Source organism: Trichosurus vulpecula, chromosome 1 (genome assembly GCF_011100635.1).
Source record: "Trichosurus vulpecula isolate mTriVul1 chromosome 1, mTriVul1.pri, whole genome shotgun sequence".
NCBI classification, from domain to species: Eukaryota; Metazoa; Chordata; class Mammalia; order Diprotodontia; family Phalangeridae; genus Trichosurus; species Trichosurus vulpecula.
The window spans coordinates 316475480-316619658 of NC_050573.1; the positions used below are offsets into that span (position 1 = coordinate 316475480).

Consider the following 144179-nt stretch of genomic DNA (forward strand, 5'->3'; position numbering starts at 1 on the left):
CCAACAGGTTTCCCACTGACCTGCTAAGCTGTCATTTGTGGGTTGAGAAGTGTGGAAGCTGCCACAGCTCAGTGACTCAGGGCCCTGAGACCTGCTCTGCCCCATCTGTTCCTGCCTGGTCTATCATGGCATGGACCATGCTGGGCTGCTCTCCATTCCCAGCATGGTGTGATACACCCTTTCTAGCTGCCATCCAGGCCATCTTGGGATGGTACTTGTTTCACTCTGTTATTCCATGGGTTCTGTAGCTCTAGAATTTGTTTAGAATCATTTTTTACAGGTGTTTGGCAGGATTTGGGGGAGAGCTCAGGTGAAGCCCTGTTTTCATGCTGTCATCTTGGCCCTGACCTCCTCTTTTTTTTAATTATTAAAAGCAATCCATATCTCAAATTTCTTTATTCATGTAGTCTGACTTGGTTGTATTGCAAACCTCATAAGATAATTTTAATGAATGGATTAATATGATTAATGGAACTAGTGGAACTTTCTAAAAAAACACATTTATGAAACTTGCTCTACTTTTATAATGAAGAAAGGTTTTATTACAGAATATTCACTTTTTTTCTCTTCTAATGTATTATTCTCCATTGTGAGATGAGGCATTCTGTTCCCATGGAGATTTTTCTTTTCCTACATTCTTCAAGACAGCTTGTGTGGTTATAATATAAATAGCCATGATTTTCAAACCTTTAGTTTTCTATTGTAATTTTTAAGAGCACATATGCAAGATTATTACATTCATCTCTAAGCTTTTTTCTTTTGATAACAATTATGAAAGCCCTATATTCCATTTAAGCAGAGATCTAGCTGATTCCTATATTCCTGGTCTTGCCTAAAACATACAGAAATTTGATATCAGATATTCAATGTCAACAGGGATTTAAAAAAAAACCTACATCAAATAATTAGAAATATAAGTGCAGTCTGATGCTGAGTACTCTGAATAAGGCTATACAATATCCACCTATTTTACCAAGAAATATTAAGGTTACTAGATTCAAGAAACCTTCTATATCTATTTAAAAGCCTTCCTGCTTTATAGTTACTAGATAGAGTTAAAGAGTGTAATATTTTTGAGAAAAGAGAATGCCAAATTTGATTTGATTTGATTTATACTTTTTATACATATTTACTTATACATGTGAATTTAAACCACACAAGCATACATATTTAATGGAGTTTTAGTGCATCCTTCGGACACTGAAGATGGCATCACCCCATGAGACTCTAGTGGGACCTATTTCTACTGTCAAACCATTATGTGGTTGGCATTTTTTTCCATTAGTTGCTATAGTATTAATCAAAGAGCTTCCACACCCATTCAATAATCCACAGGTGGGCCTACATGGGAAAGCTTGATTATATCTTTGTTTGTAAGTAGACCTAAAGCCCCTACTTACTAGTTGCTAAGCCCATGTGGGTGTGAAGTCCTTGAGACCCTAAGAGGAGTTGCTAAGACCAGAGCCAATGGTATGTGCACTGACTTCTAGTAAATCATGAATTCAGCCAATCAGAGACCTGAGTTCTAGCTAACCAGACGCTAGTTAGGACTGTATAAAAAGAGAGCCCCGAACTGGAGAAGAGCAGAATTGGAGGGGAGAATAAATGAAGAGGGAGCAAATTGAAGAGGAGAAGAGAATTGAAGAGGAACAGAACTGAGAGCAGCAGTACTGAGAGCAGCAAAACTGAGAGCAGCAGACATCAAGGAGAGGCTGAAGAACAGACATTGAGAGAACTAGCATCAGCAGAGCTGCAAAAGAGAGTGCTGAGTGAAGAGTTAGGATTTATGAGTTATTGTTTACAGAAAAGTCCTGGGGGGGGGGAGGTTACAGGATGACTTGGTTTCTTGCTATAATACTGTGTTATAATTTTCTTGTTACTACATTCAGGTGGGCTTACTGGTTTTGGAATATAATTGCTACTATATCAAATTGGAGTATTGGTCCTCGGATTTGATCCTGTGGAGTCTAAATAAGTGTTATACTTCCTCTGACTCATACATAGAGATTTTTTCATACTTTGTGATTCTGAACCATTCAGGCATGTTCATGGTCATCCTTGAGGTCATGAATCTTGCCTTAATGATATAGCTGCATATCTTGAATTCTCTTCATCTTTAAAAGTGCCTAAACATTTTTTCTGTTGTTTAGTCACATCAGACTCTTTTTGACCCCATTTGGGGTTTTCTTGGCCAAGATGCTGAAATGGTTCAACATTTTCTTTTCTAACTCATTTTACAGATGAGGAACTAAGAAAACAGGATTAAATGACTTGCCCAGGGTCATGCAGCTAGTAAGTGTCTGAGGCCAAATTTGAACGTAGGAAGATAAGTCTTCTTGTCTCCCAGCCCAGCATTTTATCCACTGAGCCACCTAGCTTCCCCTTATAAAAATTAATCAGATTTGAAATGGTTGAATGAAATTGAAAGCTATTCATCGGGTCCCTAAAATTGAATAAAAATGGTGAGAATTTAATAACACAGAATAAAAATTCCCAAGCCACCATCAGATAATTGAAAACATTTAGGGAGAGGGTAAATATAATGTATTCAAAGTATTTTTGAGATTATTTTTTTGGGGGGTGACTAAGAAAAGCATATGTGTGTGGATGTTGTATATCTTTGCATGTATTACTGAATGGGTACATAAGAACATATTTTCATATACATACAGCGTGTTATGTGGTACAGATAGATAAACTTGAATACTTGTATTATATGCATATGCAAAACATATATAATGCAATTTAGGGTTGCTGGGATCCTCAAAATTCCAGGGTACAGTGTGGCATCCCCCTGGAATGAATTTATTCACTCAAATTATCTTCTAATCAAGTGCCAAAGTTTATTGTAATGCCAATAAAATGGGTGAGGTTCTTAAGCAACCTGCAAACTAATCAGGAAGAGACTGTTGCTTATATACAAGAGGAGCAGTAAAAGGGTCTGGTAGGATTAAACAGTGGTAAGTAGTCTGGGGTAGGACAAGTGCCTTGGATGGAGGCACCAGTGGTCTGGACTTGAGACCAAGCACAAGCACCCATCAATATACATACGAAGTCCTTAGGTAAATATGTTGGTTGGAAAGTAGGAGATGTAAACAGAAAGATGTATACATAGACATGGGGATGGAGGGGGGAGAGGCAGAGAAGGAGAAAGGGAGACCGAGAGAAACACAAAGAGAAACAAAGACAGAGAGATAGAGACAACAAGGAGATAGTCACTGATAGAGACAAAATGATAGAGTGCTCTAAAGAATTGTAAATGCTTAATTTTATATTATATTTACATAATTAAGCAGATTAACTCTTTTCAAAGTTCTTTCTTCTCCATCCTCTTACATCACTTTTAAAGAGTATATATAGTTATCTTGATAAACTATCTAAAACACTAACCACCATAGGTCCTCATTCTCTGTGACCTGTTTCTCCTGTCACCTTTAGCCACATAAGAATGTGCTTATAACCAAATATATCTACCTGATTTCTTTGAAATTCTACTCTCTGACAGCAGTTTTCTATTCTTCCACTTCTGGTGTTTCTGTATTAACTGAGTCTGAATTGGTTCACTCATTAAATCCTATGAAAACCTTAAATCTCTATATACATGAGAGCTTTGACTTTTTAGGTATTATTATGTTAATATATTATAGGATATTCATACTTTCACACCCATTTACACTCCATTGATCTATAACTTCAGAATGTATTATCAGTGGAGGATTACTGACACAAAAGTAATGGGCATTTGTTTCCAGGAGAAATGTGAGCTCATTAAATATCCTGGGCGATTACAGAATGGCAATTTAGCTTACTATCCAACTCCAAACATGGCCTATGTCATTGTCTCTTTTCTCTGTCCAAGATGAAATAATGGATCAACTTCATAAACTGACAGAATAATCAACTAGGGCATCAAGAAAGGGAAGTCATTAAGCATTTATTAAAGACTTTGTGTGAAGCTCTGCGCTAAGTGTTGTGCTTACAAAGACAAACAGAAATAAAGTTAGTCCCTGCCCTCAAGTTTATATTCTAATGGGGAAGATTGGTTGGTTGGTTATTGTCCTTCCTTTTCAAGGACCAAAATGACATCACATACAGTCAAGATTCAATGTGTTGACTGTGGCTGATCAGACCAATATAAGCTTGGAAGGCTCTACAACAGGTCGGACCCAAATAGTCCAAGTGACTATTTGGGGTGGATATTCTAAATTTATGCATCCTGTGTTTCCTTTGAGCTGTTTCAATTCTGCTTTGCTCATACAGCACAGTGTCTTCTCTGATGTGAAAATGCCATGCTGAGAGGTCTTATGCCAGTGTCTCCCATGTCACACAATCAATTACAAAGTCCTTGAGAAACACCTTGACAGTGTCCTTGTATCACTTCTGACCACTATGTGAATGCTTGCCCTGTGTGAGTTGTCCATAAAACAGTCTTTTTGGCAAGCATACATTTTGCATTTGAACAATGTGGCCAGTTCATCATAGTTGCACTCTCTGAAACAGAGTTTGAATACTTGGAAGCTTAGTTGGAGTAAGGACCTCAGTGTCTGGTACCTTATCTTGCCAAGTGATCTTCAAAATCTTCCTAAGACAATTCAGATGGAAGCAATTGAGTTTCCTGCCATGGCCCTTGTAAACTGTTCAGATTGCACAGGCATACAACAATGATGTCAGCACAATGACTCTGTATATCTTCAGTTTGGTAATCAGTCTAATACTTCTTCTTTCCTCCACTTTTCTTCAGAGCCTCCCAAACACTGAGCTAGCTCTGGTGTGCGTCAATCTCATTATTAATGTGTACATCCCTGGAAAGTCCACTACAAAGGTAAGTTAACTTATCCACAGCATTTTGTGGATTCCACGCCATTGCCGTAACTGATGGATCCACGTATGGATGGTGTGGTGGTGGCTGATGGAGCACCTGTGTGATGACTTCATCACCAACACTGTCTTCCATTTACCTAAATGCAACTTCATAGATGCGCCCTCACAGCAAACACTGGCATTTAATAGACTATGTGATAGTAAGGAGAAGAGACAGACAGGATGTGAGAGTGATGAAGGCAATGTATGGTGCAGAGGGCTGGACTAATCATAGACTTATCTTTTCCAAGCTAAATATTTGCATTCAACAAAAGTGGTGCCCCCAAGACAAAATGACTACTAGAAGAGTAAATGTCAACAAATCAGAGCTCTTGTCTGAGTGGGAACAATGTGTTGTATCAATACATGGTTGGCAACAGTGAAGCAGAAAAGGAGTGGCCAACTTTCAGAGATTTGGAATATAACATTGTGTTTGCTCACCTGGGTCAGAACACTCACAAAGACCAAGACTGGTTTGATGAAATTTATGGGGAAATTCAGAAGCTGCTAAATGAAAAATGAGAACTCCACAGGGTTTACCAGAAGGATAGTTTATCCATCTAAAAGAAGGCATCATTTAACTCCATCAAAAGTAAAGTACAAGCAAAGCCTAGAGAGATGCAAGATTCTTGCCTCAGTAAGACAGCAGGTAAAAGTCAATTTTATGCTGATATAAATAATCCAAAGCATATGTATGATGTCCTGAAGGCTATTTACGGGCCGAAGACCCATAGTGCATCTCAGCTACTCAGTGCTGATGGAGCCACATTGATTAGTGATAAGGACATGATCCTAGAGAGATGGGCTGAACACTTCCATACTGTTCTCAATAGACCATCATCAATCAATGCTGAGGCCATTGACCTTTTACCACAGTTTGAAATCAATCCCTCCCTAGCTGAAGCTCCAACTGAAGAAGAGGTTTTGAATGCCATTAGGCTCCTTTCCTGTGGCAAAGAACCTGGTGCTGATTCTATTCTGGCTGAGATTTACAAATCTATTGCTCATACAAAAGCTGATTGAAATTTTCCAGGTTATGTGGCAAAAGGAGGTTATCCCCCAGGAGTTCAAGGATACCTCCACTGTTCATCTGTAAAAAGGTAAAGGAAATAGATTGCCCTGTGACAATCACAAGATGATCTCTCTCTTAGTCATTGCTGGCAAGATTCTTGCCAGTGTCCTCCTTGATAGGCTGATTCTTCACCTGGAAGACGGTCATCTACCTGAGAGCCAGTGTCACTTCAGAAAGGGCCAAGTTAAGCAGTTAAAATGGTGTTTGCTGCCTGACAACTCTAGAAGAAATGCCAGGAGCAGAACAGAGGTCTGTACACAACATTTGTAGATCTGACCCAGGCCTTTGATGCCATTAGTCATGAGGGCTTATGAAAATTATGTCAAAATTTGATTGCTGGAAAAGTTCATTAGCATTGTACGTCCATTTCATGATGACATGCTTACCCAGGCTCTAGAAAATAGACTATGCTTTTGTGATTTTCCAGTCATCAGTGGAGTGAATCAAGGCTGTGTGCTTGCTCCCATAGTATTTAGCATGATGTTTTCAGTCATGTTGTCATATGCTTTCAATGAGAATGAACACAACATCAAGGTCAGCTACTGCACTGATGGTAAATTCTTCAACTTGAAAAGGCTACAAACAAGACCAAAGTGGAGGGATGATTTTCTGTTTGCAGATGATTGTGCACTCAATGCAGCCTCTGAAGCTGAGATGCAACAAAGTATGGATCACTTCTCTGCTGCTTGTGCTATTTGGCCTAACAATTAATGGGGAAGACAGCACCTAAAGGAGAGCTGAAAAGGGGGTGGGGAGAGAGTTAAAGTATAGAAAATAAGAAGTATAGTCTAAGGGAAATGAAGCAGGGCTATCCTAAATTCACCCCCAAAATGGAGGCATCAGAAGGAAATTATCAATAGAGAAGAGGAGACAGCATAGTAAAGAGATATTCTAGAGTGAGTCATTCCCAGGTGCTGAGAAAAATTCCAGGTCAAGAAGACAGCTGAGCTCAGCTGGTGAAGTCCAAAGAACCAGATGCATAGCCCATATTGTTGTTGTTGTTGTTCAGTCAGTTGTGGCTGACTCTTCCTGACCCTGTGGACTATACTGGCCATGAGTTTTTCTTGGCAAAGACACTGGAGTTGTTTGCCATTTACTTCTTCACCATAGCCCACAGAAGACTTATTGTTGTTGTTGTTATTGTTGAAAGACTCAATTTGTACTCAGAATTCATCAGTTCTCTTTCTGGAGGTGAATGACGTTTTTCATCATGGGTCCTTGCGAATTTTCTTGTATCATTGTCTGGATCAGAATAATTAGGAACTTCATAGTTCATCAAGTTTATTATATTGCTGTTACTATGTACAATCTTCTCCTCGTTCTGTTCACTTCACTTTGCTTCAGTCCATATAAGTTTCTCAGGTTTTTCTGAAACTATCCTGCTTGTCATTTCTTATGGCACATTAGTGTTCTATCACAATTATGTGCCATAACTTGTTCAGGCATTTCCCAATTGAAGAGCATCCCTTCAACTTTCAATCTTTTGCCACCGCAATAGAAAAAAAGATACTGTAATTTTTTCACATACATACTTTCCCCCCATTTTCTTTGATTTCTTTAGGATACAGACCTATGAGTGTTATTGCTGGGTTAAACAGTATGTACAGTTTTATAGCCCTTTGGCATAGCTCCAAATTGTGGAAGTAAAAATTGGTATGGCCAATCTCAAAGCAATTTTGAACTGTGAACAAAAGTTGTTAAAATGGTCATTTTCTTTGAACCCATGATCTAAATGTTAGGTGCCTATCTTAAATGTATGGCAGAAAGAAAAGGAAAAAAAGGCTAATATATTCATAATTATGCAGGTCACTTTTTTATTAGCAAAGAACTGGAAATAGTGGGAATGTACCTTAACTGGGAAATAACTGGACAAATCAGGGCATTTGAATTCTTTCCTAAACAATAAACCCCTTTAAAAGTAAAATTAACCAAATAAAATCTAATAACTCAAAAATAATCAATGAAATAAAAAATATCAGAGTATTAAATAAGAATTATTAAAGTTGGGTGAAAAGGTCAAAAACAGTGTAAGATAATATAGCAAACACAACTGAACAGATAAACAAATAAAAGGAGAGATTTAACAATCATTATACTTATCAGAAAGCCATGATTAAAAAGAGCAAACAAACATAGATATCATATTTCAAGATTTTTTAAAGGCATAGATTTCTTAGAACCAGAAGGCAAACTAGAAATATATTCCAGAGGCAGAGACCAGAGGACAGAGTAAAGATAGGGACTCAGCTGAGCTCTCCCCCAAACTCCAGGAAATACCTTTAAATGATGACTATAAGCAAATTCTAGTATAACAGAACCCACAAGGGGATGGAGTGAAACACTTCTCTATCCTATGATAACTTGGAAGGTTGACAGGAAAGATCTGTTGCATGATGGTGAGATAAAGTGCAGGGCCAGCACAGACTCAGACTGGGCCCCAGCAAAACAGGAGCAGGCTTTGGGGCAAATCAATCAGTGGCAGTTTCCAGACCTCTCAGTCCACAGATGCCAAAAACAAATTAGAAGGTCAGTAGAACAGTCTGTCACCCTGGAGTAAGGGTGGAGCACAGTCTGCCACACATGCCAGCACAACTCCAGCACCAGCAAACTAAGAACAGGCCTTGGGAGCCACTGAATCAGAAGCATTGGCTGCTTTAGGAGCTCACCACTGACAGAGAATAATAGGGTCGAACAACTGATCAGATGATTAGAGGGGTTTCTTTCTAGCACTGAGGCAAGACTGTGTTTCTTTGCCCATACTCAAATCAAGGTTGCAGTCCCAGGGTGAGGAGCAGCATTAGTACATCTGAGCTTGCGGCCATGAAGAGGTTTGGGGTTGAGGGGTGCTCGACACCCCAAAGTACCAACACACCAGGTCCTGCCGAAAGAATTTGACTCAAGCCTTCTCAGCCAAGGGAAGAGACAAAGTTTATTAAGGGTTTGCCATAATGGGTTGTCTTAAGAAATTCCACCCTTTGTGACGCCTGTTTTCACAAGCGGGCCAGATTCAATCCACTGAGCCAGATTGAATCTGAGCGCCTTCATGGAGGCAAGATGGAGATTATAAACACAAAGATTGTGGGAGTGATTGATGGGTGGTGTGGGGTGACTAGAGGAGGGGTTTAGGGAGGGACTTGAGGAGGAGTCTAAGGAGGAGCTTGATGGGACTGAGATGAGGTCAAACTCCATGGTGGGAAATAGCTGAAGGCTACATGGAGACAAACAGACAATAGAGTGCTAGGGTAACAGAACTAGGGTATAGATATTTTGATCAGGATTAAGTGTGGGGAAACAGCTGGACAATAGAGGACTAGGCTAGGCAGAGACTTGGGCCCAATGATAAAGGCCCATTGCCTTAGGGGAAGGCCAGATCTAGTTGGAAGGCTCAAGGAGAGTTCAAGGGGGCTCCCAGAGACTGTGCCCTCAACAGCCACAAGGAGTGGGGAACCCACCTCACAGTTCCAAGGCAGAAAAGAGTGCTTGTGATCACTCACAGATCAGAGTACAGGCCAGGAGAGAAGTAAATATACTCTTCTTAGAACATACCATCTTGGAAGAACAGAAAACTTACAGGTACTTTAGAAGTATCTCTAAAAACAGCTGCAAAAAAATCCCCTGAAGCTTGGGACAGTGTGTCCTCACCATGGAAATAGAACAATACTTTAACAGAGTCAAAAGTCAAGCAAAAGACAAGGAAAAAGAGCAAAAAAAATAAAAACAGAAAAAAATTCTGACCACAGAAAGTTACTATGGTGACAAAGATGATCTAAACACACACTCAGAACAAGACAACAAAGTCAAAGCTCCTACATCCAAATCTTCCAAGAGAACTATGAGTTGGTCCCAGGCTATGGAAGAGCTGAAGAGGGGTTTTGAAAACCATGTGAGGGAGGGAGAGGACAAATTGAGAAGAGAAATGAGAGTGATGCAAGAAAATCATGAAAAATGAGTCAACAGCTTGGTAAAGGAGACATCAAAAAAATAACTGTAGCAAACGATACTTTAAGAAACTAGGCCATATGGTAAAACACTAGGCCCTATGGTAAAAGAAGTACAAAAAGCCAATGAGGAGAATGCCTTAAAAGGCAGAATAGGCCAAATGGAAAAAGAGGTACAAAAATACACTGACAAAAAAAAACTCTTTAAAAAGTAGAATTGAACAAATGGAAAAGGAGGTACAAATGTTTGCTGAAGAAAATAATTCCTTAAAAATTAGAATTGAACGAATGGAAGCTAACAACTTTATGAGAAGTCAAGAAAATATAAAACAAAACCAAAATAATGAAAAAAAAAATTGAAAACAGCATGAACTATCTCAATGAAAAAATAACTGACCTGAAAAATAGATATCTCCAGGAGAGATCATTTGAAAATTACTTGACTAGAGGGTGGAGCCAAGATGGCTGTGTGAAAACAGCATCTTACAGGAGCTCTCTCACAAGCTCTGTCAGATACACATAAAAAAAGTGAATCTGAGCAGATTTGAGAGCATTAGAAACCTCGAGCAGTCTGAGTGTTGCAAATTTCCAGGCTAGGAGAGTCAGAAAGGCCAACAGGATAAATCTGTAGGCTAGGAGAGTGCTCCAGACAGCACCAAAGCAGAAGAAGCTGCTGAAAGCAACCAGCAAGACAGGCTGGAAGGAAGCTGGGTGCCCAAAACCAGTGGAGATCCCCAGGCATCCCGACAGGAGTCTGTGGAAGGGACGAGAGGCAGCAGTGCAGTGCCACCAGCTGTGAGACATCAACTGCTGAGGCTTGCAGCCCGAAAGTATGAAACACATCTTGAACTTCTGGGAGACATAATTGCCAGGTAAACAGCTCTAATCCCTTCCCCCCTGACCCAGAGAATTCCTCAGGAAAAAATGCTGGAATAGAGGAGACAGAAGTGGGGCTTCAGTGGCTGAGCCGTGGGAATTCCTGAGCCCCAGAGGGGCAGAGCCATCAGGGGTCAATGCCAGGGGCCCAGACATACCTTTGCACAGACAGGGGAAGTGGAAGACACCAGTACAGACAACAAACAGCTGAGACCATTACTGAAGTGCAACAGTGCTGGAGATCAGGGAAAGAGGAGACTTCAGGAAGCCAGAAACCTTCCCCACACCTCAGGAAACTGAAGGCTATAATACACAAAGCCAGTAACTAGTCTCACAATCACCAGAAGAAGAAACCTGGGACAGAGAGCCCTGAGCCCTAAAAGCAGAAATTAACTGTAAAGCCAGGAAAAAGCTAACCAACATGAAGAAAAACACAGGCATGGAGACAGGCAAGATCAAAGTACCAATTTGGAAGAGGATAACAATGACACTATACCTGCATCTGATACCTCAAAAGGGAATGACAACTGGTCTCAAGGCCAAAAAGCATTACTGGAAGAGCTAAAGGAGGATTTAAAAAACCAAATTAGGGAGGTAAAAGAAAAAATGGAATAAAACGGAAAAAAAATCCACTGATGAAATCAAGTCCTTAAAGAATAAGATTGGCAAAATGGCTACAAAGATTCAGAATCTAAATAGAGAAAATGGCACTGTGAGAGGTAAAATCAAGCAATTGGAAAAGGAGACTCAAAAGCAAAATGAAGGCAATAACTCATTAAAAATTAGAATTGAGCAAGTGGAAGCTAATGACTCTATGAGGCATCAAGAAGTAGTCAAACAAAATGTAAAGAATGAAAAAATAGAAAAAAAATGTGAAATACCTGTTTGGAAAAAATAACTGACCTGGAAAATACATCCAGGAGAGACATATATACACCAAGTGGTATGGAATGCACATTCTTAAAGGAGAGGTTAAGGGAGTTACAGGAAGAAAGAGACAGCAAAACCATAGTAATGGGAGACCTCAACCTCCCCCTCTCTGAACTTGATAAATCTAACCTCAAAATAAATAAGAAAGAAGTTAATGAGGTGAATCTAATTTTAGAAAATGCAGATATGATAGGTCTCTGGTGAAAACTGAATGGGGATAAAAAGGAATATACTTTCTTCTCAGCGGTACATGGCATATACTCAAAAATTGACAATGTACCAGGGCATAAAAACCTCACAATCCAGTGCAGAAAGCAGAAATAGTCAAAGCGTACTTTTCAGATCATGATGCAATAAAAATTTTTCGTAATAAAGAATCATGTAAAAATAAGCTAAAAATTAACTGGAAACTAAATAATCTAATTCCAAAAAATGAGTGGGCCAAAGAACAAATCAGAGAAACAATGAATAACTTCATTCCAGAGAATGACAATAATGAGACAACATACCAAAACGTATGGGATGCAGCAAAAGCAGTTCTTAGGGGAAGTTTTACATCTCTAAATGCTTACATGAATAAAATAGAGAAAAAGGAGATCAATGAACTGGGCATACAAGTGAAAAAGTTAGAAAAAGAACAAATTGAAAATCCCCAATTAAATACCAAATTAGAAATACTGAAAATCAAAGGAGAGATTAATAAAACTGAAATGAAGACAACTATTGAATTAATAAATAAAACAAAGAGATGGTTTTATGAAAAATCCAATAAAATTGGTTTAAAAAAAGAAAGAAGAAATCAAATTACCAGTATCAAAAATGAAAATCTGAATTCACCTCTAATAAGAGGAAATCAAAACAATATTTAGGAATTATTTTGCCTAATTGTATGCTGATAAATTTGACAATTTTAGTGATATGGATGAATATCTACAAAAACATAAATTGCCCAGGGTAACAGAAGGGGAAGTAAGATTTCTAAATAACCCTATCTCAGAAGAAGAAATTGAGCAAGCCATCAAAAACTCCCTAGGAAAAAATCTCCAGGGCCTGATAGTTTTACATGCGAATTCAATGAAACATTTAAAGAACAATTAATTCCTATACTTTGTAGACTATTTGGGAAAATAGGTGAAGAAGGAGTCCTACCAAATTCTTTTTATGACACAAATATGGTACTAATACCCAAACCAGAAAGAATCAAAACAGAAAAAGAAAATTATAGACCAATTTCCCTAATGAATATTGATGCAATTTTTTAAATAAAATATTAGCAAAAAGATTGCAGCAACTTATCACAAGAATAGTACACTATGACCAGGTAGGATTTATTCCAGGAATGCAAGGCTGGTTCAGTATTAGGAAAACTATCAGCATAATTGATCATATCAACAGAAACCATATGATCTTCTCAATAGATGCAGAAAAAGTCTTTGACAAAATACAACACCCATTCCTATAAAAAACACTAGAAAACATAGGAATAGGTGGAGCCTTCCTTAAAATTATAAATAGCATCTATCTAAAACCAGCAACCAGCATTATTTGTAATGGGAATAAGTTAGATGCATTCCCAATAAGATAGGGGTGAAACAAGGATGTCCATTATCACCCCTACTATTCAATTTGGTACTAGAAACATTAGTTGTAGCAATAAGAGAAGAAAAAGAAATTGAAGGAATTAGAATAGGCAAAGAAGAAACTAAATTATCACTTTTTGCAGATGATAGGATGATTTACTTAGAGAATCCTAGACAATCAAGTAAAAAACTACTTGAAATAATAAACAACTTTTGCAAAGTTGAAAGATATAAAATGAACCCACATAAATCCTGGGCATTCCTATCCTACTAACAAAGCCCAAGAGCAAAAGACAGAAAGAGAAATTCCATTCAAAGTTACTGTAGACACTATAAAATATTTGGGAGTCTATCTGTCAAGACAAACCCAGGGTGGATATGAACATAATTGTGAAACACTTTTCACGCGAATAAAATTAGACCTTAATAAATGGGAAAATATCCGTTGCTTATGGTTAGGCTGAGCTAATATAATAAAAATGACAATTTTACCTAAACTAACCTATCTATTCAATGCCATACCAATCAAAATACCAAAAAATTGTTTTACAGAGCTGGATAAAATAATAACAAAATTCATCTGTAAGAACAAGAGGTCTAGAATATCTAGGGTATTAATGAAAAGAAATGCTAGGGAAGGTGGCCTAGCCATACGAGATATTAAACTGTACTATAAAGCAGCAGTCATCAAAACTGCCTGGTACTGGCTAAAAACAGAGTTGTGGATCAGTGGAATAGCATAGGTACACAAGACATAGTGGTCAATGACTATAGCAATCTACTCTTTGATAAACCCAAAGAATCCAGCTTCTGGATTAAGAACTCACTATTTCACAAAAACTGCTGAGAAAATTGGAAAATGGTAGGGCAGAAACTGGTCATAGATCAATATCTTATACCATATACCAAAATAAAGTCAAAATGGGTTCATGGTTTAGGAATAAAGGCTGACACTGTAAGCAATTTGGGAGAGCAAGGAGTAGTTCAACTATCAGATTTATGGAAAAGAAAAGAATTCATGACCCAACAAGAGATAAAGAGCATTACAAAATGCAAAATGGATAATGTTGATTATGTTAAATTGAAATGTTTTTGTATAAACAAAGCCAATGCAACAAAGATTGTGAAGGAAGCAGAAGCTGGGAGAAAATCTTTACAACCAGCATCTCTGATAAAGACCTCATCTCTAAAATATACAGGGAATTGAGTCAAATTTATAGGCATACAAGTCATTTCCCAAATGAGAAATGGTCAAAGGATAGTTTCAGGCATTTTTCAGAGGAAGAAATTAAAGATATCTATAGGCATATAAAAAAATGCTCTCAATCACTACTGATTAGAGAAATGCAAAACAAAACACCTCTTAGGTACCACATCTCTTCTGTCAGATTGGCTAAAATGACAAAACAGGAAAATGATAAATGCTGGAGAGAATGTGGGAAAATTGTAACACTGTTACATTGCTGGTGGAGTTGTGAACTGATTCAGTCATTCTGGAGAGCAATTTGGAACTATGCCCAAAGAGCTATAAAAATGTTCATACCCTTTGACCCAACAATACCACTTCTAGGGTTGTATCCCAAAGAGACCACACAAGTGGGAAAAGGACCCATGTGTACAAAAACATTCACAGTGGTTCTTTTTGTAGTAACAAAGAATTGGAAATCAAGGGGATGCCCATCAATTGGGGAATGGCTGAACAAGTTGTGCTACATGAAGGTAATGGAATACTATTGTGCTATAAGACATGGGGATGATACGGACTTCATAACAACCTGGGAAAACCTACACGATATAATGCTGAGTGAGTGGAGAAGAGCCAGGAGAATATTATACACAACCACAGATCTATGGATTCTGTGAGGACTAACCCTGATAGACTTTGCTCTTCTCAGCAACACAAGGTGTAGAGACAACTCCAAAGGACACATGATGGAGAATGCTTTCTACATCCAGAGAAAGAACTATGGAGTCTGAATGCAGATTGAGGCACACTCTATACTCGCCTTTTTTCCCCCTTTTTTTCTTTTGTTTTTGTTCTTGGGCTTTTTTTTTTTGGTTCTGTTTCCTCTTCCTCATGATTCATTCCATTGGTCATAATTCTTCTTCACAACTTGACTAGTGTGTTATACATAGCAGATATATCAGATTCCATGCCGTCTTGGGGAGGGAGGTGCAGAGGAGGGGAAGAAAATCTGGAACTCAAAATTATGCACAACCGAGTGTTGTAAATTAAAAATAAAAACTCTCAAAAATGATTTAGCTAGAATTAAAAAAAACACAAAACAAAATTACTTGACTACCTGAAAGCCATAATAAATAAAGAGCCTAGATATCACCTTTCAATAAATTATCAAGGAAAACTATCCTGATATTCCAGAACCAGAAATTAAAATAGAAATTTAAAGAATGTACCAATGACCTCCTGAAAGAGATTTCAGTATGAAAACTCCCAGGCGTGCTATGCCCAAATTCAAGAATTCCCATATCAAGGAGAAAATATTGCAAGTATCAAGAAAGAAACAATTCAAGTATCGTGGAGCCACAGTCAGGATGACATGAAATTTAGCAGCTTCTATATTATCGGATAATGGTGCTTAGAATATGATATTCTGGAGGAAAAAAGAGCTAAGATTACAACCAAAAAACACCTACATAGCAAAACTAAGTATAATCCTCCAGGGGGAAAAAGGATATTCAGTGAAATAGAGCACTTTCAAGCATTCTGGATGCAAAGACCAGAGCTGAATAGAAATTTTTATTTTCAAATACAAGTTTCAAGAGAAGCATAAAAAGGCAAACAGCAAAGAGAAACTTAATAAGGTTAAACTGTTTTTATATTCCTATATGGGAAGATGATACTTGTAACTAACAGGAACTTTCTCATTATTATAACAGTCAGAAGGAGAATGTATAGCCAGAGGACACAGGTGTGAATTGAATATGAAGAGATAATACATAAAAATAATAAGAAATAAATTAAGAGGTAAGATAGGAACGTACTGGGGGAAAGAGAAAGGGAGGAGTAGAATGGGGTAAAGTATCTCACACAGAGGAGGCAAGAAAAAAGCTTTTGTAGTGGAGGGGAAGATGTTGGAGGTGAGGGTGAGTGAGTGAACCTTACTCTCATCAGAATTGGCTCAAATCAGGAGTGACATACACATGCAATTGGGTATAGAAATCTATTTTACCCTACAGAAAAATAGGGAGGGAATGAGATGAGAAGGAGTGTGTGTGTGTGCGTGTGTGTGCGTGTGTGTGTGTGTGTGTGTGTGTGTGTGTGAAAGAAGAGAGGATAGATTGGTGGAGTGCATATTCAGAAGCAAAACACTTTTTAGGAGGGACTGAGTAAAAGGAAAGAAACAATAGAATAAACAGGAGGGCAACAGGATGGAGGGAATAGTAAATGAAAAAATATGAATCAAATTTCCTTGATAAAGTCCACATTTCTCAAACATAGAAAATTAAGACATTTATAAATCAAAGGTATCTGTAGGTATATGAAAAAAATGGTCTAAATCACTATTGATTGGAAAAATGCAAATTTAAACAATTCTGAGGTACTACCTCATACCAATTAGACTGGCTAATAGGGCAAAAAAGGAAAATAACAAATGCTGGAGGGGATGTGGAGAAAATGAGACATTAATACATTGTTGATAGAGTTCTGAATTGATTCAACCATTCTGTAGATCAATTTAGAACTGTTCTTAAAGGACAATAAAGCCATTCATACCCTTTGATCTAGTAATACCACTACTTGGTCTGTATCAAAAAAGAAATAAAAAAAATAAAAAAGGAAAATGACAAAAATACTGATTGCAACTCTTTTCTGGGGGCCAAGAATAAGAAATTGAAGGGATGCCCATCAATTGGGCAATGACTGAACAAATTGTCATATGTGATTATGATGGAGTACCCTTGTGTTATAAGAAATGATGAGCAGGATGCTCTCAAAAGAAAAAACACCTGGAAAAATTTACATGAGCTAATGCAAAGTGAAATGTACTGTACAATAGCAATATCGTAAGATGATCAGCTGTGAATTATTTAGCTATTCTAAGTAATACAATGATCCAAGACAACTCTGAAGGAATTATGATGAAAAATTTTATCCATCCCCAGAGAAAGAACTGATGTGTCTGAATACAGATTTAAGCATATTTTTTAACTTTCTTTTTCTTGAGATTTTTTTGTCTTTCCTTTCACAACATCACTAATATGGAAACATTGTGCATTATTACATATGCATAACCTATATCAAATTGCTTTCTTCTTGATGGGGGGATAGGAAGGGAGAGAATTTGGAACTCAAAGTTTTAAAAATGAATGTTAAAAATTGTTTAACTAGGGGAAAAGAAAATACTAAAGTAAAAAAATTCCTTCTACCTTAGATCACTCCATGGGTCACTCTTGAAATAAACATTAAAATAAAAATTCCTAAGAAACTTGTAGGCAAAATAAAAAAGTATCCAGGTCATAAACAAAACAAAATACACATGTATACATATATACATATGTGTATACATATATATATATATATATATATATATATATATAATATGTATATGTATTCCACTTACAACCAACTGTAGCTTATTCAGAAAAAAATAAATATAGCACTCTGGGGGAAAGTAGATTTTTAATGTAATAGAGTATTTACAAGTATTTCCAATGAAAAGACCACACTTGCATAGAAACTTTGCAATAGAAATTCAGAAATTAGGAAAAACAGATAAAAGTAAAAATGAATTAACACTCATAAGGAACTAAAAGAGGTTTGAACTGTGTAGATTCTAATGTCAGGAAATGGTCCATGTGTTCCCTCAGAAGTCTATCATCATAAGGAATCATGGGGAAATGTGGGGCATGTTATTAGAGAGAAATCCTCAGAGCAATTTTCTTATATCTTGATTTTAGAAGAATGTGAATGAGGAATATACTAGGATAGAAAGGGAAAGGAAGATTAGAGAAAATTTTCACACAGCACACACAAAGAAGAAGGTTTGGGAACACAGATGACAGTTGAACCTCATTCTCATCTAAACTGGTTTAAAGATTTGAAGGATACACACACACACACACACACACACACACACACCCATACACATACACAGCATTGGCTAACAAAACTCATTTTGCTCAACAGGGAAATAAAAGGGAAAGTAAAGATTAGAAGCAAATAGAATAAGAGTGATCAGTTCTAAGCAATGCACTAAAGGAATGCACCAAAAATATTTATGACAACTCTTTCTTCATGCTTATCATTTGAGGAATGGCTGAACAATTTAGATATATAATTTTGGTGGAATACTACTGTAATTAGAAATTATGAAAGCATGAGTTTCACGGAAAGTGGAAGCATTTATGAATTGATGTATCATGATGTGAACAAAACCTATAGAAGAATTTACACAATAGACAAAGACAATGAACTTTGAAAGACCTAGAGACTCTGACGCATTCATGCATGTGTATGCATACATGCTTGTATACACATATGTTTGTGCATGGTCAAAACAGAAATTTGCCCTCCTTCACTATACATATGTATAGTAAGTGTTTTTATTTTATACTTAATTGGGGGTAGGGTTGGGTGAGCTAGAAAAAAAGATTTTTGCCAATTGGAAAAAAAATTTAACTTAAAAATTTCTATTCAGTGGTAGCTGGGTCTTCTCTCCTAGGGAACCTGATAACCATTGTTAAACTTTCTATATGAAGTCTAGGAAAAAGCCTTTGAAGCAGCAAAGATTCAGTCATACCTAAAAGAAGAAAGCAATTGCCTTACTACTCTAAAAGGGGGGGGAAATTTTTTTTCCCTTAAATAGCTTTCATTCCTTAAAATAGAAAGTGTGGAGAAAAATGGGCAAGCTTGAGCAGGAGAAGTGAGGTTTACTAGTCACCTTATCAACTTAATGTTATTTGGAGAGGGAGTTAATTTCCTAGAAGAGATTTATTTTCTTATAGAAACACTGCCTAGAAGTCATTTAGGCAAAAAGAATTTTTATTAAGATCTGAAAACATTTTTAGTAAGCTCAGCTTCTATTGGCAATTGCTCTAACCTGCATCACTTAAAATATTAATTGTGATATGAACACCTACATGTTCTTTGTTATGAAGGAAGGAAAAAGATTATACCTCAGTCTGCTGCATTTTCCCTTATAAATCTAAGAAATACAGTAGTTTATTTTCCATAATCATATAAAAGTTGAATAAGGTGACAGCTGTGGAAATACATTATGTAGATATGAAAACGTTCATTAGACCTCTTCTCATGTGTGGGAGTATACATCCATACATATATACAGACAGACATATATGCATACACACACACACACATATGTATATATACATGTTTCTATATACATACATACAGAGAGACAGAGACAGAGTGTATATGTGTTTTATCTGAGTTGTTAAGTCAAAGTATTAGAATAATGGCCTATTATAACTCTATGCAAAATTTAGTAAGAATCTGGATATTCAATATATTTAGGGCTATTGTGAGGCCACTTAGTGTGATATAGGGGCCTTGAAATCACTTCACTACATGCCCCGCCTTTTCTCAAGCTCCACTGTCTTAAATTGACTCCTGTGTTTCAAGGGATTATTAAAGAACTAATTGAATGACATGGAATTCATTAGAACATTGAATTTCCTTTACATGTCTTATGGCTTCATCCTTCCCCATTCTTCTCACCACCTTCCCATGAAATGCACATAGTGCAGATGCCACTATTCCTTAACAACCTTTCAGAAAATCAGGAAGGCTACCAGCTATACTTTTGAATATTTAATTTTACAATTCTAAATATGAAAGCATAAAAATGGAAAAATTCCTCTATTTTTCGTTCTTAATAAACGAAATAAAACAAAACATTTTTGTCTCGTTGAATATGATAGTGGGTATGTCAGATACATAGTTTGAGGTCTCTAAGCTTTGTAAATTGGTGGTATTGTCACAGATTTTGTTAATTTTATGTGGAGTCTTTTTAATGGATTTTTAGGTTAAAAGTGAAAGGAAGAGGTAGTCACACCCTCCTCTGACCCCAAGCTTGCAATGTAGGGATTACCTATATTTTCTAAACACCTTACTCCTCCTTCTTTCTCCCTAGACACAGTTCTAAACTCTACACTTCCAGAGACTTTTCTCTTGTGTTGGGGGTTGGAGGAAGGGAGCAAGGAAGAGGAGAAGAATGAAGGTAAAAAAAGAATAAAAAAGGTTTGAAGTAAGTATCTTTAGGAGATGGGCTATGGATAGAAATAAGACACTTCACATTCTTTCTCAGATCTCTCTGAGGGAAATCCTACAAAACTTATTCCATTCCAGCATAACTTTCTCTTGGATTCCAATAGGTCCTACTAGCTATAGAGAGATATATTTGAATGGCAACCATCTGCCCAGTTTCTAATTCCCTGACCAAACTTCATGTTAGGCCCTTCCTTTTGCTGGCTTTTTCTCTTCCCTTTAATCTTCTACTAAAATGGAAAGTGAAAAAAAATACTCTTTATATGACCTGGTTTGTTGTTGTTCTTAAGTCATTCAGTCATGTCTGACCCTTTGTGGCCCCATGGACAACAGCACATCAGACCCCTCTATCGTTCATTATCTCCTGAAGTCTGTCCAAGCTCGTATTCATTGCTTTCATAATAACATCTATCCATCTCACCCTCTGTTGCCCCCTTTTCTTTTTGCCTTCAATCTTTCACATTAGAGTCTTTTCCAATGAGTTCTCTCTTCTCATTTTGTGACAAAAATATTTAAGTTTCAGCTTGCGTATTTGTCCTTTGAATGTATAGTCTGAATTAATTTGTTCAAGAGTTGACTAATTTGATCTCCTTGATGTCCTCGGGATTCTCAAAAGTCTTCTCCAGTACCACAATTAAAAAGTGTTGACTCTATAAGACTCAACTTTTGCTCTACTGTTACTGTCACACCCATACGTTGCTACTGGAAACAAACAAACAAAAAAACCCCCAGAATTTTGAATACACAGACTTTTGCTGGCAAGGTGATGTCTCTTTTTTTCTTTGCTATTCAGACTTGTCAAGGCTTTTCTTCGAAGGAGCAAGCAACTTTTAATTTCATGGCTACAGTCACTGTCTGCATTAATCTTTGAACCCAAGAATATAAAATCTGACCCTGCTTCTATTTCTTCTCCTTTTATTTGCCAGGAAGTGATTGGACCAGTGGTCATGATTTTGGTTTTAGTTTGTATTTATTTTTAATGGGAAGCTCAATCCAGCTTTACATTCTCTTCTTTAATCTTTATCAGGAGGCTTTTTAATTCTTCTTCACTTTCTGCCATCAGAGTGGTATCATTTGCAAATATGAGAATATTGATACTTCTTCTGGAAACCTTAATTCCAGCTCTTGATTCATTCAGCTGGCATTTCATGTGATATACTCCACATATAAGTTAAATAAGTAAGGAGAAAACATGGCCTTGTTGTAATCTTTTCCCAGGATTAAACCATGTAGTTGTTGCATGTTTGGGTCTAATTTGCTGCTCTTTGACCTTATACAGGTTCCTCAGGAGATAAATAAGATGATCTGTTACTCCCATCTCTTTAGAGACTTTCCTCATTTTATGGTGATCCACACAGTCACAGGTTTTAGTGTATTCAATGAAGCAGAAGTAGATGAGGTTTTTGTTTGTTTTGTTTGTTTGTTTGTTTGTTTTTCTGGAGCTCCCTTTCTTTCTACATTGTTTTACTTCATGAGCCAGGCCACCCCAAACTCGAATGAAAAGACCAAGGTCACACTAAGAGCTCTTGGTAACTCTTGGTAGCTAGAACTAGCTCAGTTGAGTTTTGTTTTGGGGATAAACAGAATGTCAGATTAGGCCCTGGAAGGGACTTGTATGTGAACACATTCTTGAGCCAGATTCTGGAAACTTTTTTTTTCTATGTGAAGATATTTTAAACAGATAAAGGAATATTACAAATTAATACCAATAATCAAATTATATGGCATTAAGATTACTTTTCCTTACCATAATGCAATGAATGTTGGCAAGTTGGCCTTTAGCTTCTCTGTGTCTTAGAAAACCAGCCTGCAATTCTAGTGATTCTTGGTTAATATGTTGCTGAAGCCTAGCTTTCAGAATATTAAGCATAACCTTGCTGATATGCAAGATGAGCACAACTGTTAAGTAATCTGAATACTCTCTGGCATTGTCCTATTTTAGCATAAGGACATAAACTGATCTTTTCCAATCCAGTGGCCACCATTGTTCTCTAAATTTGCTAACATATTGAGTACAGTACCTTTACAGTATCATCTTTTAGATTTTAAGTAGCTCAGCTGCAATTCCATCTGGCTTTACTGTCAGCAATTCTTCCTGAGGCCCCATTGATTTCATTCTCCTGAATGTCTGGCTCTAGATCAATAGCCAAACCACCATGGTTATCAGTGATGTTAAGATCTTTCTTATATAATTCTGTATATTTTTGCCACCTCTTATTAGTCTCTTTTGCTTCTGTTAAGTGGGTACCATTATTGTTTTTTATCATGGTCTGTTTTTTTGCTTAAAACATTCCCTGATATTTCTAATTTTCTTGAAGACATCTCTTGTCTTTCCTCTTAAATTGCTTTCTTCTATTTCCTTCCATTGCTCATCAAAAAAAAAAAACTTTATCTCTCCTTGATGCTCTCTAGAATTCTGCTGTTCAGGGGAGTAAATCTTTCACTTTCTCCTTTACCTTTCACATTCTTTCTTCAGCTATTCATAAGCCTCAACAAACCGCCGTTTTTTCTTGCTCTTTTTTTTTCTATTTGGTTGTTGTTGTTGTTTCTGCTGCTGCTGTTTCCTATCGTTAACCTCTGTCCATAGTTCTTCAGTCATTCTACCAGATCTGATCCCTTGAACCTATTCATCACCTCCACCAGAGATTCATAAAAGATGTTTTTCAGATCATACCTATACAGTTTGATGGTTTTTCCTGCTTTCTTCAATATAAGTCTTAATTCCTCAATAAAGAGCTCATGATCTAATCTACAGTCAGCTCCAGGTCTTGTTTTAACTGTCTGTATAGAGCATCTCCACCTTTGCTTGCAAAATATGTAATCAATCTGATTTTTATATTGACCATCAGGTGATGTCTATGTGTAGAGTCTCTTTTTGGGTTGTTGAAAGAGTGTTTACTATGACCAGTGACTTATCTTGACAAAACTCTTAATCTCTGTCCTGCTTCATTTTGTATTCCAAGGCCAAACTTGCTTCTTATTCCAATGATCTTCTTATTTTGTACCTTAGCATTCCAATATGTTATGATGAATGACATCTTTCTTTTTCTGAGGGGGGCCAGTGTTATTTCTAGAAGATATTGTACATCTTCATAGAACTGATTAAATCTGGCCTCTTTGGCCTCAGTGGTTAGAGGATAGAATTGAATTACTGTGATGTTGTGTCATAATTCTGTCATTTTTGAGATTACACCCCAGTACTGCTTTTCTTGCTTTTTCACTGACTATGAGGACTCCTTTTCTTCAAAGAGATTCTTGCCCACAGTAATATATGTAATGATCACCTGAATTTAATTCACCCATTTTCTTCCATTTAAGTTTAATGATACCCAAGATATGCATGCTTAATCTTTCCATCACCTGTCTGACGACATCTGGCTTACGTTGGTTCATAGATCTTGCATTCCAGATTTCTACGCAATATTGATGTTTACAGAATCAAACCCTGCTTTCATCACCAGACACAACCACAGTTGAGCTTTCTTTTAGTTTTGGCCCAGCCACTTCATTCTTTCTGGAGCTACTTGTAATTGCTCTCTATTCTTCCAACTTTCCTCTGCAGGAATTCTATATACTTCACTATTCTCCTAATTTAGGGTTTCTTGTGCTCATCATCATAATAAGTTAAATTTCCCATTCTTCCATCAGAACTCATTGTGTCACAGACATAGGCTTAGAGCTAGAAGATAATGAAAAAAAAAACCTCAAATTTGTATGAATAAACTGAGAACCAGAGTATAAATGACTTCCTATCTGAAACAGGTTTGGAACAGCCCTTTACGACTCTAAATTAAAAACTCTATTCCATAACTCAGCCTCCCATCATATATTTCTATGTGTCTGAGAAATGTCATGGATCACTCATATATTTTGCTTCTAATACTGGGAGTTTTTTGTTTGACATAGGTCTTTATATCAAAATTTGATAGAATCCAATAATTAATAATTTTGCATTCTGAAAGAGAAAATTGGAATTATTTTGGTTTACTTTTCTTTGTTAGGTAAGAGAAGGTTAATGTATAATTCTGAAACAAAATTCTAGGAGTGAGCTACAGTGGGAAAAAAAAGAAATATCTTAATTAGAAATTGACAGTTTTGGCTCTTATTTGAATTAATGGTAGCTGATCCTATTTCTAACGTCCCTTTCCTCTAGCTACATATCAAGTCATTAAAATGCCATGAGGAGTCTCTCCACAGGTATAGAAAGCCAAATCCTTGCCTGTGGCAGACTTAATTAAAATAACAGCTGGATATTAAAACATAAAAATGGGAAAATCCAAGAGATGTTAATGTTGCTGAAAGTGCCAGGAAAGGAAAAGATAGTAAGACTAGGACACACTGTTTGATAGAAGTACTTGGTACTTAAAAAAAAAACCTGTAAACACTGAATCAAACCATAACCATACTGGTAAAACACATGCAGAAACCCTGAATTCTATAAAAATTAGATGAATTTTATTAAAAGAGTATTGGCTTTTTATAGAATTAGTTAATTTTGCAACTTATTAAACACAAATTACTTGGCTTTTTAATTATGCAAAGGGATAAGATGAGCTGAGCAAAGAAATAAAATTAAAAATATCAATTTGTCCAAAATTATTTTTTCAAATATACTCAATACCTTCCAACAGCTGCCCACTGTTAATTTTTCTCCAGTTCCCTTCTAATTTTCAATTACATCTGCAAACTATCCTTGCTTAAGATGGCTGTATTTTACATCTTCCAATTCTAAATGAGCCAAAAGATAGCACTGGAAGGTGAAAAATAGGGAATCACCTCTTTACCCTTCTTTGTAGATCCCTAGACAAGTCAATATGAGGAGCAATGAGGTGTTCTTTTTTTTTTTCAATGAATTAGAATCTCATCAAAAACATGTCCATTTTTAATTATAAAGGCATCTAATGAGAATTATATATGAAACTGTGAATTACATAGCTTGATATATGTATGTATGTATCTAAATATATTTATATATATATATATATGTATATATATTTATAATATGAATAAAACAATTGAGTTTGTATAGGTATACGAATCTAATATAGATAAAAATTCAAATATATTTAATAAATGTTATGCACATGTAATATTAAAATTTCACATGGAAGTACTAATATTGCCCTGCTTGTGTCCCCTTCTGAAGTTTATTATGCAATATTCAGTGTTTTATTTTTTGTTAATCTTTTTTTTATCTTCACTATTATAATGCCTCTATTATGCACAAACACAAACCCAACAATTAAAAGTCCCCTCATGTAACAGATTACAATAGTCAAACTAAACAAATTTGTATTTTATTGGTTATGTCCCAAGTTCAACACATTCCAATCCTCAGGTTTTTTCCTCTATATTAAGATGTGAAAGACTTGTTTATCGTTAATGGTCTGAAGATGTGATTAATTGCTCATTATACTGATCAGAGTTCTTAAGGTTTTCAGAGTTGTTCATTGTATACTGTTGTGATCTCTGTATGAATAAATATTTATTCTGGTATTTCTCACTACATTCCACATTAATTCGTAAATTTCTTCCCAGTATTATTTGAATCCTTCCCATTTATCTTTTCTTTTGAATCAATAATATTATTTAACTTTTATATAACATAATTTCTTCAGTCATTCCACCATTGACAGACATCCACTTTGCTTCCAATTCCTTTTGGCAATAAAAATTGACTCTACAAGTATTTTTGTACATGTTTTTCATTTCTCTTCTATTTTTGACCTTTTGGGAGTACATACATAGTACTGGTCTCATTGAATCAAAGGGGGACAGAGAGGGTTATATTTCCCAATTGCTTTCCAATAATTTCACAACATTGCATTAATGTGCCTATGTACCTCCAGCCTCTCCAATTAGGGTTGATTTTCTGCCCATTAGATAGGGGTGAGATGGAATATCAAATTTGTTTAAATTTGTATTGTCCTTTGTATTTGTGATTTAGAGAATTTTCATATAGTTGGAAATAACTTAGATTTCTTTTCTCAAAACTTCCTCTTCATAACTTTTGACCATTTATTTATTATATATTTTTCTTCTTTTTTCTATATTTTTACAAATTTTCCATATATCATGAATATCACATTTTTAAAAGATAAATTAGCTATAATTTATTTTTACCAATTACTTGTTTCCTTTCTCATTGTAACTATAGATTTTGTTTCCACAAAGCAAAGTGAAACATTTCAATTTGGGGTATAAATAATTTTAAATTATTTTGATTATGAACATTCATATTCTTTGGTCAAAAGGTCTTGCCTTTCCATATTTATGAAAGGTATAGCTTTCTATTTTTCTCTTATTTGCTTATAAAAGGCTTTTCAAAACATCATATATACTTTTGGAACCAATTGAGGTGTATGGTATGAGGCGTGAGGTTAATCTAACCATAATTTTTCCCAAAATGCTTCCTAAATTCTCCAATTTTTTTAGTGTCTCTTTACTAAAATAACATGTATCTTTGGGTTTACCAAAAGCAATTTAACTGTGCTTAATTGCTTTTGCACATTATATACATTTGTTGCATATTCTGAATGATTATTGCATCCTAGTACAATTTCACATCTGGTCCTCTTTCTTCGAACATTTTGTTTTCACTGATTCTATTGAGAGTCATAAACTTTTGCCTCTCCAGATGACTTTGGCTTACAGTATAATTCTATCAAGTCATATTTGGTTAGTTTTTTTTATTAGCACAATACTGGAAATGTAAATTAACTTAGGTAAAATTTTCATTTATTATATTAACTTAGCCCCATAATAATTTATCAGTCTCTAATTGCATGTTTTTATTTTGGTAAAGAATATGCTAAAGCTACAAGAATTATTGTTAAATAACAAAAAAAAATTCCTATGTTCGGGAGATATTTAATAAATGGATATTGACTGATTTACTGTGGGTGCCATGATAAGTGGATTCTCAAATATTTTATACATTTTGTAGTTATTTTGAAAGAACTGTCCCTCTTAATTTCTTTATTCTCTAGAGAGGCTGTTTTGTTTTTGTTTTTCGGCTGATAGATATTTTATACTAGATACTTTATTAAAATTATTAATTGTTTCTATTTGAATTGTTTCAAGTTGAATATATTTTCTACATAATCCATCATATCATTTCAAAAGTTTAATCCCCCCTTTTTATTTATTATTTCCTCAGTTTGTATTTATTTTTGTGTTCTTTCTATAGCTAGTAGTTATGGAATCATGTCAAATAATTGTTATCCTAATAGACAACAATGTTTTACCCCTGCTACTATTGAAAAGGACTCTAGTATTTTTCCAATAGAGACCATGTAACTCTGAGTTTTAGATAGACACATTTTCCCTTAAGGGAATTTCCATTTAATTCTCTGCTTTTTAATATTTTAGATATAAAATAGTATCTTTTGATACAATGATGATTTTTGCTTTTATATCAATAAATTCTTTATTTATAGTTTTGTAATAATGAACCAAACAATCTTGGTTAAAATACGACCTGGACAGAGTTTACAATATTTTTTAATAAGGCTCTATAGTATGCTTGCTAATGCCTTATTCAATATATTTGTAACTACATTCCTTAAATATCTTTGTATATAATTTTCATTTTCTGATTTGTATCTCTCTGTTGTTCATATCAGGAGCCTATTTTTTTATTGAAGAAAGCAAAACTTTGAAAGTTAACATCTGAAAAAGGTAGCTGAGTGGATTAATGTCTGGGTGTGGAATCAAGAAGAACTGAGTCCAAATCTAGCCACAGACATTTATGTATGTGATCACTTAATGCTTGTTTTCCTCAATTTCCCCAACTGCAAAATGTAGATAATATCACTAACATCGCAAAGTTGTGAGGATCAAATGACATAATATTTGTAACATACTTAATACAGTGCTTGGCATACAGTAGGTTCTTTTTTAATATATATATATATATATATATATATATATATATATATATATATATATATATATATATATATATATATACATATATATATATATATCGTGGATTTCCGGTAGACCAATAACTCTCAAATTGTCTCTCCTGGATCTATTTTCCAGGTCAGTTGTTTTGCCAATCAGATATTTCACATTTTTTTCTATTTTTTCTTTCTTTACGTTTTGTTTTATTACTTCTTGATGCCTCATAGATTCATTAGCTTCCACTTGCTCAAGTCTAATTTTAAATGAGTTAGTGTTTACATTTTGCTTTTGAGTCTCCATTTTCAATTGGTTGATTTCACCTCTCAGGGTGCCTTTTCTCTCTCTAGATTCTGAATCTCCGTAGCCATTTCGCCAATCTTATTCTTTAGGGACTTGATTTCATCAGTGGATTTTTTCTCCCTTTTTTCCATTTTTTCCATATTTTCTTTTAGCTCCCTAATTTGGTTTTTAAAATCCTCCTTTAGCTCTTCCAGCAGTGCTTTTTGGGCTGGAGACCAGTTCATATTAGCTTTTGAGGTATCTGATGTATCTACCTGGTCATTGCCATCCTCCTCCATATCGATATTTTGAACCTGCCTGTCTCCATAAAAAGAATCTATTGTCCTCGGTTTTTTTGTATTCTTCTTCATGTTTGTTGTTTTCCCTTTTCCTGGCGTTACAACGAATTTCTATCTTTGGGCTCTCTGTCCCAGCTTTCTTATTCTGGGGATTGTGAGTCTAGAATTATAACCTTCAGTTTCCTGAGGTGTGGGGGAGGGGTCTGGCTCCCTGGCGCCTCACTCCCTGTGGGTGCTCTCCAGCACTTGCTTTTCAGCAATGGTCTCAGCTGTTTGTTGTTTGAGCTGATGTCTGGCACTTCCCCTGGGGGAGCAAGGTGACGTCTGCGCTCCTGGCGTTGACTCCTTTCTAGTATTTGTCCTGTGAGGCCCCACTACTCTCTCCTCTGTTTCAGTTCTCTGCAAAATGGATAATTTTGATTATGTCAAATTGAAATGTTTTTGTACAAAAAAAGCCAATGCAACAAGAATTAGGAGGGAAGCAGAAAATTGGGAGAAAATCTTTGCAACTAGTATCTCTGATAAAGGCCTCATCTCTAAAATATACAGGGAGCTAAGCCAAATATATAGGAATACAAGCCATTCCCCAATTGAGAAATGGTCAAAGGATATGAACAGGCAGTTTTCAGAGGAAGAAATTAAAGCTATCTACAGGCATATGGAAAAATGCTCTGGATCGCTGCTGATTAGAGAAATGCAAATCAAAACAACTCTTAGATACCACATCTCTCCTGTCAGATTGGCTAAAATAACAAATCAGGAGAATGATAAATGCTGGAAAGGATGTGGGGAAATTGGAACATTGTTACATTGCTGGTGGAGTTGTGAGCTGATCCAGCCATTTTGGAGGGCGGTTTGGAACTATGCCCAAAGGGCTATAGAAATGTTCATACCATTTGGCCCAGCAATACCACTTCTAGGGTTGTATCCCAAAGAAATCACGCAAGCGGGAAAAGGACCCATATGTACAAGAATATTTATAGCAGCTCTCTTTGTGGTAGCCAAGAATTGGAAATCAAAGGGATGCCCATCAATTGGGGAATGGCTGAACAAGCTGTGGTATATGAAGGTGATGGAATACTATTGTGCCATAAGAAATGGGGATGATGCAGACTTCATAACAACCTGGAAAAACCTACACGACATAATGCTGAGTGAGCGGAGCAGAGCCAGGAGAACGTTGTGCACAGCCACAGATATATGGATTCCGTGAGGACCAACCCTGACATACTGTGCTTTTCTCAGCAACCTAAGGGACAAGGACAACTCCAGGGGACTCACGATGGAGAATGCTATCTTCATCGAGACAAAAAACTGTGAAGTTTGAATACAGACTGAGGCACACTACATGCTCGCCTTTTCTGCTTCTCTTTTGTTTTTGTTTTTGTTTTTTTTTTTTTTTTTGGTTCTGTTTCTTCTTTCTCATGATTCATTCCATTGGTCAAAATTCTTCTCCATGACTTGACTAGTGCATAAATTAATTCAATGCGAAGTTATACATGACAGTTATATGAGACTTCATGCTGTCTTGGGGAGGGAGGGGGGAGGGAGGGGAGAAAAACTGGAACTCAAAACTATGTAGAACTGTGTGTGGTAAACTAAAAGTAAATAAATAAATTTATTAAAAAAAAAGAAACAATTCAGGAAAATATATATATATATATATATATATATATATATATATATATATATATATATATATATAATTTTCAGTTTTCAAAATTCACTTCTACAAGATGTTGGATTCCAAATATTTTCCCCATCTCTACCCTCCCCCCCACCCAAGGAAGAGAGAATTTTGACTACCCCTCCCTCCAATCTGCCCTCCCTTCTATTACACCTTTTTCTTATCCCCTTTCCTTCTATTTTCCCGTAGGGCAAGAAAGATTTCTATACTTCATTGCCTGTATATCTTATTTCACAATTTCATGTAAAAACAGTTTTTAACATTCATTTATAAAACCTTGAGTTTCACATTCTCTCCCTTCCTCCCTCCCCATCCACCCTCATGGAGAAAGCAAGCAATTTGATACAGGTTATACGTGTGTAGTCATGAAAAACCCTTCCATAACAGTTATGTTGTGAAAGACTAACTATATTACCCTCTATCTTGTCCCACCTTCCATTTATTTTATTCTCTCCTTTGACTTGTCCCTCTACAAAAGTATTTGTTTCTGATTGCCCCTTCTCCCAATCTACTGTCCCTTCTATTATCTCCCTTCTCTTATCCCTTTCTCCCCTGCTTTCCTGTAGGGTAAAATAAATTTACATACCCAGTTGAGTGTGTATGTTATTGCTTCCTTAAGCCAAATCCAAGGAGCATAAGGCTCACTTATTCCCTTTCACCTCACCTGTCTTCCCCTCCATTGTAAAAGCTCTTTCTTACATCTTTTATTTGACATGGTTTACTACATTCTACCTTTCCCTTTCTTTTTCTCCTGGAACATTCCTCTCAACTCTTTTTTTTTTAATTTAATTTATTTATTTAACATATTTAGTTTTCAGCATTGGTTTTCACAAGAGTTTGAATTACAAATTTTCTCCCCATTTCTACCTTCCCCCCCCCACTACGAGATGGCATATATTCTGGTTGCCCTGTGCCCCAGTCAGCCCTCCCTTCTGTCACCCCACTCCCCTCCCATCCCCTTTTCCCTTCCTTTCTTGTAGGGCAAGCTAAATTTCTACACCCGATTGCTTGTCTATCTTATTTTCTAGTTGCATGCAAAAACTTTTTTTGTTTTTGAAGGTTTGTTTTTAAAAACTTTGAGTTCCAAATTCTCCCCCCTCCTCCCTTCCCACCCACCCTCCCCAAGAAGTCAAGCAATTCAACATAGGCCACATGTGTATCATTATGTATAACCCTTCCACAATACTCATGTTGTGAAAGACTAACTATATTTTGCTCCTTCCCAACCCATCCCCCTTTATTGAATTTTCTCCCTTGACCCTGTCCCCTTTCCAAAGTGTTTGTTTTTGATTACCTCCACCCCCATCTGCCCTCCCCTCCATCATCCCCCCCCTTTTTTATCTTCCTCCCTCTTCTTTCCTGTGGGGTAAGATACCCAATTGGGTATGTATGGTATTCCCTCCTCAGGCCAAATCTGATGAGAGCAAGGTTCACTCATTCCCCCCTCACCTGCCCTCTCTCCTCCTCCCACAGAACTGCTTCCTCTTGCCACCTTTATGTGAGATAATCCGCCCCATTCTATCTCTCCCTATCTCCCTCTCTCAGTATGTTGCTCTCTCATCCCTTAATTTGATTTTATTTCTTTTAGATATCTTCCCTTCATCTTCAACTCACCCTGTGTCTGCTCTCTCTCTCTTTTATGTATATATATATATATATATATATATATATATATATATATATATATATATATGTACACATAGATATATACATGCATACACATTCACTTACATATATACATAAACATATATATGCAAATTCCCTTCAGCTACCCTGATACTGAGGTCTCATGAATCATACATGTCATCTTTCCATGTAGGAATGTAAACAAAACAGTTTAACTTTAGTAAGTCCCTTGCAATTTCTGTTTCTTGATTACCTTTACATGCTTCTCTTGATTCTTGTGTTTGAAAGTCAAATTTTCTATTCAGTTCTGGTCTTTTCACTGACAAAGCTTGAAAGTCCTGTATTGCATTGAAAATCCATATTTTGCCTTGGAGCATGATACTCAGTTTTGCTGGGTAGGTGATTCTAGGTTTTAATCCTAGCTCCATTGAACTCCAGAATATCGTATTCCAAGCCCTTCGATTTCTTAATGTAGAAGCTGCCAGATCTTGTGTTATTCTGATTGGGTTTCCACAATACTCAAATTGTTTCTTTCTGGCTGCTTGCAGTATTTTCTCCTTGATCTGGGAACTCTGGAATTTGGCGACAATATTCCTAGGAGAGTTCTTTTTGGGATCTATTTGAGGAGGCAATCTGTGGATTCTTTTAATTTCTATTTTACCCTGTGGCTCTAGAATATCAGGGCAGTTCTCCTTGATAACTTCTTGAAAGATGATATCTAGGCTCTTTTTTTGATCATGGCTTTCAGGTAGTCCAATAATTTTTAAATTATCTCTCCTGGATCTATTTTCCAGGTCAGTGGTTTTTCCAAGGAGATATTTCACATTGTCTTCCATTTTTTCATTTCTTTGGTTCTGTTTTATAATATCCTGATTTCTCATCAAGTCACTAGCTTCCACTTGCTCCAATCTAATTTTTAAAGTAGTATTTTCTTCAGTGGTCTTTTGGACCTCCTTTTCCATTTGGCTAATTCTGCCTTTCGAGGCATTCTTCTCCTCATTGGCTTTTTGGAGCTCTTTTGCCATTTGAGTGAGTCTATTTTTTAAGGTGTTGTTTTCTTCAGCGTATTTTTCAGTATTTTTTTGGGTCTCCTTTAGGAAGTCATTGACTTGTTTTTCATGGTTTTCTTGCATCCTTCTCATTTCTCTTCCCAATTTTTCCTCTACTTCTCTAACTTGCTTTTCCAAATCCTTTTTGAGCTCTTCCATGGCCTGGTACTAGTTCATGTTTTTCTTGGAGGCTTTTGGTGTAGGCTCTCGCACTTTGTTGACTTCTTCTGGCTGTATGTTTTGGTCTTCTTTGTCACCAAACAAAGAATCCAAAGTCTGAGACTGAATCTGGGTGCGTTTTCGCTGCCTGGCCATATTTCCAACCAACTAACTTGAACCTTGAGTTTTTCAGTGGGGTATGACTGCTTGTAGACTAAAGAGTTCTATGTTCCAAGTTTGGGGGGGATGCACCAGCTCTGCCACACCAGCACTGCTCCTTCCCCAAGAATCCCCAACCCAGACTGGGCTTAGATCTTCAGCAGGCTGTGCACTCTTGCTCTGATCTGCCACTTAATTCCTCCCACCAGGTGTGCCTGGGGAGGGAAGCACCAACAACTGTAGCTGCCCCACCTCCGCTGCCCGTGGGGCTGGTAGCTGAACCGTGAACTCCTTCCACTTCCGCAGCTTTTCCCACTAACCTTCTCCACTGTCTTTGGTGTTTTTGGGTTGAGAAGTCTGGTTACTGTCGCAGCTCACTGATTCAAGGATGGTAGGGCACATTCCGCCTGGCTCCTGGTCTGGTTGGTCTGCACCGCTCACACTGGGCTCTGCTCCTCTCCCCTCCCGGCTCCCAGCTCCGTGTGGGATTGACCTCACCCAGAGACCATCCAGGCTGTCCTGGGCTGGAGCCCTGCTTCCCTCTGCTGTTTTGTGGGGTCTGCCGTTCTACAATTAGTTCAGAGCCATTTTTTATAGGTTTTTGGAGGGACTCGGCAGGGAGGTCACGCTAGTCCCTGCTTTCCAGCCGCCATCTTGGCTCTACCGCCCTCCTCTCAACTCTTAATTTTATTTTGTGGGTATCATCCCTTCATATTCAGCTGACTCTGTGCCCTCCATCTACATACACACACATATACACATATGTACACACATATACATATATACAAACATGCACATACACACATATACATCCATAAACACACATGTGTGTGTATGCATATACATATATACATACACACATATATATGTATATACACATACATACACACACTCACACATATTATGTATATACATACATAAATATATATATATATATATATATATATATATATATATATATATATATATATACACATATTATATATATTCCCTCTAATTATCCTATTACTGAGAAAGGTCTCTTGAGTTACAATTATCATCTTTCTGTGTAGGAATGTAAAGAGCTCAACTTTAATAAGTCCTTTGTGGCTGCTCTTTCCTGTTTACCTTTTCATGTTGCTCTTGATTCTTGTAATTGAAAGTCAAATTTTCTATTCCGCTTTGATCTTTAAAGCAAGAATGTTTGGAAGTCCTCTATTTCATTGAAATTCCATTTTTTTTTCCTCCTGATAATTTATACTCAGTTTTTCTGAGTAGATGATTCTTGGTTTTAATCCTAGCTCCTTTGACCTCTGAATATCATATTTCAAGCCCTCTGAACCCTTATTGTAGAAGATGCTAAATCTTGTGTTATCCTGATCGTATTTCCACTAAACTCCAATTGTTTCTTTCTGCTGATTGTAATATTTTCTCCTTGACCTGGGGTCTCTGGAATTTGGCTGCAACATTCCTAGGACTTTTCCTTTTGGGATCTTTTTCAGGAGGTGATTGGTGGGTTCTTTCCATTTCTATTTTACCTTTTGGTTCTAGAATATCAGGGCAGTTTTCCTTGTTAATTTATTGAACGATGATGTCTGCAGTCTTTTTTTTTTTTAAAGCATGGCTTGCAGGTAGTCCAATATTTTTAAATTATCTCTTCAGAATCTATTTTCCAGGTCAATTGTTTTTTTCCAATGAGATATTTCACATTGTCTTCCATTTTTTCATTGTTTTGGTTCTGTTTTATAATTCCTTGATTTCTCATAAAGTCACTAGTTTCCATTTGCTCCACTCTAATTTTTAAGGCAGTATTTTTTTCATTGGTCTTTTGGAACTCCTTTTCCATTTGGCCAATTCTGCTTTTCAAGGCATTCTCCTCATTGGCTTTTTGGACCTTTTTTGCCATTTGGGTTAGCCTATTCTTAAAGGTATTGTTTTCTTCAGCATTTTTGGGGTCTCCTTTACCAAGCTGTTGACTCATTTTTCATGATTTCTTGCATCACTCTCATTTCTCTTCCCAATTTTTCATCTACTTCTCTTAGTGGATTTTCCAAATCCTTTTTGAGACCTTCTATGGCCTCTGACCATTCCATATTTTTGTTAGAAGTTTTGGATATAAGAGCCCTGACCTTGTCTTCCTCTGGCTGCATGTCTTGATCTTACTCATTAGTGAGTGTGTAAGAAAACATCTTTTTCACCAAGAAAATAACCTTCTATAGTCTTACTCTTTTTCCCATTTGTTCATTTTCCTAGCCAATTATTTGGCTTTTGAGCTCTTTGTTAAGTGGAGGGCATAGTGACCCAAGTTTCAGGGGTTTTGTGCAGCTGTTTTCAGAGGTATCTCTAGGGACCTGTAAATTCTCAGTTCCTCCAAAGTGGTATGATCAAAAGAGAGGTGTTTACTCCTCTCCTGGACTGCACTCTGGTCCTTGAACCACCACTAGCACTCTTTTCTGCCCTGAAACTAAGAGGAATGTTCCCTCTCCACAGCCACCTCCAGCACCGCCATACCAGCACTCCTCCTAACCCCATGACTGCCACCTGGGACTACTACCCAGATCAGCTGCTCAGTTCTCCCACCATCTGTAGGGTGGGAGCTTCTGGAGCAGCCACCACTGTGGCAGTGGCTGCCGCCACCCTGCAGGTAGGACTGAGGCTGGGACTGGACCATGCTCCCCTCTCACACAGGTAAGGGAGCTTTCCAACTGACCTTGGAAGCTGTATTTGGCATTTGTGGGTTGAGAAGTCTGAAAACAGCCAAGTGGTTCAGTGCCCTGAGGCCTGCTCCAGTCCTGTTGGCTTTACTGGGCACTGGGCTGCACTCCACTCCTATCATGGTGCAATAGACCCTTCATGTGAGGCTTCCAGATTGTCTTGGGCTAGAAATCTGCTTCATTCTGTCATTTCGTGTCTTCCAGTGCTCTAGAATTTGTTTAGAGTTATTTTTTACAGTTATTTTGAGGGGTTTGGGGGAGATCTCAATCAGATCCCTTCTTCTACTCCACCATCTTCATACAGTAGGTTCTTAATAAATGTTTCCTTCTTTCATAGAAAGTTTAGATAGATATTTCCTACCCCCACCCCAAACAATTGATATAAAGTTGAAATTAATTGTTCTTTAATAAAGTTCATTTTTATAAACCATTTGGTCCTGTTCCCTCCCAACCTCTTTGGCAATTAATTTATGGCTTATTCAGTTAATTTTTTCTCTGCCTAGGTTACATATTTAATTTCTTCATTTTTATTCTGATAACCTATATATTATATATACTTATTTTTAAAATGTTTGCAATTTTTTAAAGTTAACATCCTCAAGGCATATATTTGATAAAAATAATTTCTAGTAATTTTTTTGAGTCCTACATCTTTTCTGAGACCTCCATTTTCTTTTTTTGCTCTGGAAAATTGTTTTCCTGTATCTTAAAAATAAGATTAGATAATACTTTATTTAACTAATCAGGTATTTCAAAATATCAGCTTCAATTTTTGACATGTTATTTAATTGTATCTTTTGATGGAATTATCTGTCGATTCATTGATTTGTTCTTTTACTAATCAATTATTTAGGATGAAATTATTTAGTCCTCTTTTTAGTTTGGACTCTTTCTTCAGATGCCCTTTATTGACTAAATTTTCCCTATGGGCTGTTGTCTAAATTTATACTATGGTCAGTGAAGGGTATATTTAATATTTTAGTTTATTTTATATCTCCTTACAAAGTTTTAGTGCCCCATTATATAGCCTTTTTTTTTTAAATGCTACCGCCGAATAATCACCAAAGAAATAATCTATTATACTACCTTGTTCTATTTTGGGGGTAAATTCATCTTATTTACATTTAAATTTATGCTTTTTTCTTTTTGGCAAACTTTCCCCTACCATATTAGTTTATACAGTTTCTTCCTTTTAGCCACCAACCTACTCTTTAAACCAAAGAAGGTGGTAGAAAATATATGATTATGATGACATTATAAATCTATGACTGTAGTGGTTTGATCCTGTTCCTCTGTTCCAACTCTCCAAGTTGATACAAACAGTCTTATCTTTCTTCTTTATCCCCCACCTCTTTTGACATTTCTCTTCCTCCTTATGGTTCATCCTCCAAAGTTAAACTGTGTTTGTCTATGTCCTCCCATCAACACTTTCTCCTGACTCTTAAACTCACTCTCCTTCTTCTTTATCCCTGCCTGTTTTGCTGTTGTTTAGTATATTTCTCCACAATTTTTTTGCTTCTTTGTATGTTCAACATTTTTTCCCAAGTTCGGGTAGGAGTAAGATTGATGAAATTTTCTCTATCTTATTAGGATATTCTTCTCTTATGTGTTAATTATGTGAAAATATGTTCTCATTTCATCCTCATTTTTCTCTAGTATATTTATTTCCCCATCTTCTTAAAACCTGTAATATAAAATGACCTTATCTTTAGGCCTATGTTTGTCTTACAATATTTTCCTCTCTAATCCTTGAAAGCAGTGGAATTCTGATGGGATGTTTACTCTCCCTCCATTATAATATAAGCATTTCTTCTTCAATTAGGCACTCTAAATTTTCAAGTGTGTATTTATCTGACTAGGTTTCTCTTATCTAGTGTTTTTATTTAAATTATTCTACCTCATTATATTATTTATCTGGAATGGCATAAAATCCTCTGCTCCTCTAAAAGTTCATTCATTTTTTCTTGTAGGAGAATGAATTCTGCCATGTAGGACAGATTCTTGGTTGGATGCCTTTTGATTTTGCCTTTTGAAATATACTCTCAAATTAACTGCTTAAGTCAATTCTAGAATGGTTCTTGATATTAAATATTTTTTCTAGGTGCTTTCAGTATTTTTTTTCATTTGCTTCAAAGCTCTGGATTTTGCCAATGTCATTCCTGGAGGTTTTTTGTCTTTTCTTTTTTCAGACAGTGATCAGTGGATTCTTTCTTTTTGTTCTTCGCCAGTTGGTTCTAATAGATCTTGGCAGTTTTAGGATTACTTGAAATGTGTTATCATATTTGGTTTTGTTTTATTTACTAAAGGTGTTTAAAAATATATGAGAATTTTAAAATGTTCTCTTCTCAAACTGTTTACTGAGTCAGGTTTTTTTAAATTATATTTTGCTACATTTTTCAATCTTTTATTTTTATTTATTTATTTTTAGTATTTCTTGTCTTAAGCAGCCATTGAGTTTTCTTTGATCCATTATATTTTGAGGGACTTGACTATTTGTATAATGGTTCTCCAAACCAGGCTGTTCCCACCAGTCCTCATTGCTAGGGTGAGTCAAGGCATTATAGTTCTCTCCCACATAATTTCTTTCCTATTGTATTGGCCCTGATCATGACCCACTGTCCATTTATTCCTCTTGAGGTGCTACAACCAGGATGGTTCTTCCCACTTCTTAATACCAATACCTGACAGAGGTTTTGATTGATGATCTCTGCCATTTTCTTCTTTCTTGGCTAAATAAAATCTTGAGAATTCCATCTGTACCCCAAGAAAATTAGCATGGAATCTCACATTTCAGCCACACTTCCACAACCCCGTAACTTTACTGTCTCTTGAAGTTCGGACCTCTTTACTCTTCACCAACTGTTATTCAGCCCTATGAATCCTCCCAGTCATTGGGAATACCTCAGATTCTCTGAGAGCCCTAACACAAATCTAAGCTAAAAACCAACCTCTCTCCTAACCTTTCTAAAGGCAAGTTTGTCTATAACTCTTTGTAAAGTCTCTCATCATCTAAAAATTTGGATAAGTTTGGGTGCCCAGTGAGTTGAAATACTATCTAAGAATCCTGGAAAAGTACAAAGGTGCTTTTATCCAGGAACAGCAAGGAGGTCAGAATTCATGAATCAAAATGTAAAATGACAGAAAAGATAGAAAGGGGTTAAGTTATCAGTAGCTTTAAAACCTAAACATCAGTTCTTTTGTGTGACCCTAGATGTGATAAGGAACTACTGGTGTTTGTTGAACAGGGGACTAACGTGTTCAGACCTGAGCTTTAGGAAAATCTCTCTGATAGCTAAACAGAAAAAGAAAATATGAGTGGTGGGAGACTTAAGTCAGAGACACCAACCAGAAAGTGATTGCAACAGTTCAGATATGTGGTGATGAGGACTTGCAACAGTATCATGGCACTGTCAGAGTAGAAAAGGGCACTTATTTGAGAAGTTTCAAAGGTATAATCCATAAGGCCTGGCAATAGTTTACCTATGGGGGAAAGAGATTATGAGGAGTCAAAGATGACACTTGGGCTCTGAGACTGAGTAACTTGGAGGATAATGGTACTATAACAGTAATAGAAAAGTTTGGTTGAGGAGAGAATTATAGTGGGGAAGAATTTGGTTTTGGACATGTCTGGTTTAAGATATATATGGGACATCCAGTTTGAGATGTCTAGTAGCTAGTTCTAGATGTGAAACTGTAAGAAAGGAAAGAAACTAGGTCTAGATAACTAAAACTGAAGTTAAGCTTAGAGATAATAATTTAATTCATGGGATCTGTTAAGATCACCAGTGAAACAGTATAGAGAAAGAGGAGAGTGCCTCACAATTTGTTTTATTTATAATTGAATTGGTCTGTTTTCACTCTACTGCCCTTGTTTCCTCTCACCCCTACCTGACTGCAGTTTGAAATCTTTTATTCCATTCATTTTAATCCAATCTTCAGACTCCCCACTGAGTTTGTTTTCCTTATGATTATTTCCTTCCTTATCCTACTTTCCCTCTTAAATTTTCCTCTCTCCTCTTTTTAACCCTATATATTTTCCTTTTAGGTTTAATGCATTCCTAATACATTCCTACATTTTTTGTATCTTGATATGTTGTCATTCAGTCATTTTTCAGTCATGTCCAATTCTTCATGATCCCATTTGGGGTTTTCTTGGACAAGCTACTGCAGTGGTTTGTCATTTCCACCTCCACTTCATTTTACAGATGAGGAAACTGATACAAACAGAGTTAAGTGACTTGACTGAGGTCACACAGCTAGTAAGTATCTGAGGCCAAATTTAAACTCAGGAAGATGAGGCTTCCTTACTCCAGGTCTGGCACTCTATCCACTGTGCCACCTAGATGCCTCATCTCTCTGTTAGTGAATGCATATATAGGAATGTTTTCAAGATGAACATCAAGTTCTCTTCCATATTTAGTTCAAGGGAAAGTCAGGGTCATGTGATGCCCACTTTATCTACATATTCACCAATATTTGTATATTATTCATTATATGAATCCTTATTATGTGAAATAGTAAATTCATTTCCATTCCTACTCTCTTCCTTCCCACTATAGTTCAAATGCCTCCCATTTCTGTTTTCTCCTAAGATCATCAAAAATAGAACAAAACCACACCTGGTATCTCTCTCTTTCTCCCATCTCTTTCTTCCTCTGTTCCTCTCCTTCCCCCCTTCCTTATTTATTTTTACAATATTTGAAGATATTGAGGTTGTGAGAAGACATTTGTTTCTTCTCCCCCTACTAGCATGTAAAAATAACACATCATATAATGTTTTCCAGTGTATGCCTTCCTATGTTTCACTTATTTCCTTTCTTTTAACATTTCAACATACATACTCAGTTCAGCATCAGGAATGCTCAGAAATCCTCTATTTCTTTATGAGTCTATTTTTTGACTTGCAGCTTAATACTTTATGGCAGCTTCTGCTAAATGTTATGTGACCCAGACTATGACTCCTTTGTGCAGGAACTTTTATTTTCTTTATGGCCTTATGATATTTGTATCATTTGCATTTTTCCTTCTTTCTTTTCATTCCTTAGATTTTATTTTGCTATTTCTATATATATATACTGATGGTGCATAAGGCTTTGCCCTGGGAAGGGATGTTAAAGAACTGGGTCCCTCTTCTAGAACATGAACAGGTTGAGAGTGTTTTCTTAACAAACTGTCACTGACCAATATTGAATGGATGCTTTCTTTGATAATTGTGTGCACCAATGTTCTCCCAATAAAAGGAGAAAAAAAATAATATATGATAATGCAGACTTGCCCTAGAGTACAATGTAAAATATTATTTGATGAGCCTGTACCAGAAACACTTCCTTTAAAACATTGATTTCATTCTTTCAATAAGCATTTATTTAGTGTCCATGATATGCCAAGCACACTACCAGGTGCTTGGAATACAAATATAGAAACAAAATGTTTCGAAGTGCTTACATTTTAAGACATTTAAGCTATATTCCTTCATTCTGCAAGAAGCCTTTCCTAGTCCCCTTTAAGCTTAGTGCCCTACTTCTTAAACTATCCCTATTTTTTTGTATTTATCTTATCCACGCAGTTATTTTTGTGTTTTCTCCTTCATTAGACTGTGAGTTGTTTGAGGGTAGGTGTTTTTTTCGCCTGTTTACATACCTAACACTTAGCACAGTGTCTGGAGAATACTACTCATTTTATGAATACTGATTGACTATTAATGGGAGAAATTGCTTGTACTCACACATATCTAAATGCAAAGTGACTAGATTTGGGGGTACAATTTGTGCAGTTCCAGATGAAAAGACTTTTGTTTTTGGTTTGTGAAAAACACAGAAGAATTCCAAAACACCTTAAAAACAAACAAGCAAACATCAAATGAACATTCTAACATTTCACCATGGTATCTCTGGCACGCACATCACACCTTTTGCTTAGTTCATGTTGTCTTTTAACAATTGATATACGTTTTGACAACTTGTGTCTGTATTATGCTAGCAAGTAAAGAAATAGCAGGTGTTTCCACTTCACTAGTACCAGTCATTATAGAATTGTTGGTTTCTTTACAGTTTCCCTTTGGAGATCTCTTAGAACTGAAAATAAAAGGCATAGATTAAAAAAAAAAACTCTTTCCTTGAGACAGTCCTATAGAATCAATATACAATTGTGATGGAGATTTCTTGGTCATTTTTCATAGGAAAGTGGCTGATATTGGTAAATTATACTGAACAGATCAGTATATCATATGCTCTACTCCTTTATTGTCTTTTAGCTATCAAAATAAATTATTTGAAGTAACTGGATGTGCTTTCCTGACTTGTTCAACTTGGACCTAACTGATCTTATTTCCTGAAAAGGGGAAGGAAGTAGCTGTGTTAAGCCTTGTGGCAGAAGTATCTTTTCATTACTTTTGTGAAAAGAATTGGAATTTTTCTACACATGACAAGAGGATTGTGCCATTCATCATTTGGCAAGGGAACACTTTCTATAAAAAGCATTCTATATGGGCAGAAAACTTGCAGTAATGGTACAATGGGAACATCTTAAAAATGTAGTAATAGAATGAATTACTCTGGCAGTTTCTTTATTGGACAACATTTCCACACATAGGTTTAAGACGCTGGCCAATCTATAATCTTTATCAACTACTTTACCAAGTCATTGTCTCATTTAATTTGATTAAAAATATGAATAATGGAGTTTATGATGTAGTAAGTATAACAGTATACTCTGGAATCAATAAGTGGCAGACCACTTGGGCTATTTTATAGTATGCTTCTAATATTATAGAAAAATGGATAGTCATAACCATTGGTCAACAGTCTCCAATTCAAATCAAAAAACATCACTGTCAACCATGAACAAAATTCTATGCTAGATCTTAGAAGTACAAATACAAAAATAACCCCTGCTTCAAGGAGCTTAAATGATAGAGAGGAGGGAAAGCATAATTGTAACGAAGATTTTTTTGCACCTGGGATAAGTGCTACAAACTTTACCCCCAAAATGAGCAGTTAAGAGGCTTTATTTCAGAGAAAGGGTAGGGGTTAACAGATTAACAGGTCATTTTTCCCCTAAACTTGAAATCTAACAAGAACATTTCAGGGGGAGGAGTTGTACAGAGAGTAATCCTCATAGCAAATAGATACATGCTTCAAGACAGTAAACTTCTAAAAAAAAAGAACTTTAAACCATCATACCTTCTAGGTATCATGTTAGTGATGGACAATAACTTAGAATCATTTAGTCTATTTCCATTTTACAGGGGAAAAAACTTCTAGGGAAAATTCCTAGAAGGTCAAAGTGACTTGTTCAAGGTCACAAATCAGAGCAGAGTTGAGGTGGAGTTAATTCTTATAGTTTCCCAAACAAAGCTAGGAAGAGCCTTAGAGATCACCTTGTTAAATCTTCCCATTGGAACAGAGAAAGATACAAGACAAGAGTTTGTGTCAAAGCCTTAACTAGAAGCCAGGTTTCTTGGTTTAGAGTCCAATGCTTTTTCAGTAAGATTATTGAAAAGTAGCCTTTCTCCAGGGCCCTAGTCCATCCTGACTAACAAATATTGGTATCATGCCTGAGAATAACCATCTGGACAAGGAGAGGAGATACTTAATTCTCCCCTATACACCATCACCCCAAACTCAACACTGCTGCCCTCTAGACCAAAGGAAAATTTGAGAAACCAAAGGCAAATCTCAGAGAGAAAGTAAAGTATAGATGACTAACAAACTAGTTCCATTCCTTTCCTTGCCCATTAGAAGTGCTTCTGCACCTAATTCTCTCTTTTTATAGCATCTGATAAGAAGACGCTGGGAACTCTAAGGCTGGGGATGCATTTGGCCTACCTTGAAGCAGCTCTATCTATTTCAGTTTCTGGGCCAACAGGCCAATAACATCCCTCTCTTGACTCATGAGACATCCTATTTTTATTTCTAGCAGTTTTGGATATATAATAGGGGTTTAATACATGCTTGATTGACTAAATTCAGCCCAGTTCTTGTATTCAAACTCCACCTTCTAGTAGAATGAAAATGTAGATCATGGTATCTGGTGAGGAATCTGGTGATATGGCCATAAGATTTGAAGGTATAGCAGGGATTCCCAACTATGAACATAAGGAGTGGAGTCAAGAGGAAATCCATGGACTAGATACTGAATGTCTTGGGGGAAAGGATAAGTGCCCTTAGAGCAAAGGCAATATAGATGACAGTGTCAAGAATCTGGATGAGATAATATAGATGGATAGACTGAATTTCAAAGGTTATTAATGATTCTGATTGAGGGGACTCTAGAAGTGGAGAGTAAGGAGTAGATAGATGCCTCCAACTCTCATCCACTAAGGGACAATCTGAATCAACCTGGGCATCTCTTCAGGTGCCCTGGCACCTTTTCTTTACTTTGTAAAATACCCTCTAAAGATAAGGTTTGTTGTAAGGATTGAATGAGATATTTGTAAAGTGATTGGCACAGTGCCTACCACATAATAGAGGCTACATAAATGCTATTATTATTAGAAATAGTTATACACATATAAGTAACATATTTGTATCTATATTGATAGATACAGTTATATCTTTCTATCTATCTATATATAAATATATGTGTATATCTGTCTATCTACACAGAGAAGGGGAGAGAGAGAGAGAGAGAGAGAGAGAGAGAGAGTGAGAGAGAGAGAGAGAACAAACATGCCAGGCAGGGTGGAGTATACCTGTAATTACCTAGCAGACCTCTCAAATTCTGGATATGTGTGTATGTATATATGTATATGTATAAGCATAAATGTGTGTATGTATATATTTGTGCATATACACACATACATTCACATAGAGAGATATAGAGCTAGGTATAGATAGATATAGATGTAGGTATGTGTGTATGTATGTATATGTGTGTATATATATAAATATATATATATATACACACACACATTTTGGGCATATTCCCATTTTTTCAAATGTCATTTCTCTTGAATAAGAATGTGGTGCTTAATTTCTATTGGACATTTTGGTACTGAGAATAGATCCAGGAATGGAAAGTAAAAGTCAATGAAAAGTTTTACATATATTGTAACATTGTAGCATAGGCTGATACTGCCCATTCAATTGAGTTCGTTCTAAGATATCAGAGTGATATAAGACTTTTTGCAACGTTTCCACATTCAAATTCTCTATAAATTTCCCAATCAGATATAAGTGTAACCTCCTCTCAAGCAAAACAAACACAAAAGCAAAAGCAAAATGGGGACTCCATGAATTATTGGGAAATTCTCAAGAAGCAGAAACTCCAAAATGATAGTATAAGCTGTGAATAATTTGCAATGAGTGATGATGTGTAATCAATAGATTTTTTTTTTTGCTTTTTGGCAGGGCAATTGGGGTTAAGTAACTTGCCCAAGGTCACACAGCTAGTACATGTGTCAAGTGTCTTAGGCCGGATTTGAACTCAGGTCCTCCTGACTCCAGGGCCGGTGCTCTACTCACTGCGCCACCTAGCTGCCCCTAATCAATAGATTAATCAATAACAGCTACTGATAATTTTAGTTGAGCAAAGTGGTACTTTGAAAAGACCATTCTGGCCAGCAAGAATAGCAAAGATGTAATCGGGAACCTCAATAACTCCGTGATTGTACACAATTGAATGTTGACCTGTTTATTATAAGAAAACTAAATTTGCTAATGTTACTTTGCAAATTCTTTCTGTCCCACTTATGTAAACTACCTTTTGGAATGCACCGAAAAGTCTTAGATTGGGAATGGAGTGAAGACAAAATGAGTTAGAGAAGCAAATTAAAAGTACTGAGGTTTGATAAACCCTATTGGATGTACTTTTGCAACTGACTACGGGCTCAGGTTGCATATTTAATTGATGATTCATTTTATTAAATAGAGAAAAGGAAAAGTATACAGGGTCAGATACTTCCCAAAATGTGAACTAATTTTAATCCCCTATTTACAGGAGGAAAAAAAAAAGAAGGTAATTTTAATTTCACTTTCAAACTACTGGTGGCTGCCATTTTTTTTTGGGGGGGTCCAGAGTTAAAAAAAAAGAAAGCTTTGTCCATAAGGGAAAATGGAGCTAAAAGGACAGCTTCTTCAAAGGAAGGAGACAGAGTGTACTTTTCCCTGACCAAAGCACATTGACAGTTTAGCCCTTCTTACACGCACGACAGCTATCAACAATACTAACTGAGCTAGATAAATTCTATTATTCTGGAATTGTAGAAAGGAAGATATGAGTTTTTATTAATTATGAGTGGAAAATTAAATTTACCTACAAATATTGCCTTTCAAGTCATATCTACAATTTGAAAGTTTAAAGTTAACACCTATTTAAGTTGGACCTCACTGATTTCCTAATTGCATACCCAGACATCACCCCTAAACAAGATCTGGTTCTGCCCTATTAGACATATTTCCCTTAACATGAATGGAACTTCCCACAGAGCAAGGGACTGATGCCACTGTTCCTGATTCTCCTGCTCCTCTGAGAGCAAGGTCCTACCTACTGTGAAGTTGAATCTGCTTAATTCCCGTTTATGTAAAGAAAGAACTGTCTGATGATGCCCATTGAAGAATATGGCTCTCGTTAGTAATTTGCTGCCTTTATGTAGTTCCCTCCTTCCTCCTTCAAAAATCTTGACCAACTGGGACATTGTAATAGAACAAAAATTATTTTAGTTGAATTAAAATAATAATTGTGATTTTTAAAGTACGTTAAAGTTTGCAAAGCACTTAGCATATATCATTTCAACTGAGCCTCAGAACACAACTTTAAGGTAGAATTTACAAATGGTGAGGGGGCAAAGGGATAGAAAGGAAGGTACTGAACTTTAATTTCATTAATTTCATTCCTTAACTTGAGCATTTAATTTCATTTAATTTCTTCATTCCCAGGTGAAGAAACTCTCTACCAATAAAAGTTGACATTTTCTCTGAAACATTCTTAGAGAGTTGCCTAGGTTTTGCCCAAAGTCAAACAGCCAGAAAGTGTCAGATAACTCATATGAACCTAGTTCTTCCTGACATCAAAGGAAGCTCTCCATGTACTATTATTTCTGTCTCTCTCTCTCTCTCTCTCTCTCTCTCTCTCTCTCTCTCTCTCTCTCTCTCTCTCTCTCCCTGTCTGTCTTACAAATACTATCTCCATTTTCCATATGAGGAAACATGAGGCTTATACACTCAGCTAGTAAATGTCAGATGCAGGATATGAAACCAAATCTTTCTAATTTTGAGTCCTACTCTCTATTGAATATAATGCTGAGGAAAAGGACCCCCAAAATGGATAATATTGGAGATTGTATGTGAAATACAGAGAATCATTTTAGAGATATAAACCCTTTTCCATTTTAATTCCAGAACCAAGCTGGGAAGGAATAATAAGTATCATAGCTTTGAAAAAAACATCTAAACTCTTGGTTGTAAAGAATGTGTCCTTTCTCATTTCTATTGCTTTCTAGTCTAGCCCAATAATGATGCCTCCATTACTTTAAGTGACAAAAAAATATTCTGCAGATGTAGATTCTATACCAACCACTTAGTACTATAGTAGAGCCATATTCAACATATTCCCTTCTGCAGGTGTGGTTCCCATCAACTTCACTAGGTGGTTAAAAGCCCTATTAGGAATGCATAATTAGGCCCTAAGTAGGAATCTAATTATTCCCCTGAATTTCTCCTTGTGATCCTTCATTATATAGATAGCTATTTAATACACCATTATATATAAAATGATTTAATGCCATTCTTCAAGAATGTCTCTCTCTAAGAAGCACTCTATATGCTAATTAATGGCAAACATCAAATCAAACATGTGTATTTTCATATAGTATTTCTTCATCAATTAAGCACTTATCTTGTACAAGGGATATTGAATAAATCCAAACATATGGGGAAAAATAAAATATTCTTTCTGGGTTCATTTACAATGTGTAGTAATTAGAAATAAACAACCATGGAAGAGGCAAACTAAATACCAATAGTATGATATTTGACACTTACTTATTACAGTGCATTTCCTGAAACCCTCTTCATTATTGACATAAAACATAAAGACTGACCTTAAGCTATGATTAATGAATTTTATCAGTCTTTACCTCTGTAATGTCTAAAGGGCCATGAATATTGATCCAGTGCCCTGTGATAATCAGCAAGAATTGATGCTTTTGCTATAATAAAAATAATTTGATTTTAGCCTTCATTTATTATGAATATACCTTACCGGGGTGTGGAGACCAATCTAACCAGAAAAAGCATAATTTTTTGCAACTATAAATAATACAATGAAAAAAACATAATTCAAAAAATTAGAGATACACTAGATTTGATTTTTTGGTTGGTATTCGAGATATCTGTATGTATAATCTAACATAGACATAAACTTAACTAAACATATAGAGTGATGGATTTCAAGTTGGGAAGACCTTTGGTTCCAACTAACTGAATATCTATAGAAGACAAGTAAAAGGAGATGCAAGTCCTACTATCCTCTGCTTTAGAATCAAATGAGAAAATATTTTCAGACTATTTAGCAGTGCCTAACAGATGGATTGTAAATGTTTAGTAAATGATTATGCCATTTCCCCTTTAGCAATAATATATTTGGATTATTGTGTATACTTCTTGATGCTACAGCTTGGAAAGGATCTTGACAAGTGGTCTAGAGGAGGGTGACTCTAATGATTAGGAGACTGAGTAACAGCAACTTATGGTAGTAAGTTGAGGAAATTCTGGATATTTAGCCTGGAGAAAAGAGATTTAGGGGAAACATAGTATCTGTCTTCAAGAATTTGAAAGGTTGTCATATAATGAAGGTTTCAATTTGCTTGTATCCTGAGGGCAAAACTAGGACTGATGAATAAAAGCTGCAGAAAGGCAAATTTAGGATTGATAAAAGAAAACACTTCCTACCAATTAAAATATTCTAGAAATAAAACTGGCTGCCTGGAGGGACTTCCCTAGAAATCTTCAAGTTGCATCCCATATCAAATTATTGGGCTTATACTATGGGTGTGGAGTGGAATGGATGACTTTTCAGATCCCTTTCAATTCTGAGGTTCAATTCAACAAATATTTGTCAAGCACACTATGTCTCTCAGTGTTAAAAGCACTTGAATAAACAGATAAAAACAAGTTCCTGCCCATTGTCAATTTATAACCTCACAGAAGGCAAGATTAATTTGAAATGAACATAAATGCTATGATAAAAGCAAAAAGTTTGAAGAAGGGAAGATTGACTTGAACTAAATATAAATATAATAATATAATAAAAGAAAGCTTCATGGAGGAATTGTGGGATTAGTTGTAATATGAAGGGAATATAGGATTTCAAACAGGTAGAGAGAGAGAAATGAATTCAATACAGAGAAGACATTATGTGAAAGGGGTTGGAGTTGGTAATGGGCAGAATGAGAAGCAGGCTGGTGACTAGTCTACTTTAGCTGTAATTAAGAAAATATGGAGATTGGTAGCATGATAAAAGGAAAAAAGTTTTTTGGGAGCCTAAATTTAAGGGGCCTTTAATGATAAGATGAAGCATATACTTTGTTCAATCAGCAAATTAAATTCTATAAATATTAAGTACCTAATGTTTGCCCTTTTTAGGTACTGGGAAAATGGAAAAAAATGAAATCACCTTGAAAAGCTAAAATTATGGCTAAATGGAATGATAAAATGTAATGGTTATTAATGTAATGGTGTACACCTGGGATAAATAGCCTCAAAAGTACAATTTGGGGGAGATTACATGACAGTTTGCGTGCTGTAATAACCTGAGGGCTTTAATATATTGTTAGCTAAATATACATAGAGTTTAATGTGACATTGTGTAACTCTAATGTTATTTTTGCAGAGTCTGGAAGAGTTTCACACCTGAGATAAGTGATTGTCCTGACGTATTCTGCTCTGGTCAAACCTCATCTGCGGCACGGTGTTCAATTCTGTGTACCAAACTTTAGGTAAGCCAGTGAAAAGTTGATCTGTATCCAGAAGAGAGCAACCAGGAATTTGAGGAGACTCAGGCCCTTGTAAAGTGAGGGTCACTTGAGAGAGTCGGGGATGTTGAGTCTGGAGAAGGAACAAGATCACTTTATTCAAATATTTGGTTGGGAAAAGGAAATGGAATTGTACATAAACATTTTGTTTGATCCCAGAGCATGTAGTATCATAGATCTAGAAGAGAAGCAAACCTCAGAGGCCATCTATTTCCAAAACTTCATTTTTAAAACAAAAATCCATAAAAGGATACATGTTCAAGTATGGAAAATTTTAAACAAATCATTTCTGTTGTAAAACAGAATGGGCTGCCTTAGGAAGTAATGGATATTCCCTTACTGGAGTTTTTTTCACATAGCAAATGAATGACCATTGTGGGGAGGGGGCTTTAAAAATGGGATCTTTTCCATAAATCTGATAAGTAAACTATTCCTTGCTCTCCCAAGTTACTTATAGTATCAGCCTTTACTCCTAAATCATGAACCCATTTTGACTTTATTTTGGTATATGGTGTAAGATATTGGTCTATGCCCAGTTTTTGCCCTACCATTTTCCAATTTTCCCAACAGTTTTTGTGAAATAGTGAATTATTAGCCCAGAAGCTGGCCTCTTTGGGTTTATCAAAGAGTAGATTGGTAAACTTGTTGATTTCGTCTACTTGTGTACCTATCCTATTCCACTGATCCACACCCATGTTTCTTAACCAGTACCAGGCAGTTTTGATGACTGCTGCTGTGTAGTACAGTTTAATATCTGGTGTGTCTAAGCCACCATTTCTAGCATGTCTTTTCATTAATACCCTAGATACTCTAGACCTCTTGTTTTTCCAATCATGAGCTCTTTATTGAGGAATTAAGACTTATATTGAAGAAAGCAGGAAAAACCATCAAACTGTATAGGTATGATCTGAAAAACATCTTTTATGAATCTCTGGTGGAGGTGATGAATAGGTTCAAGGGATCAGATCTGGTAGAATGACTGAAGAACTATGGACAGAGGTTAACGATAGGAAACAGCAGCAGCAGAAACAACAACAGTTTTTGTGAAATAGTGAATTATTAGCCCAGAAGCTGGCCTCTTTGGGTTTATCAAAGAGTAGATTGCTATAGTTGTTGACTTCTCCATCTTGTATTCCTATCCTGTTCCACTGATCCACACCTCTGTTTCTTAGCCAGTACCAGGTAGTTTTGATGACTGCTGCTCTGTAGTACAGTTTAATATCTTGTATGGCTAGGCCCCCTTCTCTAGCATTTCCTTTCATTAATACCCTAGATATTCTAGACCTCTTGTTTTTCCAGATGAATTTTGTTATAATTTTGTCCAGCTCAGTAAAATAATTTTTGGTAGTTCGATTGGTATGGCACTGAATAGATAGATTAATTTAGGTAAAATTGACATTTTTATTATATTAGCGCAGCCTAACCATGAGCAACTGATAATTTTCCATTTATTCAGATCTGACTTTATTCGGGTGCAAAGTGTTTCACAGTTATGTTCATATAGGCCCTAGGTTTGTCTTGGCAAATGGACTCCCAAATATTTTATAGTGTCTACAGTAACTTTGAATGGAATTTCTCTTTCTGTATCTTGCTGTTGGGCTTTGTGAGTAATGTATAGGAATGCTGAGGATTTATGTGGGTTTATTTTATATCCTGACACTTTGCTAAAGTTGTTTATTATTTCAAGTAGTCTTTTACTTGATTCTCTAGGATTCTCAGAATTCATGACCCAACACGAGATAGAGAGGATTACAAAATGCAAAATGGATAATTTTGATTATGTCAAATTGAAATGTTTTTGTACAAAAAAAGCCAATGCAACAAAAATTAGGAGGGAAGCAGAAAATTGGGAGAAAATCTTTACAACTAGTATCTCTGATAAAGGCCTCATTTCTAAAATATACAGGGAACTGAGCCAAATATATAGGAATACAAGTCATTCCCCAATTGAGAAATTGTCAAAGGATATGAACAGGCCGTTTTCAGAGGAAGAAATTAAAGCTATCTACAGGCATATGGAAAAATGCTCTAAATCACTACTGATTAGAGAAATGCAGATGAAAACAACTCTTAGATACCACATCTCTCCTGTCAGATTGGCTAAAATAACAAAAGAGGAAAATGATAAATGCTGGAGAGGATGTGGGAAAATTAGAACATTGTTGCATTGCTGGTGGAGTTGTGAGATGATACAGCCATTTTGGAGAGTAATTTGGAACTATTCCCAAAGGGCCACAGGAATGTTTATACCCTTTGACCCAGCAATACCACTTCTATGGTTGTATCCCAAAGAAATCACACAAGTGGGAAAAGGACCCATATGTACAAGGATATTTATAGCGGCTCTTTTTGTGGTAGCCAAGAATTGTAAATCAAAGGGATGCCCATCAATTGGGGAATGGCTGAACAAGCTGTGGTATATGAAGGTAATGGAATACCATTGTGCCATAAGAAATGGGGATGATACGGACTTCATAACAACCTGGAAAAACCTACACGACATAATGCTGAGTGAGCGGAGCAGAGCCAGGAGAACACTGTACACAACCACAGATATATGGATTCCGTGAGGACCAACCCTGACAGACTTCACTCTTCTCAGCAACACAAGGTGCAGGCACAACTCCAAAGGACTCACGATGGAAAATGCTATCTACATCCAGAGAAAGAACTATGAAGTTTGAATGCAGATTGAGACATACTTCATGCTCGCCTTTTTCTCTTTTGTTTTTGTTTTTGGGTTTTTTTTTTCTTTTTTCTTTTTTTTTTTTGGTTCTGTTTCTTCTTTCTCATGATTCATTCCATTGGTCATAATTCTTCTCCGCAACTTGACTAGTGTATAAATTAATTCAATGCGAAGTCATTCGTGGTAGTTATATGAGATTTCATTATGTCTTGGGGAGGGAGTAGGGAGGGAGGGGAGAAAATCTGGAACTCAAAATTATGTAGAACCATCTGTTGTAAACTAAAAATAAAAATAAATATTAAAAAAACAAAAAAAAACAAAAAAATGGGATCTTTGTTAGGTATAAGTTGAACTTAGATACTTAGATACACTTTGTGGTCCTTTCCCTAGACCTCTGATCTTTGATCCAATGCTAACCCATGAATATAAGTTGCTGCACAGATAATCCAGGAGTTGGGAGGAACTGCCACTGTTAACTCTCTACCTAAACTTTGCTAACAAATATGTGGTTATGGGCGGGGTGGGGGGAGGGTGTGCACAAATCTTACTCCTCCCATTACAGGAATTGAGCTGGTAGGTACCTTCAGAATCTTTCATTATGAACAGTTTCCCTAGGGCAGAATTTCTACACAAGCATTTATTTTCTTTAATGTTCCATAATTGATAACACTTTCCATAGCTTGGTAAAATATGTTCCACTAACCCTATATACTTCAGATTAATTTATAAGCCCACAGATCCAGACACTGAAGGGACCTCCGCAGTCATCTAGATATAGGATGATGAAATCACAATTCAAAGAGTTCAAGTGACTAGCTGAAGCTTACACAGATAGTTAATGTCAGATGTTGACTGTAAAACCAAGTCCTTTACTTCACAAAGTCAATACTGTTTCCACTGAAGCATGCTTCTTCCCATGTGTTCTTATCTTCACATATATTCTTTCACTCACCAATAGGTAATGTTTTTTAACTGTAGGGTCTATTTCAATGTTTTCTTCTATCAACAGCACCTTTAACAGCATCTAGCAATACTATGGTAGGTGATTAAAATATGTTTGAAATTTTTGTTTAAGTTAAACTAGAATTTTATTAAGTGGGCTGTCACGGGCTTCCGAAGCCTCGTAACTATGCTCGGGGTTCCCCCCAAGCCCCAGGCTTCTGCCTAAGCAAAGGGCCTGATCTCGCGGACAATGTACGGGGCGGGAGCCGAACAAGATGGTGAATGACTCCGTCTATTATTTCAGCAAGCAGCACATTTATACCTTTAGTGACGTAGGTACATTCTTTGGTTACATGGGTGAAAGACAGGTAAAGCTAATACACCTGGGTCCTAGGACCACCCTGACTCCACCTACTCTCCTTCCCTTCTCTTCCCACACTACCCAAAGCTCCCTGCGGGCAGGCATTCCAGGCAAAGACCGGAAACTCCACGTGGTCAGGCAGCCGGAAGTTCCACATGCTCTGCCAGAGAGCAGGAAGTTCCACGTGGTCAGGCAGGTCTGACCTGGAATCGCTAGGGAGGCAACAAAGGTGAGACCCCTCCTCCTGGCTCCACCCACATCCCAAAGCCCTGAGTTAATCTCAGCAGGCCCCTGGGCCTGGAGGTCCGAGGAGGACAGGGCTCAGCTCTAACTCAGCCCGTAACAGTGGGCCACATAAATAATCTCAGCAACAGTTTCAAGTCTCAAAAGTCTACCTTTCTCATAAATACGATACCTTCCAGTGGGATGCAGTCACATAAAAAGAACAAGGAAAGAACTGAAAGCTCTTTAATAAGTTTTCAAAAATATAAATTAAGTGAAAAAAATTTATTCAGCTATACCCCCTGTGAAATCTTTATATTTCCTCCATAGATGACAGAAAGCAGAGTTCTAACCAAGCGCTGGTATCACAATTGGTAAAGAGTCATCTTTAGAAGAGTATCCAGCTTTAGAAAAACTTCAGATAATTAAAGACCCCTCTAGGTCTCAGCACTAGCAAATGGCCTAAGTCAGACTATGAGGGCCCCAAGGAAGAGCATAATATTAATCACAGAAAGTAGTGGAACCCTATACTAGAGTCCCTGAAGTAGCATCAAGTTAAAAAAAAAGCTTCATTGGTTGGTAGTAGCTATGAGATTATCCTCTTTTGTTTAGGATCATTCATACTTCAATGTATATGTATGCTACCTTTGTTTCTATTAATCTTTATTTTTTGGAGTATAACCCTTAGTTCTGTGATAATTAACACCAATTTGCCGTGGTTCTCAGGTGGCAGTAGAAATTATTAGTTTAGGAGTTCTCAGTGAATGTCAAATCAGTTTTCTATCCCCAAAAGTTTAGAAAAATTCTTTCTCATGTTAAGAAGTTGAATTTTAGGACACCAGCAAATGGTATGTGGGTGGATAATCAATATGTTGTTGCAGTTAGAAAAAAAACACAAAAGATTCATGATTTCCTCTATGTAGGAATTTCCTTGTAGAATAAGGATGGCAAAATATCTATATAGTATAGAATATTAGTCACAAAGAGGTGAAGTGACTTGCCTAGTGGTCAAGCAGCTAGTAGATATCAGAGATGGAATATGAACTCTTCTTGACTTAAAATCCATCACTGTATTCATTGCAACATATTATCTCAAAAATATCTTTTATGCATTTGAATACAAGTCATTTTGGAGATCTTAAATGCTAATCAAAATGATCTGCTAGCCTTTATTTCTTTACTGATAATATTTTCACAGTTATCTTCTGCTGCCTCATTGTATGTGCATTTAAACCTAAATAACTATAATTTCTGTGTATCTAAGTGTCAGATGTATTGATCTGAGAATAATAGCAGTCCTCTGTATGTGTTAAAAGTAAAACAATCTGTAGTAAATCATGTGACAATATCATCTGTGCCTCTACTCTTTAAAAATAATGAAAAAGGAAGATTTTACATCTGATGCATATAATTAATGTTCCCAGAAAAACAAAACAAAACACTGAAAATCCTTGACACCACTAGGGCCTGTTATATTCAAATTAATATCAAATTACTATTAATATTAATATTAATTAGTATCAAAATAGCACAAATTTCTCTATAATAAGTGTGGGCTTAATAAATATTAAGTTATAACTAATAAATATTATGCATTTATTACAATATAGGGGCAGCTAGGTGGCACAGCAGACAGAGTGCCAGGACTGGAGTTAGGAAGACTCATTTTCTGAAGTTCAAATCTGGCCTTGGACATTTTCTAGTTGTGTGACTCTGGACAAGACACTTAACCCTGTTTGCCTTAGTTTTTCATCTGTAAAATGAGCTGGAGAAGGAAATACAAAAGCAGTCCAGCATCTTTACCAAGAAAGCCCCAAATGAGGTCATGAAGAGTTAGATATGACTGATAATGACAGAATAACAAAAATGACAATACATTGCCTTTGCGTTCCTGAAGTATTAAGTTTTAGTCAAAAATAGATTAGTTGCACATACTTTGTAAAGCAGAGACAAAGTATTTTCAATTGCTATTTGACTTGTACATTTTTTTCCTTTCTGTGTGTTGAATTATATAACATTCATGTTTCTATAGCTAATGACCTTTCTGTGAGATAGATAAATAAGAAAAGAATGAAAGGAAAGAAGGAAGGAAGGAAGGAAGGAAGGAAGGTAGGAAGTAAGGAAGGAAAGAAGGAAGGAAGAAAGGAATGAAGGAAGGAAGGAAGGAAGGAAGGAAGGAAGGAAGGAAGGAAGGAAGGGACAGAGGGAGGCGGGGAAAAGAAAGGGAAGGAGAAAGGGAGAAATAGACGGTTTACATCTCCTTGAATGTAGGCTACTAGACCTAGAAAAGATCTTAGAACAAGATTTATGTGAGTTTGTGTATTTTTTCTTTTGTTATAATATACATTTTATTTTATTCGTTTAAAAGCATTATTGTAAGAAGTCTCTAGCTTTCATCAGACTGTCAAAGAGTCTATGGTACAAGGAAAAAAGTTTAAGAACCTCTGCCTTATAAACCAAATTTTCCTTTATCTGAAGTTTCGAATTAGGGAATTGATTTTTTAAATGACATAGAACTTTTTAATTTCACTACTTAATAGCAGAGTTGAGGTTAGAATGCAGGTAAAACAGAGATTTGCCCATCACATCAAGCTATCTCTGTCCTTATGTCCTATCTTATTTATGATATACTCTGAATTTGGAGAAGGGTGGTTGTTTTCTTGGGATTCTTTGTTATATATTTACCTGGCAAAAACAGTGAGTTCAGGTTATTGTGGGGAGGAGTTTCAGAAACTTGCCTGGGATTGTCTCTACTACTTCTTATTTCACCTGATACATAAGCAGCAAACAAAGGTAATGCAATCATGTTTTAAGTGGGCATCCAATTAATCCAAATATATTCTTGTATTTCTGCATTGCATGCTACCTAATATCGACTGCTATTATTTCTGATTTAAAGCTTTTTCTGATTTTCCCCGCTCCTTCAAGCCTTCTAAAGGCCTTTATTTATGGGGATTAGTACAAAACTTATTCACTTCTAGAGATGACTTTAGTATTTTTAGTCTGCATGGCAATATCACAAGTATGTATTCAGAGATTCTGATTATCTTGAATTTTACTGGCTTTTATATAAAACAAAAGCCCTTATTCCACAGGAGTTGAAGTACAGAATATTTTTCAAAAGCATTTGTAATCCACCACTCATTTTACATTCCCTTTATCAGAAAACCAACCTGCCTATCATTTAGAAAATACTAATTGAGTTCATACCTATGGTAGGAGGCTTAATGTGTGACTATACATGCTAAGATTTTAGAGAATGCTAACTGAACCCATACCTGTGATAGGGAGCTTGGCATATTAGCAGATATTATGAGTTTTGAGATTTCTGATCAAAGTCGCCGAGGAAACTCAAATTCTCACTGTCATTGTTTTCAAAAGGTAAATAACAGTCATTTGTGGATGCTGCACAGTGCAGTCACTGTGATCTGATCTACTTCTTGAAGCTAGCTTAAGATTGATTAAATGTTCTTATCACTATTGCCAAGTTAATCTTGTATGGCATCCAGGTTTTTCTTTTATCTCCTGTACACAGTATCCTTCAGGCTCTACAAAGCTGAGCCCTAAACCTTCAAGGAGGGGAACACAGCAGTCACTCTTCCATTTTCACCAAAGTAGCTCTTCATAAACCACTCCCTGAAAGTGGTTAGCTTCTGTTTGGATGCAATCTTGATTCTCATCAAGTGCAGAAAACAACTTCAAAGTAATAAGAAGATTGTTTTCTACCCACATTAGGAAATTTTAATATTTATGCATACTGGAACAGAATCCGCTTAGCTGTTGTTATGCAAAGCTAAGGGAAGATGTTTATGGAATTGCAGGGGTTAAGGGAGGTGAGAGGTAGAAGGGGAGGGAGGGAAATAAGATCAATTTATCTAATTTCCATCATCACCATTTTATTAGTGTCTTTGCTGTAATGTGGTAACCAAAACTGAAAGATTTGGTATGATCTGGGCAAAGTACATTAGGACTATCTTTGCACTAAATCTAGAGACCATGAATTTCTTAAAGCAGTTGTTGTGAGGGCTATCTTCCATACATGAAGCATGGGGATCATCGTATGGCTTGAAGAGAGGCAGAATAGACATCTCTAGGCTCTTCTCTTCTTCCCCATTCTTCTTTAAAGGAGATTTTAATTTCTATGAAGAGGAAAAGCAGTAGGTTAGGATCTGTTTGGCCACTTGGCTCTCCTCTGAGAAAGGGAGTATAAGGCTAGAATTTTGTGATTTTCAGGTTTGATTCAATTTCTGATTACTATTTTATTATAGAGAAAAGCTTTACCCTTTCCAATCAGATACCGATTCCACTTTGGACAGCACCCATTTATCCAAATCATGGCAAAATAAATCAGAGAAAGTATGCATAGGAGAATATATACCAGACAACAGAGAGTACAGACTCTTTCCCACTGGGAGTGAGTTCAAAAAAGAGCATCTTCAATCTCATATGAGGGGAAGTTCCGCAGTCTCCAGTGTGAGCAAACAGGAAATAATGTCATAATGGATACTACTCAATCGTCTCATGTCACCTTAATCCCCCTGAAGTGGCATCTTACATATTTTCTCTCAAAGACGAAAGGCAGAATAGCCCAAAGGAACCTCAGAGCTCAAACAATACTTTAAGAAGGTCTGAAGAAATGCAGCAAATCAAAGAAAACTAAAGTGCTATCCTTTTTTCCCCACTCTCAACAACTCCACCCCACTCTTCATCCAGGATCAAGGCATCAGTCTCGACCAATGAGGAAAGAATGCCATACCAATGGGCTTTTGGCCTATGGTTATATAGCCAAAGGTTGCATTAGCTTTTTGGGTGGGAGGGGAGTAGAGAGGGGGCTGTTGCTGTTGTTGTTGTTCAGCCTTCAGTGGACCATAACTTTCTAGGTCCTTTTATCCTCTACTATCTTTCAAAGTCTGTCCAAGTTCATGTTCATTGTTTCCATGACACTATCTATCCATCTCACCCTCTGCTGTCCCTCCCAGTTTTTTTTTCTTTTTCCTTCAATCTTTCCCAACACCAAGGTCTTTTCCAAAGGGATCTGTCTTCTCATTATGTGACCAAAGTATTTAAGCTTCAGCTCCAGCATTTGACTTTCTAATAAATGGTCTGAATTTATTTCTTTAAGTATTGGTTGATTTGATTTCCTTTTTGTCCAAGGGACTCTCAAAAGTCTTCCCCAATACCACAATTCAAAAGCATTCATTCAGTAGCACTCAGCTTTCCACATACATACATACTTACATACATACATGTGTATATGTATAGATATATGTGAATACATGCATGCATATATGTATATACATATGTGTGCATGTATGTATTTAACTATGTAGACATTTGTTGGCAAGATGATGTCTCTGCTTTTTAGTATGCTGTCCAGACTTGCTGTAGTTTTCCTTCCAAAGAGCAAGCGTCTTTTAATTTCATGGCTGCAGTCACCATCTGCAGTGATCTTTGAGCCCAAGGATATAAAATCTGAAGCTGCTTCCATTTCTTCTCTCTATAGTTGCCAAGAAGTGATGGGACCAACTGCCAAGATATTAGTAGTGTTTTTTAAAGCTTCAAGCTAGCTTTTACACTCTCCTCTTTCACCCTTATCAGGAGCCTTCTTAATTCTCTGCTTTCTTCTTCATTGACCACACTGAAGTAGGGAGGAGGTTACTATACCACATTGTTACTTATACTGAATGTGTAATGCACTACAGATCCCGGATATTTTTCAGTAAAAACAACTTTATCATTATAATTTCACCATCTTGTACATAGGATAATAGTTTCAGAGCCCAAAGAGATCTCACAGGTGATGAACCTAACATTCTTAATTTACAGGTGAGAAAACTGAGGGCCTGAGAGGTTAAGTGACCAGCACAAAGTTATGCAACTAGCAGAAGATAGAGTGAGACAAGATATGAACTCCAGTCCTTTGACTGTAAAAGCAATAATCTTTTCCCTAACCCATGCTGTTTTGTGAAGGTAACTTAAAAAATAAATCTTTATATTTATCTACATTAAAATTTCTCTTATTTTATTCAGAACGTTTTATATTTTGATACCTTTTATAGATCCTGATCCTATCACCCAACATGTTAGCTATCTCTCCCAAATTTATGTCTTCTGAAAACTTGATAAGCATGCCATCTATGCCCTTAGCCAAGTCGTTTTTTGCCCAAGGTTACATATCAACTTACTGGCAGAAATGTAATTCAATCTCAGATATTTACATTACAAACACTTTTTTTTTCTACTGAAAAAACTGCCTGTGTGTGTATGTGTGTGTTTGTATGTGTGTGTATGTGTGTGTGTGTGTGTGTGTGTGTGTGTGTGAGAGAGAGAGAGAGAGAGAGAGAGAGAGAGAGAGAGAGAGAAAGAGAGAGAGAGAGAGAGAGAGAGAGACAGAGAAACAGAGAGAGAGAGAGAGACAGAGACAGAGTCAGAGACAAAGACAGAGAGAAAGAGAGGCAGAGAGAGAGACAAAGACAGAGACAGAGAGATGGAGGGAGAGACTTCATAATAATTAGAAAACTTATCTCCTATTTATCCCCTCTCAAATCCATCATCCTCATATCTATCAAATTATTATTCTTAAATCAGATGTTTCTTCTCCTGATGAAAAACCTTGCTTGACTTTCTAATATCTCTAGCACAAAATTTGCATTCTTTTTCTTATTTTTTTGTATTTTTAGTTTACAACACTCAGTTCCGCAAGTTTTTGAGTTCCAAATTTTCTCTCCCTCCCACTCCTCCCCCCTCCCCCCAAGATGGCATGTAATCCAATATAGGTTCTACATATACCTTTTCATTAAAATTATTTACATAATAGTCAATTTGAAAAGAAGAATTATAACCAATGGAATGAATCATGAGAAAGAAGAAGCAAAACCAAAAAAGAAGGAGAAAAAAGAAAGCAAACGGTTTGCCTCAATCTGTACTCAGTCTCTGAAATTCTTTCTCTGGATGTGGGTAGCTTTTTCCAACATGAGGCTTTTGGAGCTGTCTTTGAACCTTGCATTGAGGAGAACAGCCAAGTCTATCAAAGTCCTTACAGATGCCATGTGTCTATAATCATGTATAATGTTCTCCTGGTTTTGCTCCCCTCACTCAGCATCAGTTCATATAAGTCTTTCCAGGTTGTAATGAAGTCCATCTGCTTCTCATTTCTTATAGCACAATAGTATTACATTACATTCATATACCACAATTTGTTTAGCCATTCCCTAGTTGATGGGTATCCCCTTGATTTCCAATTCTTTGCCACCACAAAAAGAGCTGCTATAAATATCTTTGTACATACTCGTCCATTTCCCACTCATATGATCTCTTTGGGATATAGCACTATAAGTAGTATTGCTGGGTCACAGGGTATGCATATTTTGTAGCCCTTCGGGCATAGTTCCAAATTGCTCTCCAGAATAGCTGGATCAGTTCACAACTCCAAAAAAAATGTCACAATGTTCCAATTTTCCCAGTCCTTTCCAGCATTTATCATTTTCCTGTTTCATCATATTAGCCAATCTGACAGAAGAGATGTGATACCTGAGAGTTGTTTTGATTTGCATTTCTCTAATCAATAGTGATTTAGAGCATTTTTTCATATGACTACAGATATCTTTAATTTCTTCCTCTGAAAACTGCCTGTTCATATCCTTTGACTATTTCTCAATTGGGGAACGACTTGTATTCCTATGAATTTGACTCAATTGCCTGTATATTTTAGATATAAGGCCTTTAACAGAGATACTGCATATAAAGATTCTTTCCCAATTTTCTGCTTCCCTCCTACACTTTGTTGTATTGGCTCTGTTTGTACAAAAACTTTTCAATTTAAAATAATCAAAATTATCCATTTTGCATTTCATAATGTTCTCTATCTCTTGTTTGGTCATGAATTATTCCCTTCTCTATAAATCTGACAGGTAAACTACTCCTTACGCTCCCAAATTGCTTATACTATCAGCCTTTAAACCTAGACTGTGGACCCATTTTGACTTTATTTTGGTATATGGTGTAAGATATTGGTCTATGCCCAGTTTCTGCCATACTATTTTCCAGTTTTCCCAGCAGTTTTTTCTGAAATAGTGAATTCTTAACCAAGAAGCTGGACTCTTTGGGTTTATCATAGAGTATATTGCTATAGTCATGGACTACTACATCTTGTGTACCTAACCTATTCCACTGATCCACCACTCTATTTCTTAGCCGGTACCAAGTAGTTTTGATGACTGCTGCTTTATAATACAGTTTAATACCTAGTATAGTTAGGCCACATTTCTTTTCATTAATTCCCTTGATATTCTGGACCTTTTGTTCTTCCAGATGAATTTTGTTATTATAAAATTTACATTCTTATCCTTGTCATTTAAAGCCCTCCACAATCTGGCTTCCATATACTTTCAGAGATATTTCAAAATATTCCTTTTATATATTCAACATTCCCACAAAGCTAGCTTTCTGGTTATTCCCAACATTCACTACTGCATATTTCAAGTTCATACCCTTGCAGAGGTTGTATCAACATCAAGAATTTACTCCTTGCTTCCACAATCCGGCTAGCAGCTTCTGTGGGGATGTAAGATCCACCCACAGCCAGCACCTGGAAAGCTGCCAACAGTACAGGTTCTTTGGTCTGCTTAACAAAGGAAAGCAATGTGAAGGGGTTGACAGGTTTACTTTAATCCAGCATACAGACAGCATTCACTTAGTTCAGGGGAAAAAGCCAGTACCCTGAACTTCAGAACAAAATACAAACAAATTACAAATATCAACAGACAGACCCAATACAATTCATAGTTACCAACATCTAGGTTCAGTCCGGGAGCTCAGAACAAGGGCTGGCCCAGAGTCACGCGCCACCACTGCTGCAGCAGAGAGCTCCAAAGAATGGACAGCCAACCCCTGGTTTTTTATATCTTTTTCAGCGTCAGGGGTGAGTCACACATGCGACTCACCCACGTGACCTAGAATCGTCACAAAGAGGTGCACTTAAACCCACGTGGTCTAAAAGCCTCTGCTCTCCCAGACTTGTAAACTAGGCCCTCACTGGAGTTAGCCCCACCTTGGGCCCCACCTTAGTTGCCAATCCACACTCACTAAGGTTTTACACCTAATAGGGGTTTGGGTCTGGGGCTTAGCACCTAGTAAGGCTCAATGAATTACTCAAATGGAACAAAAGCCAAACTATTCAAGGGCACTTGTTGAACTAAGTGCTAAGGAGCCCATTTTTGGTTACCAACACACTCCTTCCTTCATACATGTCTCTTAGAAACCAGAGTTTCCTTCAAGAATTGGTTCAGATATCACCCCCATGCGTGTGCACTTGAATACACAAATACACACACACACACACACATACACACACACAAGCATTCATACAGTACAATCTATACTTCTTCAACTATTGATGATCGTGTTTTAACTGCATGACATTTTTCTTTCTGTTTTAACCACAATTTTTGTTGAGAATATTTTTTCTATGCATTCTCATTCTCTTGACACGAAACCTTTTTGTTTAGTTAGATCAACGTAGTTATAATAATTTGAGAAAAAATCCATGCTTATAGGGCAAAACCTTTCTTTTCCTAAATGGCTAGGTAAGTGTCCTGAATTTACATAAAGGCTCAAGCTTCACTTGATTTTTTGCCACATAGACCAAGCATCAACCATCTAAATTTATAGCACTAAGACTTAAAAGATTGTTACTTCAAATACAAGAAGTTGAAATCCCTTAAAACTGTAAAGTATTAAGATATAATGTATGCCCCTGGGCTATTAAATAAAAGAAAGGACTCGAGTTCAGAAGGCTTTAACAATTATCTTACAAGCCCTCTCAGTTCAGTGGTGATCCCTAAAGAAGTCAAATCCTAATGCTAACATAATGACGATATTTAAGAAAGGATTAGAGGCCTACAACCCCATGTAGATTCAAGTGAGGAGTGAAAAAGGTCCCAAAGCAAAATTACACTGATCTAAAATGAATGGGCTTCAAAGCCCAAGGATGTAGGGGAAAGATTTCAAATTTCTGAGCATTTTTTCAAGTATATACATATTCAAATACTTATAGATAAATTCTAGTCATACGTATAACTCTGAGAAAAATATAAAAAAATTTCAATGGGGTCTGGCAAGATAGCTTTAGCAAGGATAACTTTTCAGCCCAAAAGAAATATCATTTCTTTAAATTTTCAGATGAAATCTAAGTAGCTGAATATCCAATTAAATTTTCAGTTGTAGTGAGATAGAGTGCTGTACTTTGTGAAAGGGATTACAAACAACAAATATACAATCTTATATTTGAAAAAATGGAATTAAACTTTGCAAAACAATGACAATTACATCAATTAATAATTTTATTGTGGCTTCAAGTGAGGGGTAGCATGGGAGAAGATAAAGAAGGCTGACCCTGAAGTCAGCAAGAAATGAGTTCAAGCCCTGCCTCTGCCCTACATTGAGTGAGCAATGGTGGACAGTACACTTAAACTTTAAGTTCCACAAGAAACTCTTGAAATAGAAGAGTTCCTGAGCTGCATCAGTGAAAAGAATTTCTACTCTTGGAGTTATTTAAAATATTGAAATCATAGGTCTACCCCTAGCCATTCACTGATATTCTACTTCCAAAAGTCAAAATCAAATATGTGTTAAAGTTTACAAAATTCCCATGTTACATATCATTATTCATATTTTAAAACAAGGAAACTGAGGCATCGTGGAAAATTGGAAAGATCAAATATTCTAAAGTCTGAAGAGATGGGTTCAAATCCTCTCATTGATAACTTATTATGCGTATGACACTGGCTGTGTCACAACTTCCTCAAACCTTACTTCATATGTAAAATGGGGAATATCACTGGAATACATAACCTCTGAGGTCCCTTCAAGCCTTTATTATATGCTGATATGAGGAAAAAAGAGGTAACTTGCCCACAAGCAAACAGATCACTAGTTGATGAAAGACTACTCAAATTCAGGTGGTTTTTAATAAATTATACTACACTAATAAGGAATTACATTTCATTTTAATTGTTTACATTCTAAATAGCTTTCCTGAGAGAGGACTTTGGTTCAGTGTGTGAGAAAACAGAAGCTCAAAACAGAATAGTTTAATAGGCAACTATGCATCAAAATAACCATGAAATTTTTTGAAAGCTATGACCATATTATTTCACTTTCAGATGTTGCATGACATTATTCCCTTAAGTACCTACTGTACATAAAGTGTTACTTTAGGTTCTGTGAGAGGATACAAGTATTTAAAGATACAATCCTTTTCTCAAGTACATTAGAGTCTAATAGGCATAGTTGACACATATATAAATATCTATAATATGAAATAAATAGTATAAGAGAATGAGAGTTGAAAAGAATACTATTTTTTTCTTATCTTCAGTGCCTAAAAGAGCATTTAGCATATAGTACATACTCCATAAATGCTTCTTGAACAAATGAATGAATGATTTCCAAGAAAGGGATCATTGAATCATAGCATCATAGTGATGGATTTGGAATGGATATTAGGGATCATTATGTCCAAACTTCTCATTTTTCAAATGAGGAAACAGCTCAGGAGAAGCAAACATATTTGCCTAAAATTATTTAAGTAGTAAGAAGCAAAGATATATATTTGAAAATATGTTAAGAAATCTGAAACATTTTAATTCTTACAATCATCCCATTATTCCACATAATGGGAATTATGTGGGAAGATCTTGGTACATTTAAATGAAGGTGATGGCTATTTACCTAAGTCTTGAAGGATAGCATTACAATGGATACAAATTGTAGGTAAAATGTTTAATATATAGGAAATGATAAGTAAGACAACCTTTTTGGAAGGAAGCCTGAGATCTAGGTACATAGAAGGATGAGTATATCTAATTTTCACCCCTTTGGTTCCATTCTAAAGCCAAATGTAAAGGACTGAAGATTTGCCAATTATTTTGTATATTTCACTTTTTCAAGATAGCATCAAGAGATTAGACAACAAATAGGTGATCTGTACAGATACCGATATTCATAGGCACTGGATGGGAATATAGGTCATCAGGTAGGGTATTAAGGACAGACAGGAAACATGTCATAACAGACAACAGATCCAGAATCTAGGAAGTCAAAATGAGTGACATTTTGAAATTATGAAAAGCAGAATAGGCAATATGAAAATAATAGAGGACTGAGGTGTAAGTGATCGTCTCACTCACTTTTAGCCCCCTGGCTTCCAATCTCATAATTCCACTAAAACTGCTCTGTTCAAAGTTACCAATGATTTTTTAATTGACAAATTCAATGGCCTTTTCTCAATCTGCATTCTCCGCTACCTCTCTTTAGCCTTTGACAGTATTGACACACCTTCTCCTCATTTATACCCTCTTATCTCTAGGGTTTCACTACCTCCCTCTCTACTGATTCTCTTCCTATCTGACTATTCCTTTTCAGTGTCATTCACTGGATCCTCATCCATATCACACTCTCATTTCAGATGTCATTCAGGGTTCTATCCTTGTCCCTCTTCTCTTCTTCTTCTATGCTACTTCACTTGGTGATATTATTAGTTCCCATGGATTTAATTAACACCTCTATGCTGACATCTTCAACTTTGGCTTCACCTTCCTGGTGACTTCCAAACTTATATCCACAATGGAATTTCAGATATCTCTAACTAGATGTCCAGTAGATATCTTCAAGTCAATATGTCCAAAATTGAACTCATTACCTTTCTCTCTCCCCTCCCCCCTCCCCCACTTTTCCTGTTATTATAGGGGGCAACATCATCCTCCCACTGTCTTGCAATGTAAGATTCATCCTTGATTCCTCACAATCTCTCAACCTACTCCCATATTCAACTGTTGCCAAGGCCTGTTCTTTTGTTCTTTTCACCTTTGCAACATCATCTCTTAAATACATCCTTCTCTCTCTCTCTCTCTCTCTCTCTCTCTCTCTCTCTTTCTCTCTCTCTCTCTTTCTCTCTCTCTCTCTCTCTCTCTCTCTCTCTCTCTCTCTCTCTCTCTCTCTCTCTCTTTGACATTCCCACCATTCTGTTTCAGATCCTAATCACTTCATGAGCAGACCATGTTAATTGCCTATTGATCAGTCTGCCTACCTCAAGTTTCTCCCTAGTCCAATCCATATTCTATTCAGCTAGTAAAGTGATTTTCCTAAGGCATATGTCTGACCATGTGACTCCCTCCCTACTCATTAAATTACAGTGCCTTCCTATCACCTCCAGGATGAAATACAAAATCATTTCTCTAGCATTCAGGCATGTCATATTCAATTCCTTTGTTTGATATTCAAAGCCATTAACAACTTAGCCCCTTCTATCTTACTAGTTTTCTTATACCTTATTCTTCATCACATATTTTTTGAACTAATGACATTGACCTCCTTGACATTTCACAAATATGACACATCTTGGCTCCAGGAATTGTCTCTGACTGTCTGCCATGCCTGAAATGCTCTCCATCCTCATTTCCACCTCCTCACTTGCCTGGCCTCCTTTAAGTTCTAACTAAAAGTCCATCTTCTACAAGAAGACTGTTCCAAACTCTTAATTTTAGTGCCTTCCCTCTATTAAATATTTCCTGGTTTCCTGTATATAGCTTTGTGTATATATTTGTTTATTTACTTTCTCCCCCATTAGTCTGTGAACTCCTTGAGGGCATGTTCTGTCTTCTGCTTCTTTTTGTATCCTCAGAATTTAAAAAAAAAGTTTCTGACACATAGTAGGTGCTTAGTAAATGTTTATTGACATGATAGGCAACTTAAAAACAGGAAAGACATGGACAATTCAAAAGAGTGATGGAATAAAAACCAAGTGGACAAGGTAGAAAACTATCAGGCAAGTGGGTGATCAATAGTTCAGAGAGTAGGGAAACAAAATATTCATAAATCCTGAAATTGCAGAGCTGTAACATTCCGAATAATTTATACATAATACTAATACCTAGAAACCTTGACAATTGAAACAACTTTCTAACTCAGTCTCTGAACTTTATTTAATCCTTAATTCAGAACTTAATGTGTTAGTAGTTCAGACACTAATATGGGACAGATGGTACTATCATACCTATACTAGGCTCCAGGGAAGTCCTCATTCACTGCAATCTCTGAACAACTGGTTGTCATGGGAACTTATACCATCTAGAGTGCATTGTCACTAAGTAGGAGCTGAGTAGCTATATCATTAAGGCAAAATTCATGATTTCAAAGAAATTCATGAATATACCTGAATGGTCCAGAATCGCAGGATATAAGGAATTCTCTAAGTAGAAGGCAGAGAAGTTAAAGCATTTATTCAAGCTCCAAAGTAGCAGTACCACGGAGCAGTGTACCCAATTCAATATCCTGGCAAGAACCTTCCAAAACCAACATGCCCATCTCACAATAGTGACCAGGAGGTTACAGAAAAATATTATGGCAGCAAGCCAAGCCATACTGGTGCTCCCCCCCAAGCTAGGGCCCTCCAGTAAGAAGATTACCCACTGGCCTCAAGCCCCTGCTCAGCACTCTCTGGTCTGCACAAGGGTCAGTCCTGCTTTCAGTCGTGCCTGCTGCCACGGCTGCCGCTTCTCCTTCTCCTGCCTCCACTACGTCTCAATCTCCAAGCTGTATTCTCTCCTTTTACATAGTCACCAGACATCATCCCATCGACCAGAACATCATCTGAGTGACCAGAACTCAGGCACCTACCATTGGCTCTGGTCTTAGCCACTCCCCCTAGGACCCTGAGAGCCCCCCCTGAAGCCTATTCAAATTGGTGGGGGGAGATCTTCTCATTTACTGATTGCCCTTACAGTGGCCCTGAGTATCAGGAGATCTATACAGAAAAATAAGTGGTTATTCCCCTCTATTCAAGAAGTACATCAGTCATGCTGTCACCTAATTCCCAGCCATTACAGAATATTGCTTCAGTGGACCTGGAAATGCCCCCGAGGTCACTGTGAAGTCATTGAGGTCATCCAAATTATTGTTGTTATGAAGGGTTATTTTGGCACAGAGATTATTTGTCATGGTCCTATCACCTAAAAGGTGTTTCATTATGTCTAGAGGTAGAACAGAGGCTAAAGTCATTCAATGACTGCAGGATTGCTTTGACATCTATGTTACTGGAAAAGCAGAATCTTATCATGTTGTTGAATCACCTCAGGTCGGCCTCTGAAACTTATCTGTTCTACTATGGGCAAGTTATTTATCCCCTCTGGACTTCACTTTACTAATATGCAAAACAAGGGGGTTGGATTTAATCATTCCCAAGGTCCCTTCATGATATAGATCTATGGTCTCAGGTAAAACATCTATTACAAGAGGGGGTAGTACAGGGGCTCATATGAATAAGAAATAATCAACTGAGACATACCTTATGTTTATTTCAAAAGAGAGGAAGCAATAAAAGTAGCACCATCCATGTGTGACATAATCTCAGAGTGAATACCTTGGGATGTGTGGATACAAACAAGCAAAGGCGCCTTCCTATAAGAAAGAATGAGTAGGTATGGGGAAGCAGTAGCTTTTGCCAGACAGTCATCCATTCTATGGGTTGCCCTTTGGCTATGACAGCAAATTGAAAATTGTGGAGGAAGGACTATAGATGTAACATTTTTACTCTGTCCCCAGGAAAATGTATGCTATCATTTCTAATAACTTTAAGATTTTCCTTTTTTAGTAAAATTCAGTGCAAGTTATGCTAGCTATCACCAGAAGGCCAAGTAATTTTATTCCCATACTGAAATTAAATATTGCATAGATTTGATCTAGTAACCATGATTCATCTCAAGATATCATCCCAAGTAGCTAGTAAAGGCAAAATGACAAGAAAAACAACAAGAAAACTTGCTAGTGATTGGGATATAACAACAAAGAGGAAAAACCAGTAAGAAGGCATTTAATGTTCTTATTTTCTAAATCAACAAAAAATTTAGCTTTCAGATATTTGGCTGCATAATCATTCCAAACTTGTCAGTTAATTTTGATTGCTTCAATTCAGGAAACAAGTAAAACCCTCAAAGCCAAAACAAGGTCCCTGAGATATATACAACATCTTATCTATCTGTAAGAATGTGTTTCAAGAAAGGATTACAGAACTAAACACAATCTTGTAGAGATAAGACTTAGGAGAAAAATGTTCACAGACTATAAATATCTTCACACCTTCCAGGTAACAATATAAATGAATGAAGTGAATTATTTACAATCTCAAAGACAGTAGAACAAGGGGAAAATGGCCTCAAGCTAAGGTATAAAAACTTTAGGTTAGATATTAAGAATCAGTTCTTAACAGAAAGGGCAATGGGGTTGTGAATTACATTCTTGAAAGGTACTCCAAAGGCTTTAATAACTTAATATATTCAATATCCAAAAAGAGAAGATTTAAAAGGAATTATGTAATGAGTAGACCTGCAAAATGTGAGATGTCTGAGTGGATGGCTTATGTGGTCTTTCTTGACCCTTATAAGGGTGAATGAAATAGATGTCACCCTGAGAGAAAGCGATTGTCATGCTGCTATTTGTAACATGCCAGAAGGTCTGTCTTCAATTATATCTCAGATGATGTACAATATGCCCCATGTAATAGCATTCTTTGAACAAAATTTCCTATTGCTATCATAAAGGGAAATTGAGACATTTAAATTATCTGTTCTTTAAAAAAATATTATACCTTAAATAATCATATTTCACTTGAAGTCATCAGAACTAGCTTTTCTGGACAAAAGGTGGTTGGGGTGGGGGACCATGTGCTCACAGACAGAGAGTCATTCACTCTCTCTCTCTCTCTCTCTCTCTCTCTCTCTCTCACACACACACACACACACACACACACACAGATCAATAGAATACTTGAACTTCATAAGCAAAGAAATGTTAATCCAATCCCTTGCTTAAACTTTATTTTTATAAGATATGACAACATTCATGGAATGCTGCCTACATCCATGTAATTTAAATAAGTAGACTGAATGATTCATCTTTGTCAGAGGAGAGTATTTAGTCCTGAGCCTCAAAAATGAGCATTGTTTTCAAAAGGAAATTTCCCTTTTAGCCTTGGAGTCCATTTTAACATGTTAAAGAGGAGATCACTACTGCATGCTGTTGTACATATTGACCTAGAATTCCTTTTTTCCCTTTGGTTATAAGGGCAGTTTTTAATTTTTAAATACAATTTCATTTGAAATCACAAATTATTTTGTATGTAAAATTGAAAATTAAAAATACAACTGTACTTTTATGGCCCTTTGACCATAGTTTGCCAACCCCTTAATATGTCAGAAATGTGTCTTCACTCAGATTTGGGATTGGGCTTGTCCTTCACTTTCCTTCTAAACTTTGCATTATGAGTTTATAATGGGCTGTTCTCTTCTATGAAAGGTGAGGAAAGCACTTGAGTGCCAAGTCATATAAATTTTGTTGTATCTGGAAAATATCCACTTATTGAACCTTTCCTACTTTTCTATTCTAAATTCAGAAGATTCAAAAAATAAGTTGAAAGTAAAATTAATAAAACTCAGTGCTCATAAGAGAAAAGAAAAAGCAGGTTCTTAAATTCCCAATCTGGTTCTGGTCAGTTCAGAAGCAGTGGAAGAAGTTTAAGAGAGATAGATTCAGCTCAGTAGCCATGCATGACCAGGTATCTTCACAATGTTCACTCAGCTGTATTTTCACAATATGGAACAATGCACAGCTACATTTCTCAGTTAAGAAGCAAGCTCTTAGGATGCAAAAAAAAATAAGCCATCTAGAAAGGTGGAAAGGTCAGAAGTTGAGCTTGAAACTCAAAATTCAATTAAAAATGCATATCTATGTCAGCAACCTACTAAGAATCAATAGCACAAAGTCAGCAGTCATAAAATAGTCACTCAACTTTTTTTTTAAATAAGTATAGGAGCCAAAAAAGATTACAGAGAAGAAATAAAGCTATGAAGTCCTTTATAGTCTTTTTTACACTATTGTAGACTACATCTTGAAAAACAGAAAAAAGGACACTTTTTACCTGAGATGCAGAAAACATCATAAGAATGTTACATAAAATCTAATTTTAATACAGTGACTAAAATGCTCTATAATTAGGGAGAAATGTAGGCAAAGTGATCATTGACATTAAGATTTTCCCATAAGTTATATTTCTTTTTGCAGTATCATAACATTATTTTTTATGATGCCAACTTAATTGGATGCTCTGAGTGGAGGCAGAATAATTGGAGTGTATTTAAAGTGGTAAGTTATAAAAATATAACAAATTGATTTAGGATGTTGGCTTTTCTAAATGCTTTTTCTGCATAAAATACTTTCATCTAAATGTGTAATCAACTAATAGCAACAGGGATATACTAAAAAAGAATATGGTTCATAGGGTTATGATTTTGAATTAGGTAACAGAAGAAATGTTTTGTAAATCCTAGCATGGAAAAACACCTTTGCCATTTATTTATCTTGTGTTTCTAGACAAATAACTTCATTTCCTTGTATAAAAATAATTAACTGATAATTGTGGATCATTTTATTAATGTTTAGTGATAAATAATAATGAGCACTTTCAAGAAACAAAATGCTGTGATATCTTGTGCAGAAGCAAAGAAATTGGCATGGTGTATGAGTCCAGTCAAGTCCTCAGGGATGTGATTATGGGTTTTTAATAACACAAACAACCTAACACAAACATACAAACCACAAACAAAGTCTTTGTTATATGTAATCGCAGCTGCTGGAGTTTGGAGACTGGGTATGCCACTGTAGCTTCTCTGGCATAGAAACTGTCCTCCTTTATCACAGTTTCTGGGAAGGTGAGAGTCTCAGTAAACTGGTGTTTTCACAGTCCCGTGTAGATAATAAATTTCCATATGTAAATTCCTGCTCCATAATAAATTCCTGCTCCCTTAATGCTACACTGTGTAATAAGGTGGAAAATTTCTTCTACTGCTACCACTCCCCATAGTCTCATCTCAGTTTATCTCAATCCCACCCTTTCCCCAGTCCATTGGAGTTGCACTCTCTGAAAAAGAGTTTGAATGCTTGGCAGTTTAGTTTGAGTAAGCAACCCAATGTCTGGTACCTTATCCTGTCAGGTGATCTTCAGAATCTTCCTAAGACAATTTAAATGGAAACAATTCCGTTTCCTGTCATTGCACTGGTAGACTGTCCAGATTTGAACTTTGAAATGCTATATACTTATCATCTCCTTTGTTTCCATTTCTTTTATACCACTCTGTCTCATTCCTGCTAAATATGTTTTTAATCCTCCTTTTGATGTCTAGCTCCTCCATATTTTGCTTGTTTTCTCAGTCCATTACTCTTCCTCTGTACTCACTTTTGTCCAATAACAATTAACAAGTTTACACTTGAACATTTTGTCTTGAAAGATTGTCTACACTTGAACCCATTGCTTTCTTGTGTTACTGTTACCCACATTCCCAAATTCCAGACCCAAGTTGCTACTACCATTTACCTTTTCCACTACTTTTCACTTTCTCCTGAATTCTGTGGGAAGTAGTCACACAACCATTCCAACTGGGCAAAATACATCATTTGCTTCAAGGCAATCCCTTCAATCATACATGAATTGTATTTTATCTCTCTCGCAGCTTTAACAACCATCTCTCTTCTAAAGCCACATTGTCACCCTCCTGCTTAGAGGACCTCACTCCCTTTCATGCTATTCATGTTTCTCCAACTTTTAAATTTTATCCCATCTTCTACTTTGTTTCAATCTCTGAGTTATAAGTGCCCCTTCTCCTTGCCAAAGCTAAGCCCTCTATTTATGTCCTTGATCCTTTACCTATCTAATAATTTTCTCTTTCAATCACTCTTTGCTCACATTTTAATCTCTCTTTATCTATTAGTACCATCCCTAATATCTAAGAACATTCACAGGTTTCCTTCATCTGCTAAAACTAATAATATAATAATAATAATAAAAAAACACTTTCAATTGATACTGGCATCCCCTGAAGCTATTGTCCAATATCTGTTCTCCCTTTTACAGTCAAAATTCTAAAAAAAATACATTTATGCAAACTGTCTCTATGTCCTTCTTAAACACATTATAACCATTTGGAGCTTGTCTTCCATCCTTATAATTTAACTGAAACTTCTTTCTACAAGATTAACAATGATCTCTGAAATCCTAAATCTTTTGTTAGGCTTTATTCTATTTAACCTCTTTGTAACTTTTCAAACTGTGTATCACAGCATGCTCCTGAATATTTATTCTCCCTTGGCTTCCATGATGATATTCTGTCCTGGTTCTTCTCTTATGGATATGAACAATCCTCCATTTTATTTACTGAAACATCACACATCTCCTGGCCACTAGTGATTGATATCTCCCAAGAATTTATCCTGACCTTTTTATAATTCTCTCCAACCTCTCTGCTTTGGTTATCTCAACAAATGCTATGATTTCAATGATCACATCTATACAAATAACTACCAAGTCTGTCTATGGAGTCCTAAGCTCTTCCCCAATTTCTAGTTTGACGGCACCAATTACCTACAAGTCAGAAGCCTCATATCCAATTGAAATCTAAAATGCAACATGTTGAAGATGGAACTCATCATTTTCACTTCGTAAATGTCCCCCTTCTCCAAAACTTCTTATTTCTGGTGAGGAAATCTCCAACCCCACTATCACCTATGTAATATAACCTCTGAATCATCCTTTACTTTCACCTCTCTCTCAACTAGCTTTTTTAATGACTGCAAGCTATCGTGCATTCTATGTCCACAGAATTTCTTTCATCTGCACTCTTCTTTATGCCATGCAATTATCACTCTGCAATGAATCAAAGTCCTCATCATCTCTTGCTAGGAGATTGCAAACATCCACTAATTAGGTTAACTTATTGCTTTCTCCTCTCTCCTCCATAGTCTATCCTTCTTTCATCATCTAGAATAATCTTTACAAGCTGCACATCTGAGTATGTCATCTCAATAACAAAAATTCTTCAATGGCTCCCTTTTGCTTCAAGGGAAATAGAAACTTCTCAGTATGACAATTAAGAATCTCCATGTTATGACACCAATATATCTGGCCAGATGTTTCATATCAGTCCCTTTCTTATATGCAACATCCCAAAAGGGAGTATTGATTATTCTTGCCTCCTTGCATAGTTGAGGCAATGTGGAACAGTGTTTTGAGTATTAGCTTTGAAACCAGGAAGACCTAGGTTTAAATCTTGCCTCTATTATACATTAGCTATGTGAACTGGAGAAAAATCAAACTAAGACTATGAATTGTGGGGAAAAAGTTAGACCTTCAAAGGAACTTCCTATTCCAGTGAAAGTGGAAGTCCTATCCCAATCCTATCATCATTGTATGGAATGTACTTAATCTTCATTTCCACCTCTTTGGGTACCTTATTGTTCTTCAGTTGTTTCAGTCATGTCCAACTCTTTCTGACCCCATTTGGGGTCTTGAATATAATGGAGTGGTTTGCCATTTCCTTCTCCTCTTCATTTTGCAGAGGAGGAAACTGAAGCAAACAGGGTTAAGTGACTTGCCTAGGACTACACTGCTAGTTAGCGTATGAGGCTAGATTTGAAATCAGGTCTTCCTGACTACATGCCAAAGCTTTATTCATTGTGCCAGCAGCTGCCTTCAAAAGTTAGCTCAGATAGAACCTACTATTCAAAAGCACTCTAAGACCCCCTATTAGTCACCTTTTTTCACTCTTCCAATCGTCTGATAAATTAATCCTCTCCTCGAATTATTTTATTCTAGACTTGGTGGCACCTTTTGTGTACATAATGTACCATGTCAATAGAAGATAACTGTCTTGGGAGCAGGGACTCTTTCAGTTCTGTCTTTACCCTTAGTGTTTTACACATAATTGGCCATTAAGTGTTGTGTTTAATTGAACTCAGTATTTATTACTGAGGACAGCTCAGTTAATAGTAGAAGCAATTCTGGGAAGGGGACAAAACAGACATAGCAATGCCTTAAAAGTAGCTGAAATACTGATTCCTGATTACCTCATGGAGAATAATTGTGGGCAAAATGCAGATGCTAAATGACCTGGATTGAGAGTCATTCTTATACATACATAAAAACATACATACATTTACATACACATATATGTGTGTATGTATGAATATACATGTGTATATGTGTGTATATGTATATGTATACATACATATATAAATATATACTATATATATATATATATATATAGAGAGAGAGAGAGAGAGAGAGAGAGAGAGAGAGAGAGAGAGATGTAATTTGAAGTTTTGTCTTCTGAGCACAAAGCCATTAATATTTCCTTAACATCATGTTAATTCTAAGTATTCCATTACCCCTATTACGCCTTTCATGCTATTGTCTAATCCCCTTAACTGCCAAACTTTTAGCATTAGCTATACACTACTCTTCCATTCACTATTTTTAATTTCTACCAATACAGCTTCTGTTCTCACTACTTTACTGAAACTACTCCATTTAAAGTCACTTATGAAATTTCAACTGGAAATCTAGTGATCTTTTCTTAGTTTTCATCTCACGGAATTTGAAACCATCATCCTATGCCATCAAATAGCGGGACTTTGATGACTTTTATTACTCTTCCTTCTCCCTCATTAATGCATGCAATCCATTTCTGATTCTAGCTATTTCTGCCAACAAAATATTTCCCATACCTATTCCTATTCTTTCTGCACATATTGCTATTGTTCTAGTTTAGGCCTTCCTTAGTTCTCACTTACCATAGTATGTTATCCTTTTAATTGTATCCAGTATCTCTTCTCTCCAAGACATCCTTCACACTACTCCTAAAATCTTCCTAAGTCACAGTTCCAATTACAACACCACCCTACTCAAAGACCTTTGTAGCATCACATAAAATAAAATGCAACTTTTTTATTCTGAAATTCAAGACCTATTGTATTTTAGTTTGAATCTGCCTTTCCTACTGGATTTCATACAGTTTTCTTTCAAGCAGTCTAGGTTTCAGCCACACTAAACACAGAACTGTTTCACAATCTTGTCCTGCCCTCTCCTGTCTCTGTTCATTAGCACAAGCTTATTGTGCTTTTTATTATTGTTCATTTGTTCATTTTATAAGTATCTCTAAACTATGATTCGAATTCATGAATTCCCTGAATCATGTCGCAGGGAAGAATCAGACAGGTAGCAATGCTACGATGGAATCTTGTTGATTACCACTTCAGGAGACAGTGCCTAATATAGGTTTATGATACTGAGCAACAGGTAACAGGATCCCAGACAGAAATGCTGAGTAGCAAGTTTGTGTATCAGGAAATATAATGAGGTTTATAGGAGAAACATTGTTATTAATCCAGGGTTTAAATTCAACGCAAAGTTTATAATGTCTCTCTCCAGGGCCAAAACTAGGATCAAAACTGTAGAAAGGACTGGGCAAATAGGAGGGATATATTGAGGTGCAGCTGTAATGCGTGAATTCTCTTCATTCAGGTTAGACTTGGGAACAAAAAGAGGCACTCATAAGCCATTGAACATTTTAACAAAACAAGTATACTTTTCCCTAATACAACAATAATATGCAATGAGGATATATTGAAACTAAATACCAATATATCCTTTTAAGAAGAGAATGGAAGGAGGTACTTTTGATAATTATGTCTAAGAGATGGGGAATATAAACTATACCACAGATAAAAGAGGATGTAGCTAATTTGACTACAATAAATTTACAAAGTTATTCAATTAACAAAAATCAATAGCATTAGCATGAGAAGTGAAGTCGTCAACTATGAAAATTGTTGCATCAAATTTCTTTTGCAAGAGTCAGATATTCAAGATATGTAAAGAATAAATGTAAATATTAAACAAAAGATCATTTTTCGATGTATTAAGTGTCCAATTGATCTTACAAATTTTTGAAAGAATTGAAAGCCATCAGCAATTACATGAAATATTTTCTAAATAACCAAAAACAGCCATATGATCATGTATATTTCTCCCATATATCCTACTCTGTCTCTTGCACAGCTATCACATTTTTCAGTCCTTTACTACTTCATGTGCAATTTGTCTTTTGTTTCTCTTTGTTCCCATTGTTTCATCTCTATATTCCAATCCATCCTATCCTTCAAATAGCTCACACTGTGATTTTTCTCAATCTCAGGTGAAACTATATTATGTCCTCACTCAATAAACTCATCTTAGGATAAAAGACTTCTCCAGATCTTTGCCTAAAGTCCGGTCTTCTACCTCTGCTTTCTCAGGTCACATATTCCTAATAAGACCCTTTCTTACTCTCCTTCTGAAGTATGGAAATTATATCATTTGGACACCTACTACATTAAAAATTCTTTGCTACATACAAAGATCAGGATAGGTCTTTCTTCTCAATAAGTTAGTTTTTAATCAAGTAGGTCCTTCTCTGTTAATATGAAGTCACTGCATGAATAGGCACATGAAATAGTAGGCCCACTTTCATGAGACCCATTTTTCTGGCTAAAGACAAATAGGGGAAGACTAAGTTCCATTGAGCTCCATTTAAAACACCTGCAAGTTAACTTTCTAATCATTGAAAAAAGTATTTCAGAACGAGTACTAAATAAAGTCAAATATTAAAGTAGGCCTATGCAATTAATGAAATATTAAAATAAAATGTCTAATTGCTTAAGTTTCAAAAGCAAGGATAAAGACACTATTGAGAAATACGATATTTCATCCTAGAAAATCTTAACATAATTAGGTTGAGATAAGAATATCTATAACTTTCTTATTAATAAAAAATGAAGCAATTGAATGATAGAAATAGATAACATAGCTTACATTAGTGCTTTTCATCTTCAAAGTTCTTAACAAAGATTAATCCTCTCAAAAACCTTGTGTGGTAGAGGTGTTATTATCCTGAGTAAGTACTTAGCTATTCCTAATGGAATATCATCCATAGCAGTAGGTAAAAGGTTTCAAGGGTCTTATAAATAGAATTATTAATATAAAACTCTACAGTGAATGTGCTTATGGCACTATACACACATATTTTGAGAAACAAAAATAGAGCTTTTAAAAGAAACTTTCTGAAACTGGTGAGATCCTTCATCTAATATGTATGAAAATCCAGCCTTTCTACACTATATTCCACAACGAGATATGAAACTTGTTCATATATAAATTGAAAAACAGGTAATGTTTTGTATTTACACTGTGAGTGTTCCATGTCCCAATGTAATCAAAGTTCCCATGCTCAAAAGACTGAGAATATTCTTATACATTTAAGAATAAAAACTGTTGGGGGTGGAGCCAAGATGTAAAGGCAGTAATTTGCCTGAGTTCTCCTTCGGACCCCCACAAATATCATTAAAAAAATGACTCTAAACAAATTCTAGAGCAGCAGAACCTAGAGGCAAGAAAAAGGCAGAGTGAAAGAAATTTCCATCCCAACATCACCTGGAAGGTTGACAAGAAAGGTCTGTTGTACCAGGCTTAGAGAGGAGCACAGTCCAGCACAGGCCTTTCTAGCACAGACCTGGCCCCAGAAAGCCCAGAACAGGCCTCAGAAGACTGAATCACTGACAACTGTGGCTGTTTCCAGACTTCTCAAACCACAAATGCCAAATACAACTTAGAAGGTTACACAGAAATGTCTGTTGGACCTGGGTGAGAGAGGATTGCAGTCCAGCACAGGCTCTGTCGGTACAGCCAAGGCCTCAGCAAGCCAGGAATAGGCTTGGGAGTTACTAAATCACCAGCAGCTGCTTCTGGAGCTCTCAGCCCACAGACGGTAAGAGGACTGAATGACTGCTCAGAAGGAGATTGCAGGGGTCTCTTTGCTAGCACTGAGGCAGGACTCTGTAGCTTTGCTTTTATTTGCATCTGGGTCACATTCCTGAGTTGCAGTCCTGGGGTGAAGAGGAATACTGGTATAGCAGAGTTTGTGGCAGCAATGGAAAGGGAACCCTCCTTAAAGTTCCAGGGCAGAAAATAGTACTTGTGGTCACTCACAGACCACAGCACAGACCTGGAGAGGAGTAAACACCTCTCCTTACATAATACCACTTTGGAAGAACTGAACACTTACAGGTCTCTAGAAGTATCTCTGAAAACACCTGTACAAAATTTCCTGAAGCTTGGGACAGTGTGATTTAGGAGTAAAGGCTGATACTATAAGTAATTTGGGAGAGCAAGGAATAGTTTACTTATTAGATTTATGGAAAAGAAAAGAATTCATGACCAACAAGAGATAGAGAGCATTACAAAATACAAAAGGGATAATTTTGATTATGTTAAATTGAAATGTTTTGTACAAAAAAAAAGCCAATGCAACAAAAATTAGGAGGGAAGCAGAAAATTGGGAGAAAATCTTTACAACTAGTGTCTCTGATAAAGGCCTCATTTCTAAAACATACAGGGAACTGTGCCAAACACATAGGAACACAAGTCATTCCCCAATTGAGAAATGGTCAAAGGATATGAACAGGCAGTTTTCAGAAGAAGAAATTAAAGATATCTATAGGCATGTGAAAAAATGCTCTAAATCACTACTGATTAGAGAAATGCAAATCAAAACAGCTCTTAGACACCACATCTCTCCTGTCAGATTGGCTAAAATAATAAAACAGGAAAATGATAAATGCTGGAGAGGATGTGGGAAAATTGGAACATTGTTACATTGCTGATGGAGTTGTGAGCTGATCCAGCCATTTTGGAGAGCAATTTGGAACTATGCCTAAAGGGCTATAAAAATCTTCATACCCTTTGATCCAGCAATACCACTTCTAGGGTTGTAGCCCAAAGAAATCACACAAACGGGAAAAGGACCCATATGTACAAAAATATTTATAGTGTCTCTTTTTGTGGTAGTTAAGAATTGGAAATCAAAGGGATGCCTGTCACTTGGGGAATGGCTGAACAAGCTGTGGTATATGAAGGTAATAAATAATTTTTTAAAAAAGAATAAAGACTGCTGAGGTAAAGGCAGGTTTGGAGATGTTGCTACTTTAATTTTCTCCATGTGTTTGAACCTGTGAGGGCCTTTAAAAAACAAATATCTTCAGAAAATATATTCAAATGATATCATGTGGACAGAGTGGAACATTTTCATTATTGAAAATAAACAACACATTGAATGTAGTCAATAGCTCTCAAGTAAAGTCTCTGGGTATAAAAAGAGTATATAATTTAACCCCAGTAAGTATATTCTAGATGATCTCAAGATCGTAATATCAAAAAAGTATATGATACAGTGGAGATTAACTTTGGAATTTCCTGTGGCTTTGCCTTGTAAGCAGTTGTTGGGGGATCACCGATAAAGAAAGCCAATTATTTATACTGATTGAAGCAAAAACTCTTGGATTTTTTTGAATAGAGAAATTTTGGACTGTCTGCTTTGAAATCAGTATTTGCTAACGTGGAATTTGGTAACATTTGCAAATTTGAGGGATTCTTATGTTCATCTATACTTTTCCTTTGAGTGAGCATAACTGTTACAGGTACTTGATACATACTGTGGGCAAAGTGTAGGCACCTACTAATGACAAAGGTCATCTATTAGCTTCCTTGAGATTGTATTGATGCCTTAATTTAGTAAATAAATCAATGGCCCAGTTTTCCTGAGTAGGTGTCTTGTCATCAATATACCCTAATATTTTCCAATCAAAACTAACTAATACACTATTCCCTGTCTGTGTAAAGTTCTCTTGCTCTTAAATCTATGCTCAAATTTCTCTTAATTCTCAGTTAGTGGTACCACTGGAGAAACTGGAACATGTTAATAATGGCCTCCCCAGAACTTCATGCTGGACTTCAGTCCAGTTGAGTTATTTTTCCCTTTCAAAAATCAGAATTCGTGTGTGTAGAGGAGCTCAGATGGGAGGAGCTTCACTGAATATTTGATAAGGAAAATGTGAATCTGTGGAGAAAAAGGCTCAAAGAAACGCTGATTTCAAAGGCAATACATTTATACATCATCTATGGTTCTGTTGGGAAAATCTGCATGTATTTGTCACTGTTTTGACATAAATAATTTTAAAATGCTGGACCTATTTGTGACTTTCAAAGCAGTTTAGAATGTATTTCTATTTGTTCAAAGTTTTATGAATTACAAATTTTCTAAATCTTATGCTTTATATGTCCCAGTAGAATTTTAGAAATAGTCACAATAGCATTTTTTACTAAAATAATATAGGTGATACACATGATGTTCTCCTATGCTATATGTTGCAAACCTCCCTTCAGAAAACAGTCAGAGGAAATAAAATTTAAAATTTTCATTCCAGGGAGGAATAAAGTAGGACTTTTAAAAATATTTTTGTGTTAATGATCTGATGGTTTATTTTACACTGCTTTATATTCCCTAGTTCTTTATTTATATACATGGTATCTTTCAAGCGAGACTGAAACTACATTCTTAAAAAATACCAGATTTTGAGGGCAGAGCCAAGATGGCGGCTGGTAAGCACGGACTAGAGTGAGCTCTGTACCTGAGTCCCTCCAAAAACCTATAAAAATGGCTCTGAACCAATTCTAGAACGGCAGAACCCACAGAACAGCAGAGGGAAGCAGGGCTCCAGCCCAGGACAGCCTGGATGGTCTCTGGGTGAGGTCTATTCCACACGGAGCTGGGAGCTGGGAGCTGGGAACAGAGTGGAGCAGAGCCCAGCCTGGGCGGCGTGGACGATCCAGACCAGAAGCCGGGTGCAGGGGGCCCTAGCGCCCTGAATATGTGAGCTGCGGCAGTTACCAGGCCCCTCGACCCACAAACACCAAAGACTGCGGAGAAGGTTAGTGGGAAAAGCTGCGGGAGTGGAAGGAGTTCGCGGTTCGGCTTCCAGCCCCGGGGGCAGCGGAGGTGGGGCAGCTACAGCTGTTGTTACTTCCGGCTCCAGGCCCACCTGGAGGGAGGAATTAAGTGGCGGATCACAGCAGGGGTGCACAGCCTGCCGAAGATCTGAGCCCAGTCTGGACTGGGGGTCCTTGGGGAAGGAGGAGTGCGGCTCTGACAGAGTTGGCACCTCCCCCCCAAACGTAGAACATAGAACTCTGTAATCTACAAGCAGTCATACCCCACTGAAAAACTCAAGGGTCAAGTTAGTTGGTTGGGAATATGGCCAGGCAGCAAAAACGCGCCCAGATTCAGTCTCAGACTTTGGATTCTTTCTTTGGTGACAAAGACGACCAAAACATACAGCCTAAAGAAGACAATAAAGTCATAGAGCCTACAACCAAAGCCTCCAAGAAAAACATGAACTGGCTCCAGGCCATAGAAGAACTCAAAAAGGATTTGGAAAAGCAAGTTAGAGAAGTAGAGGAAAAATTGGGAAGAGAAATGAGAAGGATGCGAGAAAACCATGAAAAACAAGTCAATGACTTGCTAAAGGAGACCCAAAAAAATACTGAAAAATACATTGAAGAAAACAACACCTTAAAAAACAGACTAACTCAAATGGCAAAAGAGCTCCAAAAAGCCAATGAGGAGAAGAATGCCTTGAAAGGCAGAATTAGTCAAATGGAAAAGGAGGTCCAAAAGACCACTGAAGAAAATACTACTTTAAAAATTAGATTGGAGCAAGTGGAAGCTAGTGACTTTATGAGAAATCAGGATATTATAAAACAGAACCAGAGGAATGAAAAAATGGAAGACAATGTGAAATATCTCCTTGGAAAAACCACTGACCTGGAAAATAGATCCAGGAGAGACAATTTAAAAATTATTGGACTACCTGAAAGCCATGATCAAAAAAAGAGCCTAGATACCATCTTTCAGGAAATTATCAAGGAGAACTGCCCTGATATTCTAGAGCCACAGGGCAAAATAGAAATTGAAAGAATCCATCGATCGCCTCCTCAAATAGATCCCAAAAAGAAATCTCCTAGGAATATTGTTGCCAAATTCCAGAGCTCCCAGATCAAGGAGAAAATACTGCAAGCAGCCAGAAAGAAACAATTTGAGTATTGTGGAAACCCAATCAGAATAACCCAAGATCTGGCAGCTTCTACATTAAGAGATCGAAGGGCTTGGAATGCGATATTCCGGAGGTCAATGGAGCTAGGATTAAAACCTAGAATCACCTACCCAGCAAAACTGAGTATCATGTTCCAAGGCAAAATATGGAGTTTCAATAAAATAGAGGACTTTCAAGCTTTCTCAGTGAAAAGACCAGAACTGAATAGAAAATTTGACTTTCAAACACAAGAATCAAGAGAAGCATGAAAAGGTAATCAAGAAATGGAAATTGCAAGGGACTTACTAAAGTTGAACTGTTTTGTTTACATTCCTACATGGAAAGATGATGAGTATGATTCATGAGACCTCAGTATTAGGGTAGTTGAAGGGAATATGCATATATATATATATATATATATATATATATATATATATATATATATATATGTATATATATGTGTATGTATATACATGTGTATATATGTATATGTATGTTTATGTATATATAAGTGAATGTATATGTATGTATCTATCTATGTGTATATGTATGTATGTGTGTGTATGTGTATATATATATATGTGTTTATGTGTATATATATATATATATGTAAAAGAGAGAGAGCAGACACAGGGTGAGTTGACCATGAAGGGAAGATATCTAAAAGAAATAAAATGAAATTAAGGGATGTGAGAGAGTAACATACTGAGAGAGGGAGATAGGGAGAGATAGAATGGGGTGGATTATCTCACATAAAGGTGGCAAGAGGAAGCAGTTCTATGGGAGGAGGGGAGAGGGCAGGTGAGGGGGGAATGAGTGAACTTTGCTCTCATCAGATTTGGCCTGAGGGGGAATACCATACATACTCAGTTGGGTATCTTACCCCACAGGAAAGAAGAGGGAGGAAGATAAAAAAAAAAAATAAAAGGCGGGGGGATGATGGAGGGGAGGGCAGATGGGGGTGGAGATAATCAAAACAAACACTTTGGAAAGGGGACAGGGTTAAGGGAGAAAATTCAATAAAGCGGGATGGGTTGGGAAGGAGCAAAATGTAGTTAGCCTTTCACAACATGAGTATTGTGGAAGGGTTATACATAATAATACATGTGTGGCCTAGGTTGAATTGCTCAACTTCTTAGGGAGGGTGGGTGGGAAGGGAAGAGGGAAGATAATTTGGAACTCAAAGTTTTAAAATCAGATGTTCAAAAACAAAAAAAATTTTTATATGCAACTAAAAAATAAGATACACAGGCAAAGGGGTGTAGAAATTTATCTTGCCCTACAAGAAAGGAAGGGAAAAGGGGATGAGAGGGGTGGGGGGTGATAGAGGGGAGGGCTGACTGGGGAACAGGCAACCAGAATATAAGCCATCTTGGAGTGGGGGGGAGGGTAGAAATGGGGAGAAAATTTGTAATTCAAAATGTTGTGAAAATCAATGCTGAAAACCAAATATGTTAAATAAATAAATTGCATTTAAAAAAAAAATACCAGATTTCTTAATAGCAAAATCTGATGGATTTGTCTTAATCCTCCTTCTTGGCATCTGAAGTATTTGAAGCATTTGACTTTTTATCCTTGGATAATCTTTACTTTTTTACATTATCATGACTCTGCTCTCTCCTGGTTATCCTCCTATTTGTGGAACTTCTGTTTTCTTTGCTGGTTGCTCTTCCATGTTACATGTATCCATCAAGGGTCTGTCCTGGTATTCCTTCTATTTCCTCTCTATACTATCACGTTTAGTGATGTCGTCTCAACCTAAATTTCTACCCTTATTTTATATTACTTAATGGCACACCCTAGTTTAGCAAAACTACATCTTTAAAAAGTATTTTTGTTTCATTAAATACTTACCAATTACATGTAAAAAAACTCACAAAATTCCATATTAAACATGTTGCAAAAGATAACTAAAATAAAATAAAACAAAAATAAAGTTTAAAAATTGTTTCAGTCTGCACTCAAACTTCTTTAATTCTCTACGTGGAGGTGAATAGCATTTTTCATCATAGGGTCTTTGGAATTGTCTTGGATCATTGTCTTGATCAGAGTGGCTAATTCTTTCACAGTTGATCATTGTTACAATATTGCTGTTCCTGAGTACAATGTTCCCCTGGTTCTGCTCACATCACTTTGCATTAGTTCATATAAGTCTTTTTACATTTTCTAAAACTGTCTTCCTCATTTTAAAGCATGATAGTATTCAGTCATAATCATGTACTACATGTCCAGCCATTCTCCAACTAATGGGCATGTCCTAGATTTCCAATTCTTTGCCACCACAAAAGAGCTGTTCCTTTTCCTTTTTCCTATGATCTTTTTAACATTTAAACCAAATAGTGTTATTTATGGATTAACAAATATACACAGTTTTATTTTTTTAGTTCTTTGGGTGAAGTTCCAAATTGTTCCTCATAATGTTTGGACTAGTTCACAATTCACCAACATTGCATTACTCTCCCAAGTTTTCCACTCCTTCTCCATCATTTGTCATTTTCATTTTCAATCATATTAGCCAATCTGTTAGGTGTCTGGTCATATCTTAGTTGTTTTAATTTGCATTTCTCTAATCAGTCATGATTTAGATAGTTTTATCTGAATATTGGTAGCTTTGATTTCTTCCGAAAACTGCCTTTTCATAGCCTTTGACCATCTAACAACTAAAGAAAGCTTCTTTAATAAATTTTGCTCAATTCCCTAAATTTTGAGAAACAAGGCCCATGGTCCCACAGCTAATAAATGCCCAAAGCCAGATTTGAACTCTGGTCTTCCTTCCTCCAGGTCCAGTCCTCTATCCACTGAGCTACTTAACTTCCTCTGGTTATATCCTAAGGAGACTGCTGCCTAATCTGATCAATTACTGTACATCCATAAATGGGTGCCAATGACTTTATGAGTTGTTTCCTCCTAGGTAACTGTGATGTTTATAAGTAATTTTCTAATTTGTATCAACAGTTCCCTGTATGTCCTCATATTTATCTGATAATTTTGTATATTTCTTTATGAAATGGTAAGGATAAGTTGCTGTGGTACATGTATGTTTCCACAAAGAATAAGTGATATAAGGCTAATGATAACTTCTGGATCTTAAGGAAGAAACAAGCAGCTATAAGATAACAACTAAAGCACTCAGCAAGTGACCATGTTCTGTGAAATAATCTAGAAATTTAAAGCAGCAAAAAAGTAGGGGCTTAAATATTTTGCCATGTAGATGTTGCCACATAGAGGAAAGAGGGACCCTAAAATCAAGGTTGCTTTCCCAGCCTGCATATAATTGCCAATCCATAATACCTCAGCTTGAGTTGGTAGAAATTTGCAATATTTTTTTTGCTTGTTGTGACATTGTGAATATCTGTGGATGTGTCTTTTGAACTTATGGGGCATGGATCAGTCCTGGAAAGCTCTGAAAATCTTATTCTTAAAAATAACATATTTAATTTGTCTTTTGACAGGGCTTTTTGGTATTCTGAATACAATTATACTAATAGGTCACATTTATATGATATTTTAGGGTTTACAAAACTCTATGTGAATATTATCCTAATTGATGTGCTTGATACCCCCTGTGAGAAAGATACTATAAGCATTATTTTCATGCCAGTTTTAGAGATGAGACTTGAAGAGATCAACTGAATTATATTATGGCTATTTTAGTTATTATTATATGGTTATATTAGTAAATTTCAGAGGTTGGGTTCGAATCCAGTCAGTCTTCCTGATGCAAAGCCCATGCTAATATGCTAACACACTAGCATGCTAACATGCTAACACTGAGTTTTACCATTATACTATGAATCTTCCCAATCAGTATAGCAGGTCAATATGAGACATATTTTGAGATAGAACGGGACTTGCAGTGTCCCTACCCTTGCCTTTGTATAGGCTATTTATTTCTATCTATAAAACGCAATGCGTAGCAGATATGAATAAAATTCTTATTGACACATGATGAATTGTCTGTAAGAAACATGTAAGACATATTTTGATATATTGACAAGTGTTTATTAGCAGTGATTTGCAATCAATTCAGGATAGACTAGAGTTTCCTAAGAACAAGCAGTAAAAAGAAAAAAAAATCTATTGAATAGAGTTCTACCCATCTAAATTTTCTAAGGAGAATTTGCTAAAGTAGTTGGTGACAGGGGACATCTTGTGGGCAAATCAGTTATTAGGTTATTCAGAAAAAAGAATGGGTAAGTGTAGGAGAAAGTAAATTTCTATATGAAGACAAGTGGGGAAAAAAAACTCTATAAGGGAAAATATAAAAACAAATGAAGAGATAATGCAACTTTTATCTGTATACATCCCCAAATCACTAAAGGAAATATGATTTTAGAGAAGAGAAACCACTCTGTTATGTTTCCTGTAACTTTAATACAAATTTAAATTACATTTACCAGAAAGTTCTTTATAAAGTATTATAATCTAAATAAAAAGTCTACTTCTAGATCAGGCCCTCATTTCATTCTCTAGATCTCTCTCTTTTTTTCTGTCTCTCTCTGTCTCTGTCTCTCTGTCTCTGTCTGTCTCTCTCTGTATATACACACATATATCTATCTATCTATCTATACATATATACATATATATAGATATAGATATATGATATATAATTTCTGGCTCTACTCTGCACCCAAATTTTAGAATCCTCCCCCTGCATTATATCCTAAAGGATAATAAAAGAAAATTTACTCAATTTTTTTTCTGGTAAAAATAATCTTTTAAGAAATCTATTTTGAAGTTCCACCTCAGACCATAGCTAGCTGTATTATCCTTGGCACATCACTTAATTTCATTAAAATTGTTCCTTCATCTCTAAAATGAAGATAATAACTGTGACATTACTTTCACTGGAGTAAAGGAAAAGATAATGGAGGAAGATGTCTCACTTATATGAAATTAAGAAGAAAGGAAATAGAGAAAGTCTCAACAAGGTTGTCATTTTTTTTTATGAAGTGAGGCAAAGCCCTCATAAGGGAGATTGGGACAAGAGAATTATGTGAGAGTTTTGAATGGTAATGAGAAGATTTGGAACAGCCACTTTGAAGAGTAGTATAGTGATTCAGTGAGGGAAGAGTAGAATGATGACCTTGTTTCAGTGAAGGCCCACTTGACTTCATGTACCATATTTTTTTAGTCTACCAAATCAGCATTAGTTTGTGGTTTTGTTCAGTTTTATTCAGTATCACACGAATTAAAATCAAACACGATGGGCAGAGTAATCCAGTGTTAGAATTTGATAAAATGTTACCAATGATAAGACATGGAACAAGAGAATCAATACATTATACACTAAGAGGGGAACGATCAGGTAGAAGGGGCAGTGTAGCCGTTGCAGGGTTGATGGCATTGAAAATAATTGATAGAAGAAATGGAAGATGAAAGAAAGAATTACGAGTATGAAGAAGAGTTAGAATCCTCAAGGCTTAGGGAAAGATATCATTCAAGGTATTTCACGAAAGTGGAAGTGAAATATTTATGGGTGATAGAAATATCCAAACATCATTGTGTGTAGTTGGTGTGGAGTGGTCATGTGAATTGACTATATTAAGAAAGTGGAAAGTTAGTGTATTTGAGGGAATATCCATATGTATTTTAAAGTTCCCTTTGCATGAATACAGAAGAGAAAAAAAAGGGAAGGACTATAAGAGACAGGCATGAAATCCTGAGGGAAGGAGAAGAATGTCCTTGAGGTAAATATATAAAGTTCACCAGGATCTACAAGGGTAATCTTTTTGAATAGAATGAACCTCAAAAGAAAAGTAACTGTGTCATGGTGGTACATGTATCATCTGGAATTGACAATGGGAAACATGGACTATTCTAATCCTTCTATCACAACCAATGAGTAAGGGATAAAAATGAAAGTACAAGTAGTCCTGTGGAAGGTGTCAAGGAAAGCAGAATCATCAGGACATATCCAGGCTTCAGTTAATGCCAGAAAATGAAAGTGGTGAGAAAGGAAGAAATGAAAAATGAAAGTTCATTTGTTAATAATAAACAAGTGTTCAGGGAGCTGGGTTGCATTATTACATTCTACTGCATCATTGTTGGTCTTCCTGAGTCTGATTTTTTAGCTAATTACAGAACAGCAATTCAGCAATAGGCTGGTCACTTGCTGACCGTATTATTGTTCTAACCCATGCTGCAAAGAATATTTTAAATAGCTCTTAGTCCTATGTACCCCTTCTGTTGAGTAGTGTTGGTGGAAGAGTCAAGGTAAGGGGGCCAAAGAGTATACAGAACTCATTGTTTTTAAAACATTTAGCAAACCTCAATGTTGGTACTACCATGTTAAATTTAATATCTATCTATCTAAAGAAAAAATATGTATATTAAACTTCTGGCTTCATAAACAATCCTATTTTTATTGTTTTTAGAATCATCATAAAATTAATTTTGCTACCTCCTTCATCAGATTCTCTAAAGAGAACCAGTAAGACATCTTCCATTTATATTTAATTTCCCCATTCTACCTCCAAATATATTTCTACTTCCACAGTTATTTTGGTTTCATTTATAATTAAAAATGATATTCAGATCATTTATTTCATTTAGTAATACACTCACTCGTTGAACAATGGTCAAGAATTCCATATATATGTTACAAAAATTAAATAAATAAGGATAGAGGATAAAATATAGAAACAAAGTTATACAATTCTTAGCAACATGTGACCCCTTTCCTGTCATTCAGCTATTGTCTTTTGTGAAAGAAAAAAAGGGATTAGAGGAGACTGAAGTGTATTTTATTGATTGTCCTGCAACATTGCAGCATTCCCTAAAAGAGGTTTCTATTAGAGTTCTACCTCACCAGCTGCACACACAAAATAAGCAAACAATAGAAAACAAGACCAAAAAAGCACATAAACAGTGCCTCAAAGATCCTAACCTACTAGTCCTTCAACTTGCTTTTTTTCCTATGATCTACTCCTCCACTATACCAGTTTTATATAAATATATGATCATACCCTTGATTATGCTATCATCGATAAGTATTGCACTTCTATGTTCACAAAGTCCAAAATTCCTTAATCTGATCATAATTTGTTGTCATCCTACATTTCCTTCTGCTCGCAAACCCTACCCTGTTTTTTATCTTTATCATGCTATCCATCCTTCAATTCTTTCTCAGGCCCTTACTCTTATAATGGCTCTACTCTCTTCCCTTCCTCATCTCCTCTTTCTTGTCTTGACTCCTTAGTTAATCAGTTCCACTATCCTCTTTTCTTGATTCTTTTACCCCCATATCTTATTAAGATCTTGCCCATGCCTCAGGCTTGAATTACTTCAGCTGTTCACTGCCTTGGCTTCTATTTATATGTTGCTGAACAGAGCTGGAGGGAAAAAAAATGTGTTGATGAGTTCCATTACAAATTTATGCTACATAATAACAATTTAACCCTTGCTACAAGGCAATTATTTTATATGCCTATTTAACGAAGATAATTTTCTAAACCTTTTCATGCCTCCTCTATCTTCCTATCTTCCCCGCCCCATGTCAATTGAGTTGTCTCTATTTTTTTCTGAAAAAAAAGAGGCAATTTACTAAGATGTTATTTCTTCCTAAATTCACCTCACTCAGATACCTTCCATTACCATTTCTTCCTACAGCCTTCTCTCATATCATGAGGGGGCCCTTCTACTTGCTAAACAAATCCCTCTACATTCACAAGTGATTCTTTTTCCTCCTATCTTCTCCAGTAGATTGTCCCATCTATCATATACATGCTTTTACTAATCTTCAACCTCTCATTGTCTATGGGCTGTTTCCTACTGCCTCCAAATATCCCTATGTATCTCTCATTGTTGAAAAAACTTCACTTAATCTGTCCACCCCCACTAACTATTGTACTATATCTTTCCTGACTTTCATAACCAAATTCCACGTACATAGTTTCCATTTCCTTTCCTCTCTCTTAACTCTCTGCAGGCTGGCTACTGAGATAATCATTCTACTGAAATGACTCTCAAAAGTTACCAGTCATTTCTTAATTTCCAAATCTGATGGTTATTTCTTAGTTTGCATCCTTCTTGACTTCTCTGTAGCTTTTCACTCTGTTGCTCACCCTCTTCTCCTTAGAACCTGGAAAATCTTGAGAATCAGAAATACAGCAGGGAGGGGAATGAAGCAAGGCCTCCTGAACTTCAGTCCTCAGATGTAATTTACTATAAGAAGAAAAGAACCAGTATGAAGATATATTCAAATGTGGGAAGATTTCAGGTACTAAGGCTTTTAAAGCACTAAAGGAAGTTCCAAGAGAAGAAGGTAACTGAGTCCGAATGATGAAATATGGAGACTGAGGCAGGTTCCTGGAACATTGGTCAAGTTCCTTTGGAGGGTATATAAAAGAACAAGAACAGGTTGGGAACACCTGCAGAGGGTATGACCTTCAAAACTGGAGAGGGGGGTCTCAACACTAATGATTTTACATATCCAGTGAAATATTCATCAAAGTCTCAGAGGATCCTGGAAATACATTTTAATTTCCATATAATGGTATATCATATGTTTTCAGATTACTCTGAAATTAAAACATTTAGACTTAATGTGTCTGTGTTGCCAACTACTAATTGCATATTGTTACTTAGTTGTCTCATTATCCTCTCAAACTCAGTATATTCACAATGGAACTCATCATCTTCTTAACTAAACCTGTCTTTCTCCAAAGAACTTCTTAGTTCTTTTGGATGTATTACTCTTCTGTAAGTCACTCAAGATCATAGCCTTGGACATACATACATATGTATATTTACTCTTTACTCTCCCTCACCCTGAAACATCCAATCAGTTGCCAAATTTACTTTGTCAACATCTCTTAGCTCCCCTCACATGGCCAGTAAGATAGTAGATGACTTCAGCTCCTTTCAGTAACTTCCATTCTTCATCCTGTTCAGTCAGTCCTCCATACAGCTGTCAAATTAAACAACTCGGATCAGGTCACTTCTTTATACAAAAATGCTGTTACTTCTAAGATAAAATATATACATATTTTAAGAATGGCATCATTACTGGTGAATATTTTTCCAGATTTATGCTTTATTATGTGTTATTACTCAGTTTACATGTATATTTAATTTGGCTTGGTAGCTGTCCCTACAAGTCAACATTCCATTTCCCCTTCACATAGGCAGCTTACCTCCTTTTGCCTCTTTTCCATATCTAGAATCCTTTCTGTGTTCATTTCTGACCTTAAGTATTTCTTTTTTTTTTCTGCCTTAGGCTTTGGTCTTTGCATAGAAGCCAATTTGTGTACTTGAGAAGAACGTAATGAATATGCGTGTATGCTTCAAGATTACTTTTTATTTTTTTGATCACAAGATCAACTAGGGATTTAACTCACAATAAAACTTAATGTACCTTTGTGAATGAATGCAACTACTTTTCTTAATTGAACTGGTTGAGATATTGGACTGTTTTATTGAACCAATAAAAAGACTGATCCCAATTTTGGCAACATAGTATTGTACACTTAGAGGAAATGAAATGAATATATTCATCTACTAGTGAATCCCTGAGAACACAAATTCATGTAATCCAACTGAAGAGTAGCATTTTGTCTGATTATAATAAGCCAGTAAGTTTCAAATTTGTGGATGTTACCCTCTCCAAAAATTCTCTGCTAAAGAAATTATCTTCCGTATCAGATTTGAAAATAAATGACAACAGCAACATCACTACAAATATACATTTTATAAAAAATGGAGATACTTTTTATACATTTTATATCAAAAAGACTCACTAAGTAAATCAATAAAAACAATAATTGCTAACAATTATTGAGGGGATTTAAAGTTTTTAAGTGTTTTATATACATTATACTGCTTTATTCTCACCACAAACACCGTGAATTAGGTGTCATTAACTAGCATTTTACAGATGAGGTGGCTGAGGTGGATCACAAAGACAGTAAGTGTCTATGGCAAAATTTGATCTCATGTCTCTTTGATCCCAAGCCAATTATGCTACTTAGTTACTATCAAAATAAAATCATTATAATGAAGAAAAAATATTTTGTGACTGTTCTGTGGGTTTTACTCTTTCTTAATTGTACCAAAACCTGAGACTATAAAGTTGGCGTCTTTTTTCTGTCCATCGTATTATTACAACAACTCTAACATAGTTCACAGCCTCTACTTGGCTTATAACTAACATTACTACGGGTTATCTGGCTATTAAGGGGAGCATAAGATGACGCTATGAGATGGATGAAATTGTATGGATTGTTTTTTATAGTAATTGCCTATTTATCAGTGTTTTGCTATCCTTCCTGGTACGAACAAGAGGGACGAGTCCAGTAAATGTACACCATTTGCCACATTGTGTCCTCATGGCAGGCAAAATTATTATTAAATTAGATCATGAAGGCATTATCTATTAATAACATTTTGGCACTGGAGGGCCTATAAATAATGAAGAAAGTGTTTTTTCTGCATTCATTCCTAAAGTGGTGTTGTAGTGAGGAGAAGCAGCAGAAGCAGCAGCCATAGAAGAAGAGAAGGAGGGGGAGGAGGAGGAGGAGGAGGAGGAGGAGAAAGGAGGAGGTGGACAAGAGGAGGAGGAAGAGGAAGAGGAGAAGAAGAGGAGGAGGAAGAGGAGGAGGGGAGGAGGAGGAGGAAGAAGAAGAGAAGAAGAAGAATGATGTTGCTGTTCCATCATTTTTTCAGGATTGTGTGACTCTATGATCCCATTTGAGGTTTTCTTGTCAAAGGTACTGGAGTAGTTTGCCATCTCTTCCTCTACCTCGTTTTACAGATGAGGAACTGATACAAGCAAGGTTAAGTGTTTGCCGAGGGTCACACAGCTACCAAGTTAGAGGCCAGATTTGTACTCAGGAAGATGAGTCTTCCTGACTTCAGGCCTGGGACTATTGACTGTGCCACTTAGCTATCCAAGAATTCAAGAAGACCTGAGTTCAAATCAAGTATCAGGCATTTACTAGCTATGTATTCTTGGGCAAGGCAATTAACCTGTTTGCTTAGGAGGCAGCCAGGTGGCTCAGTGATTAGAGCACTGGGCCTGGAGTCAGGAAGACCTGAGTTCAAATTTGATCACACTTATTAACTGTGTGATTCTGGGTAAGTAACTTAACCACTATTTGCCTTAGTCCCCAGGAAAATGAAATAGTAAATCACTCCAGTATCTTTGCCAAGAAAACTCTATAATATGGACAATATGGTGCATGGGGTCACAGAGTCAAAGACAACCAAACAACTGAACAACACTATGTATTAAACACTATAGTGAGCGATAAGAATACAAAGAAAGTAAAAAAAAATGCCTCCTACTCCCATGAGGGAGACAGCAGGAGAAAAAAAAAAACAAAACTAGGTTCGAAAATAAAAAGCTATGTACAGGAAAAATTGGAAGTAATCCATAGAGGCTAGGCACTAATATTAAGGGAGACTGGGGAAGATTTGAAGATGGGATTTTAGCAGATACTTGGAGGAAGTTAAGGAATCCAGGTAGCATAAATGAGGATGGAGAGTATACTAATATGGGAGACAGCCAGTGAAATGGGCAGTCAGGAAATGGTATACTTAGCTGCATACAGATCTGATGTGCCTATCCATTTGTCTTTCATTTAACTTCTATAAAAATTGATAAAAGTTCAGTTTGCTATGAGTTCCAGTCAATGGACTAAAAGTCAAGTCAAAGACTAGCTAGAAATTTAATTCAAGACATATTTCCCTGTCAACAAATAACTTTCTTATGTTCTCAGGATGTACATTTATCCTGGGAATATTACAGTTCTGGCATTGGATGAAAACTGTTTGCAATTCTACAACATCATAAAAGCAAAGACAAGGTAATTTTAAAAGGTTGCCATATTGATTATTATGCATTTGAGCAAAGAGTACTGCCCATTTCCAACTGTAGTTGTCTTATGCCACTGCACGACATTAGTGTATGAAATAAAATCCCTATCCACTCCTTACATTCATGAGCAACTGAAAATCATTACAGTAATTCAGATTCACTGCATGATAAGTTTTCATTCATTTTAAGACATTTAACTTTAAAAGTATACCACCTGGTTCAGCTTTGTGCACTTTATCCAAGAACGTGATGTGTTTGGAAAGAAAACCAGAGGGCAAAGTGATTTTCCATTTCCTTACTCTGCTTGCTTGCAATCTAGTCTCATAGCTTGTGTTGTTTGATCTTCTAGGGGGTAGATTTTTTTAAATTGTCACTTTATTACACAATACAGAAAGTGAACTCCTAGAATATTTGGATTTTGTCTACAGGTTTTCCATTTAAACTTTCTTGAATATAATCTGCATGTTTATTCCCCACTGGGTACAGTCATCTTGACAAAAAAGAAATTAAAAAGGAAACCTTATTCAGCTCTCTGAGGCCTTTGTGGTCACAACCTAAGAAGCCACATCACAGTACACTGCGAGCAATTAAAAATCATTCTGTACGTGGGGGGAGCATAGCAACATCGAGGAGAGAAAAGACATTATCCACACATACTCAAATAGCTATCCCAGAACTAACTTTTCCAGGCTAGAAAATGCACCCAAGCATGACAGAGATAAATTCCCTCCTGCATAAGCTATGTTCAGAAGTCAAGGGCAATGCACATTTGCTAGTTTTGTAGAATTTTAAAAAAATATTATCCCTAAGTGTGTGTCAAGTATGCATCCCATATACTGCATATGACTCTTTGTAAAGAAAGCTTAACAACTCACATGAGTTCCTTCCTACCAGAAATTTTAAATTTCAGGAACAAAATACTCATATAGATTTATATAAGAAACAGAGAATGAAGGAATATTGAATAAGCACTTAAAATGATTAACAAATGTCTGGTCTCAGAATCAGAAAGTCCTGGGATCTAGTAACACATCTAACACAAACGGACTGTGTGACACTGAGCAAATCACTTAACCTCTAATCACTGGCAACTGTCTGAAAATATGGGAGTTTTTTTCATTAGGAATAACTTATAGCAATGAAATGCCATGTTCAGTTGAAAAACCAGAAGCAAATAAAAAGAAATTGAGAAGTATACTTTGATGGCACATTTGGATAAAATATTTACTTCAAGTCAAGGCCAGCAGGTGATTGCACTCTTACATCTTTCCCATATCCTTCTTTCTAATTCCACAGGTTTCACAACTTTTTTGGTAAATGGTATTTTATACTTTTGCCAATTACATGTATAGATAGCTTTCAACATTCATTTTTATAAGATTTTGAGTTTCAAATTTTTCCTCCCTCCAATTCCCCCTCCCCAAGACAGCAAATAATCTGATATAGATTATACATATTCAATGTAAATGTATTTCCACATTAGTCATATTGTGAAAGAAGAAATAAAACAAAAAGGAAAAGCCACAAAAATGAAAATAGTATGCTCTATATGAATTCAGACTCCATAGTTCTTTCTCTGTATGTGGAAAGCACTTTCCATTATGAGTCTTTTGGAATTGTTGTGGATCATTATATTGCTGAGAAGATCTACGTCAGTCATAGCTGATCATCCCACAAAGTTGCTGTTACTGTGTACAAGGTTCTTCTGCTCACTTCACTCAGCATCATTTCATGTAAGTCCAGGTTTTTTTTGAAATCCACCTGTTCATTATTTCTTATAGCACAACAGCATTCCATTACATTTACATACCACAACTTCTTCAGTCATTCCCAATTGATGGGCATTCCCTCAATTACCAGTTCTTTGCCACCACAAAAAGGATTGCTACAAATATTTTTTGTACATCTGGGTCATTTTCCCTTTTTTATTATCTCTTTGATCATAAAAGACTTATTAGTGGGATTACTGGATGAAAGAGTATACACAGTTTGATTTCCCTTTGGGCATATTTCCAAGTTGTTCTCCAGAATTACTGGATCAGTTCACAACTTCACCAACAATGCATTAGCATCCCACTTTTCCCACATTTGATCAAACATTTAAGTAGTTTCCATTCCTGTCATGTTAGCCAATCTGATGGGTATAGGGTGGTACCTCAGAGTTGTTTTAATTTGCATTTCTCTAATCAATAATTCTTTAGATCATTTTATATGCCTATAGATAGCTTTAATTTCTTCATCTGAAAATTTCCTGTTCATATCCTTTGACCATTTATCAATTGAGTAATGACTTGTATTCTTATAAATTTGACTCAGTTCTCTAACATATTTTAGAAATGAGTCCTTTATCAGAAACACTGGCTGGAAAAATTGTTTCCATCTTTCTACTTTCCTTCTGATTTTGGTTGTGTCGATTTTGTTTGTGCAAAAGCATTTTTAAATAATGTAATCAAAATTATCCATTTTGAATTCCATTATGTTTTCTGTCTCTTGTTTGGTCATAAATTCTTCCCTTCTCCATAGACCTGAGAGGTAAACTTTGCTCTCCTAACTTGCTTATAGTATAACAATTAATGTCTAAACCATGTTCCCAATTCAAACTTATCTTGGTATAGGGTGTAACATGTTGGCATATGCCTAGTTTCTGCTGTACTATTTTCCAGTTTTCCCAGCAATTTTTGTCAAATAGTGAGTTATAATCCCAGAAGCTGGAGACTTTGGGTCTTTCAAAGAGGAGATTACTAGGGTCATTCACTACTATTTTTGTGTACTCAACCTATTCCACTGATCCAGCACTCTATTTCTTAGTCAGTACCAAATAGCTTTGATGATTGCCATGTTATAATATAATTTTATGTCTGGTACGGCTAGGCCACCTTCCATTGCATTTTTTCATTAATTCCCTTGATATTCTTAACCTGTTGTTCTTCCAGATGGATTCTGGTATTATTCTTTCTAGCTCTATAAATTTCTTTGGTAGTTTGATTGGTATGGCACTGAATACATAAATTAATTTAGGTGGAATTGTCATTTTTATTATGTTAGTTCAGCTTACCTGATATTTTTTTTCCTACTGTTTAGAACTAACTTTATTAGTGTGAAAAGTGTTTTGTGATTGTGTTCACATAGTTCCTGGGTTTGTCTTGGCAGATAAACTCCCAAATATTTTATATTGTTTACAGTTACTTTAAATGGAATTTTTCTTTTTATCTCTTGCTGCAGAGCTCTATTGGTAATATATAGAAACATTAATGATTTATTGGGGTTTATTTTATATCCTGCAACTTTGCTAAAGTTGTTAATTATTTCTAATGATTTTTTTAGTTAATTCTCTAGGATTCTCTAAGTATACCATCAAATATCATCTGCAAAGAGTGATAGTTTTGTTTCCTCATTCTAATTCCTTCCATTTCTTTTTTCTTCTCATTGCTAAAGCTAACATTTCTAGTACAATACTAAATAATACAGGTGATAATGGGCATCTTCATTTCACCCTGGATCTTACTGAAAATGCTTCTAGTTTATTATCATTACAGATAGTACTTGTTGATGGTTTTAAATAGATACTGTTTATCATTTTAATAAAAGCTCCATTTATTCCTATACTCTCTACGGATTTTACTAGGAAAGGGTGCTGTAAATTTATCAAAAGCTTTTTCTGCATCTATTGAGATAATCATAAAATTTCTATTGGTTTTGTTATTGATATTGTCGATTATGTTGATAGTTTCTTAATATTGAATCAGCCCTTCATTTCTGGTATAAATCCCACCAGGTCATGGGGTACCAACCTCATGATAAACTGCTGCAATGTCTTTGCTAATATTTTACTTTAAATTTTCATCAATATTCATTACGGAAATTGGTCTATAATTTTCTTTCTCTGTCTTGGCTCTTCCTGGTTTAGGTATTAGCACTATATTTGTGTCACAAAAGGAATTTGGCAGAAGTACTTCATCACCTACTTTCCCAAATAGTTTATAGGGTATTGGAATTAATTGTTCCCTAAATGTTTGGTAAAATTCATTCAGAAATCCATCTGACTCTGGAGACTTTTACTTAGCAAGTTCATTGATGGATTGTTCAATTTCTTTTTCTAAAATGATGTAATTTAAGTATTTTATTTCTTCTTCTCTTAATCTACACTATATATATATTATATATATATATATATATATATATATATACATGTATATATAATATACATACATACATATATGTATGTATATATATTAGCCCCTTTCACTTACTTTTTCAGATTTATTGGCATACAACTGGGAAAAATAGCTCCTAATAATTGCTTTCATTTCCACTTCATCAGTAGAGAATTTACCTTTTTCCTTTTTGATACCTGTAATTTGGTATTCTTCTTTGTTATTATTAAACCAAATTAACTAAAGGCTTAATGTTTTTTTCACAAAACCAGCTCTTCATTTTATTTATATGTTTAAAAGTTTTCTTGTTTCAATTTTATTAATGTCTCCTTTGATTTTCTGAATTTCTAATTTCATATTGGGGATTTTAAATTTGTTCTTTTTATATATTTTTTATTTTATATCCCATTCATTGATCTGCTCTTTCTCCATTTTATTCATATAAGCATTTAAAGATTGAAAATTTCCTGTAAGTATTTCTTTGGCTGCATCCCATAAATTTTGATATGTTGTCTCATTCTTCCCATTCTCTTTGATGAAATTATCAATTGTTTCTATGAGGTGTTGTTTGATCCTCTCTTGTTTATGATTAGAATATTTGGTTTCCAATTAAGTTTTAATTTTTCTTTATAGGGCCCTTTATTAAAATTGATTTTATTGTATTATGATCTGAAAAGGATGCATTTAATGTTTCTGCCTTTCTTTATGTGCTTCTGAGGTTTTATGCCCTAATACATGATTATTTTTGTGTGTATGCAGGTTCCATCTACCACTGAGTAAAAGGTATGCTTTTTTCTATCCCAATTACATTTTCTCCAGAGGTCTATCATATCTAACATTTTTTAAAAATTATATTCACCTCATTAAATTATTTCTTCTTATTTTTGTGGTTAGTTCTGAGAGGGGAAGGTTGAGGTCCCCCACTAGTACAGTTTTGCTATCTCTTTCTTACTTTAGCTCACTTAACTTCTCCTCTAAGAATTTGGATGCTATATCAATTGGTGCATATGTGTTTTGTATTGATATCACTTCATTAACTATGGTACCTTTTAGCAAGACGTAGCTTCCTTCCTTCCTTATCTCTTTTAATTAGTTCTATTTTTTCTTTTACTTTATCTGAGAACAGGATTGCTAACCCTGTTTTATTACTTCAGCTGAAGCATAATACATTTTGCTCCAGTCGTTTATCTTTACTCTGCATGTGTGCGTGTGTGTGTGCGTGTGTGTGTGTGTGTGTGTGTGTGTGTGTGTGAGAGTTTCTGCTTTACATATGTTTCTTGTAAACAACATATTGTAGGATTCTGATTTTTAATCTACTCTCCTTTTTGCTCACTTTTTATGGTAGAATTCCTCCCATTCATATTCACAGATGTGATTACTAACTATGTACTTTCCTCCATCCCATTCTCCCCCTTTTAAAACTATTTTCTCTTCTTTTATCTTTGTCACTATTCACCAGCATTTGGCTTCTGATCACCACCTCCCCCCAATCTTTCCTCCCTTCTATCATGACCCCTCCCTTTTCTTTCCCCTTTTTCCTCATACTTTTGACCTCCCATCTGCCCTCCCTTCTATCAACACACCCTCCCTTTTTTCTCCTTTCTCCTCCTACTTCTCTAGAAGGCAAGATAGATTTTTCTACTTTGGTATGTATGCTATTTCCTCTCTGAGTAAAATGCAGTGAGAGTAAGGTTCAAGCAATGCTCACCACCTCTTTGCTTCTTTCTCCAAAAATATGTCTTTCATGCCTGTTCATGTGATATAATTTACCCCATTCTGCCTCCCCCTTTTCTTGAAGTATCATTTTTTTTATTCCCTAATTAATTTCTTTTATCATCACATCAAAGTCAATTTATACCTATACCCTCTGTATAAATATACTCCATCCAACTGTCCTAATACAGATACAGTTCTATTTTCTTTCTTTTTTTGGGAGGGGGGAAGGCAAGGCAACTGGCGCTAAGTTACTTTCCCAAGGTCACACAGCTAGTAAGCGTCAAGTGTCTGAGGCTGGATCTGAATGAGGGTCCTCCTGACTCCAGAGCTGGTGCTTTATTCACTGTGCCACCCAGCTGCCCCATAGAGATACAATTTGTAAGAGTTACAAATATCATTTTCCCATGTAAACAGTTTAACCTTATTAAGTTCATGCTGATCTCTCTTTCCTGCTTAACTTTTAGGCTTCTCTTGAGTCTTGTATTTGACAAGTTTTCTATTCAGCTCTAGTTTTCTCATTAAGAATGCTTGAAGGTTCTCCATTTCGTTGAATATCCATCTTTTTTTTTTTTCCTGAAACATTATGCTCAATCTTTTCTGGTTAGTTCATTCTTGATAGCAATCCAAGTTTCTTTGCCCTCTGCAATATCATATTCCAAGCCCAATTCTAAAGGATTAGAAAATCCTTTAATGTAGTGTCTGCTGAATCCTGTGTAATTCTCACTGTGGCTCTTTAATATCTGAATTGTTTCTTTCTGGCTGCTTGCAGTATTTTCTCCTTGACCTGATAGTTCTGGAATCAGGATACAATGTTCCTTGGAATTTTCATTTTGGCAGGAGATTAGTGGATTCCTTCAATGATTGTTTTACCCTCTGATCCTAGGCTATCCATGCACTTTTCCTTGATAATTTCTTGAAAACGCTGTCCAAGCTCTTTTAAAAAAAATCATGGCTTTTAAGTACTCCAATAATTCTTAAGCTGTCTCTATTTCCTCTATTTCCAGGTCAGTTTTTTTTCCAATGTGGTATTATATATTTTCTTCTATTTTTTCATTCATTTCATTTTGTTTGACTGATTCTTGGTGTCTCATAGAGTCATTAGTTTCCACTTTTCCAATTCTAATTTTTAAGACATTACTTTCTTCAGTTAACCTTTGTGCCTTCTTTTTCCATTGGGCCAATTCTATTTTTTAAAGAGTCGTTTTCTTCAGCCAATATTTGTTCATCCTCCTCCAAGCTGTTGACTCTTTCTTCATCATTTTCTTGCATAACTCATTTCTTTTTCCAGTTTTTCTTCTACCTCTTTTACCTGATTTTTAAAATTCTTTTTGAGCTCTTCCAAGAAGACTTTTTAGGCTTGAGACAAATACATATTCCCCTTTGAGGCTTCACATGTATGCATTTTGACATTGTTGTCCTCTTCTGAGTTTGCATTTGGATCTTCCTTGTCTCCATAATAGTTCGCTATGATCTGGGCTCTTTTTTGTTTTTTGCTCATTTTTAGAATTTGAGCTCTGGTCCTGGGGCAGAAGGGGTACTCTCCCAAGCTTCTTGTGCTGGGGTCAAGGGTCTTGGTCACTGACTTTCTATGCCAGGGTCGCAGGTGCTGGTGCCTTGCCCATTGCACTGGGGTGGTCTGGCCTAGCTGTGCCTGTTTGTACCACAAATCAGTGGACAAAAGTGTATCAAAAACTTAGTTTTGGCTTTAGTTCTCATCTGTCTTGGGAAGAAAGTGCATTATTGGGCAGAATTCTTACAGATATAAAATGTACTAGAACAAAGTCTGATGGTGAAATCCAGAATAACTCATGAGTCATTTTTCCAGGCAAGAATTGCATAAGGAGACAGAAGGGGACATCTATTGACACTACCAATGAGAGCAATCTAGCACTCAGGAAGAGTGTATACATAAGGAAGGAGGAGGTCTATGACTCATTGTTTGAGTACAGTCAGATCTATTTTATGTCACTGCAGTGGGGACAGGTACAAAGTGGCAGTTTTGCCCCCCACTACCCAGGTCAAGGTCAGAGACCCAGGGAAGACTGAAAAGTGGACTTGTAAAGGTACAGAGGTATTAGATTAGGGGAGTGGTATTCCCAGCTTGGGAGGTTCTGGGCTATGTACCAAGTACGTAAAACATATGGAATAAATAGGTAACAGTAACAAGCCTTCAGTGAGGTCTGATCTTTCACATGGGAACAAAATAAGTGAAAGTCTGATTTTGAGTTCACAAGAAACTCTACATGATACATCCAAACACTAACCATTTTTAATAAATCTGTCCTTCCTCAATGAAATGTGCATTCAAAGAACATTTTAATCAGCTTTACTATTTTAAAATATTCCATCCAGATAGCTTTATGGATGAAAAATGTTTCTTTTGTTCATGAAAATTATTGAGAAATATTTGATGATTAAAATACCTGGCTGAGAAGACCATATGAATGTCGAAAAGTCTTTCTCAAAGAGAACAATGATGCTAGTTGATTTTGGCAAAGCATTAATTACTTTCATCATAAAGAATACTTAGCTTACTCCCACAGTTTTTAAATTTATAAATGAGGGAAGGTGATTTTGTTGAGTGCTTCAAGAAGTACAAGTCCTTGAGTGGGAGGAAAGTTTAATGTATAGAAATATTACTTCCCTAGTCCTTTCCAGAAGTTTTGAGATTGAATGGATTGACATATTTTGACATTCTTAAAATATTTTAAGGCATTTGCTAAATTTAAATCATATAAGGGGGCTGTTCGTGATTAGCCCCCAAATAAATAAGGCATAATTTAATTCTTCGCTGTGCTGAGGTACAATATATATGCAGGAAAGAGAGGAAGATATCTGGCTGTTGTTGTACAGTTTGAGGTTGGTGAGGCTTTTTAGATAGCATTTGAACCTGGCTCTTCCTGACTCTTACTCCAAAACCCTGACCATTATATCCGACATTTTGCAAATGACCTTCACTTCTCTCCAATGACTTTTTTTATAGCAGAAGAAACTAGACATCACTGCAGTTTTCAGCTTTAGGTTCTCTAACTACATTAAATGTTTATTAGGGAAACCAGATTGACAATTAAAATTCAAAATTCCTTAGATTTACTTTATTTCTCCTGTATCAGCAAAAACTACAACACTTCTACCTGCATAATTAAATTATATCGCCTGCCTCAGCACCCCCTTTCTATGATTGAGTGTAAAAAAATATCACTCAGTGGAAAGTTTAGAAGCCTTTTCTATTTACTAGCTGTGATACATTAGGCAAGTCATTAAGCTTTCTAGATCTGAATTTTCTCATCTCTAAAATGGGAAAGTTTAAATTGCTGATATCTTAATCATCTTTCTCAAATACTAAGATATTGTGGTGTATAACTGTCTTGGAAATGCCAAGGAGATCAAGATGTTGGAGGTAAATGTTCATTGTTCAAAGAGAAACATTCTCCTCCCCAAATTGTCTCCTGGAGAATTTATTCTGGTCCTGTTACGTTTAGGGCTTTAGTAAGCTACAGACACAGATTCTGAGGGATGATGGGAAACATAGGAAAGTGTGGAAAGATGGCAAGAGCAATGAACTTTGATCTAGGGCTACTCAGATGCATTGGGCAGTGAGGTTTTTCTAGATGGAAGCTGTGTCACTGACCCAACATCAAGAATTGCAGAAAACAAGACAGCAATTCATCATTTCCCCTCCTCTTTTAGGTTCCTCCATTAAAAGAAAAGAAATGACTAACTAGACTCATGTATGAAGTTTCACCATTTTTCACCATTTTCTTCCCTTTCTATTAGACTTGGTGTCAGAGGAAAATTGCCCCAGAAGGGTGGAGTTGAAGTTGTGGATGACATTGAAATGTGAAAAGACATTGAAAGATAAATTGTAGCATATTGAATTTTTCTTTGCACTCACTTTATTTCTGTTATTCACACTCTAATATTATCAAGGCTTAATACATGTTGTTCAGTAATTTCTTCTCAACTAATATAAATGAATAAAACAAAAGTAAGTTTAATGATGATGATGATAACTCTCACATTTACACAAAAAGACCACAAGTTCTAGAGTCAAAGGATCGGAATTCAAATTCTGCCTCTAATGCCTACTGTATGAGCTCTTTAGGTAAGTCACTTAATCTCCCTAGGCCTGTTGTTTTTCTATAAAATAGTGTTAGGGATAGACTGGGTAACCTAGAAGGCTGCAGATGTCGCTTGTAGTTCAGATATAAAATTTTATCATCTCTCTCTAAAATAATTGCTTCTTGAAAGAAACACATGCTATGGCAAGTGCATTTGGAAAAGGTACCTTTATAAACATTGCTATATGTAAATTTATTGTCAAAAACAGTATGTTCTAATTCATTTTTGCCTCATCTTTGCCCCTGATATTTCCTCCATTTCGGTGATTTGTCCTATGTACTCCATGGAGTGCATACTATCTCAGTGATCATTGGAAATGACAGCCTTGCAATATAAAAGGACATATGTATGAATTAGAAGATAATTTCTGAAGAAAGTGTACAATTTAACCATTTTGGCACTTTTAGATAACAGGAACATTAAGATGATTGAACATAATAGTGGAAAATGATCCTAAACGATTTGAAAAATACATGTTCTGTTATAAACATACAGACATTATCTAAAGATCCTATTTATTTCCATATATAGTCTGATCATTGAATTTTAATATAAAGGACAAGTGAAAATGGAAGTTATATTTCTAGGATTCATGATAAACGAAACAAGATTGTGGAACATGTGCTTGAACTTTTGGAGTTTCAGTGAGGAAATTATTGTATTATGGTAATTTAGGTGGGACTTTTTTCTTTACTGTTTTCTCTTTTGGAATGCTGAGGTAATCAAGTACCTTTGATGAGTTTGCCTCTCAAATTTATTGGCAAGCAAAGTGAACTTTTTTTGTCTGTTTTGGAGTTCTCAGCACTAAGCAATCTTTGATTGAATTGGGAGTCCTTGATTACTTGCTTACATAAAGGGAAGGCCTAGTTCATATGAGTCTGAGTTGCATGGTTGTGATGCCCTTTGACCCTGAGACTTGTATATAAGATGAGGGCATTTTGACTTTGGGGGCACACTCACTGAAAGAGTATTGGTGATGAAACTCTGGATAAGCCCCTGAAGCAGCTCCTCCTCCCCACTCCCGCTTTGAAAACCCAGATGTTGGTGCTCCTCTGGTAACTATGTATTATGATTTGGTTAGACAGAAATGTTGGTCTGTTTATATTGTCTCTGTTTGTAGTTTCTGTTTGTATTTGCTCTGAAATTCAGAGTGCTGACTTTTTCCCTGAATTAAGTGAATAACATATGTATATTTAATTAAAGTAAGATTGTTAAGCCCTTAAAGTTGCTTTCCTTTGAAAAGCAGATCAAAGAATCTGTGCTAGAAACTCTCCTGTGTGCTAATGTTATTTTCCTTACTCCACCACAGCAGCTGCAAGCTACATTGTTTTTACAATATGGGAGTTAGAGATATTTGAATATATACTTGGCCGATCTTTGCTATAAATATTCTAGGTCATCCATTTACTATAAAATGTTCATCTTATGTTGTTACATTTTTTTAGAATTACAACTCCGTGAATATCAGAGCTGTAATAACAGCTTTGTGAACACTTATCCATCCTACGATATCTCTTCCTTTGAACCTTTTATAGATGAGCCACTATTAACTTCATTGTAGCAAGTAGTCAGAGATGTCAATAAGTCAGCCTGTCTAGTTTTCTTTGCTGGCCACTCTTGGATACTTGATTCCTAATTCATATTTCATGGCTTTCTGAAAAATCTTTATATTTAGCTAAGCCCAAATTGGGTGAATATCCTGCAATACTAATTTGTTTTTTATTAAGGGAATTTAGTGAACTACATGGAAATCTCATGGTAGCTAGGTGATATCTTGACTTGAGTATAAGTTGGATTTAAGTGAAGCAGCCTCATTCCCTTTTCCAAGGCCATTGAAATCCAGTGTCAAGATAAAAGTCAAAATGACTGGTGAAGGCCCAGGATGCAATGGATGACCTTGGAGTCTTGATGTCTGATGATGCTCTAAGTGTTCCACAGTACTTCAGCTGGCTTCATGGCCATTGGAACAAATTATTTTCAGCCACCCATTCTGCCAGAAAAAGTCTTCAATTGCTTGGGGTAGATATCCTCCTAATTCACCAATAGGTTTGAGGCCTGTCTGTTTAGATAGTTTTACCAAGGTGGCTACTGCACATGCTACAGCTTCTTGGAGCCACATGTGAGAATTGAGTGTTAGGTAGACACCAAAGGTGGATGAGAAGCCCTGAAAAGGGCTTGCCTACACACCAAAGATGCCAGTCCTCCCTGAACACTCCATATGCCCCAGTATGTGTGCCTGCAAAGAATGAATTAATTCACATTTGAAGTTAAGGCTTACCCAGCCTCAACACAGTAAATACTCACTGTTATGACAGATGCTTTTCACGTCAAGTTCTCCCATGAAATTTTGATAGGCACTCAAACTTTATTACAGCATGTCTCCACTATGTTTTAAAGTGAATCTTTAGAGCTTGAAGCAGCTTTGCTGACCTCTGCTATTACTCTAAAAGACCATCTTACAGTTCAATGGTTTTTACCAACCTTCCATAAACACCTCTTGATTCCACTATCATTTATCAAAGGAAGTGTTCTGAGTGATTTCTTCACTTAAAAGATGATTTGAAAGATATTATAGATACGCAATTTTCAAAAAAATACAACTGTAATTAAGTTGGCTTTTCAGATCCAACTTCCTGGTCAAAGTAATACTAAGACCAAATTCATAAAATAAAAATGAATACAATTCACAGGGCTATGGACTTACTAGAACTAAAGCTTGCCAATGAAGAAGTGAGATGTCAGTTTTAGTGATTTCAAGTACTATAAACATACAGAGATCAAAATGAGCAGGCCTTCAGCATGATAATACTTTATTAATTCAGAAACTGCTCTAATGTTGCATCATACCAAAATACAAAATGTTCAGATTATTAGCCAGTAAAAAGGGAATGTCAATACCTTGTATCGCTTTTTTGCTTACATAATAAATATTTTTCTTTCATCAACATTTCATCATTTACTAAGTTTAATTAATGTCTTTTTTGTTTTTATATCACTAATTTAAAAAAATATCAACTTGTATATCCAATGAGAATTGCCTTGTAATGAAGATCAAGAGATAAGTCAACCCAAACAACATAGTGATGATGGTGAATCACATCACACAAGACATTCCATATGTGTAGTTAAGTACCCACCTCTCTACAGAAAAGAAAATGGAAAATTTCTGCTCCACTTCCAAGATTTCTAATCATAATTAATCAGTATGCAACTTGGATTTAGTACTGTTTTCTTCTGTCTTAATGTCATGATTGTTTGAATTATTTTCCTGCTTTGCCATACTTTATGCCAGTTCATAAAAGTAATACCACTTTTCTGAATTCCTTAATTTATTATTTTGCATTGTATAGTACTAGTCCATTAGATCCATATAAAACAGTTTGAATAGCTATTCCCTAACTTACAAGTGTACATTTTTTTCAATTTTTTTTTTTGTTGCTGCCACAAAAATGTTGCTACGAATATTTCAGTAATGTGGGGTTATTCTATCTTTTACTGCCTTGGTGTATATAGGTCCAGCATTGGAATGTCTGAGGGGAAAAAGATGATGACTAGTTTATTGAGTTTTCTCATATAATTTGATATTGTCTTCCAGAGGAGTTTGGACAATTCATAGCCCTACTAAGACTGTACTCATTTGTCTGTCTTCCCACAGTATTTTTAGTATTGACTATTTCAGTTGTTTGTCATTTTCACCAATTTGATGTGTGAGAAGTAAAACGTCATATTTAGTTTTCTTTAAATTTCTCTTATTATTAATGATTGGAGTCATCTTTCATATGGCTATTTATAGATTCTAATTCTTCATTTGAAAATATCCTATTTCCTTTTATCTTTATATCAATAGCTATCTATATCTCACACACACACACACACACACACACGTGCAATAGAGACAAAGACAGAAAGAGAATTCCCAGGGTATTTTCATTGATATCATATATATTTTAAGACAGAGGTGATAAAAAATTTACCATCCATTGAGTTTTCCTGTTTATACTAGCTGAATTGTTTTTGATCATACAATTAAAAAAACCACCGTGTAATTAATATCATTTCCTCTTTCATGATCACCTCTATTACTTCTAGAGAAAAGATTTCTCTGACCTCCCCCAGTAATAATTCCATTTTATGTTCATAACTCTTTCCATTCACCTCTTTTTTATCATGTTATCTCTTATATGTATATCATGTATCCATATGGAATTTATGTGGGATAAATTACAATTAATGAATTCAGGTTATGTCATGTGAAACATTTTCCCCAAGATTTCCCACAGATCTTGTTGAATAGTGAGTCCCCTACTAAGTAGTTTATGTTTGAGGATTTGTCAATTTGGGGCTACCATATTTGGTTGCTCAGGACTCTTGTATATTCTGCTGACTTCCATATTGTTAGTGAGCACTAAATATTTTGGTGATTATTACTTCATAATATAGCACAAAGTTTGGGCATTCAATTCCCCTTCATTCATATTCCCCATCATTCCTACTATTTCTAGATGTTTAGTTTAGTTTAGTTTTTTTTTTTTTCCAAACGAACTTTCTCATTAGTTTTTCCTGTGCTATAACATAGAACTTTGGTCATTTAAGTGACACAGTTCCAAGTTAATTTGGATAGTACCATCATTTTATTATATTGGGATGGTTTTTATGCACCTAGCACATAGAAGTCATTTAATACATGCTTATAAATTGAATGACATTATATTTTAAACAGTACAGGCTATCATTTTTTTTTGTTTTTCATCATATACTTATTTCATTTGTTTTTTATTTGGCATTATTCTTTTAGTATTAGGAATACCCAATGAATACTTCAGCAGTGAGAAAGGTCATAAAACCTTTGATTACTATTTTTTTTAATTAGATGAGTTGTTTGCCTCAAAAGAACATATAAAAAAGATCAATATCAAGTATTTTTAGAGGTGCTTTACGAAGATGTGTTGGGACATATGATATGTGCAGTTACTTGTCTCAATTTAACTCTGTCCTCTATAAGTTGAGAAACAGTGAGAAATAGGAAATAGCAAGCTGTATTAGGAGACAGAAAATGTACTGCTTCTCACATATATTGGCTCTGTAACCTGGCTAAGTCACTTAACCTCTTAAGTGCTCCCATGTAATTTAGACTAATTGTTGGAAAGAAAGTTCTTAATTGTATTAATAGAGGGAGCTTCCTCCATCTGGGAGTTCCCAGTAACAATGAAATCAAAGGTTGAGTCACATTTTCTATCCATTATCCTCATGACTTTAGACTATTTAGTCTGTCTTTGACTTCACCGTCTTTCTAGATTTCATATTTTTGCATGATTACACAAATGTATTAATTAATTAATAAGCATTTGTTAAGCACTTATACGCTAAACACTGTGAGAAGCATTGGGGACACAAAAAGAAAATCAAGGTAGTCTTTACTCTCAGGGAATTTATATTCTAATTGGAACAGGCAACACACACACACACACACACACACACACGCACACACACACACATACATACACATACATACACATACACTTTTATGAGAGATAGCCCAAAAGACAGTTGAAAAAACACAGATACCCTAATGGTCCAGTGATGGAGTGTATGAGAAGTTATGTGTTTCTAAGGTGTATCAGTAAGCCAGATGACAAGGCCTAGAGGTATTCAATCTTTCCAAAAGGACTGTATCCAGTGATTCCTTGCTCTTCGAGATTATATGAGCAACCATTTATGCTCTATGCAGAAGGGGAGCCTGGTAGACTCTATATAACAACATTAGTAATGAAAGGAGTAGAACTAAGTCCAAGTGGAATTGGAATTCTGTGTTCACTCTCACATGAATAGGGATGAGAGGCAGTTGATGAGTGTCCAGCCAGGGAAGAGGAAGAAGAAGGTGTTATTGTCAAGAAGGCTGAGAAAGAAGGGCACCAAGTAGCAGTCTGCTAAGGTTGTTCCTCAGTGGGCTATTGGAAGCCTAGGGCAACTGGAAGAAGGGATCCCCCTGACCTCATTCATGATGCCCACTTGGCTTATATAACCTGGCTTTTGTGATTCTGAAATTTCCATATTTGATTGCTACTTCAGCTCAGGCATTTATAAAGGTCATTTCTGACTTGAATTTTAGCATGTCAATATAGTCATTGTAAGTTTCATTTACAAGCTTAGATTTCTGTTTTCTTTCATGACAACAAGGAAAAGCTGTGATTATTCAGGGTCACATTTCCACAATTACTTATTAACTATTGTTCTCAACAACAGAACCCAAAATAGGAAATAGTTTTAGAAAGAAATGTATTGGATTATTTGGTAGAGGAGAGCAAGCCAGAAAAGAAGTGTGTCCCTTCTCTCTTTCAGGCTTCGGGAGGTTTTCATTACATAGGATTTAGACAAAGGTGCCAGAACCACAGGTATACAGATATGAGTAACTGTAATCATTTAGTAAAATTTGGGCAAAACCAAAACACAAGCTTGGGTGAACCCATTGTAAGTGCTTTGTGTGGTAACCCAAAATAAGAGTGCTGTGAGTGAATCCAGGGCCTTTTATTGTTGTTTCCTCTTTTTTAGTCTTCATGACCCCATTTAGGGTTTTCTTGGAAAAGATAGTCCAGTGGTTTGCCATTTCCTTCTCCAGCTCATTTTACAGATGAGGAAACTAAGGCAAATAAGGTTAAGTGATTTGCATAGGCACAGGGGTGGGGCCTTTTGACTGAGTCCAAGTTTTACAGAACAAATCCTTTTATTAAGGGGATTTGTTCCCTGAAGTTTGGAGTCAATCAAAGGGCCACACTTGAGGACCTAGAGGGCCACATGTGGCCTTGAGGCTGCAGGTTTCACACCCCTGGTCAAGGGTCACACAGGTAGTGTCTGAGGCCAAATTTGAATTCAGAACTATGAGTTTTCCTGACTGAAGACCCAGCATTCTATGTACTGCACCACTTAGCTGCCCATCCTAGACCTGGGGGAACATAAAATGCCTTGTAGCCATCTCCAACATTCCTAGAGACTTACTGGGATCACACGGCATTTGGAGCGCAGACAACTTTTAATCATATAGGGCTGGGTTTAAACAGCACAATTTTCCCCCCAAAAATAGCATAATAAATCATTTCCCCTATAGTACTGACTTCCAACATTTAGTGAAAGGATTTGTCTCTGTCTACAAATTCTTTAAAATTAGTAGAAGTAGATTAACATACATTATTAGATATGATAGGGCATAAAAATCTTCATATTTCAAATGACTGGTATAGACTGGAATAATCAGAGATTTCAGATGTTATTGAGAGTACTTTTAAAAGAAAGTTGGTTATTATTAATAAGTTTTGACATTGAAATATTTCTGAAAAATCAATATAGACTTGACCAAGAATGCATTTTCCCTTCTGATAATAAATTATGTGATTTAGATGAGGTATGTTAGGTAGTTTGATATGTGAAGGCAGTTTTAAACTTCATTCTTTGATAATTTTTTTTCAGTTCCAGAACCAGGCCACCAGACTATCTAATGATAATAAATTACTTTTCTATGTTACTTTGCAATCTTCAAAGTATTCTCCATTTATTATCCCTTTTTAAGCTTCACAACAACCCTATAAGGTAAGTACTACAGATATCGCTGCTTTTATGTTATTATGAGAAAACTGAGGTCCAGAGAAATGACTGTCTCATGTTCACACAGCTAGAGTCAGAGACAGACATTGGTTCTATGTCACCAGCTCTGTTTCAGACTTACGAATAGAAATATCATTAGTAAGCAGCATGACTTGAGTTCAGCTAACTGTATGAGCAAGATTGTGAAGGTCATTGACATTCTGAAAGCCATATTTGTTAAAGCCATTCTGTGCCATAGAAGGCAATGAAGTTTACCATGATTACCTTTCGTGGAGAAAAATAAATAAAGGAGAAATAGAACAGCTCTAGGAAAACTTATAGGTCTTCTCCCCTTTTTAGGAATAAAAACATGGTAAGTTGCACAAGCAATATCTTCTTGAGATATTTTTGTTGAGATAAATACCATCAGCAAGGGCATAGCAATACCAGGTAATCATACTGGAAGTTCTAATATATTAATTATTTTTTACTCCCACTCAGATGCCTGATTGCCAAAAAGTATATGAATAAATCTTTTCAAGAGATCATTCTCTATTGTTCTCAAAATTAATGAGACTAAGGTACTACCACAGCCCTATAAAGAAGGACATCTTTGTTCCAGGTGGCATTTATAAATCTACCTGCTGAGTCTAATAGCCATAGCTCTTTGTAAGTCAGAAGTTGTCAGGAGGAGTCATGGCCAATAGTTGGATGTGTGTGTTTGTTCAAAGTTCATTTTCTGTCTTTCCCCTCCTTAGCAGGCCCAGCTTACTGAGTGATCAGTAATCAGAAAAGTCTTGCTAATTGCTGAAAAAGTTTTATTGCAATTAGGAGATGTAGTTAGCAATTATCTGTGAGATAATCTTCCAAAGAATTCCTCACTTTGAGGTGGGTTTGTCACCAGGTTAAAGAAGGTAGAGCAATTGATATTTGAGTAATGAAGACCTTAGTACTACCAATAGGCTAAATGAGGATATCAGATTTCCCCCTATTCTGAGGCTACATAAAGGCAGGTCATAAGAACTAATCTATTATAGGCTTTCCAGAAGCTAATCTTTTCTAAAGCAGCTTTTATCCTCTAGAGTGGAGTGCTTTGATGATTGATGTGTTGGGTAGAGGTTGGAAATAAAGACCCTGTAAAACTTTGCTGGGGAAGACTTGTCTAAATCACTCTGGTGGGTTTGGTTACTTGGGCAGCTTTTCTTGTGTGCCTTTGTTGTGCATCCCTTGTCCCCTTTTTAGGTCCCTGATTACAGTGTCATGCATTGGATTGAACTAAATGGTAAGGAAATACACCAAGGTTTGGGCAGTGATTATGTTGTGCCCTGATGTAAGGTACAGCTCTGGCCCTGAAGACATCCTCAAATCTTCCTTTTTGTACAAGCTTATCTGTAACATGCGTAAGAGGGGTGGGGAGACCCTAACATTTTTTTTTCACCAGTGAGGCTGTTTCTGGTTTTTGTTGATCCACTGGATGAAATTTTATATTAAATTGAAAAGAGATGTAGTTTTAGACAAATAGGAATTTTCTCTTATCATATCTTAAACACTTAATTTTTTTTCTATTTCTCCTTTTATAACTTATACACAAAGTCCCTACCCATTCCACCATAAGTAATACTTCAGAATCACATTATGTAAGATCTAGAGGAGAACTCAGAGAAAATCTAGTATTGTTCATACTTGGACAAGAATCCCTTCAACAATACCCCTAAGAAAGGTGATCAGCCAAAGCAATGTCTGCTTGATGACTTCTATCAAAGGGAAACCCACCCACAAAGCAACCTCTTCTCCTTTTGGGTATTTCCATTTGTTGGACTTTTTTTTAATATCAATCTCCTCTGCAACTTCCCCCCACTGCTTCTATCTAATTGTACCTTATAGTATCAAGTATAACAAGCATGCTTCAATATACCTCTTTATTTAACTGATGCCAGTCATCATGTCCTCTTTGATTCTTCACTTCTTCAGGCCATACATCTCTGATTCCTTAAACTGATATTTCTTTGGCACAAACAATAATCCCCTCACCATTGTGGTCATTCTCTTCTGAACATCACTCAGTTTATCAAAGTCTTTCCTATAATTTGGAACCTAGAACAAAACACAATTTACCAAATATGGCCTGACCAAGGTCTAGAGGATCTAGGATTTAGAAATCTCAGAGGGGCATCTCTATTTTGTTATATGAAATGACCAATGCAGTAGGTGAGGTGTGGGGAGAAGAATATGTTCACAGATGTAGTTTATACGAAAACAAAGTGGTTCAATAAACATTTACCCTTAACTAATCCAACAGTATCTCACTAATTCTCTATAATCTTTCAAAGATTAGTAACATCAATTGAGAAATCTCACTTACTTGTTCTAAGAGGGCTTAAAAACTTTACCTGTGCCTAGAGACTTTAACTCACTATATGCCACTAAATACTGACTGACAATATTTTCACTTTCATTTCTGTTGGTCTCAAAAGTTTGTAAAGCATTTTCCCAAATATCATCTCTTCTGAGTCATACAGTTATACAATGATACAAGCACTAAAAGTATTACTTTCCCCCTAGGATTCAGGGTTTGGAGTCTTGGTCCAGTGCTCCCTGCTTTGCCATACTGCACAATTTTCTCTGGGAGATAACTAAAACATAGTTCTTATTCAATTTATTTAGCAACCCTATCTATTTTGGGCAACTCTATTGCAAATTGTTTTTTCCAATGTCCCACAAACTATCAATCACACTTGATAATTGATTTTCTGCAGTAAAATAGAACTATGAAACAAAGCATATTTAAGCTTAAATGTTTAATTTCAGATTAAATCAACCTGATCCACTCTCAAATCCAGAGGCCTAAAAGATGTCAAATGAAAGAAATGGGTGGGGTGAACATTATGTAACCTGAAGTTTCACATTATTCAGTTCATACAACTTTTAGTTTGGGCTTCAATCGCCTACATGATATGTTCTGCCCATAGTCCGAGGCCAAAAGTTACTTTGTTTCTTTGCCCAGAGTCAGATCAAGAAAATTCCCTCAAAAATGAGTTCACAGCTGGAACTCTTAAATTAAATCCTAAATATTTAATGGCAATTATACATCTAGATATTCTTCTCACAGTCTGCAATTATTTAGTTCATCAGAGCAGTACAAATAATTATGAAATGGCATTAGAAATCCGGCCTGATTGGCTGCTGAAAGTTCCAAACTGTGGTGGCACTCAAGCATAACATTTATGCTGCACCGCTGCTGTCAAAATAAAAACCTAATCATATTAAAGAAAGCAACATTAATGCACTTAAATTTTAATAAATTCTTTTATAATGATACAAAATAATTTATAATGAAGTTTTAATTCTATATCTATCTTGAAAAGAATGTTTAAATACTTTAATTCATGGGAGGAATTAAAAAAAATTGTAACACCCACAATTCTTGTACTTTTTCAGTACAAATATTAGTGACACTAATACTTCAATCCATAAATTAAGAAAATGCACATATAGTTAAGAGAGTGAATTCGATCCAACCCTGTGGTCCTTTTCTAACTTTATTCTTTCATTCTCTTTCGTTCCAAGCCTACCCCACTCCTTACAAGTGATTAGTTATACCAAATGACTACAGCCATTACCACTCAAGTTTTCTAGCAATTACTTATGTCCTTTTTTCTTTTGTTGGAAGGGGTGGTATTCTAACCATTCAGCTTCAAAATTAGCCTTAGTAATGCTTCAATGCCTCATAGCCCTCAGATGTTTACTGATCACAGTTTCTAGATATTCCTAAAAATGGACAAAAAGTAAAATGGAAATTTTAGAAACATTTGATTTTTGTATTTGCCCAGTTCCATTTTATGTGGGAAATGTGCCTAGTCTATTAAATACATTGGAAGTTTATTTTAATGTAGAGAGTGCTTCATTTGGAGTCAAGAAGAACCACTTTTGAATCCCATTTAACTCATTTTCTCACTGTATGACCCCTGAATGGCCATTTAAATTCTTCTGGCCTTGGTTTCCATATGTGTAAAAAGAGGGGGCTGGATTCAATTGATTCTAAGATCTTTTCCAGTTCTAAATCTCTGATCCTTTACGTAACAGTAAAGAGCAGACTATTAGAGAAACACCATTCCTGGGCCTTTTTGACTGGCAGTGGCAAGCCAAACTAAATAATATTCAAGCATTACTAGAAGTATAATAGAGATCAGAAATTTAGTGGGAATGGTTTTCAGTTTAGTTCTGTGAAGAACTGTACATAAAAAAGTGAATGTTATCTCAGAGATATACAATCAGAAAAGGAAGGCACGCAGCAAGAATAATAACAGTTTATGCTATGTGCTAACAATAAAGCTTTTTTTAAAAAGTAAAATGAAATTTTGCAGTCTATAAAAGTTGATTAAAAATAGTATGACTATCTAAGTAATTAAACACAAGGAAGGGCCTTAGTTGCAAAAACCAGAGGGTTTGCAATATGATTAAGTAAGGATATGTGGTAATCTGCACCTTAATGAGATCATATTTCCCCTGAACTACTACAGAATTGCTCTTGAAGGGGATTTGAAGGTAACAGCTGACTCCTCTCACCAGTCAGCCACTTTGGGGTTCTTTATCAAGTCGTTGAAACCCATTCAACAGAGACTTTGAAAAACATTTGAAGTTAATACAAACATTCAGCACAAGAAATATATAGAAAGTATTAAAGAAAATATATAATTATAAAAAATTACCCTAAAGATACATATGCAGGACCATTTTCTTTTCAAATAGGATAGAATTTAATTACAAACGAATGATTCTTTTAGACAGTTTTGTGCTTTATGCAAATTATATAATTAGCCCTTCTAAATTCATAGTTTAGGACATTGAAACCAAGTGAAAATTAATGATTGGCCCAAAGAAATAATGTATATTGCTAAGGAAAGAGGAAAAGAAAGTGCTGCTTGCTATACCCAAAAGGCCAACATGTATATTCTCTTGAAAGTATAGATCCCTCTTCTAGAACCCTTATAATCTGATTCACAACAACCCTTTAGAATGGGGCAAAAGCATGCCCTCAGCATTGAAATGCTTGAAAGCTTTAGGTCAGAGCTGATATTTCTTGGGAGTTACTGCACATTTCAAATGAACATGTTATTTTTGTCCTAAAAAAAAAAAAAGTGACGAAGGAAATAAGACACCATGATCCAAACGCATGATTCATTTTTGCAGCCTCTTGCTTCTTTTTTGGGATCATTATCATAGTCAACAAGTCTTTCCTCAAATCTTCTGTATGGCCTTCCTCAAATGAATCTTTTTACGTTTACTTTACTGAGGCTATTCTATACGCATTCCTCTTTTCCCTTTATCTTTCACTCCAATCCCTTTGAAACTCTTCTTTTTTATCTCTTCCATTGTTAGTCTCTGTAACAGCAAGCACCCTAGCATATCCAAGATGGCCTACCAGCAGAGGTTCTTTGATCTGTTTTTGTAGGAAAGACTTCTCAAAAAGTTAGTACCAATCTTCTTTAATAACATTCACTAGTTCAGGGGAAAAATCAGCACTCTGAATGTCAGAGAAACTACAAGCAGAGAAATTAGACCAACAGACAAGGCTCTGACTGCCTGAATCAAAGCGATATTGCTATACACTTTACACACATCACTGGATCAAGATAGCCTTTGCATCTGAGAAGTTGTGGGGTCTGAACATACAGCTACTCAGTCTTGACCAGAGAATCACAAGGTCCTTCTCATAAGCAATCCCCCAAACCAAAATATCAACTCAGAGTATATATACACTTCTCAGAGCCAGAAGGCATCACAACCCTCCTGACTCAGTGCCTAATCAACTACCAAAAGGTGTGAAAGCCTTCCTACAAGCAAGCCTCCCCTAAGCTTTCCTCAATGGGCTCCACAGGAAGCCTAGTAATTGTATATGAATGTAATGGAATACTATTTTGCTATAAGAAATGGGGAAGATACAGACTTCATAATAACCTAGAAAGACCTACACGATCTGATGTTGAGTGAGAGGATCAGAATGAGGAGAACATTATACACAACCAGAGACATATGGATTCTGTGACGACTAGCTTTGATAGACTTTGCTGTCCTCAGCGATACAAGACTCAAAGATAGCTCCAAAGGACTCATGATGGAAAAAAACTACCTACATCCAGAGAAAAAACTGTGGAATCTGAATGCAATTTGTGGCGAACTACTTGTTCTCTCCCTTTATTTTCCTGCTTTTTTTTATATTCTCTCATGATTCATTCCATTGGTCATTAATCTTCTTTGCAACTTGACTATTGTGTAAATACATTTAATGCAAAGGTTTATGTAGAATCGATATGGGATGCATGCTGTCTTGGAGGGTCGGGGGGAGGGGAGGGAAGGAAAGAAAATTTGAAACTCAAAAACATGAAAAACTGGGTGTTGTAAACTAAATATATATATATATATATATATATATATATATATATATATATATATACATAATTTAAAAAGTTCAGATTGCTTAGTCAAATCTCTCATTTTATAACAAAGAAATTTGAAGCCCAAAGAGAATCAGTGACACCCAAGGTTACAGAGCTTGTAAGGAAAAGAGCTCAGGAAAAGGTGAGGCACTTCATTCATTCATTCATTCATTCATCCATTCCTTCACTCATTTATGTATTAACTATCAACCCATTCATTTCTTTTTACTTATTTGTTATTGATTGGTGGAAGGACTGATTGACTTAAAATCCTGGGTGGCCTCAATTCATTAATTTGGAATTAAGAGGCTGTTTACAGGGTTTGTCAATCATAATACTGTTTGGCTATGAGAGTTGGTCTGCTCTGTTTCTGACATGGTCCTTAACAACTGGTGGTCCCCTGCTCTTGGATCCTCATCATACCAATGTTGAACTTAGCTTCCAAGAATACAGAATACGTATACTTTAGAGATTCATCAAACTCAGCCTCCCCAGTAACTGGGATTACAGGTCTGCACCATTAGTCCAGTCAGTAGGATGCTTTAGACTGTACCAATATTGTCATATAATTTAAAAATGTAGTTATTTTATTTTTTTTCCTATGATGGATTTTCTTGATGCATGTTTGTCTTTGTAATTTCATGACAGAGGGAAAAATCAATGACAGTGCAAAAATGATCCTATTTAGAACTCTTATTCTAATAATACATTTCAATGAGATAAAATGTAGCCTGTTGTTTAGGTACAGAAGCAAGATTATTGATGCTCAGGAGGGCATTTGACAGACATGCTCTCTTTTCTGGAAAGGCTGTTAAATAGAAAAGCATTTTGCAAAGATAGAATGTAGAGTTCCCTACCTTTGTGGGTCTTCAAAAAATGGCAAAAAGGGTCATGAATTAGAAATGATTTGGGCCAGTCTTTCAAATAAGGATGTGGCATTTGGATACCTTCTCTTTAAGATTCAAATAAAATCTCTCTATTTTTTAAACAACTTGGAAAATTCATTAAATATTTCTGTAGGCATTTTCCCAGTTTAGTTTTTTGCCAATTAATTTTTGATATTTTATATATCAATTGCAGACAACTTTGTATTTAGAGAACAACTGTACGATATTAAAGGATAGGCTACTTTCAGCAATTAGAGAACAGAATAAAGCACAAAATAACCTATCTCCTACTCATTTTTTTGTTGCATTTTTAGCAGTGATTGATATTCTGGCTTTATTCAGTAGCTTGAGGACCCATTTACAATTGAACAGTACATTTCTCTCTCGCTGAAAGAAATTATAATTATTAATAAAGAATACATCACTAACTACACTGATTCTTTTCAACAACTAATCAGAAACTATCCCAAACACAGAAAAATAATATTTTAATGCCTCAAAATATATTTCAGCTTCAATTATCTCCTCTGGCTGGTCATGTTCTTTACAATGTAAATCAGTTTTTCAACTCTGTCAAGTGCTTAAAATAAAACATTTCCTATTCTTTTACTAATTCTGACTTTCAAAAATTAACATTCTGTGAAAATGTTTCTTCCAGATAGGATTAGCAGAATTTCATTTCATTTCTAATATTCAAACATTTAGTTTGTCTTAATTTGATTTTTTTCAATGTTACCTTCTATAATGAAAGCATGATTAGATTAGTTGATTAGACTCTGGTGCCAACAAAGAGAAAGGTCACATGATTATCTTTGTCTGTGCCAGTGAGCTTTCCTATTCCATAAGCACAGAAAGAACCCCAACTCTATCCAGCTGCCTGGAAAATGTGTGTTTTTGAGAGTACTGGGAATTAAGTCAGAGAGTATGAAAATTCATGAAACTAATCAGTATAAATTATTTCTCCCTAATACAAACACAATACAGTTCATCCCTCCAAATGGTCGGCTAATTTTAACATATTTGCATGAGAGACAGAACATTTTTAAGCCTCCAAATAAGAGAAGAAAACAAGAAGTTTTGTTTTTTCATAATCTGTTTTTTTTTTCCAGCACTTCTACACAAGACAGCAATTCCTAAGTCCTCTTCTCTCCAGGAATCAGCCTGTCCTGAATTTCAATATCTTGAAGTTCTTCACTTCCTTTCTAAAATGACAGATAGTGAATTGAATCAATAGTTCATGCTAATATATGAGCAGTTGATACTGCAAGCTTTCCTCATCCCTGGAATAGCATGTTTTTAGCAATTCCTGGAGGAGTCTCAAAGGAATGATACTAATGACTGGAATATTGTGCTATGGTATGAAGAGGAGAACTTCACAAGTCTTATCATTTGGACACCTACTCACCTTTCAAGTATGGGCATAAGAAGGAAACTAAAACAAAACTAGGTTGTGGGAGGTTGTGGTGAGGGAGAAGAATGGTCAGAAAGAGAAGGAAATGGGGGGGGGAAGGTGAAAGGGACTGGGAAGAATAAAAAGAAAGGGGAGAAAAGAAGAGAGAGAGTAATGAGAAGCATAAAAGGAAAAGAAAGAGGACAGAAACATTTTTAAAAGATTTTATCATTAGCCACAGTCATTTAATTTTACATTTTGTTTTTACTATGGGAACCACAATATAATCTCATCTTCCCATTTATATTTTCTGGTTTTAAGTATATTTGCTTCTGGGGGCAGAGCCAAGATGGCAGAGTAGCTATATTTGCTTCTGACTAAAAGGGGGTCATCCCAGAAATTGATACAGATTTGAAGAAACAAATGGATAAATTTATTAAAGTCATTTGGGGGTGGCAAAATTGTATGTACAGTCAAACTAGTATACACTGAAGCAATTTAGAGGTATGGTCAGTGGTCTGTGGGTAAATATTTAACAATAATCTCTCCAATCAAGACAAATATGCACGACACACTTTTAAGTTTAATTTTCACGGTTATTTTTTTTGTACATAACTTTATTAAGTCTAGACAAGAAAAAAAAGGAGGCCTTATTCTGTAGTATTTGCTCATACTGAAAATTTAACAAGCAGCTCTTGGCAGCTGATTCAAATTTGTTCCAGCACATTCCAGGGCCATTGGTCCTTAACTTGATGCTCAAGGGAAATTATTTAAAATTTTGAATTGTTAAAGAATAAAACATTTTCTGCTATGGATAGGGAAGGGGGGAGCAGAGCCAAGATGGTGGCTGGGAAGCAGGGACTTGTTTAAGCCCTCCCCCAGGTCCCTCCAAACACCTATAAAAATGGCTCTGAACAAATCCTAGGGCTATGAAACCCATGAAATAGCAGAGGGAAACAGGTCTCCAGACCAGGAAAGCTTGGATGGTCCCTGGGAAGGGTCTATTGCACAGAGCTAGGAGCGGAGCAGAGTACAGCCCAGTATGGACTGCGCCAGGACCAAGGAGACTGGGAGCTGGAAGGAACAGGCTGTAGGGCCCTAAATCATTGAGCTATGGTAGTTACCAGACTTCTCAACCCACAAACGCCAAAGACAACAGAGCAGGTTAGTGGGAAAAGCTGCTGGATCATAGTAAAAAGAGTGGGTGGTCGGTCCCAGCCCCAGGGGCAGAGAAGTCATGCAGCTCTGGGGCTGCTTCCAAAACTCCAGCTACAGTTGCTTCTGGCCCGAGGTCCACCCAGTGGGAGGAATTACACAGCGGATCAGAGCAGGAGTGCAGAGCCTACATGCCTCTGGGTCATGGTCCGGGTTGGCGGTTCTTGGGGGAGGAGAAACACTGGTGTGGCAGAGCTTGCTGTGTAGATGTAGCTCTGAAAATAGCAGTACAAGGCCCCTCAAGCTTGGGACAAAGTACTCTCTACTCTACAAGCAGTCACACATTGACAAAAAGCTCAAGGGTCAAGTAGTTGCCTGGGAACATGGCCAGGCAGCAAAAAAGGACTCAGATTCAGACTCAGACTTTGGAATCTTTTTTTTGGTGACAAAGATCAAAATATACAGCCAGAAGAAGTCAACAAAGTCAAAGAGCCTACATCAAAAGCCTCCAAGAAAAATATGAATTGGTCTTAGGCCATGGATGAGTTCAAAAAGAACTTGGAAAAGCAAGTAAGAGAAGTAAACGAAAAACTGGGAAGAGAAATGAGAGTGATACAAGAAAATCATGAAAAACAAGTCAATGACTTGCTAAAGGAGACCCAAAAAAATACTGAAGAAAATAACACCTTCAAAAATACACTAACTCAAATGGCAAAAGAGCTCCAAAAAAGAAATGAGGGATAGGGAAGGAGGAAGATTAAAAATTTGGTAGGAAGAAAGAGAATGAAAGAAAAGTAGAGGTAAAATAACTAATTGACTTCACTGTGGAAAGAACCTTCAGAATACTTGAAGAGCTATGGGAAATTTCCTTTATATTAGTACTATGTTTCCCTGTTCTTCTCTCTCTGCCCTATTTCCCATTCCTGTGCTCTAGTACTTCTCAGAATACAATCCTTTGCTATGGTTGCAGGCAAAAATGAACACAAGGAACAGGAGAAAGTCACTAAGGAATCTGTGCATGTACAATGTAATAGGGAAATGGAAATTAGGGTTAAGAGACTTATCTTTAGGCCAGCTAGGATACACCAAAAGCTTTCAGGTCAGGTTATAAAAATCCATAGCCTTCCTTTCTTGACTAGCAGGTAACAGTTTTGGATAGGATTTTTTTTTTATCAGACACGAACTAAAAGCCAAAATGTCACTTAAATAAGTTTTTTGTCAAAGATACAAGTGAATAATTCTAAGTGGAATTTGTTTTCTCACTTGCTATGATTGCACCTGCAAGAATTAAAATTAAATGGCCTTCTTTGGGCTATTAAATACAACCTGATTCTTCAGTTTCTATATTCTACCTGAAGCACAATTGTGGGTCCCTCTGACTGACATGTTGATTTAATCCCAGCAAGGGTCCTATAATTAATGTGACCTTTGGATAAGGTGGGAAATATGGGGTGAGACAAGTGCTCTCATGAGAGCTATTAGCAACTTCTAAGCAATTTGCTAATAGTAGAGTTACTTTTAAAAAATACAGCTTAGAAGATAATTGACAACCACGATAATGAGAATGTACAGTTAAAGAGGAGAGCATAAAGAGATGGAGGAGTGTTAATTACTCAAAAATAGATAAGTCTTCAGTGCTAAGTAAACTGTACAATTTGGACTATGGCCTTTAGAATACAATTAATAAAACTATACAAATGGAATCATAGGCCTAGATGGACCAGAATGAAGCTGAGTTTCATCTGTTTTGTGTTTTTCTGTGCAGCGGAACAGGTGGTTTTATTTCTTCTTGTCAGATGGCATTTGTACCAAGGGATTTTTCTCATTTCCCTCAATGTCTGGTCCCATATTACAATGATGCTAATACATAATAGAGTGATGACAGACTTCCACTAATGTTACCCAAGGCTCCTGTTACATTCTCAGATAACAAACTTGCCATGTAACACCTAGAAGGGAGTCTTTAATTATGAGAGGAGTCATAAAATCCTGGATGAGGCACAAGGGCATTTGACAGTTTTTGACATTTTCTTCCCCAAAATGAAAATGATTTGAAATGAAAGGGACTTTTAAATGGTTTTTCTGGATAATCAGTGGCATCACAATGTTGCCTTTAATACTTGGGAAAAGGTTGTCCATTCCACACCTAAAATTTATTACCCTGTTTTTCCCTTTCCTTTTCTATTTTTGCTCATTGATGGCAAAAAATTGGAAATATTTAGGAAAATTTAAGTAGTGGATGTGGAACTGCTCATACTGCTTAGTTGCAAATGGAATGAACCCATCAGCTAGGGAGAAAGCATTCAGAGAATAACATAAAAGAGAATGTGAATACTACAGCGAAAAGGCAAAGGCAAAACTGAAAAGAAATAGAGGTTAACACTATTTGTATTTCTTCTCAAAGCAACAATAATACTCCTGAAAGGAGATGTATTGATAGCCCAGGAGAACAAAGTTCCTCATTTTTCAGCTGTACATACACAGAGAGGTAACAAGAGAGCAAACCTCTCCCATGCTGTGTGACCATGTAGCTGAACTTCAATTTAGAATAATTACATCTAGCAGGGAAAGAGTATTTCAGTTTCTAGGCCTATTCGCTTCTTGACCTTTCTCCAGAGACAGCTAACAAGGTATTCATTTGCGAATGCAGCATTTGTGTTTATGGGGGTTTTGATACAAGTCCCATGGCAACTGGATGGAAACATCTGATTCCTTTCATGTTGCACGGTCACCAAGCCACCAAGTCATGATCAGTAATTGCTGACCTGGGCTGAAACTCATGATTATCTATCCCGAACTCTTCACTTCCCCTTTTGTCGTAGTTATTTAAGCCAACATTAAGAAGAAGAAGCAGGATAATGACATTACCTAAAGCAATGTTTTTCAGTGATTCCTACATTATGATGAAATATGATGGCTAAACTTTGTGAGGTTTTTGTTGTTGTTGTTGTTGTCGGTGGTGGTTGTGGTGGTGTTCTAATTACTTGCTAAATCATAACATATTTCCATAATACTCTCTATAGAAATGAAATACAGTATCATAAGTGTGACCCATCTTTTCCTGCATATAAGCCACAGTAACAAAATTACATAAAATTACTGATAATCTTTTACTGTTGAGAATACTTTCAAGCACCTGAGAGTACTTTGTCAATATTCCTTTTTATTAAGTAGGTGGAAAGAATTATGTCAGACTCCAGAAATAGAAGAATGTATTGATTAAATGGTTTACCATTTGTTAATAGAAGTAAACCAATGCTTTTAATGTTTAGACTTTTCTCAGGCTTCCTGACAGAAAAAAGTAACATTGAACGTGAAAATAACTGTATTTCTACATTTAACAAGACCCTCAGGTATGGGGATTATCTAAATTTATCATAGCATCTAAACTATCACACATTTTGGCACCTGGTTGCCTTCTGACTTTTACTGACTATTTTGGGCAGCAAAGTGTCAGAGTATACAGAGCACAGGACTTAGAGTCAGGGAGTCCTAAAAGCAAATCCTGACTCAGAAATTTGCCACCTGTGTGACTTGGGCAAATGATTGAACCTCTCTGAGCCTCAGTTTCTTCATTGGTAAAATGGGGATAACAATAGCACCTACCTCATAGGGTTGTTGTGAGGATCAAATGAGATAACATATGTAAAGTATTTGTATATCTTAAAGTGTTATAAAATACTATTTTTCCTTATTGTTTCAAGGGTATAATTCTTGCTTTTCTGTCAACAGCTTCTATTCCTTGGAGGAAGCAACAATACCATATTTTTTTCAATTAACATGCATTTTTCTGTCCTTTGCACTTTAAAAAAAATGAATAGTACTGACTACTAAGGGTCTATTATGGACATATCACAGCTCAATAGAACATGTTCCTGGATTTGGAAATATAAAGACTAAGGTACAAAGCAAGTCTCTACTGGCTGTGTGAACATAACACATTTCACTGATCTGTGCCTCAGTTTCTTCAAATATATATAAGAATTGCACTAGATAATATAGAAGGTCCTTTTTACTCCACATATATGATCCCATGTGTCCTACATATTTTCCAAATGAACTTATACATTTTAAAATGCATTTCATGCATTGCTGTGACTGACAAATCCATTACCTGGTCATGAATCCTCTGATCATAAGCTGCACAAAACTTTACCAAGTTCGTCTTTGAACAATAAGCCCAGCAGACTCATAAAAAACCCTTTCCAATTTGCTAGGGTGTACCAGAGTTTGTTTTCTACTAAGGTAGCCTACAAGAACTCTAGGCCGTGATGAGACTTCAGAGTAGCGTTTCATTTACAAATCTGTAATTTAATTTACAAATGATTCAAAGCCCAAAACACAATGGATGTAACAAAAAAACCTGCAGGAATTTTCCAGTGAACTTGTATGTAAAAAACAAAATTGAAGACTTGTTTGAGGCCATATCTGACTTCATATAAAAGTATCACAGCAATTAATGACTAGCCCATTGGCATAAGATCAAAAAGGAAAAAAAGGAAGAAGTCAATCAAGAAGGAGACCTATAGTATTGTCATTGATCCTCTTGGGAAGATTACTGGGTGTGTGTGTGTGTGTGTGTGTGTGTGTGTGTGTGTATATATATGTATATATGTATAGGTATATATATATATGGGTATATATATATGGGTGTGTATATATATGGGTGTGTATGTATATATGTATATATGTATATATATGTATGTATGTGTGTGTGTGTGTGTGTGTGTATATATATATATATATATATATATATATATATATATATATATATATATATATATATATATATATATGGGTATATATATTATATGGGTAAGAGTTCATCCTCCCTAACCTCAAATAAATCACAGGAGGCCCATCTATTTGATATTTAGATCAATCCCCACAAACTGTTATTGGAGAAATTGGTCAAATGGGAGGCAACACATCTAGGGAGTAGGGAGTAACATGCCAAGGGCAAACAAAAATTATTTGAAGGAAAGGCAATTGAGTGTCCAGAGATGAACTTGAACTGGTTATAACATCATAAACTTCGACAGGTTGGAAGAATCAAATGTTTGGTTGGCATTGCTAGCAATGTCTACCTGGTATAAGCCTCATCCCATCTTTTCCTTCTTGTTCTCTCTGATTATTGCCCATGTTCTTCCTTAGATTCTCTGTGGCAGATTCACACAACAGTCCCCTTAGGCACATATACACATATATGTGTAGCTGTGTGTATAAGTATATTATATGTATATACCATTGTTATTGCTTCAGCTATATCTAATTCTTCATCACCGCATTTGGGGTTGTCTTGACAAAGATACTGGAATGGCTTGCCTTTTCCTTCTCCAGCATTATATGTATATATGTATGTACATATGTGTATGCATATATTTACATGTATTTGTACAAACATGTTTTTATTTGCATGTACATGTCGATTCTTATATTTATATGCATATATAGTATTTTTGCGTGGGCATGTGATATATATGTGTGTGCGTGCGTGTGTGTGTGTGTGTGTACAGTAGATTAGATGAATTTTAATCAAGAAGGCTCAGGGCCTAGATAAAATAACAAAATCATTCAAACCTTAGTGCTCATAAGATCAGTGTACAAAATGAACTGGATATTTCAGGAAGTAGGAATATAGACAGTTTTGATAAAATGTATTTTAACATACTTCAAAGGATATATTATGGCATATAATCTAGAAGTGTAATTTAAAGTGAGACTAACAATGACTAAAATCCATATTTCTCTTCCTTGTTGAGACTAAAGTTTATCTTTTGGTCCAGTTCTTACTTGTAAAAGGTCTATATCCACCAAGCCTATTGCCTGTCTTTGTCTAGACGTGTAGTTATCATATAAGTTTTTCCCCCCATTTTCCTTCACTGGATATATTAGAAACCATTGAGTCGATACTTTGACATTTCAGTGGAGAAATGTGCAAAATTAGGATCCAGTATTATTTATATTCTCATTTGGCAAAGCTTCAGGCAGTGATGATAGGTTTATGTCAAACTAAATTAAATCCATTATTCTCACAGTATTACAAATCCTACTTACCTATTTTAATATCCTCTCTGCTATTGAGATAAATCACTAAGAAACTGATTTCGTGTGTATGTCACCAATATGCAGAAAAAATACTTACATGTAATTTATGTTAACCAGAAATTGACATCCTTGCTGCCTTTAGTTCTCTATGAAATCACCTCCTACATGAAATGTAACTGGATCCAGCTGTACCTCCTACAGGTCTGAGATGATACTGGTCTATTGAGTAAAACTTAAATGTAGCTTCTGTGAGGACAGAAAAGCCAAACAACCATGACAAAGGTACATAGAGCTTTCATTGACCAGTCCAGTGGGAACCACAGCTTATAAAACCAAATAGCTTCCCTAGCATATCTTGCTACTCAGCCCTGATTCCTTCCAAGTTTCCTGTACCTGGGATTGATTCAGTTTTCCTCAAATATTCAGCATGACAGCAAACCTCTCAGCATGAAAGATGAGGCTGATGACTTTGTAGCACTGCCTTACTCAGATCCAATTCACCCCACAGTTCAAGGCATCATGCTTGTGCCATCATTGGTCCTCTTCAAAAATGAAGGATTTAAAGCAGCAGCTGCAGCAGCAAATGAATATAGGGACCATAAGGCAACAACACCTGGTAGAGAGCACAGCAACTCACCTACTGTGGAAGAGTGGTCTACTAAGACTGAAACATACCATGTTAAATTTTTTCTCTGTGAAGTAGTTGATAAATCCTTTTATTTAAGGTCGTAAATGAGAAGGCACATGAATGTCCAATTAGTTTTCACACTTCTTGGTCAAACAGCAGCTAGCAACAATTGTTTAATTTAAGCTGTTAGATTCCACAGGGAATTGCTTCTTGGTTATATGTATATAAAGTAGTAACTTTGCTTTCTTCTTACATACTGGAAGTCTGTGTGAGCATTTAAAAAGCAACATGACACTTCTCACTTTTGTTTCATGCTAAAAGAATTCATTTGTCAGAACTCATAGCTATTTTTATGACGGAAATTATATAAGTAGATAGACAGGTGCATTTTCCCTTCCTACACAGTATTCATGCCATCGTCCAATTTTTGTGTTATTTAAAATATCCAATTGTATTCTGATTTTCATGTAATCATGTTACATGTTCTATTCAAAATGCTATTGAGAACAAAGGCAGTTGATGACTAAAGAAGTAAAAAGTTCTCTCTCTCTCTCTCTCTCTCTCTCTCTCTCTCTCTCTCACTCTCTCTATCTGTCTCTATCTCTGTCTCATTCTAAGAGGATAGAGACCAAACTTGGGATTTATTTGCTATAAAGAATTTTTACATGAAAGAATCATGAAGATCTTTAATTTCTCTGTCATAGACAGTTACCTAGCATATCAAAAGATCAAGTGACATGAACAGGGTAATATAATCAGTATTTGTTTGATGCAGCATATGAACTCATGTTTTCCTGCCCCCAAAGCCTACTCTCTACACCACTACTTCTCTATTCCTATTGAGATAATTTAAAATGTATCTCTTATGGAATCCTGTAATTCCATTTTTATAGCCAGGTAATGAAGAATTCCAAACACCTTTTGTCTGAGAAACCAAAACAACTACCTAGGGATTTGCTTCAATGAGATCACCCAGTTATATTGAGCTAATTAGAGACTGGAAGGCTGAAGATTCATGAATATAAATTATTTCACAAAATCTTATATATGAGGTTTTGATAAGCAAGGCTATTTCTTCCTTTCCTCTTACCCTAACTCTTCTATATCCTTTCTCTCTGATCTTTCATGTACATATGATTGTAATTCCACCATACAATATTTCAAAAGGGAGACAGCATGACATTAAATGGAAAGAACAATGGCCTTGGAGTTAGGAAAATATGAGGTCTATTCCTACCTCTGACATATAGAAGCTTTGTGGCCTTAGGGAAGATACTTAGCTCCTCCATGCCTCAGACAATTGCTATGCATATGTTGCAGAATAGGTGCTATTTGGCATCAATACAAGTTTCCTTACATTAATCAGTACAGACCCCTACATCAATGAAACGAGCCTGGTCTATTACTTTTCCGGAAACAATCAGATCATATGATGTTTTCAATATGATACTTATAGTCATAATGCCATCTATATCATTTATTTCTAATATTAGACCTATTTACATCTCTCTGGGGCAATTACTCCCAAATTGTCAATTTCCCCCTCTTTTTTACCTTCTTTATGAGATGGATGTCTCAACACTACCTGTAACAGGCACCAATATGTTAAATGTCTTATTTCCCTGCTCAATTTGTAAATGACCAACAAGATTTTACTGAGGGCCTATTATGTGTCAAACACTGGGTAAGATGCCAAGAGTACAAAGACATAAACATGAACTACTATTTCTACTTAAGGAGCTTGCATTTTATCAGCTGAGAACTGCTTATTTGCTAATACCTCCAGTAGTTCTCTATTGCACAAAGAGTTAAAACCAAGCTATTAACTATGAACTTCAAGGTAATTTGTGAGCATTGCCTGAATGCCCTATTCATTCATTGTTGGATGAATTTTCTTTAGATCATCAACTAGCCAGCACAAGCCAAAGACAGATTTTACAGTAGTCTATTCACTCATAGTATACTCTACCAATAGTTGATGGAAATATGTGCCATTCACAATTTAGGTTGTACTATCTATAGATTATGTGAGAAAAATAAAAATAAAAGATGACTATTCCTTATAGCACAGCTGGCTAGATCTGACATTTCTTCATATCTCACCTGGTTGTAGTGTGTTGGGACATCCTTGACATCTCTACTGTGCTCCATGAAATTCATTATTGGAACAACCTTGTCATGCTATAAGAACTCATCAATCTTGTTACACCATTTCATCACTTCCTTCCGACTCTCTGATTGGAGATTGAGGACATGAGCTGCAAACCTCCCTTTAAGTAGTGAGTTCAGCTCAGACAACTCCCTATTTCTTACCTGAATGTGTTATCTTGGGGATTTTCTGACTGACATTTCCTACATGCTCCTGCTTTTCCTCACCCCCCACTATTTTTCAGCTTCTTTTTCTGTATTGTCTTCTTTCATTAGACTGTTAACTCCTTGAGAGCAAGGATTATCTTTTTTTTTTTTTGTATTTGTATCTCTAGTACTTAGCACAGTATCTGGCATAGTAGTTATTAATAAATGATAATTAATTGATTTGCTTTACAAAGAAAAAATGGTATGTTTTAAGGAAAATATGTATCATTAGCTACAGGACCTTGAGAAGGGGTGTGTCCTTGTTAGTAAAACTATTTGCACTAAAGCTAAAGGAATAAGAAAGATATGGATATAGATATAGATAAAAATATAGATTATATATGTGTGTTATATGTGTATTATATATATATACATACATACAGACATATATATATATATATATATATATATACATACATTTTTTTTGTATGTGTATACACATCACTTATCAGGTTAGGTAAGGGAAAAGACTCCTTAATCTTATTGAAGTACTCCTTTTCTTTGAACAATTTTTTTGGGTATCAATTGAGAAAGAATAGAAGACACTACAGAGAGCTGTAATATGAAATACTCGTTGACTCTCCAGTTCATGCAGGAGTCATACACAGCAAAATGGCAAATACAACACAGAAAGTTACCTGTTAAGTCTGCACAAAAAATCCACTTTCAACACTACTAAATGATATGTGTTTATACAACACTGACAAAAGTTCTGAGTGGGCATACAAATAAATGCATTTTTAACCTACAACTCATTTTCCCACAAAGTAAGAGGAGAGAGTCACAAACAGTAATTATAATTATTTAATAATTATTTTAAAATATCCCATTTCATATATTCACTATTTCATATACCCACTAAGAATTTTTTGCATATTGAAATAAACATGTATTTAAGTATTATTTTCTTTTACATTTAGAAGTAATCTCTGATAGAATCTTTCTTGTTGAATTAAATGATTAGGATGAATATATAAACATTTGACCAAACTTGAGTTTTCATCAGAGTAGGGACTGCCTATGTGTAAACTCCATCCACTCATTCAGATTTTAATATGTCTATAACTTGTAATATTATTTATTATCCTGGAGGCACTGAGTGAAGAAGTCAAGTGACTTGCTGATGGTCACACAGCTAGTATATATCAGAGGCATAACCAGAAGATTGGCCAACAAGTGATGATTATTTTTACCCAACTACTCATGAAAATTATAGATTAAGGTATAGAAAGGTTATGTTCTGAGCTCCAAGAGAGCAAGACAATGGTTTCTTGAAATAATGAAGCATATAGGAAAAAATGTTTTATGAACTCCATATGTTGTCAATGTATTTTGTATTCAAACCACATCAACATGTGTTTATTAAGCACTTTTTATATGCCAATCACTGTGCTAATCATACAGTATAGAAATAAAGCAAAAAGAAAGGTAGTCCTGATGTTAATGAGTTGAAATTTTAATGAAATAAGAAAATACATACAAAAGAAATAAAAAAGAGTGGAAGGCCTTCCTCTAGATTCACCAATGGCAGAAGAGCTCTGCAAGGGAAAATGGAGAAGGAAGCTGAAGTATAGTAGATAAGCCCAGAGAACTCTAAATGGCTGGCTTAGGCACTTCCTAAAAATAAAAGTTCTGGGACTTTAAATGCTTATCAATAGCCATTAATTCAATTACATAAAAAAGATTACTACCACTATTCCTATTTCAAAGGTAATCTAAACCAGGGCTGTCCAACCTTAGGTTTTTATTGAAACAACAGACAATATATTTTGATTTGCCATTTTAGGGAGAGCTCTAAGGTAGCTCAGCTTCATTTACAAAAGCATTTATGTAAATTTCTATGCTTGTAGGCAGGCCTCATAAATCACACTGTGGGCCACATACAGCTTGCGGGCCACATTTTAGACAGCCTTGATCTAAATTCATCCATTTTCCTTAAAAATCCCCCACAAATTCCAATATTATAAGAGAAGTAGGGTATTCCTATTGGTTGGCAAAGTGAAGAAAATATAGTTACTGAATACATGCACTGATAAAACTGGTCACTCTTTGTTTTATTTGGTGGAGATGTTATGTGGCATAGAGTATTTCAAGAGTTTTTTTTTTTTAATTCAACAGGCATCAGCAACGAATTTTTCAGTTATTTGTTCGTTTTTTAATGAGTTGTTAAATATCTTCCAGAAATGATGTGAATGTTTAATATAAAGTCTGTGTAACTTTCAACAAGATATTTATTGATAGCACGTCTTGGGGAATAGTTTGCTTTGGAAGATAAAATCCCATACCTTAGAGTAGCAGAGTATTCCAAAACACTGAAAAGGATTTTTTTTAAATCTTGTTACCTGGAACACATACTTATATATCAAAACCACCACCACCACAACAACAACAACAACAACAAAAACAAATTAATGGTTGGGAAATGGAAGGTTCTAAAAATCATATATTCGAATGAATTTTCACCAAGCAGAAAACATAAAATTTAACAAAATTCTTCAAAAAAGAAAATGACTTTTTTATTTGATTCTATGAATTTCGGAAGATATGCCAGGCTCATAAGTAAGTTTGTTGATCTCATTTCTTCAGAATAATGTGAGTAATTCAACAGTGGCAGATTTTAAATTGCTGAGACTTCCAGTTAATAGATATCAAGCAACCTGGTTTCTTTTTGTTCAAGATAAATTTTCAAAAGCAGAGCAAGTCATTAAGGCAGAAAAAGACATCGGACAAAATATTTTGAACATTTTTATTTCAATGCCCCTATAATTGAAGCAAATAAACAGTTGAATTCATTTTATATACTACTATGTTGATTGGAACTATGTTGTTTTCTGGAAATATTTGCATCAGACTTGTTTTGCTTGTAGATAATTTGCCTTCTGAATGTAATATATAATGTTTCACACATACTAGTGATCTGAAAATCCAGAATATAAAGACATTGTAGTCTGTTTAAGTATAAAGTGTTACATAATATATTCATAGCAAATTAAGAAAAAAAAACTAGCATTTTGCTCTGCAGGCTCTGTAGGCAACTAGCACATCATTTTGGCTGAGGAAAACAGTAATGCCATTGAGGGAGTTTCATGAACATCACTCTATTGACATATAATTCTCAGAATTATTATCAGAAATCCATCTAATTATATCAGCTCTTAGGTGAGAATGATAAAGGATTTAAGAAAATCCACATAAAAACAACTAAGGGATTCACCAATTAAAATCATATTGAATTGAAGAAAGTATAGATTTCACACACTGGGAGTTACAGAGATTATGAGTGATGTGGATGCTTCGTATAAAATTCTGATTCCCCAAATAGTCCATTGTGTAGACCAAACACCTGGATGAGTGCCTGAATATTTTCTTTCCTTTTACTTGGATAATTTGGGTCACAGTTTAAGTTAATATTGAGGCAAGTAGATGGCATGATGGATAGATTATTGGGCTTAAAAGCAGTAATAACTCAGTTTAAATCCTTAAATCCTGCTCCATACATTTTTTTAGCTCTGTGCCCCTGAGCAAATTGTTTAACCTATCTCAGTCTTAGTTTCCTCATATACTAAAAGAAAATAACAACAGGACAAAAGTTATTAGGTTGTTGTGAAAATCTAATAAGATAACAGTAAAAAATTTTGCTACAGAGATGCTAGTTGTTGTTGTTGTTGTTGTTCTACTCCATTATTTTTGTTTCAAATGTTACCATAGAGAGTAGAGACAAATCTCAATAAGTGTCTACATGTCTCACTTTTCCTAAGAATGTTTTAGCATTGGATTGTAGCATTAATGTGATTGAAGATCGTCCCCACCCATTCAATAGATCAAGGTGGGAATGCTTGATTATATCTGTTTGTAAGTAGGCCTACTTACATAAGTGTTAAGTCTATGCGGTAGTGAAGCCCTCAGGACCCTGAGGGGAGTTGCTAAGACCAGAGCCAATGATATGTGCACTGAGTTCTAGTCAATCATGAATTCAGCTGATCAGAGACCTGAGTTCTAGCCAGTCAGATGCTAGCCAGGACTGTACAAAAGGAGAGCCCAGAATTGAAGAGGAGAAAAGAGTTGAAGAAGAACAGAACTGAGAACAGCAGAACTGAGAGGAAGACATTGAGGCAGTAGACATCAAAAGGGCACTGAAGAGCAGACACTGAGATAACCAGTGTCAGCAGAGCTGAAGAAGAGGGTGCTGAGTGGAGACTTAGGATTCATAAGTGATTGTTTACCGGAAGGCCTTAGCAGGGAAGAAGGTTACAAAATGACTTGGTTCCTTGCTATAATATGTGTTATAGTTTCTTTGTTACTACATTGAGGTGGGCTTATTGGTTTTGGAATATAGTTGCTAGTATATCAAATTGGGAGGATTGATTCTCAGATTTGATCCTCTGAAGACTAAATAAAGGTTATACTTCCTCTGCCTTCTCCATAGAGTTTTTCACACTTTGTGATTCTGAACCATTTAGGCATATTCGGGGTCATCCTCGCAGTCAGGAATCATGCCTTATTGATAATATGGATTGACATGGTCATTGTATACATTCAAGTTTTAGCCTGTTATCATTAGACCTTAGCAAGGTCAAGTGAATCAGATAGTCATGCATTGTCATATATCATTCATTACAAAGGGAGAGAGGATTATGAAATGCTGACCAGCTTCTAAGCAGATTAACAGATAGTTTGTTATAGCAGTCCTCAGAGGAAGGGAAAAAACAGAAGAAAACAAAGCCAACACCCCGCCCCACAAAAAGACAACCTAAAATAGTTAACTAGAAAGATTACTTGAGAGGAAAGGTATAATCTCAGATATGAAGGAGATCTGGCATCCAGTATAAATGATCAGAGGTAAAGAACCCTGTGGGAATGGAAGGAGCAAATGGCACTTTCTGTCCTTGCTTCTGGAAGTGCTTGTTTTCTGTGGGTCAGAAAACTATTTCCAGGAAGGAATTATGATGTCAGCTAGTAAAATCAAAGACTTAGGGACCCCTTACTGATATGGGTCATGCAGGATTTGGGAATCTGAAGTTGCTCCTTTTGAATGTGGAATGCAATCACTTCACTGGAGCTTTATCCTTATATCTGATCTCCAGATTAAAAAAAAAGCAACAACAACAACAAAAAAAAAAACAACATACTAGACTTAGTGAAGTGACAGAGAAGCAGAAATGAATGGTATGGTCAACATTCTGACTATGCTGAGATAAAAGCGGAGGTTCTAGGACTATACAAAGTAAAGAAAACCAGCATAATCAATAGTGATTAGAAACTATCTGTTCATAAGATAATATTTGAAGTTGTAGGGATAGATAGAAACTTTAACATTTTAAAGAAATAAACTTACTTACTTTTAATATGTAGTCAGTTCTTATTAATGCATTGAACAAAAATAGAATAAAACAAAAGCCTTATTATAAAAATGTATGGTCAAGCAAAACAAATTCCTACATTGTCTATGCCCTAAAAATATGTCTTACTCTGAGTATTTAATTCCTGACCTCTGTGGACTGAGTCAAGATGCTTATTTTGTTTTTAAAGAATTCAGTTTGGATCTTAAGGGAAAAAAATGAGTAGAGAGAAATATACAAAGTAAATTCCAAATACCCATTGGCCAGATTTAACCTATTCCTAGAAATTTCCTGAGGTGTGACACCAGTGAGACTGCTGAAACAATGGCTCTAGAATTTAATACATGCATTTTAGAAAACTTCAGGCAGAATTAGAATTGGTTTTTGTTTTAATTCTTTTTATATTGCAATAATTTCTGTACTCCAACCCTTATACACATAACACACTACTATTGGGTTATATTTCCCTTTTGATCAAAAAGAAAAAAAGGAAAATAAACTAACAAAATGAGAAAAGCTGACAATATATGCCAGATTCTCCAGCGTATATTTCTCTACTTCATTTTTTTTTTCCAAAAGGAAGATTGGGTTTTTGTGACAATAATGTCACTTGTAGTTGCTGTGGAGGTGTATGCTCAATAACACCAGCACACAGGAGGGCTGCTAGCATAGGTTCTTTGATTTGCGTTTCTAAGGAAAGCAACTTTAAGGTGGTAGCAATATTGCTTTAATTAAATATGCATATATTATTCACTTAGTTCAGGGGTCAGCACCCTGAACTTCAAAGAAAGTACAAACAGAAATTACAAGCAGAAATTATAAACAGAGAAAATAAACATAAATCAACAGACAGCACTTCTAACTCTCTGACCAAGGCAATACATAGAAAGTAACAAGAGAGAAAAATACCAACATCTGGGTTTTCAAAGCCAGGGGGGCTCCTTAATGGCTATCCAGACTCTCCTCTGGCCAAATCTCATGGAACAGTCTTCCCATGAGTGAGCCCCCAAGCAAAATGCTAACCTCAGAGTATGCGTACACTTCTTCAGGGTGAGAGGGCATCACAACCCTCTTGACCCGGGCTCATGTGACTCAAACTCATGTGACTTAGGGTTTCTTGTGACTTAAGCAGGTCTTCAAAGACTCTTGATTCAATCAAAGACAAGACTCAATCAAAAGCACTTGACTGCCTTAGTGCTGAGGAGAACTAGAGCGGCAAAAGAAAAAAAACAGCAAAAATTCCCACTTCACTTGCCCTTACAGATTTGTAAATATTAGGGTTGTATTTTTATAAAAATCTAAACTTAGTAATCATTGAAAAAATTCAAGCCAACAAATGGTATCACCAACAAAATATTCACACCACCAATGGTGACTATGAATCTACTGGTGTAGTTCTGAATTGCAAAATATAATAGAGTCTCTATATGGAAGACAGAACCAAAATATTTATTCAAATACCAGAAAGTCAAATGCATCACATCAACAAAGTTTATACACATTATCACTACAGAGAGCACCACCATCCCAAAGCCTTCCCCCTGCTCTGGCCTTCCCACAAACAAAAACTCACAGCTACCTGTTTGCCTGCTTCCTCTCTCTCCCTCAACTCTAAATGCTCTGACCAACTTCATCCATTCTGCTCCACCTTTCCTGTTCCACCCATTCAGCAAGCTGCTCCCACCACAGGCTTCATGTGACTTAGGCTTTCATATGACTTAAACAGGTCTCATGGGCCTATTAATGGATGGAAAGATCTTCAAATTTACATTACCATTACAACAAACAAATTTTAAAACTTTAGATGAAAGTTATAAGCCAAAATTATAAGGCATTTTTTTTTCTTTTGTATTATTCTTTTTCAACTAACAAAAATTAATGTTCTCTCTTTCCCATTGACTCCTTTTCACCCTTGACCCTTACCACTGGAAAGGGAAAAAACAAAAGAAAAACAAAAACAAAATCCTTGTAACAAATGTATGAATTAGGGAAAACTAATTGACTCATTGGCCATGTCCAAAAATGTATGCTTCATTCTGCCATATAAGTACATCATCTCTGTTGAAAAGATGAATAGCATGTTCTTTCATCATTGGTCCTCTAGAATCATCATGGCTCAATGTGTTTGGTTTTGTTTATAAATGTATGATAATGTTCACCAGTGAAGAAGCATTTATTAAGTGCTTATGGTTGTCCAGAATTTGCTAAGCAATCCAAATATAAAGGCAAAAGACACAGTCTCTTTCCTCAATGAGCTCACATTTTAATGAGGAAAAAAATGTGAAATCAAACTATAAACATATAAAATATATACAGATTACCCAGTTGTCTTTCAGTCATGTCTGACTCTTTGTGACCTCATTTGGGGTTTTCTTAATGAAGATTCTGGAAAAACCCATGTTTTTCTACAGCTCATTTTACAGACAAGGAAACTGAAGCAAAAAGATATAAGTGACTTACCCAGGGTCACACAGCTAGCATGTTTGTGAGGCCAGATTTGAACGCTGAGTCATCCTGACTCCAGGTACAACACTCTTATCTACTGTACCATCTAGCTGCCCCATATACAGAGTAGGTAGAAAGTAATCTCTGAAGTAAAATTCTGGGGAGGGTGATAGGGGCTCTGCATGGGGCCCATTGCTGGACAGCAAGAAAAGTGAAAAAAAGAGGGAGCTTAGCCAAGGTGACATACTACAGGCTGAGACACAGTTGAACTCTCCCAACATTGTCTTCCACCCCCCCAAAAAAAGTACAATAACACCCCAAATCAAAATTTGGAGCTGCAGGGCTAAAAATGTCAGGGCGAGAATACTATCAAGCTGATGAAAATTGAGGAGGTATTCAGGAAAAGTCTTTAACACTGTTATGGGCACAGAACTTTGGCATGCAGGAGCACTAGCTATGAGCTTAGAGGTAGCTGGAATAGCAACAACAGCAGGAGCAGCTTTTGGAGTTCTCAGTACAGAGACTACAAAAAGTTTAAAGGGGACTCTTTACTGTCATTGAGTGTGGCTGGAGCTGCTTGGCAACTCTATCGACCACAAGCAGTTCTATGTCCCAGTTCCAGGATGAAGAGGAGTGCTATACTTGAAGCTGCAGGAGAACAGGGGCCTGTCCTGGGTAACGACTAAAACACAAACTGAGAGAGCAATGCCCACACTTTTCCCAGGATAATAGCACCTTAGAAGCACTGAAAACTTGCAGACACCTTCTAGCCCCAGGCACACCCCACCCCAGAAATAGTTCTGAAAATAGCAGCATGAAAAAGCCTAGAGCTTGGCAAAGTGCATCCCTGCCTCTAGGTGAGAAGAACCTAAATTTAACATAAAATTCAAAATCAACAAATAGACCGTGAAACTGAGTAAACAACAACAACAAAAAATAGTAACAATAAAAAACTATTATAGTGGCAGGGAAAAACCAGATATAAACTTTTTAAAAGGACAGTAATGTGAAAACAGCTATAAGCAAAGCTTCAAAAAAAAAATGTCACGAAGTCAGCAAGAATTCCTGGAAGAGTTAAAGAAAGAGATAAGTGGTAGAAGAATAATCAGGAAAAGAAAATTATGAAAAGAGAATTAACAGCTTGAAGAGGCACAGAAAATACCAAGAAAGAAAACAACAATTGAAAAATATAATTAGTCTAATGATAAAAGAGGCTCCAAAATTCACTGAGGAAGAGAATTCCTTATAAAATAGAATATGCCGGAGCCAAGATGGCGGCTGGTAAGCACGGACTAGAGTGAGCTCCGTACCCGAGTCCCTCCAAATACCTATAAAAATGGCTCTGAACCAATTCTAGAACGGCAGAACCCACAGAACAGCAGAGAGAAGCAGGGCTCCAGCCCAGGACAGCCTGGATGGTCTCTGGGTGAGCTCTATTCCACACGGAGCTGGGAGCTGGGAGCTGGGAGCTGGGAACGGAGTGGAGCAGAGCCCAGCCTGAGCGGCGTGGACGATCCAGTCCAGAAGCTGGGCGGGGGGGGCCCTAGCGCCCTGAATACGTGAGCAGTTACCAGACCCCTCGACCCACAAACACCAAAGACTGCGGAGAAGGTTAGTGGGAAAAGCTGCGGGAGTGGAAGGAGTTCGCGGTTCGGCTTCCAGCCCCGGGGGCAGCGGAGGTGGGGCAGCTACAGCTGTTGTTACTTCCGGCTCCAGGCCCACCTGGTGGGGGGAAATAAGTGGCGGATCACAGCAGGGGTGCACAGCCTGCCGAAGATCTGAGCCCAGTCTGGACTGGGGGTCCTTGGGGAAGGAGGAGTGCGGCTCTGACAGAGCTGGCACCTCCCCCCCAAACGTAGAACATAGAACTCGTTAGTCTACAAGCAGTCATACCCCACTGAAAAACTCAAGGGTCAAGTTAGTTGGTTGGGAATATGGCCAGGACGCGAAAACGCGCCCAGATTCAGTCTCAGACTTTGGATTCTTTCTTTGGTGACAAAAAAGACCAAAACATACAGCCTAAAGAAGACAGCAAAGTCATAGAGCCTACAACCAAAGCCTCCAAGAAAAACATGAACTGGCCCCAGACCATAGAAGAACTCAAAAAGGATTTGGAAAAGCAAGTTAGAGAAGTAGAGGAAAAATTGGGAAGAGAAATAAGAAGGATGCGAGAAAACCATGAAAAACAAGTCAATGACTTGCTAAAGGAGACCCAAAAAAATACTGCAAAATACACTGAAGAAAACAACACCTTACAAAATAGACTAACTCAAATGGCAAAAGAGCTCCAAAAAGCCAATGAGGAGAAGAATTCCTTGAAAGGCAGAATTAGCCAAATGGAAAAGGAGGTCCAAAAGACCACTGAAGAAAATACTACTTTAAAAATTAGATTGGAGCAAGTGGAAGCTAGTGACTTGATGAGAAATCAGGATATTATAAAACAGAACCAGAGGAATGAAAAAATGGAAGACAATGTGAAATATCTCCTTGGAAAAACCACTGACCTGGAAAATAGATCCAGGAGAGATAATTTAAAAATTATTGGACTACCTGAAAGCCATGATCAAAAAAAGAGCCTAGATACAATCTTTCAGGAAATTATCAAGGAGAACTGCCCTGATATTCTAGAGCCACAGGGCAAAATAGAAATTGAAAGAATCCATCGATCGCCTCCGCAAATAGATCCCAAAAAGAAATCTCCTAGGAATATTGTTGCCAAATTCCAGAGCTCCCAGATCAAGGAGAAAATATTGCAAGCAGCCAGAAAGAAACAATTTGAATATTGTGGAAACCAAATCAGAATAACCCAAGATCTGGCAGCTTCTACATTAAGAGATCGAAGGGCTTGGAATGCGATATTCCGGAGGTCAATGGAGCTAGGATTAAAACCTAGAATCACCTACCCAGCAAAACTAAGTATCATGTTCCAAGGCAAAATATGGACTTTCAATAAAATGGAGGACTTTCAAGCTTTCTCAGTGAAAAGACCAGAACTGAATAGAAAATTTGACTTTCAAACACAAGAATCAAGAGAAGCATGAAAAGGTAATCAAGAAACGGAAATTGCAAGGGACTTACTAAAGTTGAACTGTTTTGTTTACATTCCTACATGGAAAGATGATGAGTACGATTCATGAGACCTCAGTATTAGGGTAGTTGAAGGGAATATGCATATATATATATATGCATATATATGTTTATGTATATATATAAGTGAATGTGTATGTATGCATGTATCTATGTGTATATGTATGTATGTGTATGTATGTGTATATATATATGTAAAAGAGAGAGAGCAGACACAGGGTGAGTTGAGGATGAAGGGAAGATAGCTAAAAGAAATAAAATGAAATTAAGGGATGAGAGAGTAACTTACTGAGAGAGGGAGATAGGGAGAGATAGAATGGGGTGGATTATCTCCCATAAAGGTGGCAAGAGGAAGCAGTTCTAGGAGAGGAGGGGAGTGGGCAGGTGAGGGGGGAATGAGTGAACCTTGCTCTCATCAGATTTGGCCTGAGGGGGAATACCATACATACTCAGTTGGGTATCTTACCCCACAGGAAAGAAGAGGGAGGAAGATAAAAAAAAAAAAATAAAAGGCAGGGGGATGATGGAGTGGAGGGCAGATGGAGGTGGAGGTAATCAAAACAAACACTTTGGAAAGGGGACAGGGTCAAGGAAGAAAATTCAATAAAGCGGGATGGGTTGGGAAGGAGCAA

The 144179-nt window shown here is 36.1% G+C and overlaps 1 long non-coding RNA gene across 1 annotated transcript; it reads left to right on the forward strand.

The window, feature by feature from the left end:
• The first annotated feature begins 36251 nt into the window (after positions 1-36251).
• Positions 36252-96176, forward strand: LOC118847496. The gene is made up of 3 exons (XR_005010217.1): positions 36252-36338; positions 50195-50300; positions 96112-96176. It is a non-coding gene; the product is annotated as an uncharacterized LOC118847496 (long non-coding RNA).
• The last annotated feature ends 48003 nt before the right edge of the window (positions 96177-144179 follow it).